Source organism: Candoia aspera, chromosome 8 (assembly GCF_035149785.1).
Source record: "Candoia aspera isolate rCanAsp1 chromosome 8, rCanAsp1.hap2, whole genome shotgun sequence".
Lineage (NCBI taxonomy): Eukaryota > Metazoa > Chordata > Lepidosauria > Squamata > Boidae > Candoia > Candoia aspera.
The window spans coordinates 1,525,537-1,666,755 of record NC_086160.1 but is presented as its reverse complement, the minus strand read 5'-3'; the positions used below and the strand labels follow the sequence as shown (position 1 = coordinate 1,666,755).

Below are 141,219 nucleotides of genomic sequence, written 5' to 3'. Positions count from 1 at the left end.
TCCCCCATTCAAGTTGAGAGAGTTGGAGGGCAGGAACATCCCGTGGAGGGCGGCACAAAGATGGCAGTCCCAGCAGCACAAACCAAGCCTCACCCCTTTGTATGTGCATCTGACGTTGATGCGCATGCAAAAGGGGTGGGGTTTGAATTGTGCTGCCACAACTCCTAGCTTGACTTTTTTGACCCTCCCTCCCTGCAAAGGCTGCTGCTGCTGGAGGGAAAGGAGAACTTGAGAATTCCAGTCAATCAAAACAGACCTACTTGCCTTAAGATTCGGTGGCAACTACAAGTGGGCATCAAATCTATTATGTGCTGCACTTGGAATTTTTTTAAAGTAGCTTTCACATATGCCTATGAAGTTGTATTATCACAGCTTTCTTCTGGGACACTGCTGTCTTTATGACCATCAGTCCTCCAGCTTCCCACCACATCCACCTAAATGTCTTCTCTTTCCTGAAATGATTTGGTAATTTCTCTCCCCTCATCCCAATTGTTTGGACTCTCTTCTGAAGCACATCCATTGTGTGGTCTCCCTGTGGAACAGCAAAAGGAGGGGTGGATTGAGCAAGTTTGCTGCTCAGCCTCTGGGCTTTCGAGGCACCAGGGCCTCCATCCACACACCAGGAGGACCCCATTCGACAGCTGGGGGTGGCTTCTGCCCAGGGCCAGCGCTCCCAATCCACCTACCTTCCTCTCTCCACCCAGGATCAGCCTCCACCAGTGAATACGAGCCATGAGCTCCTCTTACTCCACTGGTGTGGCCCCTTCTGTCCTTACATTTCCTTTCATGCTTTACTGCTGTTTTAATTTACTACATGATCTACCGCTTACCATTCAATGTACTAGTTGTATCAGTATGGTTTAAAACTAGATTTATCTTAGTTGTTCCTGGTTCCAATTTTGGTTCTGTCTTGTGTCAATCCAGCGCAGTGTCACAGCTCCCGTTCTAGCCATCTTGGTCTGCCTTTGGTTTAGCAACTGAACTCTTCACACTTCGCCCCTGACACACTACAATCTCTTCCCCAGCATATATGTGCCATTTCGTTTTTCGGCCCAGCGCCTGCCTTCCCCTGCTACGAGCCTGTCTCCTCTGCAAGTTCCTCCCCGTCACTGCAAATTCCATCACCTTCTGCCCCAAGTTCCAGGCGTTTGTCTGAGCAGAAGTGCATCTGCAGCTCAGCTGGGCCGTGACCTGATTCTCAAGAAATAAGGCGGAAATAACTAAGCACAAGTGCAGGTTCTGCTGAGCCCGGAGGAAGCTGGCACACGCTGGCGCCTCAGTCAGCCTGCGGATGCTTCCTGGGAGAGCAGTGGGAAGAGAGGCAGGGCAGGGGTGGCGCTCGGTCCGTCCAGCTGAGGGCAATGAGATGGTCGGGAGTCTGGGGGACAGTGTGGGAGAAGGGGGAGGAAAAATCACACTTGAGATGCCTGTGAGGCGTAGGACTGGGCCCAGGCCTAGGGGCAATCCGTTGCCAGCAAGACTGCCAGGGGAAGACAACAAGCTCCTTCAGAGTGAATAAAAACTGGGGACTGGCTGCCCCCTGATGTAGATGGAAGGGAGGCTTTGGCGTGTGTCAGAAGTGGCCATGTTGCAGGGATGGCTGAAACTGTAACACCTGAGTGTCCATGGGACATTTGGAACGTCTCTGACCTGGAGAGAAGTCAACCCTCAGAAGGAGAATTCCAGTCCCAGGAGCCTCCTCCAGCCACTACAGATATTCCAGCAGGAGGGAGATCCTGGGAACAGACTAGGGGGCACAATACCTTCCCAGTCCCTAGACCAGTGTTTCTCAACCTTGGCGACTCTGAGATGGGTGGACTGCAACTCCCAGAATTCCCCAGCCATCCTTGCCAAGGCTGAGAAACACTGCCATAGATACGTGACACAGGCTCCCAGGTCTTATGGTTGCTCGCCCAGGCACACCCAGCCTTGGAGGCCTGCAGAGCTGGTAGCCCCCCTCACTTCCTCCCTGCAGCTGGAGCATAGGAGAGACACAGCCCTGGTCAACAGCCGGGAGATCATTAGAGACACACCCCAATCATTTTCTTTTGCAATACAGGGAAATCCGAAGAATTCAAAGTGGCAGCAAAAGTTTACTGGTTACAATATACATTTGCTCACTCACACGCTCATCCCCATTTACCAACATCCTTCTCAACTAGGCTGCCAGGCACCAGCTAGAAGGACAGAAGCTGCCAAGTCCGGATCCAGGACAACTCCAAGAGCGGGCGGGCGTCAGCACCCCTTTTATCCCCGAAAGTCCTTGCTTTGTTGATTTACAAGTCTGGTAGCTGTGATGGGCTGGGGGGGCGGTTTCCATGTGCTCAGGCCCAGCCTCCTTGTCTGTCTTCTGGTGACATTTCTCCTTTGATCTTTAAGGACTTGTTTCCTTCTTATCTACTCCCTGGAGGGATCTTTTTGACATGATTTCTGGCTTTTGTCCTCTCTGTGTAGGCGTTGCTTCACCTTTAGGATATGGCAGCTTCACCCTAGTCTCACAGACACCTCTCCAGACCAGTAATAAATATTAACCAGCTCTGAAACTGAGATGGTTTGATTGCATCTTATGGATTTCAGGAGGGAATTCGTTGAAATGAGGAGAAAAAACACAGCTGGGGAAAGAAAAATGTCATCTTTTGCTACAGAATTCTAACTGGGCTTCTGGTTCTTCATTAGGTCCCAGGTCAGAACTCCCAACTGCAGGAAGCAGGATTGTTCTGCATGTTCTTACAGAGTTAAGGTGGAAGAAAGAACCTCTGTTTGAATTTTGATACAGATTTGTGGACAGATTTGACCTTCCCAAATGACTGAGAGAACTGGAATGCCGAATTCACCATCCATAGAATTCCGGGCAGCAATTCTTAGAATGAGAACCATGAGGGGAAAGTGTTCCTCAATGCAGAGGCTCACGAACAAACAAAATGTAGAAGACATTATTCATCAAGGGCAAATTTCTTGCCCAAGTGATTTTTATTAGGCAAAAATATACAGAAATGCATAAACATTTCATTTGGATTTGTTAAAATGGGATGGAACCAAGGACTGGAGAAAGCCAAATTGACAAAACTCCATTTAGGTGGTGAGATCCAAGCTGCGTTTTGTGCTATCAGGCTCTTAGGAAGCCTCTCATACAGTATGTGAAAAACTCTTTATATTGCCTAACGCCATTCAGTTGGATCTTTCAGGAATTCTCTGCAAAGTCGCTGAACTCTTTGAAGTTAGTTGAGTAGGTAATGACGCATGTAAAAAAGTGAAGTCCATGCCCACCCCATTATCTGAGAATTCACTTGTTTTGACTCCCAGAAAAAAGATATAATGCCCTTAAATTAGAAAAGGGTGGATTGGGGAAAACCAAAGAGGAATAGTAAATATAACCCCAATAATTGTACTGCAGGCTAGGATTTATCATTACTAAATGTGTGATAACTGCTTCCTAAATGCCCCTGCTCTTTAAACAACCTAATTTATAATTTAAGAAGCTGACAATCCTTAAAGTGTTTTATTTTATCTTGTCTGGAATAATGGAAGAGTAAGTTATTGAAAACCTTTATTTTTCATTAGCCTTAAATTCTGTGACAATTAATGTGCCCAATTTGATTATAAACTGCACAAATTAAACAATAAAGACCTGTCTAATGAGAAATTAATTATGAGGAACAGAAGAGGAGCTGGGCTGGATAAAAGTCATAAGTTATGGCCGATGGCAGATGTGTCAGCTTTTAAAAGAGACAAAGGGCTTTTTCCTCCATGTGCGCTGGTGCTGATATGCCTCATCACAGATCAGTAGATCCAGAAGCCGTAACAGCCCTGTAATTGAAACTGCCAAAATCAATAGCACTGACAGCCTTAATTAAATTAAATATGTCTCTGATGAGCTCCAACAGCATAGCAGCGGACCACTTGACCCTTTCTCCCAGCCTTGCTTGATGGGATTCCGTGCGCTGCATGATGGATGCCACCCGCAGGAACATCCGACTACCATCGAAATGGCTCCAGGAGTAATGGCCTGCAGCATGCAAAGCAAGAAGCAGCAGCGTCTCTTCCTCCAGCCACCAGCCCTGCCGAAGCGTGAGCAGGAGGGAGGGAACCCCAATCTGGACAGATTTCCTCCCCCTTGCTCAACTTTTAAACCCCACGGAACAGTTGTGATGGGTCCGTCCGAATGGAGCTGGCAGGGAGAGAACATGGTTGGAGACCCCATGGCTGAAATGCCCAGCCAAAGGTCCCTCTGGGCCACACATTCTGCAGCAGTGCCATCCACCTCACAGGTCTGTGGTGCTGACGCAGGAGGAGAGGAGTCTTAAGCAGAGATGCAGTTTAATCTCCTTGCCTCTATAGATGGAGCTGGGACAAGCCTTGGAGACGATTCCAAAGACTCCCTGTCAGGAGGACAAAGGAGAAAATCTCCACCCCGCCCTTGTTTGTTACACTGAGTTCTGTGCTGCAGGAAACTAAGACAGTTAACAGCATGTTTAATCAATTTAAGGTAGTTTCATTTATTGGATTTTGAGGCTGCCTGACTCTCAAAAAGAGTTTTAATCTATCAGCCCAGTAAAGATAGGAAGTACCCCCCCCCCTCCTCAGTAAGTTTATTAGGTCTGGCTTGTAGAAATTATTATTTCTACAAGCATTTTTGAGTAGAGATGTCTCTCCTATTATTTAAGTGTGCACGTGGATAAAGGATCAAAACAATGGAGGAGGCACAGGGTGCTGGATAAATATTGCAGCTAGATAGTAGCTATCAATTCTGCATCAGGAAAGTCCCTGTTGGTGCAGCAGGGCTGTGCTTCGAATCGGAAGGAAGCCCAGATTCCAAGACCAGGAGGAGTAATTCTGTTCTGAACTACAGAGCCCGCCCGTCAGTCAGCCCACCCAATCCTCAGGCCCAGGATGCTTGAACAGAGAACAGTATTTGCAGCCTCAATCCTGCAGAACTGGTAGGATTAAGCAAATCTTTTGCCAGATGCAAGAGGCATACCAAGTTCATATTCCAGTTCTCATTTCAAGGATCATTATGTATGAAATCAAGAACTTTCCTGAATCTCAAGACCTGCTTTAAAATCTAAATTCCCCCAGATGAAGGATATAATTTAAAAAGTCCAAGCAAACCAATGCGGAAGATAATATATTCCCCCAGGCCTTCCAGGTGAGATTCTAGGGAGGAGTAGACACCTCTGAAGGAGCGGAGATGGCCCTGTGGCGGTGAACGGAGGCCAGCAGAGGCTTCTGGCTGGCAAAGTCTCTCTGAATGAAGGGGAGACCCAGAGGACACCCACCTGCGCCCCAGACAGCTGCTCCTTGTGAGGGGACCGTGGGACTGGTTCCTGCTGTCTTCTCACGAGCAGAGTGGCTGGGAGAGGAGGGAGAAGTAGCATGCTCGCGCCCGCAGCACACCCTTTTAAGGACATGGAGTGCGACCAGACCCTCACTTTCTTAACCGCTTTTGGATATAATCAATTTATAGTTGAAGAGAGGCCTTTGAAACAGCAGGATAAAGAAAACAACCACTCGGTGAGTTGGCTCTTCCTTCCAAATTACAGAAAGTGAAGCAAAGAGGAAAATAATACTTCTAAAGGAATTTAACAAGATTTTGACTAAGGAAGTTACAAATGAATAAAGGGGACTGTATAAATTTGAAAGATTAACATTTTGGCAAAAATGCTTTTGGTGTTATTTGGAATTAATTAAATAAATAGCCCAGACCTCCATGGGAATGCTGATCGTTTGACATCAAAGGGAAAAGACAATTGGTGAAAAATGGGGAGACTTTGAAAAACCCACAATGGAGGAATGGTTGGTGAAGACGATGGAAGTAGCAGAGATGGCAAAATTAACTTGCTTGCTTAGAGAAAGATCAACTACTACATTTATTAGTGACTGGAAACCCCTTATGGGCTTTTTGCTGAAAAAAGAAAAAAATGAACTTGTGATTTTGGATTTGAAAGGGTAGATTATGGAAAGAAGGAAATTATGATGTAACCTTAGAGAGAGGATAAAATATAAATGTATTTATAACTGCTGTTAAGAAGATCAGAAGCCACTCCTTTGTAACTTTTCCTTTTCTTTGTCTTTCTTTTCTATATATTTTCTTTTTCTTCTTTTTATCTTACTTTCTTTTTTCTTTTTCTTTTCTTCTTCCTTTGCACGTTTTATTCTTTGTTTCTATTTCTCCTTCTTTTCCTGAGTTTTGTTAGTATTTGTTTTACTATTGTAATTCAAATCTTTATTAAAAATTATAAAAAAGATAATGTATTCCTTCTTATCAGAAAATAAAAAAACAACCTTCATATTTTAGTAGAAACATATGAATATGATTATAATTTTAGCTGAATATAGGCAAACAAAAAGGAATGGCATCAGAAACATATATTTTACATATTTTTTCAGTAATGTAATAATTTTTTATGCTGTGGAACCTAGGGAAATTTTCTTGTCATGAAATCTCACATGAATGAATCAAGTTAATCCCACCCAAGAACAGCTAAGTGGGCCAGCCAGTAAAGTGGGAGAGTGCCTTGTAAACCAGGATTTATGGCCGTGTGTTGTGTACATACAACCTATTGTGGTTCAGTCAATAAATCATGATTAAGCAAGCCATAGCTTACCAGATGCAAAAACCCAATCAATGTTGTCCTATTAGAGAAACAATCCATAGTTAATCTTTCTTTCTGATGAAACTCTAACTCATCCATGATGCAATTGCAGGCAATGTCTTAGGAACAGTGACTATTCAAACTTCCTTCTGAGTAGTAAGAATTGGACCACAGCGAGGAACAGAGGTTGGAGTCCCATGTAGAACTGGAGCTGCAGTCCCAAGAGGTGGCCATTGTCCTAACAGGCAGGAACCACGCTGAGACAAGGAGTATGGTAATTTTGGAATGACCAACCTCTGTTTAAATACCCCCAGCAAAAGGGGGGTCATTACCACCAGAAACAACTTGCTTCGCTGGAAGATGGGGTGAACACCTCTGTTGATTTTCTGAAGTTGAGCTGAATTCTGCTTCTTTTATAACCTCCACTTTGTGGTCTAGTCCGTCTCCCTGGAGTGCCAGCTTGTGGTTCGTAGGGCTTTAGCAAAGTCATCGGTGTCAGAAGGTTCAGAGTCAGTGAAGGCTCGCTCTGTGGCCCGTGTAGGCAAGGTCTACTCCAGTTCACGTGGGCTCTTACCAGCCGCTGAACTGCAGTGGGCTAGCAGAAAGCACAGTCAGAGCCACGTCGAGGTTTCCAAGGAGGTGACTTCCAACTTCTAGCTAAGACACAGAAACACACAGACCAGGCTGTCACAGAGACTATTCCAGAACCCAGCCGCTTTCTGAGAGAGGCCTATGTCTGTAGCATTTAAAGTGGTCTCGAGCACAGGCAAATTTATTCTCCTTAAACTACAGAACAAAAATTCTTTGCTGCCTGAATGCAGGAACACCACAGAGATGGAAAATGATGACCACTTGGGATCTAATCCAGCGGCTGCAGATGATTCTGACAGAATCATGAAATGGATATTATACTGACGTATTTAGTTATTTAGTTATTTAGTTATTTAGTTATATTTCAAATTCCGTCACCGCCCATCTGACACGAAGTGACTCTGCATGATATAATTACTCCAGACTTCATTCCTTTTCAGTGCCATATTCTTTGTAGTCTCTTTTCGGCTCTTGATTCTCAGCAAAAACAATGCACCATTTTATTTGCAAGGCAGAACACAAGCTTCAGCATACCCCCCAAACCAAGTTTTTAAAAACACAATTTCTATCAAAATTTGATTCTGCTTATAGCTTAGATGTTAAACCCAAACCTCCCATTTTTGACCCAACAGAATGATGATAGTGCTGGACATTTTGTGGCCCAAATGCAGGACAATGCACAGAATAAACCTGTATAGTTCAGGTTAACCTACATGTTGGTAAATGGGATTAATAAAGTATGTGGAGAACTTGGATGGTATGAAGTTACCAGCTGTCCTTTGGCTGATTTATGAAGGTTTGGCTGATTTATGAAGCCCATTTCTCTTGCTTACTGAAACTCTGTGTTGTAACTCTAGCCTGAATTTGGAAGATGGCTTGCTCTGCCTCGATCCAAGTTTGAATTCTGTGTGTGGCTTCTGATCTGAATTAGGAGCCACTTTCAATGGTTTGTGTGTGTGGTGTGGCAAATAGGGCACTAAGTAGTAATGCCACTCTCTGGCTCTGCCACTCTTGAGACAAGGCATCAGCTAAGAAATGGATATACTTGACCTCCCTCCTTGGGGAAAATTAGCAGCATCGTTTATTAGCATAGGAACCTCTCCAAAATGGACCTGAAATGCGTATGAGATAAAGATGGGACAGGACCTTTTTCACTTGCCTTACATTTTTGGAACATGTTTTACTGCTCCTTGATTGAAAATGACAAGAATATAATTTGTTTAATATTTTGATGGCAATGTATCATCACTGATGAATATATTCATAAATATTATGGGAAAGACTTGAGGTTTTGAAGGACTGAATGAAGAAGGAATTGAAACTGACATATTCATCACTCAGGAGCTTTGATAGGCCACCAGAATTCAGTTGGGTAGCTGCAGTTGGTTGCCTTCGGCTTAGTCCAAGGTACTTTCATAAAACTAACTGGAATTCTAAATTATTTCAAACACTCGATATGCTCATCCCACTCAAGAGCAGAATTTAATACTGTAGATTGTGAAATGTTTAGAGATTACGGTGACAAAGCAGAACTATTAAGCTGCTCTTTTGCCTCAATTTTCTCCAAAAAAGGAATTACTTGATGATCACAAAGAGGGGTAAATGATATAACTTCAGGGATGCTGGAGTTGAATCCAACATTGAACATCCAAAATTGAGCAAGGAGGTTGGACTACACAAACTCCCAGTATATTGAATAAGGTGTAATGTCTTTCTTAGAATTTTTTTTCTTTCTGGTATCAGCTTAGCGTGATCATAATAGTAGGTGCATAGAAATGTATGCCAACTTGGAACAAGATCCTGCCTGCATGGTGCTCCCCACCAGTGTCACTGCTGTCTGTTCAAAATGTCAGCTAGTGCTGCATTCAGCCAAGATATGACTGGCCTGAGAATTCATCCTTGAAACTATATTCAGCATTAAGGCTCTACTCTGAGATGCGTTTAGGCAGATACTTCTCTTATATAGCAAGAAAGGGAGGAAAGGGATCCCAAACCCGAATATTCGGCTCCAGCATTGGTGATTCTTGACTATCTATTTCTATTTGACTATTTGGACACAAAGGATCTATTGAGGAAAACAAAACTTGACTTGGCTGTGGAGATTTTTGTTATCAAAAGTGTGTATGAAGGAAATAAAAGCCTTGATGTACAACAGATAACAAGAAATTTCCTTAAGAAATTTGCTTGAGCAAATACTGCACCAGCTGAAGTCCTGACCATTAAATAATCATCACTGAGGCTGACAAGACGTCCAGCATGCTCCTCTTTTCTTGTTTGTGTCAAAGACCAGAAGCTCAGATAATTGTAAAAGGGTCTTTTGAACACGTTGCCTTCTTTGACAGCTGGCGAAGAGAGCAGATTTACAAGGTGCCCAAGTCGTGGCCATGCCCAGGTTCGTGAAGGAATCCTCTGGATATCCTAGGGGAGATCTTCAGGATTAAATAAAAGGTGTAGAAAGGATCCACTTCTGTAGCCCAGATTCCAGGCAGGCTGCAGGGTGGCCTGTGTGTATGTAAAGAAGATGCCATCCAGATTTCTGTTCACTCTCCTTTACGCACAAAAGGTGGAGAATCTATGCAATGCAGTTTGAAATATTCTGGTCCCTACCAAAGTGTATGGAAAATTATATCCCAAAACGACACCTCTGAATCATTGCCCACATCCATCATTTTGGCACAGTTTACTGCACTGCTAATTTAAAAGTAATCCTACGTCAGTTTCACTGTTTTACAGCAATCTCTTTGTAAGCTAACAAATTTCATTCAGTACCTAAATACCTGGGGGGGGGGGGCGTTATGCCTTAGAAAATTCAGATTGTGTTGCCTCAGTTGCTGAGACTAACTGCAGACCTCATTTTGCTCTTGGGAACAGGGAATAAAATCCCAAATGTTCCGCTGCTTTCTACATATTACCCAGCTGTTCTTCTCTCTATCCCCTTCCTCCCCTTTTTGGCTCCACCTTTCCCCTGCTATTTAATTCTGTTAGCTGCAATACATGAGATCATAGTAACAACAAGGCTCTATCAAACCAAATGCCAAGCAGGTCAAAGAAGTTGAGATGGTAGCCATAACTATGCCCTCAAAGTCCTGCCCTTTTTTGCAGGGTGGGGCTTTGGTCACATGGTTGTGGTCATCATCAACCTTTTTGACCCCCTACCCGCAGACCCCCCCCCGATGCAGTCGGATGAAGCAGACCCAAGGCAAATGAGGCATGGCAAAGGGGGCAGTAGTTCTCCAGCCCCACAGAGGCTTCTGCCCCTCTGAGTCTCTTGCCATGTCAGGGAGAGAAGGAGAGGACATGGGGCTTTCCCAGCAGGGTCTGTGGGAAGGGGGATGTCAAAGTCTGCCAGATGGTGGTACGGCATCCCAATGCATGCCTCACCCTGATTGCGAGTGCGCACGTGCAGAACGGCTTGCATTGGGGCGTTATGCCGCCATCTTGCGGATGGTGTGGGATCTTCCCTGCCTTCAGCACAGGGGTGCTGGTTGAAGAGGGACTTCTCCGGTGGCTCTTCAGCTGACACCCCCCACAGTTAAACTTGCCACCCACAACAAATTAGGTGCTGCTGGGCCCAATCTGCATTGGCAGTGGTGGGGAGGAGGATGCTGACAACGACCATGCAGAAGATGGCTGGACACGTGAAGAGTGCAACTGAAGCTGTGCACATAAACCCAGGAGGGGCTTCAGTTGCACTCTCGCAGCTGCCATCTTGACTTTTTTTACCATACCCTGCAGACACCCCAGGGTGCCCATTTGAGCCAGAGAACCTTCTTTTTTTAAAAGACACTGGTTCACCATGGAATTTCAATTTTCCTGATACTCAAATGTCAGGGATGAGCTACCGCAAATCAACTCCAGACTGGACTGGCTGCACTTCAAGGTGAGGCCCTGTCCAGCCACAAAACCGCCTCCTGCCCCCAGTCGGAGCCCTCCATCTCCATTGTCCCAGGGGTTCATTTCTAAGCCAGTGAATGATTAAAGTGCTGAGGCACTGGCATCACGTAAACCCTGGCAGGCTCGTTAACAGATGGAAACTAGCGGGAGTGGCAGCTCTTCCAGCTTCTGAGAATTTAGCTGGAAGCACCTGAGACCTTTCAGGAACAGTTTATGGAGGGACCATGAATATTTTCTTTGGAAGAGAAGAGCCACAGTCCACACAGATCTGGGCATTCACAGCCATATTCTGTGAAGAGCTTTGCTCCAATGGAGCGATATCTAATCCGGATTGTTGATAATTGCACAAAAGCTCTGGCCATTCAGTCCAACAGTGAAGAGTCAGAGGCAGACGAAGAATGGAGGAGAATTCCAGGGTAATAAATCAGCAACGTGATGATGTGATGGTGCACAGGGAGGCCCTCTTCTTTTTCTGCTGCTTTTTTACCATGCAGACAGAATCCTGGCTGTTGCTCTAAGCCACAGGCCAGAACTAGGACATGACTGCGCTGGGATCAGAGCAGGGCCTCTGCTGTCCTGCCTACAAATCTCTGGCGGGAGCTCAGCATCGGGTGGCCACGATTGCCACTTGCCTTCCTGCCTGCCTCTGGCTTCCTCTGGGCTCTTCCGCCTGTTTCTTTCATCCACCTGTTGCCTCCAGACCGCCGCTGGGTGCTCCTTAAAGGCGTGCGCCCACAGCTGCAGTTTCCCAGGGCTGGGAACCCTCACAGTTCGCAGTATCTTTTGACCGTTGGGCAGCGCAGAAATACACTGAAATCAGTGAGCCACAGTTAAGGCTCTGTTCACATGATCGAAGGGAACACAAGATCAGTTAGTTAATCACAGAGCTGCAACCAAGCTGGAGCTACCCCTGGCCTGATCCATGCGAGGAATGCTGTGCCCTGGAAGGGGCAGGACGAGATGATGGCAGAGGGTGACACGTGACCTGCCAAGCTCCCTCTCTCTCCGTCCCAGAATGGCGGCTCAGAAAACCTCCCAGCTGCTGTGGCCTAAACAGAAGCAGATGTCTGGAATCACGGCTCGTCTTCTTCTCCTGCCAGCAGCCATCACAGGCCTGAATCTGATCTGAGGGTCAGGCTGCGGAAAACCTGGAGGGTCTGCAGCACGGCCGCTCTTACGGCGTCCTATTCTTTACTGCAGTTCTGAACCGCCTCTCTGGGAGGAAGGCCTACGGAAGTCCAGGCGGTGTGGTTCCAGGAGGCTGTGCAGGTCTTTCTTGTAAGCCTCTGAGCTCGGCGCGGTGCCACGACCCCAGGATGGGTGCTTGGGATATCTATATACCTACCTACCTACCTACATCATTTATCATCTATCATCTGGATTATCTAGATAATATCTGGTCACGTATTTCTTGCTGTTAATGCTGCTGTTCGTGTTGGCTTCATGAACACTCTAGGTCAGTGTTTCTCAAGCTTGGCAGCTTTAAGTTGTGTGGACTTCAACTCCCAGAATTCCCCAGCCAGCATGCAGATATATATTCAGAGGCTGGGCAGTGGGGGTGGGGGGGAATGAACCCTCCCACCAGCCTCAGAAAAAGCCTGTGGCTGCTCCCCCTGTGGCCCTGCAGAAGCCTTCTTGCCAAGCAGTTCCTTTTTCCATCCAGAATCAAGTTCACTAACCAGAGTTGGCCAACCACCTTTGGCCAGGTGGAGGCAAGGCCAGGCTGCCATTCTGGAGATGCAGCTGTGAGTATGTTTGACCCAAGGTGCCAGCTGGCCCCGAAGAGAAGGTCTTCACGCCCCGGTACAGGAGCCCTTTCCTCCCCCAGGCAGCTTATGCCAGTCTCCAGGGCTGCCCAAGCCCAGGAGTTTTCTCCAGAACCTCCCAGCAACTTTCCTGGGAGACCACAAGGACCTGGTTGCAGAATGGCCTGGCCCAGACTGGATAAAAAAGGCGCTGAAGTACTGGCTGTCTCTCCCTCTCTCCACTACTGGGATTTTCTGGGGACACAGAATATCTGTGTTTGAGTGAGTGAGTGAGTGAGTGAGTGAGTGAGTGAGTGAGTGAGTGAGTGAGTGAGTGCCATTAGGTCATTTTCGACTCCCAGAAACAATTTGGATTTTGGAGGGGGGTCTCTTTTCTTCTTCAGATCCACTCAGTATGGTACAAAAATGGTTCATTCTAATGGAAGCAGCAAGATCGGCAGACGCAGCTGGTCCCCCATAGTATCTGCCCGGATGATCTGATCTGGCAGGGTTGGTGAGCTCCGGCTCCTCCAAGTGAACCGCGCCATCTTTCAGGGCCCAGCAGCACCTCCTCTGTTGCGAGGCCTGCCCTCTGGAATGTGGCTTCCCCCAAAATTTGAATGGCTCCCACCCTACTGGCATTTCAAAGGGTGCTGAAGACCTGGCTCTTCGCCCGGTCCTTTGGCAAGGGTGATTGAAGCCCCCTTTTCTTCTTTCTCTTTGTTCCCACCTGGGTTTGTTCTCTCTGCCATCTTTGTTCTTTTGTGTTGTCTTGTATTGTTTTCTTGTTTTAATTATTCTTTTTTAACAATTTGTAAACCGCCCAGAATCGCTTGAGTCAGGTGGCATATACATTTAACAAAGAGAGAAACCGATATTAGTCCTTTCGTGGAGAAAGTGGGTGGAGATTCAGTACAGTTAATTCTGGCCCAGTGAGGGCGCTCGCAGGCTGCCAGAGCCACAGCAAGGAGATTTGACTGGTTGGCGGCTCCGTATTCTGGGAAGGAGGCCACAATAGTAGGACAGCTCCGTGAGTGGGCTGATGGGGTGGAAACACAGACGGGCTGCTCATTTTAATAAATGTGCTTCATCCTGTTCTCTTATTCTCATTTTCAATAAGGGTCATATAAAAATTGGCAGAGTATCAAGCTGGCAATGTGCTTGTCATGGATGCTGCCTCTGTTTTCTCTAAGAATTAGCGAGATGCCGGAGTTTTCAGACCTGACACCCCTCCCCCCCAGCTTGTTATGTTGGACTAAATTCCAGGGGGTTTATTTCTGAGCAAACAAGCGCTGTTGTTCTTCCTTTGTGTTATTCAGATTGTCAGCAAATGCTTAACGGTTTACTGTACATAAAACACTTAATTACAACAACTGGTAGCATTGATTAAGTTCAGCATAAACATCTTAGCATGAAAAGAAAACATGCTTGGATTAAGTTCTGGATAATTCTGACAATAAGTTTACAAATGTATTATTTGTCTTTTAAATTAAAGAGAGGCAAAACCAGCTGACAGGTAAGCCACGTCCTTCATCGCTCCACCACCCCACCACTCCAGTCGCCTTAAATCTGTTTCCAAGCCCTGGAAATGCATTTGGTTTGTTGACTGTGATCAGTTGCTAAAAGTGCCAGGTTGGGAGGCGACTTGCCTGGGCTGCTCTATTTAGGGTCACTTCAGTATTTGCAATTCAACTCATATCTGAACGTAATTCTTTGAAAAGGAAGGTAAGATCTTCAAAAGCCTGGCTCAGGGGCATCTACAGAAGCTTCTCGGAGGGGGCGCCCAGCTGCAGGACTGGTGTGGCTGGACCTCTTCTTACAGGGTGCTGCCTTCAAGAATTTGATGGCTTCCCATGACTTGTCGAGAAAAGGGTCCCGTGGCTACGTCAAAGTCCGGTTGCCGGTCAGTGGCACACTAGGAGCCACCCCAATGGCTGAACCCTCTCCTGCCTCAGGAGTCAGGCTGGGCACTGAAGATGTTGCCTAGTCGGGCAGTGACACATCTGCAAGAAAACAACATGGCTCAGAGAGCCCCAAGGACTCCTCAGTGCTGTCCTTGCAGATTTGGTGGGGCAAGGGCAGGGGTCCCCAGATGCCTCCTGCCTTCCAGGGTGTTTTGAATGGCAGGCTTAGCCATCTGTCCAGCTGCCCCACTAAAAAGCCCCACGCAGGGAGGCCCACCGGGAGCTCCCTCCTGCTCTGCTCTGGCCCTCCTCAGCACGGTGAAGGCAGCCGAGAATGTCTGCATTTTTCTCTTCCCTTCCACCGTGGGGGCTGGCACAAGCGGTTTCTGTACAACCGTGGCACAATATTGCCTACTGTTGAACAAGAGCCTAAACTGCAGGTTTCCCTGCAGTTCTCTCAGAACATGAAATTGCTTTTGGTGATACATGCAGACCCAGCTCTAGGCAATAACTGGAATTCTTTCACCATGTAGAAAGTACTGATATCCCTGTTCTGAATGGATAAGGTGCACCATCAGCGTGCCTGCATCAAAACAAACTCCCTCCGCTGACATGACTTGTTCAACGGTAAAGCTCAGCCTGAGGTGAGGGGGGCCGAAAGAAACCGGATAAGCCTCTTTTTCGGAGTCTGGGAGGCTCCTCGTAACGTTGCGCAGCTTTTAGCGTGGAGTAATGTTTCCTAAGATCCTAAGGGATGGGAAGGACTTTACTACACGTGTGCCTGAGGCTTCAGAGAGGATAGCGGTCACTGATAGAATAAGCTACTGAGACAGATGCAGCCGGAACAGATGTGAGACAAGAGGGAGGTCGCTGCGAGTGCTGCAAAGGAAGGAGGCCCGGGTTTTCATGCCCCCCCGCCCCCCCCCCCATGTTTCTCAGATTGAGGCCTCCAATGCAGCCTCAAGGGCGCTTGTTAGACCAGGTGCCTAGAGATGTTTATTAATTGGGGGGAAATTAATAAGTCTCACAAGTTTGCCGAATCTTTTTTTGAGCGAAATGAGACACTGTGGTTTATTTTTTTGTTTTTTATTTGGACACCTTAGTGAGGGGATGCCACATATTTTCCCTGCCACGGGGATCCTTGTCACGTTTCCCTTCTCTGCTTCACCCACCTTCCCTGGCGTTCCCTCCGCTCTTTATTATATCCAAGGCCTAGAGCAGCAGTCACGTTGTAAATGCTTAAGCAAGGGTCCAATGAATTTTTATTTTTATTAAAATTTTAATTTTAAATTAATTTTTTATTAAATAACTTAAAAGGGGTTGTAAACAGACTCCCTTAACGCTACATGGAAGTTGTAGAGCTGTCCTTGACTTGCCGGCACTAAGGCCGCCTTCTTCGTTCGTCTGGCCCCAGGCAGGGGCTGGCCTTGGCCCCCCCCGCCCCTCCCTCCCTCCCTCCCTCCCTCTGGAACAAAGCCAGGGGGAGGCGCCCCCTATTGCCAGGCTGGGGCATCCGGGCTCCCCGCCACGAACAGCCAGAGAGGCTGTTGAGAGCAGGGGCCGTGAAGGGCCCGGTGGCAGCGAGTTTGCCGCCTTGGGCGGGGGGGGAATGTGCTTCCGTGCTCATCGCCTTCCGTGCCTGTGATGCAGTGTTAGTTCCCCTCTGGCTACTGCCTAGGTTGCACTTTGCTTGTGACGCGCATTGCTTGCGGCATGACTTTCTCCGTGTGTCAGAAAGGACAAAGGCTTTTCGTAGAGGGCCCACTTCCCCCACTGCTTTGTGGTTGGTTTTTTGACCCAGTGACCTGTCCTTTCACTTCATCAGGCTACCTTCTGGGAAACGGTGCTTAGAGCCCGTCCTCTTCTAGAACGCATTCCTACCCCTTCGGTTCCTAACACTTTGTCTGCATTTCATTTACTGGATATTTGGCATTCCATCCGGTATCGATAACTCTTCCTTTCTTTTGTGTATGCAAGTTATGTGTGTCTAAATTATTCCCTGAAGCCTCATTTAAGGCGCATAATATAAACGTCATAATTGTTTGAGATCACACCCCTGATAAAGCTTATAACTTATCTGACATTGATTTAAAAACATTTTAAGTGGTCTCTGAATGCATCTTTACTGAATGACGAAGATTTTATCAAGCAACTAGAACAGGAAATGGGAGCATTTTTTCATATTAGCAGCAATTTTATTATTTCATTATCCTTGATATATAGAAAAAACATTTGTAATGATACCTGATTACTGCATGTTTCTTGCATAGGAATCCACCAGACTCAGTCCACCTCGGGGTGAAGGCCTCTGCACGGGAAGTTACGGACTGTGATTGAATCCCACTCTTGAGCTGGAACAGACCCAGGCGTAGTCCTGACAAGACCAGGGGGTGGTCTCTATTTGTGCCCCCACCCTCGGAACCCAGCAATATTCCCCTTCTGGGGTCTCAACTCCTGACCGAAGAGCAGAAGGAAGTGATGGCCAAGTGGGCCTTTGCACAGGAACTCCTGGCATGCCAGTTGTGCCCTCTCCTGGATGGGGAGGCCTTCAGACAGTCACTCCTGCCCTGGTCACCTCACGGTTGGATTACTGTAATGTGCTCTACACAGGGCTGCCCTGAAGACCATCCAGTGCTTTGGCTGGTCCAGAATGCAGTGGCGCAGGCAGGGCTGGGATGTCAAGCAGTGTACATGTGACCCCGCTGCTTCAGGAGCTGCACTGATTACCAGTGGGCTCCTGGGTGCAATTCAAGGCGCTTTAAAGCCCTTTGAGGCATAGGGCCCGGCTACTGAGGAACCTTCTATCTCCAGTCATCTGTGTCCATCTAGTTCGGTCCAGCAGGGAGGGTGCACTCTGGGCCCTGTCAATTAAAGAATGCCATCTTGCAGGCCCAGGAAGCGTGCCTCTTCTGTTGCCATTTCTGCCCTCTGGAATGCTCTGATTCTGAGCCACATAAATCTGATTAGATATTCATGTGGCTCCCAACCTGGGGACATTTAGGAAATTCTTGAAGACCTGGTTGTTCTCCCAGGCCTTGTGGACAGGGTGACTGTGACTGTTAGTTGGTTTGTAACTGGTCTTCTGTTCTTCCAGTCAACTGTGAACTTTTTTCATATGATTGTCTTCTTTTTATTTGTAAGCCACCTATTGCTTCACATTACTTCAAATCAACTTCAAATAGCTTTTTCTGGCAGAGGCACCTTTCAGATTACAATAGATTATAGGAAAAGGGGAATTTAATTTTCTACGCTTTCAGACCTATCATTGGGCATTTACGTAACCAGATACTGGAACAAAACAAAGTCAGAATCCAGCTCCTTTCTTGGTTCAACTTGAAAGTTATTATTTCAGTCAACAGAGGTCCTGGCATGCATCGGGAGCCTTGTTTATTCAGAGATCAGTTCCAATACTAAACTTAACGCTGCAGGAGCCTGTTGTACAGCAGATATAAATCTGACTCTTTTAGCTCTGAGAAGCTCTCATTATGGGATAGCACTGTTTAAAAGTAGCTGATAAACCTGTTGCAGGTTTTGATGAACACTTAAAATCAAGTCTGATTTACATCAGAACTCTTTCTGGAAGATTATTCAAGTTTAAGCATTTATTATTTGGCCTACTTGGTCTTGGGGTTTTAGTTTTTAAGGAATCAATTAAGCTTTGAAAACTAGTAATCCTTTAAAAAAAAGAAGGAATTTGGTGAAATTTATAATTATTCACATAAGCTTTGAAATAACAAGCTTAAATTCTGTAGGACGGGGTTACGTGGAAGTTTGTTTCAAAGAATGTGAAATTAGTCTCTTGACCTTAAAATGAGGTTAATACAACTGAAAATGAGTGCTGCATATATTGCGAATGTTTAATAAGGGACTTTGCAATTGCCTTGCTGGAGATGCACTTCAGAAGTGGCTCACATGGTCCAAATTCATCGTATTATTGACAGATTGTAAATTGAATCCACAGGTTTGTGCATGACTTGGGACTAATCATTACTAGATACAGTAAGGAACATGTTCCGCTTGACTATATTCAGCATTTGGAATCTATCAAGACATCAGGACTTGTTGACATTTCACACTTTTCTGCTGTTTATTTGTTCAGTCGCTTCCAACTCTTCGTGACTTCATGGACCAGATAATAGCTAAAAGAATTAGTACACAATACTCAAAGGCTAAATCCATACCTGATCTGCAGCATTGGATTGTTGTTGATTATTTGTCAACATCTGAATTTAGGGGGAGGGGTGTTTCTCAAAAAAGGAGCAAAGAAAATAACTTCCAAATGATTTGGTCAAGCTCTTTGGAAGTGTTTATTTAAAATACTATTTTCCAGGCCGTTTCCCCCCCACCCCACTTAATTTCAGTGTTTTCTATCACTTTGCTGGCATGTATACATATATGTGCAATTGTTTTCCTTCGCTAGTTAGTTTGAGTAACACACTATTTATACAAGAAAAGAAAAAAGGTGATTTCAAAAATGTGGGTTTGTATTTTGCTTATGAATTGTGAAGCAGCAGCCTTTGAACACACTGGGACTTAAGTTTATGTCATACACTTAGGGAGCATGTGGGGAGCCTGCTGGCTTCAGCCACACCAATTCCTAAACATTCCCATTGGTATTCCAAGGTCTCCTTAGGAATCCAAGGAAGCACAGGTCATAGCAACACTCAGTCCAGTTGGGTTTGAAATCAACAACTGACCAAGTTGTCTAGATATCTAAAGTCACTGAAAGTATTATACTGTATAGGTTACTGCCATATTATATGCAGCCCATTCCTATTTAAGATAGTTATTTTCTTGATTTAATTAGTGACCAGCCTTGTTTTTGAATATGTCAGTAATTTTTTTTTCTTACTATGTCAGTACACTGTAGGAATTGTAATGAGGATAAAAACTAGGAAAGCATTGTCCTGAGATTGGCAAGCTACTCTTCCTATTTACTCTTGCAAGCAGCAAGATAACAAATTTTCTGCTGTAACCCCAGTTAGATAATTATTTCCTTCTTTTGCCTTAGCTAGGCATGGGATACCTACCAGACCAGTGTTTCTCAACCTTGGCATCTTGAAGATGTGTGGACTTCAATTCCCAGAATTCATGGCTAGGAAATTCTGGGAGTTGAAGTCCACACATCTTCAAATTGTCAAGGTTGAGAAACACTGTACTAGGCAGTTAACCCTAATTAATATGTAACCTTCCCTTATTGATGCCTAACTAAGCAACTCGGGGGGTGGAGGGGGAGAGAGAGGTTGAAGAGCTATAAAACTTGCCCAACGAAAGCAACCCTTTGGTAAGTCAAATTCTGGAAACCTTCCCTGCTGCTTGGCTCCCCACATGCTCCCTAAGTGTATGGCATAAACTTAAGTCCCCATGTGTTCAAAGGCTGCTGCTTCACAGTTCATAAGCAAAATACAAACCCACATTTTTGAAATCACCTTTTTTCTTTTTCTTGTATAAATAGTTTGTTACTCAAACTAACTAGCAAAGGAAAACAATTGCTCACATATATACACATGTGACAGATTGAGGAAGGACCCCCTGTGCTGTGAGTATATTCGAGGACAATTTCTTACTAAACTTTCTTAAAAGTGTGTTGCCGTCCTGGGGTCTCTCTTAGTATTCTCATTTTTTGGAATCCATCCTGCAAATTCTAAAGTAAGCATCGATGCACAAATTAGCAGCAAGAAGCAGCTGAGCAGTTGGGGTAAAATCTATATGAAGATGCTCCTATAAATCTTCTGCTGAAAAGAATGGAAGTTTTGCAAAAATGCAGTGCCTCTTCACATTTCTTATTTATCTCAATTAGGCTAGCACAGAACATCCGGTGGAAGAGACCTTGCTGTTAGTCATCTTGAATGCCAAAATTGGTTTTATGACTTTTCAAAGTTGTTTCAGTTTTAGATTGTTATAATTTTGTCATTGTACTTATCTAAATCTGCACTGAATTCTCCAGGAGGGCAGATTAACAGACCTCCAAAAGCTGCTGTTACATCAGAGAGATGGAACGCCTCCCTTAACCGCTAATGTCAGTAATTACCTTTGGACTTCTACACAAAGAAGGGTTTGGTCTTCAAACTCCCTGAAAAGCTTTGTCTGTAATTGCTTTAATGTACAATCATTCCTTAAATTAAAGGAAAAATGACATGTGTTTGGAAAGTTTAGTAGGAATAGTGCTAGGCTGACCATACGTCCCGTTTTGAACAGGACAGTCCTGTTTTTTTAACATTTCCAGACCGTCCTGTCATTTTAATATAAATGCCCATTTTGTCCCATTTTCGTAAGAACCTTACTTAAAAATTTGAAAGTTTCCGCAAACCTGTCAGAAGGCAGTCTGACTTTGAGTGGAAGGAGGGGGAGCTCAGCAGAAACGGCAGGAAAAAAGCCGCAGAGCTCAACCCGGCAGGAAACCTAAAAAGAAAAAAACAGGGTCAGCTGATGGGCAGTGATCAAAGGGCGAGCAATTGGCTCTTGCCTTGAAACAGCGGGAAGAAAAGAACGCAAAAGCACGGCCAGAGGAGGAAGGGCTTGTCGGGGACAACCGTTCATTAGACCCCCCAGCCCAGTCTTGCCTCTCGCAAATGAAGGAATCCAAAGATTCCCAGCCGAGAAAACCGGAGAAGTTCCTGCCTGCCGATCCAGCCCGTCGCCCAGCCCTGCCCCGTTCGGCCATCCCAGTGTCCCGTTTTTGTCTCAAGGAAAGATGGTCAGCCTAAATAGTGCAAACAAGTACAAGATGAGGACGGCGCCTCCTGTTCTGGGACCAAGCTTTGGATTGGTTATTCTGTGAACATGGTGAACAAACACACTGTTGCTCTACAATGCAATAAAAGCAACTGGATTAACCACAAAACACCCCATAAAGTGTCTAGTTTGGTTAAACACATTTGTCTGAAATTGTAGCAGGAAACCAAGCTGACATTTTTTTATTTTATTTTATTTATTTTCTATCCTGCCTTTATTACTATTTTTTTTATAAATAACTCAAGGCAGCAAACATCCCTACTACTCCTTCCTCCTCCTCTTTTCCCCACAACAACAACCCTGTGAGGTGGGCTGGGCTGAGAGGGAGGGACTGGCCCAAGGTCTCCCAGCCGGCTTTCATGCCCGAGGCGGGACTAGAACTCACAGTCTCCTAGATTCTATCCCAGCACCTTAACCACTAGATCAAATTGGCTCTAAATGTGGCTGGTTCAAAACCAAGTAGAAATATTTTTAAAATATTATTTTTCTTTCTGAGCTTCTGACTTCTCTGTGCTGTGTTTTTCAGTAAGTGCAGTTCTACTGTTCTACTGTGCCACTGATTTTACAGTCACCTGAGATCAAAAGCTTTCACCTTCAGCTACCAAATAGCCCAAATAACCCATGGACTACTTGGGAACCTGGCTAAATTGCTTCTACCTCAGGCAAGTAGAAAGAAAGTGAAATGACAGAACTGCTTCTTACCCCCCAACAACGTCTGAGGAAGAGTCCTCGCACACAGAGCCAGCGGAGCTGTTACATAGCAGTAGGGATTTCCCGACAGGGAGGAGGCTGGTTGCCCCCGAGCTCTTGGGGCCCAGCAGCATCCACTTGACACCATGCCTTGTTTGGAAGCTCATCAGACCACCTGCAGACTTCCCTTCAGCTGAAATTATGTGGACACATGAATCATAACAAGAATAGAGCCCTAAATATGGAGGGTGCCGAATGGAGAAAATGCCAGGGAATATACTGTACATCTAAAGGAACCTATTCGCTTTCTTCTTTGAAGCCCTATTGCTCTCTTCACCCATTTCTCTCTTCTCCTTCCTTCCTACACTTTTCCCCGAATGCCCCAACATTTGCTACTCCCAGACTACTAGAACAGCTTAGGACCTGCATGCACATTGTTATTCTAAGCTGTGAGGTTTGGGCCTGCTTCTGACTCTGAAAACGAAAGTTATCTTGAGTCAGAAGGGGAAAATGAAACTTACCAGGAAGGATTTGAAAAAATAAAAACCAGCAGAGTGGGAGAAACTAGAGACACTGATTGGACAAACTTTGGAGGGAGATTTAAATCCTCCAATCAGTGCTTGAGAAAGAGGAGCAGAGAAGCACGGGAATCAAAAGGCAGCCTGACTGGCTGCAGGTGAGAAAAGGCACAGGAAGGATCGTGTTAAAAGGCAGACGCACCAAGAGCAAGCTGCTGGAAACAACCAATCCTTCAAGCCCACAGCATCTGAGGAAGACTCCTTGCGCCAGTCGGAAGCCTTGCCTGTAGCCAGCGTGGAACCAGAGCTAGCACTTTCTGTCATTGCGGACCTGCTTCCTGCACACACCGCTCCAGTCGAGCCTCTCCTTGCCATTCCTGCTGAAAACACACTCAGATCCAGCTCCAAGGCTCACCTCGTCACTCCAGAATGATTTGGTCCTGCCTCCAGTCTCAAGTCTTGTTGTGACGTTCCTGCCAAGTCCAGCCTTGTCTCCAGATCTGCGCCTTGCCTAGATGCTCCGGTCCAGCCTCATCTAGCCTCTGGGTTCCAGCCGAGTCCAACCTGTGTGCCCGTTCCCAGACTCGGGCCTCAAGCCTCCTCTTTGCCACACACTCTAGCTCCGTCGAGCCTTGCAGCCTCGATAAGAGAACTAGCTGAGTTCTGCCTCACTGATTTGCCACAATCTGAACCCGCAGCCTTGCCTGGGTGTCCTTTACTCCCTGGGGTGTAAAGGGTGTCCTTTACTTGATTGAATTGCATTGCCTAATCTATTACAAGGACTTTTTGCTGTTGTAAATAGTTATTATAAATAAAGATCTTAATAGTAATTCTGCCTGGCCATCTCGTAGTCTGAACAGGACACAAACTTCCCCCAAAGACAGAGGGCATTGAGTATGCCACGATATCGACCAGGCTTCTAGATCAACGTAAGCCATGGCAGAGATCTCAAAAGAAGTATTGAAGCCATGGCCAGCCAAGAGAAGGCAAGCCAACTGCCACAACTAAGGTCACATGGATGGACCCCCTCCCCCAGCATATTTATAGAACAGATGAGGAGAAGGTGATTGATGTCCTTTTGTCTCTAGGAGCTAGCAGCCATTAAATCAGGCCTGACCCCTAGTGGCTTGATGGACAAATGACTGATGTGACCCAGCTCTAGTTGTAATCCCTAGCTCTGCCAAGAACATGCTAGTGGCCTCCTTGATCCCATTCATCCACTCTGTTTGTAATTTTCCTCTTCTTCTCCTTCCCTCTTTGGGTTTCCTAGTCCATCACCTGCCCAAAGAATGTGAGCTTCTGCTTGCTGAACATTACCTCAGGCATTGTCTGCAAGGGACCAATGACGTTCTGCATATATAATTACATGGCCGTGGAAATACCATGACTTGCCTCAGACACCCTGAGGCAAGAATGTAATTGTGGCATTTGTGTGATGACATCTTCACGCATGCATTGTCATTTTGGTATTATTGCCGACACCACGGATCTCCAAGAATCAGTCAGTCTGTTTCGTCCAGGTGCAGCTTCTTGTAGCCCATGGTCTTCTTGGAGATGGTCTTCAAGTCCATAAGCCAAAAGAGGAGTTCCTGTTTCGCAGCCAGCTGGATCTTGGAATGCAAGAAGCATGACTCTTAATTTAAACTGTCAAAGAGAAATGAAGCATATGAAATGGGGTGTTTCAGGAACAAATGGATTCGGGTGGCTTTTGAGGGCTTTCCCACACAGCCCCATGGAAGTTCCGCTGCCTGGCATAGAAGCTGGCAGAACTCAGAGAAGCCCTGCCTGCTCTTCTGCCTCTGGCCGTGCCTCAGCAGGGGAGCACAGCAGAAGTTCCCCAGTTCTTTCCCCAGCACTCTTCTTGCTGTGAGGGGGAGAAGGGCTGGCAATTTGCCCACCCTGCAGAGAGATCACTCCTGGGGAGTGGACTGAGAATGGGCAGCAAAGGAGCTGCTCTCCCCTGCATCACCCCCTCTTCTCCTTCCACCCACAGATGGTTGTGAAACATGGGAGAGGACTGGAAGGGGGGAAAGCCTCCCTTGCAACAGGAGGAGGGAGGTGGGTGGGAGCAGCTTTGCAGCTGGCAGCCCAGGGTAGAGCTGCACAGGGCTTTGCAGTGGGGCTGCCAGTTGCTCTTGCCAGCACCCCATGGGGAAGCCAAGGTCAGCTTCACCTCTGCTCTGCCCTGGAACGGCGCAGAGATTTGGACTGAGTAAATGCAACACTGCAGGAGGTTCAGACCATGTGATGGGATTCCGCAAAGAGAACTTTTCGTTTATTGCCAAGTGGCAGCCTTGCAGCGTAATGCTGACTCTGCCCCCAAACAACGCTAGACGGGCAAGACTGGGATTTAACTGGCCGCAGAACAGGAAACAGAAGCGGGAGAAAGGCCGGCCACGTCAAGGATTATTGATATCAAACGTGCCTCTAAAATTAAGAGACAGAAGGTGTGCTGGCAAGATACCACCTGGAGAGTATAGTGCCATAATCGAAAGCACATAAGGTGGATATAAACGTGCTCCACCCAAAAGGATTTACTGGGCCAGTTGGGGTTTCCCTGGAGAGCGACACAAACAGATTGAGAGAGACACAAAGGAGGGAGAAGGAGTGTGCAAACTATTGTACGATATCCTTAATTTTACGTGCTAGCAACACAGAGCCCAGGAACGCAGATTGGAGCCATGCGTGGAAAGGGGATGCCAGTCGCTCCAGCTGGTCTCCGAAAGGACTGAGGGACCAGTGACGACATGATTGCTGATGCATGCTGGATAACTGAGAATGCCCAAAACGTCAGGAAGTGCTTCGTCCAGATAGGCATTTGATGAGGTCGACCAGGTCAGGAGGTGGAACGTGCTTCAGAGAACAGGAATCCCAGAACACCTTCTCATCCTCACGCAAAACCTGCGCATGGGTCAGGGTACCAGACCCAGCTCCGGATCACCAAAGGCGCGAGACGAGGCCGCACACTCCACCTTTATCTATTCAACCTATATGCTGACTGTATCTGAGGAAGCTGGAGAAGATGAGCACCGTCATGAAACTGGAGGAAGAAACACCACAATAACTTTACTAGGTCATTTACCCACACAAAGGAATTGGTATTCAAATATCCAAAATTAAATTGACAATATCAGGGTAATTAGGAAAAGTACATACAAAGAATTTTGGCTAAAAAACAATATTAAAACAAAGAATGCTAAGATGTTTGCTCAGGCTACACAAGTGCAACGAAAGAGAAAACAGATTAAAATGAGCATAAACTTTAAAGTAACAACATAAAATACAAAACTACACTGATAGATAAAACAATAAAATTATCCAAAAGTGATCTGAGGATTATAAACTTCTCTTACAGACCCCTGTCAAACCCGAGATGGCATGCAGGCACCAAAGCATAAGCGCCCTCAAGTAACCAGTGACCAGGGCTGACACGGAGCCATTTCGGGCTATCTGTACTCAGGAAGGTTCAGTTGCTCTCAATTAACCCTTGCCTGATTTTGCATGCCATCACACAAAACCTGGCAACCTTGTGTGCTGTTTCAGGGCTGATGTCAGAAAGTAGAAATTGCTTTTATTCTTGATTGGCAAATCCTGTTTTGCTGGCCAGGAGTGGGGTAATTAGAGCATCTCGAGGTTCTGTATGAAACAGGCAATACAGAAGAACACAACCTGTCCTGAGTCTCAGGGACACACACGAAATGGTCGCACTCTCTTTTTGTATCTTCCAGCCAGAAGTGCTGAAGGGAGAGCACCGCACCAGGCTGAGGTGAAGGGCCTTCTCTGATTCCGGACGTTAAGCTGTGCGAGACACATCGCTGGTGCCGGACAGCCCCATGTCAGGCTGTCTGCCGTGGGAAGCTGAGTGGTATTCCCGACGTCCATTGACGGTCCATGTCACACAAGCATTGCTTAAGTATGGCCCTTGCTTGCTCATAGCCCAGAGATAGTAAATGGGTGAAAGTCCCAGGAGGAAAAACTCACGGGCCAACGCCTATGGATGTGGTCTGAAGGGATCCTCCCAGCCTAAAGCTGGCCTGCTCACCATGAACAATCTGTTTCGAGTCCAGCCAGGCTGCCAGCTTATTGTTTAAACACCTTATGTAAAGTTTACTGATTACATTCAGAAAGCTTATTGGGCAAAAGTTTGCTGCAGTATCTCTTCTCCCTTTTTGTGAAGAGGCACAATGACTGCTACACTCGAGTCCTCGGGAATTCTTGTGAACCTATTTATAAAAGGAAAAAGTGAAGCAAGGGCTGGGCCCCACCATTCCGTATTGCTTCCTATTATTTCTGTGGTGATAAAACGGTAGCCAGGAGCTTTCCTGGCCTTCATTCAGGTAAACATGTCATGTATATCTTCACGTGTTACTGAGGGCCAGCTAGGAAGTTGTGTCAGCTCTGAATAAAAGGGGTTCTTCCTGAACATATAAAGAATGGAAGTGCATCTCTCAAGTATGAGAGTCCCCCTTTTTGGGAGGAGATGGGCAGTGACAGAATTTTGAATAATAAATAAATAAATAACTGCAGATATTTGTGAAGCTGGAAGAGGGTTTTCACATCAAGAAGCTATGATGGGTCTATACCTACAAAGATTGTGGAATTGTGCAGTTTTTCCTGTGATGCTCTGTGGAAGAGAAAGCTGAAATGTGAAGAAGCCGGATAGGAAGTGTTGGTGCTTTTTAACTTTGGTGTTGCAGAAGATGCCTAAGAATACCATGGATAACCAAGAAAACAAACCAATGGATCATAGAACGAATCAGTCTGGAGGCCCAAATTATCCTGTTTTGGACCCATTATGAAGCGATCTAGCTCTCTTGAGAAGTCTGTAATGCTGGACAAGGTGGAAGGAAAGAGAAGGGGAGGCCACCTAGCAGCAAGGTGGACGGACTCAGTTACGGTGGGGATGGTTCGGACGACCTGAAGGATCAGGGTGGGGACAGAGTCTCCTGGAGAAGATCTACCTAAGTGGTTGCCAAGTGTTAACAGCAGCCTGATGCACACAATCAGTCAAGTGAGATCGGACAAATAAAACTTCCCAAAGGAAGGGAAGTCCAAACCATTTCCATACTGTTGTGTCCACAGAGTCACCAGGAGCTGAGCTTAACAGCATTTTTATTTCTGCCACGAGATGTTTGGCGGGCAGGGGAGGGAACAGAAGTATCCAGGGACTGATAGATCTGTCCTCAAATCAGAGTGAGCCCTGTATATCCCCAGTTGTATCTTCTGAATGACAAATGGGGAAGCAGGTAGATCGCTGGAAGGAGGTTGAGAAGGAGGTAGATCTGTCACATACTATATACTCTCTGCCATTGCAATCACATTTCACCCCAGCCCAGTTCTCTCAGGAATGGACCTGTCTGTACTGGTGAGCCTAACTTCAAATGACTGAACTGGCTTCTCTCTCTCTCTCTCTCTGTCCCTCCCCCCTCCCTTCCTCCTTATTCATCTTCATTCCCATTGTTGGCTGACCCACTCTCAATTGAGAATGACCCCAACCCTTATGTGACTTCCCTGAACTTCTCCTTCCCCCTTCATAGGATGTAGACCTGAGAGAACTAGCTGTAGATATCTTCCTGGTTGCACTGGCTGGCCTTTTGTTTTCATTCCTGAAATATTAGGAAAGTATCAACAACTCTTACTCAGTGGGTGCCTCTTGATGGCTTTCTAACTGGAGAGCAACAGAGCTCGGGATCTGCTTCACCGCCTACCCCGCCACCCCCCTTTTGCCAGAAGGCAGGCACCATGGCATCTCTCAGCAGAGCCTGGCCCACAAATAACCAGGCTGATCCAAAGCATGGCAGGGGTTGCCAAGGCTCTCAGCCCCTGAAAGGGTGGTGGGTTACTGCCAGCACCTTCCCTCAGCCTCAGGGAAGAAATGGGAACTAGCACAAGCCGCTCAGTCTCTTTCACCCTTTCAGTCCTGCAGCCTTATATTTTTATTGGTGATTAATTGGAAGTGATGCAAACGAAGGTCTTTCTGAGGCCAGAGGGGGGGGGGAGGCATCTGACTCACCAGCCGCTGACTTTCATCCTGACCGTCTCCCCAACGACATCTGAAGCGCCTTTCCAGTCGAGACAAAATTAGCCGCTCTTTGCAGGGGCCCTTGTCCTTCCCTGAAAACAAATCGTGCCAGTTGCAGACGGACGGGCACAGGTGCGTGCGCGGGTGCGCGCATGAGAAGGAAATCGGGGCAGATTCGGAGGAGAGGAAAAAAGGCCGCTCTCCCCGTTATCAGGCGGAGAAGAAGGGCAGAGGGCAGGCGCGGAGGAGCTGCCCTCGGAAGGAGGCGTCCGGTCGCCGGGCCATTTGCGGCTTGGGGAAGCGCCCCTCCTGGGGACGGTCATCGCAGCCACCCCGAAGGCAGGGAACCGGCCCGCCCCGCACGCCAAGGGCTGGCGAGCTCGTCGCCTCCCGGAGGGGAGGCCGGGCCGCTGCCCCGTCCCCCCGGGTGCACAAGGCACAATCGGCGGGGAAAGGCTCCCGCATCCCGGGAGGAAGAGAGGGCAAACACGCGAAGGGGCCGAGGTTTGCTTGGCGGTAATTTTACATTTAATCGGAGACTTCGTATTAATTTTTAGAAAAGACTAAACGGGATGCGGCGGTCTCTTTCCTCCACCCGCCCCTGGTGCCAAGGATGGTCTTTGCTTTTGCACCCAGGCCGAGCCACAAGGGATCGTCCCCACCGCCCGGCCAGCCCTCAGGGGCCCTCGCCTCCACCCCGCGCAGGAGGGAGGGGCAAAGGGGCTCCCGTCCGGGGGCGGCGAAGCGGCCCGCCTTTGCGTCTCCAAGGCTGGGGGCCCGCCAGGCGCCCCTTGCCCAGACCCCCAAGGCCCTGCCCGGCTCCTCGCAAGCCGGGACGATAGTGGCAGACCAGGGCAGGCAGCCTCCCCCAGCCAACCGAGCGGCAGGGAGACCGGACAGGGCCGGCAGACCGGGGAGCTCGACTGAGCCGGGCCTCGCTCGCAGGGGGACGGATCGCCGGACCCTCCTCCCCTGCCGCTCTTGGTCCCCCCAGCCGCGTCCCTCGAGGACCCCACTCTGACAGCCCTCCCCGCCCGGGCTCCCGGGGGCGCCGGCTCCTAGCTCCGCTCCCGTCCCGCTGGCGGAATTGCTCGGACGGAGGGAAGGACGGAGGGAGGCGGCCCAGCGCTGTGCCGGCGGCGCTTCGAGGACAGGAGCCTCGAGGGGCCCGGGCCTCCCAAGCAAGGGACATGATTCGAGGCTTCGACCCCGAGGGGCTCCTTCGGCGCCCCAGAGACCACGGAGTGGCGGGACTCGGGGGCGGGGGAGAGACGAGGCGTCTCACTTCGTCTCGAGTCTGTCTTTCCCGGGCGGAAAGCACCAGCAAAGGCTGCAGTACGATGAGCCCAGCGAGGTAGGCTCGCCCAAACGCTGGCTTCAGCCGAGGCGCAGCGGCCTTGGCTGGCGGCGCTCCTTCCCGGGGCGCAGGCCGGATCCTTCCCACCCGCGGCGTCTCCCGCCAGCCGCCGAACTCCGGAGCGGCCCGCCCCGCTCTGCTCCACCCTCCCCGACCCCGAACAGCTTTGGGCTTGATGAAGAGCCCAGCGGGGCGATGCCCGTTAGCCTGGCGGGATCTCCCAACAGTTGTCCTGGACGGGGCGGACCGGCCGAGTCCCACCCGGTCGGGCCCAGGCGCTTTCCGTTCCGCCCGGCGTTGGCCAGAGCGGCCTCCCGATGCCGGCTCCGCCCGCTGCCAGCAAGGCTGCTGTTTCCCCGGAGCGAGGGCACCTCGGGGCAGGACCAAGGGCAGAGGCTGGCCGGAGCCCTGCAGCGCCGCCCCCGCAGCCCGGTGTGCCCGGCGTCGAGGATCGGCGCAAGGGGTTACGCTTCCTCGCAGGGAGGCCCGGGTTGGAAGGTGGCAACCGGCGTGCCGGCGCGGTGGTCTCAGGCCAGTCCCGTCAACCCGGGGCCTCAGGTTGGGCGGCCCTGGCCGTGGCCGATTGGGACCCGCCAGTCAGGGCGCTGGCACCGGTCGAACTTGGCTGCCGCCTCCTGAATTCGCCCGGCTCCCTCGACCGCAGGCCTCCGCCGCCCGGGAGCTAGACCGGCCCGCATAAATCGAAACCTGGAGGAAGCGACGTTCAAGGGCGTCTGAACTGCAGCCCAAGAAGTCCCCGGGACAGGGAGCGGGCACCCTGCTCGCGTCCCCCACCCCGCCGCAACCAAATAACCATGGTTTAAAAGGGCTCAGAAGCAGAGCAAACAGGATACCATTCGATTCAATCGAAGCAGAATTTCCAGCCAACGAATGGCGGCGACCCAGCCCCACGGGGAATATCCAAGCGAAACGGAAGAGACGCCGAAGAAAAAGCCGCGGGAAGGGCTGAGGGGGGGTCCGCGACAGATTCGACGAGGCCGACCATCCCTCCCCCGCACGCAAGCCCCCTCGCGCTTGGCGGAGAAGCCTGGCTTCGTTCGGCCGAGGAGCGGGGCTGTCCGGACCCCCTCCTCTGGCGGAGCTTCGGGGCAGAGGAGGCCTGGCGAGGGGGGGGGGGCTCGGGAAGAATCGGAAGGGGCCGAGCTGCCGCGCCTCGAATCGGCCCTCGACGGAGGGAAGCGGGTGAGGCTGCTCCTATCCTTTCCCACTCATCCCCTGGAGCGACGCTGGCCCGCTTTCTCCAGCCCCGAAGCCGAGGCTCCATTGGCTCCGTTGGCGGAGTGCCGGCTGGAATAGAAGAGCCCTGCTCGGGCGGGGCGGACAGCGTGGGAGCCGCCGGGGCCGGGCAACGCACCAAAGAGACCCGAGACAGCCCCAGGACGTGCCCCTTCGCCCCCCGCCCCGGCAGCCCACCTCCGTTGTAGGCGAGAGCCGGCGGCTGGCGCTCCGACGTTCCGCCGGGCTTCCCCAGGCGCGGGGACGAGGCTCCGTGGGTCGGGGAGCGCGTCAAGGAACCTCCTCTGGGGTCAAGGGGGACAGACAATGCCCCTCCCTGCTGCCCCTCTGGCTTTGGGCTAGTCTGTAGGACTGGGAGGTCCAGGGAATCATCCAAGCCCGGCTCGTGAGCGAACTTTCCGCATCCGTAGGGGGTTCCGGCGACCCTGCCAAGACAAGGCCGCGGGCGGAGGAGAACGGCCCGGACGCTCCGGAGCCAGCGGACGAGCTCGTGAAAATCCGGCCAGTTTCTCTCCGCAAGGAGGCCCCGGGCTGGGCCTGAATGGGCAGAGCCTCCCGGAGCCTTTCCGGACCCCCAGGGCTGACTGGCTGCAGATTGCAGATTAGAGCGGTTTATCGACCTCACGCGACCAGGCGGATTCCAGCCTAGTAAACGGGAGCGCGCAGGCCAATTATCAGAGGCCAGACATCTTTCCAGGTTCCCCGTATAATTCCCAGCTAAGCTGAACATGGGAAACGGCCGCAGACAGCGCGGACGATGAGGAAGTTCCCGCTCGCACACCGACTTAGGCATCCCTCCGTCCGCCTACTAGAAAAGCCTCCACCCCTACCCCGGGGCGGCGGACCCTCTTCAAGCAGCGGAGCTGGACCCTTTCAGGAGAACACCCCGGTTCACGGAAGGCGCCGCTGCCCTGCTCCCGATCTCCCGCCCCCTCCAACACGCACCCCCGGCACTGCCACGCAGGCGGCCTTCTCGCCCCAAAGGGCTTTCCGGAGCAGTCATTGTTCGAGGGTAGCTGAGCTGGCCCGGGGGCAGAGGAAGCGGGCGCCAGTCGAAGGGCCGTTGGGGCCCTGCATTTTCCCTTCAAGGCGGCGAATGGAATCCGCTGAAACTTGATGCAAGTGTTTCTTCAATATTTCAAAATAGAGCTTGACCCCGGCAGAAGCTTTCGTGAGCGGCAAGCAGCTGCCTGCGGCTGCTGACTGCGGAAGCTTCTACCCTGGACCCGTTGGAGCCTTGGAGAGGCTGCCGGACGGACTCCCGACTGCCTCTGTTCCCCTCCTTTTCAGCATTTCGGATTTTCCCCGAGCTGGACTCCAGGGGGCAACAGAAAGGGTGGGCGGGCGGAGAGCTCAGCGCAGGGCGAGGGGGTCGAACAGGGCGCGAAGGCAGGACCACGAGGCCTAGGTTCCCACCCCGCCCCTCTCAGAGCCTCCCGAACACCCTTGCGCACTAGGCCGGGAAGGGGAGCGCGCCTGCCTTTGCCCCCAGGACGGCTGGGCTCAATGGAAGCCGCTCCAAGTCCACCGAGGAAAAATGGAAGGGCCCATGCCGGAGCCACGGCGGCCGCTTCAGCTCACGAGGTGTCTCTTCCCGCCGCACAAAATCCGGCCAGGCAGGCGCTTCCTTGGATTCGTCCCTAGGCAGCCGGCCCGCCTTTCTTTGCGCCCCCGACCTCCGCAGCGAGCGAGGGGGCGGGGCGCCTGCCTGCCTGGCCTCCTTGGCCGCCAGCGGCCCCGCCCCCGACCCCACCGCGCTGCCACCACAGGGAAGCGGCCGGAAAAGGCGCCCGGCCGGGATGCGCTCGCAGGCGAAAAGGGCGGAACGCCCCGCCAGAGAAATCCGCGGAGGGAATTCCAGGGTCTCCAAGGGCCGCCCCACTTGGAAGGGCGGAGTCGAAGGGGAGGCCTCCTTCCGCAGAGGAGCCGGGAAAGGGGCAAATGGGATGGCGCCGATTCCCCAGCCCCACCGCCTTGCCTCTGGGGCGAACGCCCAACGCGGGGCTGGGTGTTCGCCCCAGAGCCTTGGGCAGACCGGCTGAAGGCCCGGCTGCTCGCTTCGCTCACGAGGCGGCGCTTGCCCTATTGACTCGGGGGCGGGGTGGGGAGTTAGCCGCTGTCCCACCAGCGATTAAAAGTTCCCCCGTCCTGGAATCAGTGCGACGTTGGGTGGGGACCCTTACGAACGTCTGGCGATTTAGGGTCTGCGGTCTTCAGTGAAGAAGCCTCCTGGATCCGGGATGATATTAACTAACACTGTAATCGGAAACGTCCGAGCGCTTCACTTGACAGTCGCGGGTTCGAGTCCCCAGAGGGACCCCCGCGCTAACCCGAGACCCACGTACCGGGGAGGGTGGCTCAAAGGCACCGAGGTGCGTGCTGCGAGACTCGTTGCGAGCCCACAAGTAACTACCGAGGAAATGGGCGAAATTGCAGCGCCCACCCAGTTACACAGAACTGGAGGCTAGTACTGGGTCGGCTGAAAGACCAAGACGGGAGGCGGAGTGTCATCCTTTCTCCCTCTCCCAAGGGAGCTACGTCGGAGGTCGCCCGTAAACCCACCGGCCGCGACGGCCAGCGCCGTCAGCGAAGGGCGAAGAAACGCGGAGAAACCAAGCGAGCTCCGGGCCTTGGCGGAGTCAACGTTTCAGTACCGCCTTCGGCTTTCAGCCAACCCCCCCCCCCCCGCCCCTGCACGTGGCCTTTGGCACAGCTCCGTTGCCGGGAGATCCGGAGGCAGGAGATCCAAGCAGGGAGGGCTGCGGAAGGCTCCCCCGCCAGCCCGGGCAAAGGGCCCCCGTCCGCAGAGGGGCAGCGGGCCTGATCTGTCGCAGAGAGGCCGAGGCCGAGCGGCCCAGGCAGGCTCCGCGCCGCTTCGGAGGGCGAGCCGCCCCACACACACATGGCGCAGGAGCGGCCTGGAGTAGCCGGCGGGAGGGCGCAGGGCAGGGACAGGCCTCCCGGCTGGGCAGGCCAGGGCTCCACTCCAGCGGGGGCTCTGATGCCGGCGCCGGCGCCGCCCGCCCAGCCGCCCTGTGTGACTCGCCGAGCGCGGCGGATCGCCCCGCCCCTGCGGCCCTCAGCGCATCCCGGGAGGGGTGGGGCGGCCCCCCCTTCCCTCGCGGAGGGTCGAAGCGGGCACCCAGGTCGGTTCGACGGCGGCAGTCCAAATTCCCTTGCTGGGAAAAGGGGAGGGCGGGCAAGCGCCGTCCCCTTAAGCCGCCGGAGCTCGCCAAAGTCGGCCTGCCTTTGGCCGCTCCCCCGAAAGCACGGGCGGCGTTCGCCCGCAGAATCCGCGAAGAGAAGGAGGCCCTCCAAGCGGCCACGGGAGACGGCGCGGCTCCGTCCTCTGGCTCTGCGTTCCCGTGACTCGCAGCTCCTTCCCGTCGTTGCCGGATCCCCGTCGGAGCGGGATGGCGGCTTCAGAGGCCGCTTTCCCACGCCAGAGGTGAAGGGCGGGAAGGACAAGCGGGACGGGGGGAGGGGTTCATGAATCTCAGGGGATCACCTGCTCATCCTTGCCCGACCCCTTCCCTCCTTGCCCCGCTTTTCTGGGGAGACTGTCTAGAAATGGCCATGTCCCCAAAATCAGTTTTTGGAACCCCAAACTCCGAATCAAGGAACAATAAAATTACACTGGATTGCACTTTCTCCGTACGTCATTATGCAGAGGTACATAATGCAAACGGCACGGATGCTTACTAAATTTCTGCGGGTGACGAAGATGATTGCTAGCCAAGGTGACAGAAATACCTCATCAAATCTTAGAACAAAGTTTTCTCCGCTGCAATACATTTGGTTTCCAAGGGAGAGCGCGGATCAGTCTGGTCCTGAGCGAATAATTCCCTTGCGGGGGGCGGGGGGATAGCCTTTTGCCTCCCTTTCTGGAACAGGCCGCGGGCTGAGGAGCCTTGCTCGGGGGCGCAAGATCGGGGAGTCCCCGCACTCTCCAGGGCTGGATAGGGAGAGTCGGGCCGAGGAGGCCAGGCAGCTCGAAGCCTTCTGCTGTGGGCCTGCCAGGGACTCCGCAGGAAGCTTGGAAGCTCCCGGCGACAAGAGTTCCCGGGATGCCCCCGAGCCCCTCGCCCAAAGGGCAAGGATGAAGCTGGTGAGGAGTGCTCGGGCGGCCCCTCGCGTTCCCCTGCTACGGAAGACGCCGGAGACGAGACAATCTGCCGCGACCTGCCCGAGAGAGCGGCAGCCAGAGAAGCGCTGGTCCGCTCTGCTGGAAAGCAAGCGACGGCAACTGCAGCTCCGGTTCCCTTCCCGGAGCCGCGGTCGGCCGGCCGTCTTGCCCATCCGGCCTCCCTGCAACATCCCCTGACCGACCGACCGACCGAAGGATCCAGGCAAGCTCGCTTCCGAAGCTGCCCGGCCCCCTCGGGATCTACCAGCCGCTGGGCCCGTTTCCCGGCAGGGCCCCCTTGGGAGAGGGCCGGGGCTCCCCGGCATCCAGCCCGGCCCAAAGGAGGGCCGCCGGAGCCACGTCACCAAGCCCGGTGAGGAGAAGGGCTGGCCCGAGGCGCTCCGCTGCCGGCGCAGACCGGCGTTGTATCCGCCCCCGGGCCGCCGACGGGCTCCCTCGCCCGGCGCGGGTGGGTGGGTCAATCGCGGCGTTTGGCTGCTCAGCGACCGGACCTGCACGCGGCGGAGACACCGACGTCGCCGAAGGGAACCGTTGCTCGAGCAAATCCCTTGAACGGAATGGGACTTTATTGGGGGCAACGGTGCGCGGCTGCTTCCCTTTCATCCCCGGCGGAAGCCAAACGACGCGGCCGCCGCTTCTCTGCGGGGCAGGAGCGCCACTGAGGGCGGCGGCGTCCCGTCCGGCGGGGGCCCAGCAACCCCTTCAGTGCGGCGGCAGTCCGGAGGAAGTTCAGAAAGGGGTCCTCCGAGGCGCCTCCCTGCGCAGCCAGCCAGTGGGCGACCGGGCGGCCCAGCCGCGGCGGCTCTCCCGAGGCGAAAGCCCGCCGCTCGGAGCCCGGCGCCCCTGGCCGCTGCCCGCCCCGCCCGGCCCCCGGCGCCCGGCGCCCTCGACGCGCGCCGCGTCCAATGGGAAGGCAGAGGCCCACCCCTCGGCGCGCGGATTGGCCGCCGGGGCAGGCGCCTCGCTTTATTAGCGGCGCCGCGGAAAGTGTCCCGGAGTGAAGCCGCGCGCGGTCCCGGCCGGCGCCGTCGCCGTCGCCCTGGCCCGCTCCATGCGCACCCCCCGCGCCGCTGCTGCATGGCCCCCGGGCCGGCCATGACTTCGGTGCAGTGCGCAACCCGAGCCGAGGAGCCGCCGGCCCAGGCCCTCAGCAAGGCGGTCCCCGGGGGCGCCATGCGGGGCGAGGAGGAGGAGGAGGAAGAGAGCGAGAAGCCCCGCGCGGCTCTGCTGCCCTTCAGCGTGGAGGCGCTCATGGCCGACCCCCGCAAGCCCGGGAGCGGGCCCCGGGAGGGCCTGGTCGAGCGCGGAGGGCCCTCGGCTCGCCCGCCGGGCGCCCCCAGTCCCCGACCGGGAAGGCCTTCCGCCGCGGCGCCGGACCGGGCGGCTTCGCCGCTGCCCCTGCCCAGCCCGTTCGCCGTCGGGGCCTTCGTCAAAGTTCCCGAGGAAGCGCTGGTCAAGGCCGAAAGCCCGGAGAAAGCCGACCGCTCGCCCTGGAGGCCGGCCCGCCGCTTCTCCCCGTCGCCGCCAAGTAAGTGGCCCCGCCGCCAGCAGCCCTGGGGAGCCCGCCGAGTCCGGAGACCCCCGCCCAGGCCCGCATCTCGGGGGGAATGGGAGCCCCGCCACCGCCGAAGGAGGACAGAGGCCGAAGCCGCTGGGTGGCAGCCCTCGGGCGCCGCGGCCACCGGGAGGAAGCCGCTGCTGAGCGGCTGTGAGCGGCCCTCTGGGGCGGAGATTGCGCGCACCTTCCGCGCCGGCCGCCTTTGGGGAGTTGGGGCGCCCCGCTCTCGACCCTGCCGAGTGCTGGCCGCCGGCCGGGACTGGAACGGGCCTTTCCCGGGCGGTCCAGGCGCCTGAGCTCCTCGACCTGACTGAAGAGGAAGCAGCGGCCGCGGGGATCTTTCCCTTCACTCAGCCGTCCCCCTAGTACCCTGGGAGAGCGGGAGCGGGCGCCCGCTTAGTTTTAAAAGCCCCTGGGTGCTGTCCTGCGGAAAGCCCGGGGGTCCTGGCCAGGCCGCTTGCTTAGCCCGGGCCTCACGTCCTGCAAGACCGCGGCTTCCGCAGGTCTCGCTGCCCAAAGGCCCAACCACTGTCCTGTTGGACTCGAGAATCGAGAACCAGCCAGCTCACCCAAAGCCTGGGACGGCCTTTGCCGCCTCTGCTCTTCCCAGCCCAGGATTCCCTCTGAGCACCCTTCAGCAAGGTTTTCTTTGATCCCCCGCCCCAAGAACACTCTTCCCCAGATTGGGGTCAGTGAGAGGCTCTGCTGGAAAAAATGCTGGCTGCTTAGGCATCAGGGCTCTGCCAACTCACTTGCCTGGTCTCCATCCCTCTGCACGCCAGGCCTGCAAGCCACCGGAATCTAGTCAGCCACCTTCTGATTTTGGTGCAGGGGCCCAACGCAGCATTTCTAGGCCCCAATGAGCTGGGGCTGATTTTCCCCAGAGAAAGTGGACCCCTGAGGCACCAGTCTGGGGCCGCTACTGCAGCTATGATTGCGCTAATTTCCAAAGTTGCTGGGACAGGAAAAAGACCGGCCACCACCAATTGCTTCTCCTGGGCCTGAAACATTCTGGGCTGCTGATTCAGTGTGCATGAACACCCGCCCGTGTCTATGCACCCTGATTCCACAGCCAGCTGATGCCTTAGAGTTGGTTTGTAAATTGGGCTCTCCAAATATCTTTCTGAATGTCCACAGAACCGTTTCTTGTAGCCTTCCATGTATTTTCTGCTATTGAGTCAAACAGGAGGATCTGTCCTGCTTTGGACAGAATTCAATGGCAGGGAAGAAAATGTGTATAAATCAATAAGAACAGCAGTAGAAAAAGATGCAGTAGAGATTAAACAAGAATATTATCCAAATGTCACTGTGGCCTAAAATAGGGGGCATTAAACAAAAAAGGGTCCTCCTGGAAGAAGAATGCTGCATCCATTCAGAAGGCATTTGGTAGCACCTTTTCCAACAAACAAATTTTATGAGAAGACATAGGGGATTTTTTTAAAAATAAATTGTGTTAGAAAAGATACTATCAGACTCCTTCTGATTTTCTGCTACCATAGACTAAGACGGTTCTCCTCTGCAATGTCTACCGGCAGCAGCTCCTCAGCACCATCCTCCTTGTGTTTCCTTGTGGGTCCGCCCCCCCGCCCAGGGCTGTGGCTTCACTCTCAGCCTGTCCACCAGAATGCCCAGTGTGTTTCTTTGGCTGTCGGGAGCCAGTAAGTGTGTTCAGGGATGAATCTGACTCTCTCTTCTCCCTGGCAATCCGTGTGAGTGAAGTCAGCTTCTCCCTTGCACAATAGGAAGGTAGAGAGTGAATCCGATTTATTTATCTGTTATTTACATGGCCACCTGCCTTATACATGATAATCCTAGGCAGCTCAGGCTCACAACATTCCATGGAATCAGACTAAACATAACCCACAAAATCCCATGTGCCGTCCAAAGCACATTTTCCAGGTAAAACTGGGTAGACGAGAGGTAGAATCTCAAAGCCTGCTCCTTTGGCACTGCCCAAGCATTAAAATGCCTGGCTCAAGCAGGCAGAGGGAGGGGTACCGTCCTTTCAGAGCCTGTAATTAAGGGCCCAGCTGCATTTCCCAAACCGGGTGTTGGGGAAGGAGGGAGAGGGGCTTTCTTCATTTCTGAGAACGACCCTTTTTCCTCCTGCCTCTTCCATCAGCTGCTCTCTTCCCACACAAGTGCAAAAATTCCTGGGTCTCCTGAGGCAAAGATACTGAGAAGAGGCCCGCTCTAGAGAGGCTGAGTGGTTTCACCCCCTACGGTCCTGGGTCGCTTCCCTTCTCTGGCGGGTGGCAAAACTGAAAGCAAACCTGCTCTCTAATCTGGCTTGGCTTCCCTTTCAAGCCCATCCTGGATGCTGCAGGAAGAGGCGACTGGGGGCTGTTCAGTCTGGTCACCTTCTCCATCTAGAACTAAACCTGGCAAAGAGCTGTCTTGCTGCTCCAAAGGGCCTAAGCTGAAGCCGGCCCCTTCCTCAGCCTTTTCCCCCTAGGCGTTTTGGGAGGGGAACGGATCAGTCCTTAACCTAAAATCACCCAGAGGCTCTCCGTCCCGTCACAGGACAGACCCCTGGCCTTGCAGCGCAGGGTCACCTACAGGTGTTCAGTCTCGGTGGAATTTCACTTGGATTGTGCGCCGCCAGTGCAAGGACTGCAGAATGAGTGTTGGGACGCCCTCGGGGAAATCGCGGCAACCCGCCAGAGCAGCGCTCAGAGCCTTGGAATCGATCTGGTCCCATTACATTCGGAGGGACTAAGATCCGTGCAACCCGAGGCGCTTTGCAAATAACGCAGCGAGGACCAGAACCGACCGGCGGGGGGTCTCGACGCGCTGATCCGCTTCCCGGACGGACTGGAGGAGAGGCGCGGGCGGCAGAGACGGGCTGGCGGGGGCGGAGCGGGCTGGGACCTGGGAGAGGCGGCGGGCCTTCGGGCGGGGCGGGCTGGGCTCCGGCGTAACGGCCGCGCTGTCTCTCTGTCTGCCTCCCTCCCTCCCTCCCTCCCCCGCAGGGCGCTCCAGCCCGCCGGCCTGCACGCTGCGCAAGCACAAGACCAACCGCAAGCCACGGACGCCCTTCACCACGGCGCAGCTCCTGGCGCTGGAGCGCAAGTTCCGCCAGAAGCAGTACCTCTCCATCGCCGAGCGCGCCGAGTTCTCCAGCTCGCTCAGCCTCACCGAGACGCAGGTCAAGATCTGGTTCCAGAACCGGCGGGCCAAGGCCAAGCGGCTGCAGGAGGCCGAGCTGGAGAAGCTGAAGATGGCCGCGAAGCCGCTCTTGCCGCCCGCCGCCGCTGCCTTCGGCCTCTCCTTCCCGCTGGGCAGCCCGGCCGTGGCCGGCGCCTCCCTCTACGCCTCCGGCGGCCCCTTCCAGCGCGCCGCCTTGCCCGTGGCGCCCGTCGGCCTCTACGCGGCCGCGCACGTCGGGTACAGCATGTACCACCTGGCCTAGCCGCCCGCGGGAGCCGGCCTGGGCGACGGACGGACCGACAGCCATCTGAAGGCGCTGCGCTCCTGGCAGCCTCCCCGCGAGGAAGGAGCGCCGCGCCCGTGTAAAATACTGTACAGTCGAAAAAAGTATTATCGTTTATATTAATAGCTATATTTGATAAATAAATTAATTTTAAACGACAGCGGGGTGACCGGGTTGGGCACTACCTTCCTCCCGGCGAGCTCGAGCGGTCCCCGCTTCGCTTCTCTCTTCCCCGCCGCGATTTGGTTGCCGGTCGGTTTTGCGCGCTGGGTGAGCCCTGGTCCCACTTCTCCGCCTCGGGGCAGGCAAGTGGCGAGTCCGGGGGCGCGTTGCCGTGCGGAGAGGGGCCTCCCTTTCGTGTTAGAGCAGACCCAAATGCGCCGGGTGGGAAGCGAGGCCGGCGCCCAGGCGGGGAATTCGGGGCGGGCTTGCCCTGCCCGGCGCCTCTTGCCTTCCTGGGCTGATTTGCAGCTCTGTTCAGAAGCGGTGTTCGCAGTGTCCTTTTTCCTCTGCTTTCCCTCAGATTTGGGAGCGTCGATTAAAATGGATCGGCCCTCTGTGGGTTAAAGGGTTGCACAAAGCCGCTTCCCTCACTTCTCCGTGCGGGGTATATACTGTGCGCCCAATGAAGCAAAAGTTCGTCGTTTGGGGTGTAAATTGCTTGGAAGCAAATTCTATCGAATTCAGTGAAACCTCCTGCCAAGTAAATGTAGGATGTAATTCCCGCCATGTTTAATTTCCAGGGTAAAACTTGCTAAAGGCCACGGACTGACGGTCCCTTTTCCAGTGGGGCGTCAGGGCACCCCTTCAGCGAACCTAAATGTAACTTCCTCCTCCTTGTTGCTCTTGAGGCCGAACGACCGGCGGGGGCTTCTGGCCACCGGGATCCGCGCCCTGCTCCGCGCTGAGCGGCAGAGTCGCCCAGCTGGCTTGGCCGCCGGGAGAAAAGGCAGGAAGCGGGGAGGAAAGAACCGCACCGCAGTCCTGAGAAAGGCCGGGTTTTGCCTCGGCCAGACCATCCTCTCCGAGGCCCCGGCAGGACAGCGCCGCGGAGCCCGGGGACGCGAGCGGCTCTGTCTATCTCCGCCTCTCCCGAAAAGCGGACTCACGGCCGGTCACGCCTCGAGCTAACTGGCGCGTCCACCGTGGCCGGGCGCCGGGGTCCGCGGCGGGACGGCCTGGCTGAGGCGCGCAGGCCTTCCAGGGGGAGTCGCCCCGAAGGAGCGCCGCTCGGGGACGATGGGCGTTGTAGTCGGTGGCGGCACTGAGCAGCCTGCGCAAGCCCGGCCGTTCACCGCGTGATGGTGGTCACGGCTCTTCCGGACGGCGGCGGGAGGGGGCTGCCCTCTCACCTGCACCAGCACAGGAGGGGGAAGGGAAGGGGCGCGTCGCGTCGCGTCGCCTCGGGCTGGCTGGCTGGCTGGCTGGGCGCCGGGAGGGGGCCAGGGCGGAGGTGGGCAGCCGGGCGAGGTAGTCAGGCCGCGCTCTGGCCCGCGAGGCGCCGGGCTGCCCATCCCGCGCCGGGGCGCGCCCACTCAGTAGGGTCCCCCGCCGTAACCTACCTGACCCAGGACCGGCGAGGGATCCTGGCGCCTAGGCCCGCCGGGGGAGCCTGCCTTTTGCTCCCCGACGGCCCGATCCTTGACTTCGGAGGCTTCCCTGCCCCGAGGAGAGGCGCCGGGCGCAGGGAAAGGGGGCATGCCCGCGAGAAAGCGGGAGCGCCCGCCGGGCAGGTCTCGGCTCTCCTGGGGCCAAAGGCCGGGCCGGAGCGGGCCCGGGCCGGGCCCATTGAGAAACAGGAGCCGACCCCGCGGCTAGTTGTCCCCTCTGGCGGGGGAACGGAGGACTTCTTGGTGGCAGCCAGCCCTGGAAGCGCCGCCCGAGGAGAAGGCGCCGCGAGTCAGCTCGGGCCCTTTGCTCTTCAAATCGCGGATCCAGCCTCGCCGCGGGGCACTTGAGCATGAAGACGGTCTCCTCCTGCCCCAAACGGAGAAGCGGATTTGCCGTTCCCTTGGGGGGAGGGGGGTGGAAAGCAGAGCCGTGTAGACGCACCGCTGAAATTTTCAAAACCCAGCTTCTCTGCTGTCTGAAACGTGTATGAGATCTTTCCTAAAAGAAAGAAAGAAAAAAGAAGATCGTGCAATCTTAGATTTGTAAGGGTCCCCCAAGGCCATCCAGTCCACCCACTGCTCAGTGCAGAAGCCCAGATTCGGGCAACGCGGACAGAGGGCTGCTTGGCTTCTGCTTGAGCCCACAGAATGCCAGCGAGTCCCCAGTTCGCCCAGCCCTCAGTCTGGGTCCACAGTGCCCATGTCCAGCTGCTTTTACCGGGAGAACATTTTTAAAAGATCCCACCAGAACCTGCCTTTCTGGAGCAAAAATCCCTTACTCCATCTGTTGCAGTCTGGAGCAAGAGAGAAGGGCCTGACCTCCTTCTGCGATCGTCCTGCTCCTACTCTCCAGCGATGCCTCTTTCAGGTCCCCCATTCTCCTCGTTGTCGCTCTCCGATTCCTCTGAACCCTCCTTAAAGTACGAGGCCAAGAAGTGGACATGGGGCTCAGGCTGCGGGTCGGAAGAAAGCAGAGTAAAGTGATCGTTTCTTATGACTTGGAAAGGGCACTTCTGCTCGGAAGAAGCATGTCTGTCCTTGCAAGAATCTGGCCTTGCACGAACCCAGCCTCCCTCTCTCCTTCTCCCTCCCCCCTCCCCCCGCTCTCTCTCTCATCACAGCATTTGCACAGAAGCCTGAGAGAAGACAGCTGGTTGGTGCAAGGCATTTCTTGCCTGGGATGGCACCAGATCTGATCAGTTCCTCCCTGTATCTTGATGAGAAACCATCTTGGGGATATGACTGTTGAAGCAGCTGGGGGGCCACTTCATAGTCCTGCTGTTGACTCCCACCACCAGCATTAACTAGATGCCCCTCCATTGGGAAGCTCAGCGGCTGGCCTGAAAGGCAAGGCCCTCTGCCCTTGGGGCTCTCCAGGCGCCAGGGCCAAGGCACAAGGACTTGTGGGAAGGGGCCACATTTCCATGAAGACAAGCAGCTCTGGCTGGGCCAGTTGTCCATTACAGGTGGTCCTCACTTAATGACCAAATTTACAAACATGCTGAATGAATGATAGTTACGATTGATCCTCATACTTACATCTGTCGCAGCATCCCTGGGGTCATGTGATCCCAATCCAAGCACTTGGCACCTGGCTTGCAATTACAGGGTTGCAGCATCCTGTGGTCATGTGACCAGCATTTGCAACCTTTGCCAGCTTTCTTGTAGCAAAGTCAATGGGGAAGCCTGCAGGAAGTGGCAAATGGCAACCATGTGATGTCCTCACTTAATGACTGTGGTGATTCACTTAGTGACAGCAACAGAGACTGCCAGAAATTCCATCACTAAGTGGCATGGTCATCTGACATCACACTTTACGGCTGCCTCTAGCAATGGAAATTCTGGTCCCAATTACCATTGTTAAGTGACGACTATCTGTAATTTGGCTAGTCCCTTCTAAAGCCATCTAGTAGCCATCTCATGGCAGCAAATCTCATAGTTTAACTATGCATCGTATAATGGTCCTTCATTTGATTGATTTTGAATCTCCCTGTATTTTGCTTTCATGGGTTCCCCAAACAGTACCACCCTTTCCTGATCATGTAGATTTTATATGGTCCACATGTCTTCCCTCCTCACCTTTGCTCCAAGGTTGCATGATGCTTCCATCACCAAAGGGGGGTTCAACCTCTAGGCTCCATTGTACTGCCCCCCCCATCAATTCCCATGACCCATCAGCACCAAGAGTGATGGATATCCAGTGACAGCAGGTGAGGCCCCAGGCAGGACTTGGGTTAGGAGCGGGCTAAGAAACACTGCAGGGGTGGTGAAGATGGCACCATCATCTGAAAGCATTCTGCCTCAAGTTTAACATCACCTGGCACCACTGGCTGCCAGACCAAGTAAAACTAGCACAGTAGTATTTTCCTGTTACCCAAGTTTGTCCATAGCTGGGATGTCAAAAAAAGTCACTTTATTCACTTTAAATTCATTTTTTAAAAGGCCCCAGCTTCAATCATGCTGCCATGGCTGCCATCTTGACCTTTTTGACCTGCCCACCCATGGACACCCTGCTGTTACTCCAGGCTCAACTATTTCCGTTGCCGTTTGTTTCACTGATTTATTTGCCAAGGCTTTTATGCCCCAGAAGATACTATATTTCAGCTGGAAACCACCAAGCCCCCCCCCCCACACCCCACCTCTGATATTAGGCAGCCTGGAATGGCTACTGTTAGAGAAAAAGGGGCACCACAATCCAGCCCTCTAGTACAGTCACCAGCCCTCTGAAATGAGGCTGGGCCCCGTCGCCTCTGCCTGCAGGCACGGAGACACAAAGCACACTGGACTCCCAGGTTTAGATCTGGTTTGCACAGATGTTCCTGCACTCTTATGTGAAGTAATGTGACAATTCTACTTGTTCTTTAGTGTTTTGTGATGGTGCATCCAATCAGTTTCCCTGATGTGGACATTAAATTGCTGCCTGACATTTTAATTCTACCTGAACAGGTCTAATCTGTACTGGAGCTTTTCCTGTGGAGTCCTGCCTTGATGCCCGGAGCATCTCCAGCCTTCACCCGGGACCTTCACAGCTGCCATAGGAGGGATGGGAGCCTGGCCAAAGGGCTTGCTCCTTTCCAGTTTCCTGTTTCCCCCATGGCCGGCTAAGTGCCCGTTGGATGGCAACAGCCCTCATGCCCCCCTCCTCTAGCACCAGTGGTTTTGCTTAGGAATGCCATTTGGGCACCCTGCCTGCCTGCCCTGGCCAGCCTCTGGCCAATCCCCGGGATGCTCTTAGGAAGCTCACGCTGCCTTTCCCAGCCTCTGGTGCTCCAGCCTCTTTCTCCACTCCTTGGTTCTGTGGGCGCTGCTCCATGGAGTTCTGCAGGTGCCCTGCCTTCTGCCTGGCAGACACAAGGGGCGGGGTGCTCTGGCCAGCGTCCCAGGCAGTCAGGCTTCCCCCCTCCCTCCATGCACGACGACGTTGGGATTGTTCTGAAGCCTTGGCCAAGGGTGGCAGACAGAGGGGGCGGGGGGGGCATCCCTCAGAAGAGTCTTCTGGCCCACCAAGTCGGGCCTCCAGAACCCCGAAGACGGCAGCGGCACCAGGTAGCCCTTTTTGCTCTCTGTTTGGGGAAAAGGCCATTTTGCCACACCGTCGCCCCCCCCCCCTTCAGTACAAGGCACCCTCGGTCCCTCTCCTGCCTCGTGGGCCGTGGGGACTCCCCAGCTGTTCTCCTGGCTTGTGAGCCTGCCAGTTGCTATGCCCTGTAGTCGCCCCTTCCGGATCTTCTCCATCCTTCCTGCTGGATTCCGCCAACAGTCTGATGAAGAGGGAAAACTGATTTGCCCCCAAGCGACCGTTTCTCGTACTTCCTTGGGAAAGTGACTGAAACTGGCAAGAATCAGGAGAAGCCCCGTTTGGCGCCGCTTGTCATTTCTGGGGTGCTGCCGACTTCAGAATCGGGAGAGGGCTAGGAAGGGGCTTGGGCCCCTGGTGCGGACTGAGGGGAAGTGGGGCGGATGAGAGGGCGCGTTCCCACGGGGCCTCCTCCCGGCGCACCTGCAGCAGATCGCCCGGCCTTGCCTGCAGGATCACGGGTGGCCAGATGGGGAGGCTGTGGCGAGACAAGGCTGGATTCAAAGGGGAGGCGGGCCTTTGGCTTGGTCCGCCAGAGAGCCTGGCGCGGTTTCACTCACGGGCGGCGGATGAGAGCAGAGCGAGGGGGAAGGTTGCATTCCCCGGGGCTGAAGTAAAGGGCAGCTGAAGAGAGGAACTGGGAGAAGAAGGCTGGGAAAGAAAGAACGAAAGGAAGAAAACTAGAAAATGGGGTGATCGTGGCAAAAGCAGCAGATGCTAAGAGAGGAAAAGAGAAACATCATCTTGAAGTCCCGGGGTGGTGGTGGTGGTGGTGTCTTCTTTTAAAACGCAGACTGGCGCGCAGGCGCGCGCACACACACACAGGAAGGTTCTGAAGGACGGGTTTCCTCTTGGCTATTCCCTCTTTCTCCCTTGCTCGTCACAAGCAGGAGGCCTGTGCAAAGGCAGAGGCATCCAAATCCACAAAAGAGGCTGGGCAGGAAGGTCTCTTGGGCGGCGCTTTTTCCTTTGGGAAAAAAACGTTGAGGGGACAAAGGACGTTCGAGCTTAGAGGCGAGATTTCTCTTCTCTCGGGCCTTACCAAACAGAGACGGCAGTAAAACGTGGGCTTTGATTCATGATTGGTACTTAGGGGTCTTTCCACATCATTGGGCAATATTTTTCCGGCTGCTGTTTTGAAGAAATAAATGACCTCGCTGCTTGCTTTGAAATAAGACAATGGAGGGTCCCTGAGACACCCTTTGGTCCCTTGCGGTCTTCTTCCCTCTGGCTGGGTCTCCAGCATCTTTCTCGGGCTACATGTGTGAATCAGCTAATCTGTACAAGAAGTGTGTGCGGTTTCTATGGCCGCTGCAGGCGGGGTGGGCATCCGCATAAGTGCCCTCGCGACGGGCACCCGAGGGCCTCAGGACGCCTCAAGAGCTCCTCGGTTTTGGCTCGCCTCTTCCCCTTGGGAAAACGGGCTTTCTGTTTGGGGCCGGCTGCTCTGGGAACGAGGCTGCCCTCCCCTGGGCGAGCGGAGCCTTGGCCTCCAGCCAGCGGGGCGCGTGGGGCTCCCCCCTCCCCCCTCTTTCCCTGCTTGCAAAAGGTGGGCCACTCAAGAGACCAGCTCTTGGCCTGGCTATTTATCTGGGGAGGGCGTGGGGTCTGCACACGGCCTGGCAATCTGGGGCACAGCCTGCAGATGGTCCGCTTGGCCCGTTTTGGGACCCCAAAGCACGCCGAAAAGCCAGAGCCAAACTCGTCTATTTCCAGCAGCACCATGTTTACCTTTAAGTTAAAACCTGACTTCTAACGTTACGTTCTGCCTTTCAAACAGTTTCCCAGGAGAGCTCACAGTTCCTTAATGTTCACATTCTGCAATGGACTAACGGTCCCCATTTCACCCCAGCCTGCCCTCAGACCCACCCAAACGGGCCAGGTGGTTTGGCCCCGTTCTCCCAGCTGACCCTCTTGGCAAGGAAAGAAGCGGGAGGGCAAGCGGGTGCCCAGAGCGCCAACACCAGTGCTAATGAAGAGGCCACGGCTTCTGGTGCATCCGGGGGGCTGCAACCGGAGCAGCGGCGCAGCACCCGGGCGGGAAGCAGAGCAGGGCGCCGAGCCCCCGCGGGGCCCTTTCCTGCGGCGGAGACGCTCCCTCCCTCTCGGGGCGCTCGCGCGGCTCCGTCTGCCGGCGCACGGGAGGACGAGGCTCGGCCAGCCTCCCTCTCTACTGCGGCTGGCAGGCTCTGAAACGGTTCAGACGTTCTAAAGTCCGGCGGGGAAGGCACTTTCGAGAAAAGGCACAACCTTTTAAAGTCGTTGGCAGCTTCCTGACCCACGTTGTTTTCTAGCACTATCCATCTGGCCGAAGAAACCTGGCGCGTTTCTCAGCTCCTGCGGCGCCGGCGCATCCGTTTCTTGCAGGCGCAGCGTAGTCGTCGGAGGGCCGGCTGCGGCCCCATCAGGGCCAGGCGTCAAAGAAAAGGGGTGTCTCGGCGGCAGCGACACCCCCAACTGAATCCGCACTCTCTTTAATTGAGAAAATGGCCCTGGGCAAGACCTGCTGAAAGTCGGACTATGAAAAGGGTTGCTGGACAAGGAGAGACGGAGGAGTGGCGTTTCTGAGCAGGCTACCGTCCTGTCCGAAGCTCAGCAGGCAGCCATCCTCAAGGGGATGATCTTGAGCCTCTTTTAGGGGTGTGGGGAGAGAGGGGTCAAAGAAGTCAAGATGGCAGCCACAACCATGTGATCAAAGCCCCCCTGTTTTTTACATGTGTTGCAGTGCACAACTGATCGTTTTTACCTCTCCCCTGAGGACGCCCGGCCTCTTTGGAAAGAATGGTTTCAAGGCCTCGGCAGCTGAAGCTTTGCCATCCTGGGGCCCCGAATCTCAGGAAGCCTCCCCCTGTCCTCACTCCTTTGGAGCCCTGGCTGGGGCTTGGAATAGTTCCAGCCATCCTGAGTCGCAAGGAAACAAAAACCTCAGAGGACAAGATTTGATGCGTTTCGGAATTTGGCATCCATTCAACATTTAGGAAATGGACAGTTAAGGGGAGAAACGCTGCAGGTCGTGCTTGCTGACTTTCTTCTCCTTCAATAGCCGGATTCAAAGACGAGCACAGAAACGGCTTCGGAGCAGGCTTAGATCCCAGAGGATCCTCTCGGCAACACGGGCACGGTGGATGGGACGTGCTGAAGCAGAGGAGGGGAGGAGGAGGGCGGTGCAGCTTTCAGTTGAGAGCCGGGATAGTCCGCCCAGTGCCGCGTCTGCCTGTCCAGGAACGAGTGCGCGTGCCCTGGGCTGCAGAGGACCCGAGGCTCTGGGCTGCTGCCTAGCGGGGAGGTCGAGGGCGTTATGTCCCTTGGCACAACCAAGCAGGCCGTAGTTTGTCGTTTAGAGCCTTCCTTTGCCTCCAAAATGGTGATCGAGATCATGCCTGATCTGCGCTTTGACTGATGGGAGATCTTCTCCCTAATCCGGAGTAAAACCTAATTCACTGATCTTCACCTGCTCCGTGCCTGGGGTCAAGGACTATTTTAGGACTGGAAAAGCTCTCCTGAATTCCAGGTGGAAAGATCACGCCTGGAACCTAGAACCACCACTGAAAAAGAAAGAGAAATACGGCAGGGATTCCTAACGGTGCCTGACCCCAAAATATTTTAAATGGTCCCAATCTGGTGAGGTCTGGGACGAGAGAGCCCAAGCTTTGGGAGGTGTATATAGATGTTATACCTCTTGCCCCTTGCCCCAAATTGTCTGATGTTCCTGAAATAGTTCAGTCACCAGCATTACCCAACATGCCATTTCAGACCATATTTTTATAGTATTTAGTATCGGAGATTGAATTTGTGTAGACGTTGTTTCAGTAACAAATCTGTTCTATTTCTCTGCATTGGAGCTATCAGTATCTATGGGCTGGATGTGGCTTACTTTTTCAAATAAGTGAAGATGGCAGACTGTTTACTTATTCTTGGCCTTATGAGCATAATATTAGCATGGAACATTAGAAAAAAACCCCACAATATTCAAGGTCTTCATCTAAAAAGAGATCGTCTTTTAATAATCGATTTACAAATAACTATCTTGGCCTCTCTCTGTGTGTGTGTAGTGTGTAAATGTGCACACAAGTGTCCTACGTATATCTATGTATGTTTCCTTTTGACTTCAAAAGCTCCTTGGAGGGACTGCACCCAGGGGAAGGCCTGCTTCAGAGGGCTTGGCCCCAGAGCCCCCGGCGTGAGCGGTTAACCGAGGAGGACCCCCGGGCCCTTCTGCCTGCACCGTCTGTCTTCAGTGTTCCACGAGGGCAAGAGGCAATCCACAGCTCCTCTTTCCTTCAAGCAAGTGAGCCAGCCTTCAGCGGTAGCTGAGGCAACTGCCTTTTACATGACCTCCTGACAGGGTACTTCATGTTACTGAAATCCAAATAACATTCAGTGAAAACAAACTGAATTATTCTCCAACTCTTAGGAAAATGCTATTCCTCCCTGATACTCAGGCATTAATATATTTTTCAAATCCATATCTAAAAGGAACATGGAAAAAGTGGGGACAACTTCTGGCTTTTGATTCTTCTACCTTCCTACCTAAGTTTTAATACATTTAACAAACATGGCCAATAAAAATGGGAAGATTAAGAACTTCATGAATTTAACCTTGATGGAAACCCTGTCCTTCTTGAATATATTTTGCAGAATAAACAGTTACAAATCCCAACCTACTTTCAAATGAGGCATGCATAGTAAGCTCGTGGAGTTTTACTGATTATGAACAATAACAATATCTGAACACTGAAAATATTCACATCACTGAAAAACAAGGGAGCCCTCTGAATATTAGACAGAGATCTCAACATGTGTCAGAACTCAACTTGAGATCTGAACTGGACAAACCAGCTTGCAGCTAGTTATCAAACGGTTTTCTTTTACAACTATTTCTGCCTGTCACTAAGAGTTGACCATATAAACAACATTATTTTATGTCAGTCAACATTTCTAGATTGGACTGGAGGGGCTACAATCAAACTGGTTCGTATTATCATTGGTGGCAACAGTATCCAATGAATTCTGAAATCTTAACCTCACAATCTTACTTTTTTCCTGTATTGCCTTCTTACTGTCTTTCTGATACCTTCCCTTGTGTCTGTCACATTTTTCATTATAAGATCCTTGGACTATTTTTTAGGGTTCCAAGGTAGGCACCAAGGCAGCAACAGCAACAGCAAGGAAGCAGTTGGTGGCTCGGAACAAATCGCCTTACGGCCCTCAAATGACTGCTGGGGAGATTCTCTCGCGCACTGCAACTTCTGCTCACGGGAATCAAGGCCACTGAATACACGTGTGGTCTGCATCACATATGAGGTTGTTCATATACATGCCTCTTTTTTAAAAAAAATGGGCATATGATTTCTTTGCCATTCACCAGAAGAGGACAGGATTTACAGGAAATTTAAATTGCTGTTAAAGAGTGAAATGCACCAAACTGAATAAAAATCAAGCAAGCAAACTACCTTCCTTTAAATTCTGGATTTGTAAAGTGTCCTAACAGCCAGGAACCACGCTGAGACAAGGAACTGGTCTCTAATGTTTTACTGCTTGTACATAACAGGAATCCTAACAAACTGAAGAAGCGTGGGAAAAACCCAGACATATAAACCCCAAAGGGTTAAGGCGGTCCCGATCTGTGTCTCTTTGAATGGCTGCCCAATTCCTCAGTGCTACGCATGCGCTTTACAGTCTGATGGGAGCCCCCTGCTCGCCATCCTTACTCATGACATAAAGCAAAAAATGCCCATAAACTTCTTTTGGGGAAGAACTCTATGATGGGGGAACTGGGCAGGGAGATCTGTAACAAATGGCGAGCAGAAGGGTTGTTCTGAGCCCTGGGGAGCGGATGGGTGGGGACGGGTGGTGCCCCTTCTGCTGGAACCGGAGTAAACTGCCTGGGGCAGCGGCTGAGGGGGAGCGAAAGAAATGGACTCTTCCGTTTCCTCCATGAAGACAATGCACTCCGTAAGCCAGGCAGACCCAGCTCCTGAGCTCTGAAGGTGGGAACGGGGCTCTGGGCCAAGAATTAGTCTCTCTTGGGTTCCCCCGCCATCACACACCCCTTCGGAGAGAATGGCTAGGGCAGCAGCCGGCCCTTGTCTGCAAAGACCGGTCTGAGCCAGGTGCGGCTGCGGTTGCCTTTCTCCCTCCCCACCAAGGCATTCTTCTGGGCCGACCAACAGCAAAGGCAATTGAAAACACCTTTTCGCCTTCCTGGATGGGCCGGGCACCCTTTCTGTCCGCTTCCCGAATACCTGCCAAAAGCAAGGGTTGGGGAGAAGCTTGAATCCGGGGAAGGGTGGGCCAGACCCTCTACCCAACTTGACGTTTCCTTTTCTGCTCTGGGTTTTCAGCACAGTCCCCGAAAAGTCTGCTCTGTGCATTTACGATTACAGGCCTCATCTAAAAGGTGTTTCCTGTTTCTACCAGAATCTTCTCTCAGGTAAACACATTGCAGAAGATTTTATTTCCTGTGTTGCTATCATTGCTAATAACTTGAGGTTACAAGTGAGATGATGTCCCTGTTCGTTTTTTTCAAATCTGCCTCCTTCATCCCGAATCTGGCATTAGCTGTCATGTTTCCTCCTTCTAACAAAACTAGAGTAACCCCAATACGCCCTCTGCCCTTTGCACAATTCTTACCTTATAAAAAGGTGTTTTAAAGGGTATTCTAATAAACCCATTCGGTCCACACATAATAAGGAGCTACATAGTCACTGATGGCAGCTCCACTGTATAGACCAGAGCAAGAAGTCAACTGCACAGGAAGGCTGAAACTACTTCTGTTGAGATCGGCTATAACAACAGAATCTGACAAGTCTGATTATGTTGTGCCACTTCCTCCTCCTACTTACAGTTCAACGAGCTGGGGAGCTGTCTGTCTGAGCCACTTCTGAATATTACCTGGCTGCTGTGGACTTACAGTATGTTTTACCCCTTGTCGCCTTGGCGGTAAGCTCCACCGAGGTCATCTTCCTTGACCTCTATGCATCCAGACCCTGACAGCCTCCCAGCACTGAGGCGGCATCTGCACTCCATTTCCTGCCTGTCCCAGGGTGGAGTCACTTAACTGAGGATCACCCACATATTGAGGATGCTTCACCCTGCGTTGATGGGTCACCTCTCCCAGTGGCTTCATGTAGACATTAAACGGTAGGGGGAGAGGACCTACTCTGAGGGCACTCCCCCAGAGGGTGAGAGTGGCTGAGGGTTTGAGCCTCCCCACCTGCCACCACTGACTGGAACTGTCTGCTCAGGAAGCAGGAGGACCTCTGTCAGACGGAGCCCTCTACTCCCAACTCTCAGGGGGTCCAGGAGAACCATGCCTCATGTTAGCAAAGGCCCCTGATAAAGCACCCCCCCCATCTCTGTCCTGTCAAAGGCCACTGACAAAACAGCCGACACGCTTCCCATCCCACCCCCAGGCCTGTATGTGGCTCAGGGGAAGAGATTGACCATTCAGCCAGCAGCCTCAAGGGAAGGTTGGAGACAGGTCAGTAATGGAGCTCCACTACTCCAAATCACATTCCAGATTGTAGGCCCAATTTTGGAATGACCTGGGAAGGACTGGAATCATGACCTGGCTCTGTGTATCCCTAATACTTTAATAATAAATACTTTGAAATAGCTTTTCAAATAACAGCTATGGGCATCTCTCCACTGGGAAGAATTCATGTCTTTCTCCACTGCTGGGTTGAAGCCTTCTACAACCCTGACAGCTTGGCTCAGCCCTCCCATGCCCCAAATAACTCTCTTGGACAATTTCAGCAGATGCTGCGATGGAGACGAAAAACTGCTTTTTATCTGCTTAGGTGTTCTAGTGGGCCCTACGCAAGGCTCAGTTGTGTCCACTCTGGGATTTCCAGCACCCAGAGCTGCCCACTGCTCAGAGCCAAATGGCCAACAGCCAGTAACAGCTGGCACTTGCACTCTGCTGCCGAGTCTTCGATCAAAAGCTTATGGTGCCTGCCAGAGATGTCTGCCACATGCCAGTTCTCTGTCGGTATGTACAACTTCATCTGGGTAAGCATCTGCTTGAATCTGTCACCCGCAAAACAAAAAAGAGCTTTCCTGTGCATCTGCAGCACTTTGGATAAATCTGTTATCTGGTCTGGCTGAATCACGAAGATGCACCTGTGAGTCAAGGGGCAGTATCTATCTATCATCTATCTATCTATCTATCTATCTATCTATCTATCTATCTATCTATCTATCTATCTATCTATATCAAATTTGTCACCGCCCATCTCCTCCCACCAGAGGGACTCTGGGCAGTTTACAGCAGTATGTTATTGACAAGCATTTTTCTTTTCTTACTAAGAGTTCATTCTTTGCCATTATGGTGGAAATAATGTGGCAATGCCCAGTGAAATTTCACGAATCAGAGGAAGAGCGGAATAAGTGATTCAGCAATTGGGAACATGGTCTGGCACCACATGCCTCCTCCTGCATGAGTGAAAAAGGAACCCCTTCTGCAGAAGCAGGGAAAACGGAGCTGAAAAGTATGTACAGTTGCATAACAACCACAGATCCAAGGATTAAACCATTTTTGGAGCTGAAAGTTGACAGCCTGCTAGCAAAATCAAGAAGTAGTTAAATATTGGTAAAGATCTGCTGACTTGATTTTACTGAATGTTCTGACAAGCTGTGGGTATACTCGCCAAAGTAGCATTTAAAAATTTGGATTTATTAGCAGGTGAATTATGAAGACCAACATGAGCTGTAAGTCTGTTACCTTCCTTAAGCCTCTCACTGTCAGGAAGTAAATGAGAAACTTTGGCAACTAATATTTGCATTAATGAACAGTAGATGTTCGTGAAATGTTGTTATTCCACATTTTAATAGTTCATTTTTCCATTCTGGATTTGGATACTCTGTCTGGAAGGATACTCCCTTATATAAGAGAGAAGCTATCTGAGGATCTCCAGCCACTAGGCAACACCATCCAAACTGACTTCTACTGAAAGATAAAATAAATATCCAGCATAATAATTCAAAAAATGGCTATATTCTAATTTCTGTTCGTTGCCTTCCTAAGAACTCTTGGTTAGACCTGAGGTTGAAGATCCTTAGAGAGCATCCGGATAAGAAGGGATTTTTATGCTTTCAGGAACAGGCGATCAGCCATGACAGGTTTGTCACTTGAAACCTATGGCAGCCCAACCCAGCCAGACCCTCATCCGGTGACTGAGTCATCAGGATAAACTGTTGTTCGACTTCCAGTGGGAATATGGTGGACTGAGTAGCTTTGCCCACAAGCTCCGCAGGCAGAACTGGCATCATGGCAGTTTTTCCAGGCACAGGCTGGCTTCTCCTGTAGCCCAGAGTGTTTTTCCAGATCAAGAAAAATGCTTGGAATTGACCCATTCGTTGTGCAGATGGCGAGTTGCAGCCAGGAGATCGTGGACAGTGTGCGTGATTGACTGGTAAGACGTTGTCAGGGGGCTGGGATTTCAACATTTCCGAGCCACGCTGCAGTGACCTTAAAGGGACAGTAAGTCCAGCCACCCCATTTCTTAAGCACCCAATTTATTGTTTTTCTTTAAGTTTTTGTACCCTAAAAGAGGCTATCTACAGAAAGAGGAAGCAGACTCTCTTGGTGCTTATCATTTCTGGATTTAATTTTAAAAATCATTTTAAGTTTTGGCTTCTTTTCCCATCTAAAGATTAAGGAGGACTGAGACTAAAGAATTGCTTTCCCACTATCATTTTTGCATTGAATTTGAAGGGTTGAATATTTCCCTTCACATTGTATTTGCCGTTTTAAATCTTCAGCTTTCTGTTCACTTTCCCTGGGATCTGCTTGTTAACATACTTTCCCTTGTGCCAATTTCATCCGGTGCTTTTCTATTAACTCATTAACTATTAATTATCCATGTTAGTTAAGTATCTACAGGGTGCCATAATTTAAAGTATCCTGTGGGGGGGATGGGCGGTAACAAAATCTGACAAATAAATAAATAAATAAAATAATGTACTGGGACGTGGTGGTGCTGCGGGTTAAACCGCTGAGCTGCCGATCGGAAGGTCGGCGGTTCGAAACCGCGTGGTGGGGTGAGCTCCCGTTGCTCGTCCCAGCTCCTGCTCACCTAGCAGTTCGAAAACATGCAAATGTGAGCAGATCAATAGGTACCACTTCGGCGGGAAGGTAACGGCGTTCCGTGTCGTCATGCTGGCCACATGACCCGGAAGTGTCTATGGACAACGCCGGCTCTAAAGGCTTAGAAACGGAGATGAGCACCGCCCCCTAGAGTCGGACTCGACTGGACTTTATGTCAAGGGAAACCTTTACCTTTACCTTTAATGTACTGCCTGAAAAATGGAAGATTTCAAGGAGGATTTTTCAGAGTCCTGTTGTGAGCCTGAGCAGACCTTCAAAGAGATCTTTTCAGAGTGCTGTCAACCTATTCTGCAGACTATTTGGGACACTGGGGAGGATATCATTTCTACGCTGTGTTATATGGCTGAAGATGTTATGGAGGAAGATTTGGACAAGGATGGAGATCTTTTTATCAAGAGCAAGGCTGAAGTGATGTCAGATGAAGACCATATTTTGGTGTTGAAGGGGTTAAAGAGACAGCCTGAGTTGCAGATTACAAGGAGAGCTGTTTTTCTGGGGCATTGTTATGGCTTTTGGGGGGATTGTTATGGGAGAGAAGAGAATTTGCTTTGTGGGCGTTTTTTTGCTGAGAAGTCTGAGTTTTTAAGGGGGGCAGTTGGGCTGTTTGATTTTTGCAAGAAAAATGCCTTGGGTGTAATAGGGAGATTTGTAAATGCCCCAGTATATTTTGAGGTGGGGTAAAAAATTAAGAATGTGTAACTGGATTGATAATGAGGCTATTATATTATTTCTCTTTAATGATTTGGATTAAGATCTATTGGACTTCTTCTAAGGTTTGTTTGATCTGTAAGACTTGTTAGGTATTCATAAGGTATAATAATAATTGCTTGGTTTTTAGGTTTAATTGGGTTAAGATTGCTATAGTATTATTAATTATAAAAGTAGACAACTTATATATTTTTATAATTTGATTTTTATTATAGTGGACAGAAATATATAGAATAGCGGTGGGAAGGAAATAATTAAACAAATGTTGTTTTATGGGGGAAGGAAGTTGATTTAGAAATATATATATTCCTTTTTTATATAAGAGGAAGGAGCAATTGCATTAGTGATTTGTACATGTGCCAAAGGAAGGATTTATAGAAATAATGTGATCTTGGTTTGATATAGAGTAAGGGATTGATCATGGAAATTGCTGTATATTCTTCCTGTTGAAAGCTGGAAGTCACCTTTCCATATAATCTTCAAAATTCTTTTTTCTTGTGTTTTTCACTTTTTTCAAGTTTTTTTCTTTTTGTAGTTTTTATCTTTGCTTTAAACTTAATAAAATTATTTTTTTTAAAGGATAAACCATTGTTCCTCCTCTTTTCACTGCCTGAGTTTCGTGGCAGGTTTTCTGATGGAGAGATCCGAAAGCTTTCCCAGCACACCCACATGTTTGTGCTCTGACAGGTCAGTGCTGGGCTGCAGATTCCTTTCCAGCCCACGTTTGTTCTCTTTCCGATGTGTGCTTTGCTCTCCCCATCCTGTTCTCACGATGGAGGTGCTCAGCACTTGTCAGGATGAGGCACTCACGGTCCGGGCTCCTCCTCTTCAGTGACAGACAGAGGATGCGATGCCCTCTGTCAGAACAGGAGAGTGTTGGAGAGGATGCAAACCCACAAGTCATTCCCAAAACAAAGCAGTCCATCTTGCCTCCTCCCCTGCTATTCTTTGAACATGCAACTTGAAGGGGAATGCATAATTTGCCGATAAAACCTTCATCATGTAGCAATCTTTCTAACAAACGTAGCAGTATTGCATATTTTCGTACATTAATGCCAGGCCCATCAGCATAATCCATAAATGGCTTCCACATGTTTTTGAAGAAATCTCCCCTGTTCTGTATTGTATTAATCACACTCCCAAGAGGTGAAATTTGAGTAAAGCAAACTACCCATCCTGCCTCTGCTGAGGGAGTCCGGTCTTCCTGGTCTCTGAAAAATTCCTCTTTCTGCCATTCACCTGATCCGCATCTCGGCTGCCTCCCTTGAAGATCAGGCAGACCCTCAGCAACGGAGGAGTCTAGAGGGACTATGAAGTCGGCGTTCCTAGGCCACACATTTAGGAACCCCGTTCCTTTCAAGACATGTGCAAAGGCAGCTGTCCCAGCTGTGCCTGGCTCTCCCACCTCAGATGGGCCATTTTCAGGCCTGACCCATGAGTTTTCCATAGAACCCAGCACCGGCTGTGTGAAATATTAAAACCTGCATTTTTCAGTCATGCCTTTACTGCGTTATAAGAGGAAACCAGATCTTTTCTCATTGACTTTCAATGTAATTTCCCCCCAGTCTGCAGTTCTCCCGTGGCTATTAAGTGTGAAAGGCACTAGTATCAACACTGATAAAATGAACTTTATTTAGGTGAGGGTTGCATTTGAATTTTCCCACCAGTAATATGAAAAGAGAACTGTAAAATCATAATCCAGCACCAAGGGACAGAAAGCTTTGGGCTTTCCATTTTGACAGAAAGCCAAGGGCTGGCTGGCCTCCCCCAGAGAACGGTCCCTTCGCCAGAACTGCCGGGGAGCAGCGGCAGCTGCAGGCGATGCGGTCAGGAGGCAGGCTTGCCTGTCCTCCCCTGGAGGGTCTCTGCCTCAGTCTGGTTGGGGGAAGGGGGCTGGCACAGCTGCTTTTCCTGAAGAAGGAGCCCCCCATCATGGAGCCCCCACATCTCGGATGGCTTTGGGCGTGGGCCCGTTGCCTCTTGCCCCCAAAGGAGAAGGGAAAGAGCAGCCCAGTACCGACTGAGAAAACCAGTGAAGCACCTCCTGCTTCCCTCTGGTCACACTCAGCAGGATGTGCGCAGAAAAAACACCCCCCCAATGAGAACCTTTCTCGGCCTGAAGGGCTGCAAATCACGGCTTAGGATCGGAGTCCTTTAAACCTGGTATGGATCCCAATAAACACATCAAGTGAGAAATAGGATAACCCTTTTATTTGAACGCTCAAGTAACAAGGGGGTCTCTCCTCTGAAAAGGAGAGCCCTTTGTGTTAGTAGACAGCATCTTTTATACCATTATCCATAAGATACAGTTACAAGCATAAAATGATTATTGGGCAATTTCTGTCACAGGGTACATAGGCATGCATACATTTGTGTTATCTATGTTAACTATACACTACATCTACACCCATCACCATTTAGGGATTTCTCCCCTCCTTCAGGTGTAAAATTCCACCTTGGGCCCTCCTTTGGGAGTGGAATGATCTAATCGTGGGAGGAGAATTTAACAGTACAATTACCTGTCCGGTTACTTTCGGACAAGATATCCCCCGTGTGCGCATGCTTGCATTCTTGTATTATCTTCTGCTGGTTCTGGTTTGTATTCCCTTCCCTTATCTTCCATTCGTGCCATCTCCCAACTTATACCTATCATGTACTTGCCAGCCTCCCTCATATACCAACTTATTCTTAGGCATCATCCCCCAGGAGAGCCTTGAAGCTCTTGAGACAAGGAAGCTATTGTTTTCCTTGACCATTACAGCTTACACAGTTAGCTGAACACATGCATTCCTTGCAAGAAGGATGCTGGTAAAATTCTGTCTCCACAGACCTCTGGTCTGAGACGGACTGCCAAAGCTTTTTAAAGATCTCTGAACAGAATGTGTTGAAACATTCAGGCACAATAAAGCCAAAGATGCGGAGGTTCTACTAGCATCTAGGCAGCTGGAGAAGTTTCTTTGAAAGAGCTCTAGAAAAACTTGATAAACCAATTGCGATTTGCAGGCCAGGGCCTTTTCGCCCTCCTGGGGCGCACCCTCCACCCGGGGTGTGCTGGAGCCGGCTTGGACCGGCCAGCCAGAGCCGATCGTTCGGCGTTCTGGAGCTTTGCCAGCCAGTTGAGAGCGGAGCTGAGCCACAATGGCTGGCACACCAAGCGGCTGTTTGGCAGCTAGCAGTGTGGGGCAGCAGTGGCGAGGGAGCTGGCAGTGTCGACGAGGCCTGGAGGCATTGGAAAATTGCGAGGTTTTTCTTTTGGGAGAGCTGGTGGTCTAATGCTCGCCAGCAGACCTCGGCCTCCGCCCATCCCTGAGTTGGCACAAAACTTCCCTTCCCAGCTGCCTCTGGGGCGCCTATTCCAGGCCACTCCTTCTAGGCCAGGGCCGGCTTTCCTCTGGCCCTGCCACTGTTCCCCCCCCTGCCCCCGTCAGCAGGAAGCCCCCCCAGTCAGCCCCCCACTCAGGTGGTGGCGGAGAGGGGCTCTGCCAGGGCTTCCCTCCTTCTGATGACCATCCCCTTGGCTTCTCCAGTGCAGGTGAAGACCAGCTGCCCCACATGGGGAGGGGGGCAAGGGGGGCAGCCAGCTAGCTGTTATAACAATGCATGCTCCTTCATGGACACAGGGATCCCTTTATGCCCTACTGCAGAAACTTGGAGCTTGTTGTGTGCCATGAAAACATGTAACATATGAAAAATTTGTCTTCAGATCACATCTGGGAAAGGAGACTGAGACAACTGAAGAATCTGTAACAGATCCAAAACTAGAGTAGGTCTTGTGACTTTAATTTGTTGGCTGAATCTTTGACCAAAGATCAATTGTTCTGAGCATCAGGAACAGGAGAGGCCTACAGTGTTCAATAAGAGAGGTTGCCTCACCCCTAGGAAACACGCCTCTCCCGTGCCGAGCAGCTGAAGTCACTCTCCCCCAGGTGAAAGTTGTGGGACACAGCCGTGGCAACCCTTTGGCCTCGGCCATCATCCCAATAACAATCAGCAGAAAAGAAGGAGGCCAGCAGACTGGTCAGAAGCACGTCTTTGGCCTAACAAAGAAACCAGCAGCAGCCAAAACGTTTGGAAACAGGACAGAGTATACGCAAAAGCAAAAGAAATTAATTCCATTTTTTCCCGGTTAGCTGCCAGATTCACTAGCACAGAATCCTGGCACACTAAGGTGGGTCTTTCTGTGTTTTGACGGGAAATTGCATCAGCTGGAAATGTCACACGACAGCGAAGAATCTTGAAGGAGCATTCCGCCATCCAGAGCAACTCCTCAGGGGAGCCTAAGCGGCTTCTCTGCCCTCCTGCTCGAGGCAAGGCCATTTCACCGACTCTGAAAGAGTCCTTGAAGTCCTGGTTGCTGTGGTTTGGCAGCGGGCCAGGCTGGGGCTCCATCGGAGCCAGGCCGCTGCAGGCCCTGATGAGTCCTTCTCCTCCGGGCAGGGAAGGGGGCCTCCCAGGCCAGCCACTGGGCAGACGGACCTCCTCAGGCCGGCCGGCCCCTTTTCAGAGGGGCATCCGCTTCGTGAGTCTGTTGGCTTCCTTGCTTGCGCAGGTGTTTGCCTCACATCCCTGGTTCCCTCCTTTGGTGTTCAAGCAAGTCCTTCCTTTCTTCTTCCCCCGCCAATCTCTATCAAACCATCCTCGATTGGATGCTTAAAGTAGAGGGGATAACTCGTTCCTTCATTGTTCTTCATTCTTCATGTGCCACAGGAAAACTTTGCAGCAAGGAAGAACCGATGGTTCAGCCTCATGAGAGCAAAACAGCATTTATGGAAACATCCTGGTTTCATTGCAAGTGAAAGATCCAGAAAGAAAGGAGGGAAGTTTTGCAGTAAAGTAGGCGGGGGGGGGGGGAGCAGAAGTGGAAGGGGAGACGGGAGGGTCAGCTGCAGCGACGAACCTCCCTCCGGAGGCAGTGGGGAGGAACGGGGCAATGAGCCTTCGCGGACTTAACAGGCCATCCTTGGATCAGCCACAAGATAATTTTCGGGAAAGGAGGCAGCCGCTGGCAGTGGGGGCAAGGCAGCCCCAGGCGACACGGTGCCTGGGTCTCAAAGGAGGCCCTGCAGGCCCCACGCCCCCGCTCGGAAGGGCTCAGGCAGGCAATGGCCGAGCCCCAGAGCAGGATGAGGGGCCACGTTTGCGATGAGAGGAGCGCAGCAGCAAGCAGGGATCTGCCCCGAGCCATTTTTAAAATGCGCCGCTACGATGAACGCGTTGCACAAATCACAGCGCTTCGTTGTTCCGGCACCGTGTCTCCCTCATCCTCTGGCTCCTTGCTCCTCCCTGCCACCCAGTCCAGGATGTGCCAAGTCTTCCCAGCCGATGGTGCTGCAGCCGAGGGGCCGCTCTCGGAGCCCCCGGAAGGGCTGGAAGAGTCAGAAAGGCTGTCTTGAAATCCTGTTCAGAAGGCAGGGAGAATTGAGACCAAATGCCATTCCCAACGGCAAGCGTTATGGAGCTCCTCAGATCAATTCTGGCATAATGGGTTAGTCAGGTCTTCCATTCTCAATAGCATTTAAAAGGCCAGCAAGCCCTTCACTAAATCACGATGCTCTTTATTCAAAGCATGGGATTTGTGCATGTCACAGAAGAGTGTCCCAGTTCCCTCAACCTGGCTGTCCAGCCTGGGTTTCCCTAGGATCCTTCACGTGTGTGCATGCACAATTCCCAGGTGGTTTGAAAGCATTCCTGGCCCTGGCCTCATCTCCTGCCGCTTTTTGATGACGATGAACCGAGCAGGAGGAGCCTCTGACACCCCAAAGGGCCTCGCTCTGCCAGGGCAGCCCTGTTCAAAACAGGAGCCTTGGCTTCAGGGTAAGGGTAAAAGAGCGCGCAGGACCTTCACGCCTTTCCCCCTCAGGCATTGCGGAAACGCAGCGCCAGGTGCCGGGTTGCAGGTAGCAGCGAGAAGCAGACGCCCGAGGCTGAGCCAGGAAGTCGGCAGCTGACTACAGGCAGGTGCTTGTTTGTGCAAGCCAGGATGTTAGAAGAACAAAAACAAAAGGCTAGGAGCAAATCCCATAGATGGAAGAGCAGCAATGAGGAGGGGAATCACGGCTCTGTGACTCCAAAAAAGGCCTAAAAGGGGAAGATGCCTGCAGAGCGAGGAGGAAAACGAGCCATTCTTGGCCTCCCAGGACAGACCTGGCTCCCTGCTTCCACCCCCACCTGCCCCGCCCCTGAGAGACTGAGGGACTCTGAAGGGACGTTGCAGCAGGGCCTCCTTTGATGGAACAGAAAGATTTGTCATGTTCACCATTTCAATGTTCTGTTAGCATCGTAACGTTTCACATGTCAAACCTTTAATCCGTGTATTACATGCTTGAACGTTTGCTGGTATTTTCCATTATTGCTGTGTTCTTTATTTTGCTACTTTGGAATGTATGTTTGGGTTTGCAACTCTGTTCAAGGTTGCTTTCCCAGGCGCGTGTAACGGTTGCTAGCACCTGGGAGGGGGTGGTTGCTAACGAGCGCTCGGGGCGGGACTGGGTTGGAAGCAAGGCTTTTAAGTTTGTATTTGGCGCGCTTTTGCTCATTCTCAGCTTTCTCTGTATTTGCATACCATTCCTTTAATAAATCAGTTATCTTTAAGCCCGGGCTTGTGAGACTGAGTATTTGGGATTAGGCAACCATTACAGATTTGCATTGCTTGAGGCACATTGCAAAGCTAGAAAAGTGTCTTTACAAACAGCAGCAAAGTTCGCACACAGTTACCGTTAAAAGCTTTCCTGCTAGTAACGATATGGTAAAGGCCAGCATATGGACGGAGTGGAACTCCAAAGTGGAAAGCATTCAGACTGAGATCGCAGGAGCATATGCGATGCCCGGGCAGAAAAGGTGGCCAAATGCATTCCAAGAAGTGTGCAATGTTCCTTGACGGGGAAAGTTCCAGACATTTCTCAGCCCCACCAGAGAAATCCTTCTAACAAAGGGGACAAAGAAACTGTAAATGGTATCAGGTGCTCAGCATAAAGAAAGTTTTATCACAAAGGTAAAAAGAGAATCTCTTTTCTGAAGTATGCATAGCAAGGAATAAAAGGCTATGAAAGCTGGTGAGATACAGGAGGAAGAGGCAAAAGGTGGCACCAGTTATTGTTCATACCATCTGTGCCAAGGGCAAACAAAAAAAAAATAAATCACTGTGGATTTGAAAATGGACAAAATTAAGAAAATTATTCTGTTAAAGATAGCCATAAGAACTCTTATCAAAAATTCATTGTAGGAGGAGAACCGTGTTTGGTGGCAAAAAGCCAGGAGGAGCCTGGTACCCCCTTTTCTGACTGGCACATATCACAAAGGCAATGCCACAAACATGGGAAGAAGCCTACATACCTGATTCATAAAGAAGGGAATGATCTGGAGAAACCAGAGTCATATAGACCAATCTCCTTACTGAAAGTTGATTACAAAATTTGTATTACAATATTAGCTAAATGTTTAAAGAATTGTGTTCCAGATATAATACATATGGATCAGACAGGTTATATTCCCAAGAGGAATATTAAGGACATCAGATCTATAATAAATGCAATAGTATATATTAATCATTGGGGGTGGGAAGCAGCAATAATTTTTTTTTGATGCAGAAAAAGCCTTTGACAATTAGGAATGGAATCATGGAGAAGAATTTAAAACTTGGGTCAAAAGCATAAATCAATCACAAATGTCAAAGATCATGGCTAGTGGAACACTTTCTATGAATTTTTCAGTATGTGAAGGTACTAGACAAGGATGTCCACTTTTCTCCTCCACTATTTGTGATTGCATTAGAAGTATGAGCAAATAAGGTTTGAAAAGATAAACAAATATCAGGCATCAAGATTCAAGGGGAGGAATAAATTAAATGCTATGCAGATTGTGTAGTATTAACCATTATGCAACTACAAAGTACAGTTTGGTAGCTGATGAAAACAATTAAAGGCTTTGGTGAATTCTCAGGATATAAAATTAATACACAAAAAACAAAGATAATAGTGAGAAGCTAATCCCAAGACGAAGAACACTTTATGCAGAAAGAGTTGGGTTGCCAGACAACAAAAGATCTAGTAAAATGTTTAGGATTGTATTTGATAGGGACGCGGTGGCGCTGCGGGTTAAACCGCTGAGCTGCTGATCGGAAGGTCGGCGGTTCGAAACCGCGCGGCGGGGTGAGCTCCCGTTGCTCGTCCCAGCTCCTGCTCACCTAGCAGTTCGAAAACATGCAAATGTGAGTAGATCAATAGGTACCGCTTCGGCGGGAAGGTAACGGCGTTCCGTGTCGTCATGCTGGCCACATGACCCGGAAGTGTCTATGACAACGCTGGCTCTAAGGCTTAGAAACGGAGATGAGCACCGCCCCCTAGAGTCGGACACGACTGGACTTTATGTCGAGGGAAACCTTTACCTTTACCTTGATAGGCAATAACAAGATATATTTCAAAATAACAAAATAACTATGGAGAGAAATTTTAAGAAAGACCTGCCTATCAAATACAATGTTAAACTCTCCTGATTCGGATCAATTGTGACCATTAAAGTGAATAAATTACCTAAGATTTTTTTTTTCAAATGCTGCCAATTTCAGTCCCAGAAAAAAAAAATTGCAAGACTGGCAAAGAACAGGTAATACATTTATTTGGAAAGGAAAAATCCTTAAAGTAAAATAAAAATATTTACAAAATTCAAAAGGTAGAGGTGGAGTTGGTCTTCCAAATCTTAAATTATATTACCATGCAAATTGTTTGTTGTGGATAATGATAAAATCCCTGAAGAGCAGAATGTCAGTATTAGACAGTATCGGCCTAGCTAATGGACTTCACAGATATTTATTGTATAAGGATACAAAAGAAGACAAAAACTTAAAAGGACATATTATAAAACAGAGGTTGATGAAAACATGGAATTCCATAAAAGCAATAATAAGTCCAACAAAGCAAGACTGCTTTTGAGATTGCCCTCAAATGTTTTTTATCCTGGAAACAATTATTGCACGAAAAAGTGTAAATTCCGTATGTGGACATGGTGCACATGTTGGTGTCTGGTTGTTTGCAAGGAGCAAGCCGCTAAGCTACTACGGTACCAAATCACTTTGGCAGGGTGCGACGGTCAAAACTGTCCCCAGGTTTGGGGTGAAAAGGATGACCATATAAGATAAAGCTGCTGATTTGCCTGGGGGGAAGCTTGCCACCAGAAAGTTTTTAGTTTCTGTTTAGCCCAGCAGCAGCTCATTCTCTCACAGCTCTGCACGTGTGAATGCATGACCTTGTAAATATGTTTATGTAAGAAGCTGTTGAGCCTATCCAGGATTTCTGGATATGGAAACCTGTCTATGTTTTATGCTTTCTGTAAATACATTTATTTTTATAGCAATGCCTGGTGTGTGTTCTTTCTGATCTCTCAGGCCAAACGCTTTTCAGCACTCTGCCACAGCACACACGCCAGAAGGAGATTAAAAATGTAGCAAGAATTATCTGGTAAAGGCCCAAATCTATTTACAGATTGCTAGAAGAATAAAGAGTGGTCTTAAGAAAGGATTGTTTTTAAGACAAATGACAGAATTTGAAACCCTTTCACTGAACCAAAGTGACTTACTGGGATGTATTCATAAATTTTTATTAAAATACAACAGAGTCAGAACAAGTAAAAATTGCATGATAAAGTGGATGCAAAATTTTAAAGGAACAATTACAATACAACACTGGGTAGACTTACGAAAAAACTCAACACAATTTACACTATGCTATAACTGAAGAGAAAATCAGTACAAAGTGTTTTATAGATGGTACATAACTCTGTCAATAATTGCAAAAATAGATAAATCATGTAACAAAAAATGCTGGAAATGATGCAATATCTTCATCAAGGCCCAAGCACATGGCACTGAAGAGAGCAGCATCCATGCTGCCTGTTCGGTCAGTGGAAGGAGGAGGAAGAAGGGAGAGAGGAAGTGGGAGTAGCAACAAACAGCTTCCTCAGAGTTGCATCATGGGATGAACTCAATTTACATGCTAATGCACATGCTAATGAGGCATGCTGGATTTGCCAGGACCTCCAACAGCCACTACTCTGGGCCAGCCAGAGAGTAGGAGCTGGGGGGGTGGGGAGCTGGCAGACCCTGCAGCTGTGGGACGCCACCCAGGCCCTCCCGACCCAGGGCCATCGCTTGCTCTGGAAGAAGGTCTGCACAGCCTTCACCCCACCTTTTCTCCCTTCTGACTTCCTTTGCTCCCCCTGCTAGAAGAGACCTCCTTTTTCAGGTTTCGTAGGCACCTTGCCCCTCTTACAGCACGTCTTCCCAGGGCTGGTTGCTTCTTTTAAAAATGTGGCCTTGCTGGCCTGGGATTGCCTATCTCTTCTGCAGGAATAAAGGCTTTTTGGTTGAGAGGGGAAAAAAACAGCCAGGCATTGCCCTGAAAGCAAAGAGGGGTTTTCCATTCTCCCGCCAGACTTTGAAGGGGCCCAAATGGGCCTGGGATGGCCTCTGCTCCCCGCTGACTTGAGTCTTTGAACTCCAATGTAAATTAGGGGAAAATGCATATCAAGGAGTGCCTCTCTCTGTGGATGAGTGCGATACAGAATTTTTAAAAGTGTAAAAATACCATGCCAGATTGGAATACTGATCTTGGAATACAGATAGTAAAATAAAAACATCCCTGGCGAAGAATCAGTATTACTTCCCTGGAGCAATACAGTGAAAAGTAGGGGTGTAAATATTTTTTCAACAAATAAATAACATTTTAACATTTGAGTTCCCACACTGAATGCTGCAGCGACGTCTAACAGCCAGTGCTGCGGTCTTGCTGGGGGTGTCTCAAGATCCAGGCCGCCCTGGTATGAGGGGTTGGGAGAAACCTGCAGGCAAAAAATGTAGTTAGTAGGGACAAAAATTCCCCCAGGCCTTGCTCCGGAAGCCCTGGGTTCATTTTCTCTGTTAAAAGACAAACACCATTTGCCACCCACTAGCAGTTTTGGATCAGCAGCATTTTCAGCTTCAAAACACCTGATTTATTAGAATGGACAATTAGATCTTATGAGAGAAAAAGCCCACAATAACATCTGTTACCAATAAATCAAATTAATAGGCAAAGTTTAAAGAATGAATAGTATAAGAAATTGGAGGTTCCTCTTTTGTCTGAACAATGGGAAATTATTTAACCTCAGTATCGAAAATTTCAGTAGATCTTAGATTAGGGTTTATTCAACAAAAAAATAATATTTCAAACTCACCAGACCCATTGTGCTTGTATAGAAAAGAAATGAATGAATCACCATTTATTTTTGGAGATGCAGTTAAAACATCATTTTGCTGGAGATCCATTAAAGATGTCCTAAAATTATTATGCTCTGGGAAGAGGTAATGACATCTATTAATTTGTCTCTAAGACAAGATTTAATATTCTTGGGCATCCATATTCTTTTGAACCACGTATCAATTACATGGAAATTGGTGGCTGGACAACAGAATGGATTCTCTGTGTATGCCCCTCTTGTTGCAAAAGACAAGTCCTCCAATGTGGGAAAGATAAATTTATAGCTCCAATTACTCAGTGGACTGAAGAATTGATATCACTCACGTTGCTCACAGACATAGGCTACATGTGGGTGATCACAATGAACTCTGGCCATCCTTCACTGAAACTGTTGCATCAAATGCAGTCAGCAACATCCACATATGCATGTACCTATGCATAGGTACATGCGTATGTATGAGAAACTGTTGTGTTGTTGTCGTTGTATTGCTTTCTTTTTCTCTTTTGATATCGTTTTGTTTTTTTTCTGTGTGTTCTGTTTTATTAAATAAATAAAGCAAAAAACTAGCAAGTGCTGTGTTCAAAATCATCAGTTTCAGATGATCCATCATTTTATAGGGTTTGAATCTTTTATAGGGTTTGAATCTTCATAGCTTAAAGCTGGATGCAGACAGGACTTGAACGAATGTCTCTGCACCACCAGCATCATCCATTGCCCTCAGCGCAGACCTTCCGCGGTGGTTAAGGACCGTTAGGTCTAGTCCATTCGGAAAAAGGGGGGAATGTGAGAAATCATTGTGACCAGTTTGCATGAAATGTTGCAGATGACATCACTTGGACTGGTGACAACGTAAATGCTATGATAGAAGCTAGGTAGAAGTAATTTTGATTTCTAGTTACCCAGTTAAAATGGCCACTTTTTAATATTTAAAGTAAACCTGTTTGGTTGAATAAAGAGGAGTCAAAAATATTATCAGGGGTGCAAAAGATTTTCACTATACATTAAAATGCATACATTTATACTAAACTATACCGAATAGTAGTAGATGCTACTTGCCAGCCCTACGCTGGATTCGTACTCCTTCCAGATCAACCCAAGGCAGACCCGCCTGTTCCTCAGACCATCATAACGGCTGTGAAGCTGATGGACAGAGTTTCTGGGTGAAGACAGCCCTGCTCTTTAGGCCAAGGACTTTAAAAAGGAGAGGGGCTAGAAAGGAATTCTGCTAATTGAAAAGTACTGGAGGTACTTACTTCAGCTGGAGGTGCTTATTCAAGTGATTTGGTCCATATTAATAAAAGGCAGGGATGAGATATTATCCGATTGAAACACTGATCTTCACCAGTGTGCTGAGTAGCGAAGATGTCAAGGGCAGTTTAAAACACCCGGAAGCCACACATAAGCCTCCTCCAGGTTTATGGTTTTAAAAGAGTTAGAATTGGCACTTTAGACTGGTTTTAGAAATAGGTTGGTGTCTCAAATTCAAGGTTAAAGCAAGCCAGGAAGGGTCCAGACAGGGTTACGCAGAGATGCCTGGAGCTGTGTGCTGGGCTCAGATTGTTCACTGAAGCATTTTGTTTCCTTGCCTCTGTGGCTGATCTGGACAGGCCTCGTCTGGTGTGGACGTCGCTGACTGCATTTCTCCCAGGCGAAGCGTTCTGCCCACATCAAAGGTACCCAGTGACCCTGACCCTTGGCGTGGCCCCTCTCCAGAGCCACCCCTACCTTGTCTCTGATGTAAAGAGCTTCCCAAACTCATCAGAAACCCGGTCTTATAGTCTGGATTATGTGCCTTAATTATATCTTGAATAATTAATAATAAAAAATATTTTAAAAAAAGAAAAAAGAAACCTGCTGCCATGTGCTTCCGAGGCCATATGATAAACTCTCCACAGCAAGGCTGGGGTCACACTCACCACAGGAAAGGGCTGAGTCCCCCATAGGCAAGCCAATAACTCTCTCCCCACCACCCCATCGATCTGCTCAGACTGGCCACTGGGACAGACTATTGTCCACCACCTTATGGCAATACAAGCTGGCCCAGGACAGGGAGGCAAGAAGGAACCTGGAACATAGATGGCTTTCCCATCATAGGATAACAGGCAAGTCAGAGGAAGTCCCAAGGGGAGAATGGTGACAGCAAAACTGAGGAGGCCACCAAACGAAGGAAGACCCCTCCTATTTCTATGCCTTGCTGTCCTCCACTGACACATAGGACATTTTCACAGAAAACAGCCGTCTGTCCCACGAGGTAGACCAGACCAGGAAATCAACTCCACTGGAAAACTAAAACTGCTTTTATGGAGAGTGGCTCTAACAACAGAATCTTGCAGGTCTGATCGGGCTGGACTTCATATGCCTGCCTCCACCACCACCCCCGCCCCCATATTGGCAGCCTCTTTCCAGTGCGAGCTTCCGCGGGCTCAAGGGAGGCCAGCCCCGGCATGAGGAAGAGCCCCCGATGGTTAAGCCAGGATGCCCCTTGGCCTTTACTAAAGGAATGGCACTTCATGCGTGCCAGGAGTTGGACCACCGTCCTATGTGGGTGGAGAGCTCCCACCCCCCGTTTCTCCCCATTAGCAGCTACATCACCTTACATTAGCTATGCTGGCTGGGGAATTCTGGGAGTTGAATCCACACTTCTTGAAGTTGTTGAGGTTGAGGACACGGCCTTACAGAGTAACGTCAAGGCTTAGGAAGTGCGTTGCTCAGCCTTTTAATGGCCAAAGAACAGCACCCTCCTCACTTTTAAGCTGTGGTGTTTGTAACCCTCTTTGCTGAATCTCGGTAACAGGTAAGACACGAGACACTTCCGGCCCTCCGAGGCTGCGTTCAATCCAGAGGCTTCCTCGTCTTTCAGATCGTCATCCGCAGCTTCAGATGCTCTTTTTGGAACCGAGGGAGGCTTCAGCCTGTGCCTTGGGAGGGACAGTCGCCTTAGCGTAGGCCCCAGACAATGTGGGGTCCATCTAAGCATTTTCGGAGTGCTTCAGCTGAGCTCCTTTTGGCTTCTGGGCACGGCGCACTTCAGATCTGGGTGCAGGTGTGACCTAGACCGTGGAAAGCGGCAGCCCGGGGCAGGGGTCGCCATCTGCAGGGTATTACCAGCAGAACGAGGAGGACGGGCGAGGGGCTGCCGGGTCTGCTTCCCAAGGAGTCAAAGGCACCCTGGACCAGAACACAGGCAGCAGCCTGGTTTTGTTTAAAGCGTGGCTCTGAGCTTGGGCCACTGGGATCAATGAAAGTCATTGTCTTGCGTGGCCCAAAGTTATTTGCCCCTAAGAAATAATTATCTATCTATCCACCCTTCCACCCATTCCCCAGGAGGCATCACTAAGCAGTGCTGCACGCAAGGCGGCCTGGATCCTAGAAAGTTGTGGTCAGACAATACAAATCTCATATGTTTAAGTAAATACCCACTTTCTGTTTTTTATTCTGTTATTATTAAATTTTACAACCTGCTTTTCATGCATAAAAAAATCCCAAAGCAAAGAATTAGGAAACAAATATTTAATGCTGTGTAATTGAATCTGTCGCTTATAACCATCCTTAGTAACACAAGAATTACAAGTAATGGCAACATCTGTTCACCTTTACTGAAGTTCTCACAAAGGTTGCCTTTTGCAAAAATGTTTCGGCCTCTTCTCCTGCCACATGTTTTTTCCTCCAGCGCCTTGCCTGCTTATGCTTGGCCAGAGCTGGGATCCAGATATGGGGCTGGGCAGGAAAGAAATGGCCTGCCTGCCTGCCTGCGAAGGGGCCAGGCCTCCAGGAGCCTCCTTCAAGGGCCTCACAGAGGATGGGGCTACTGAGGAGAAGTCAAGAAGGTCAAGAGGGCATTGTAACAGTCAACGATTACAATTCTATACATACTTATCTAATGCAAATATTATTCACGTACATATATATTTCTAATACAGTTGGGGTGAGATATCAATATGCTGGTGATACCCAGCTTTATATCTCCACCCCTGGCCGCCTGAGCGATGCTGTGGATGTCCTGACCCAGTGCCTGGAGGCTGTGAGGGCCTGGATGGGGCGCAATGGGCTTCGACTCAACCCAAGCAAGACTGAGTGTCTCTGGGTTTGTGGGCCTTCCGGTGACAAGGTTTTTCCATCATTGGTCCTGGATGGGTGGCACTGCCCCAGATGGACCCAGTGCGCAATCTGGGGGTCCTCATAGACTCATGGAAGAGCAGGTGGCAGCTGTGTCTAGGAGGGCCTTTGCACATCTTTGGGTTGTGTGCCAGCTGCGCCCATTCCTGGACCAAGAGGCACTGCTCACAGTCACTCATGCCCTCGTGACCTCCCGTCTGGATTTCTGCAATGCGCTCTACATGGGGCTGCCCTTGAAGAGCATTCAGAAGCTTCTGCTAGTGCAGAATGCGGCTGCACGGATAGTCAGTGGAGTTGGGTATTCAACGTACGTAACACCACTGCTGCATGAGCTGCATTGGTTGCCAGTATGCTTCCGGGTGCAATTCAAGGTGCTGGTTGTCACCTTTAAAGCCCTTCACGGCTTGGGACCGTGCTACCTGAGGGACCATCTTCTCCCAGTTGTTTCTGCCCGTCCAATTCGATCTAATAGGTTGGGCATGCTGCAGGTCACATCAGCCAAAGAATGTTGGTTGGCGGGGACTAGAAGGCGTGCCTTTTCAGCCGTGGCACCTGCCCTCTGGAATGTTCTCCCTTCAGAGATTAGGATGTCCCTGGCCCTGCTGGCCTTTCGTAAGGCCGTGAAGACCTGGCTATGTGCCCGTGTCTGGGGCCCCAAACGTGTGAATGGTCCCATTTCTTGGTTATATTAACATCTATGCACTGCTTACTTGGTGGCCATGTATATTTATTCTATAATTTAATTGTTTTAATTGAAATTGTTTTGTTTTATAGTTTTTATTGTTGTAAGACGCTCTGAGTCACTAGCTGAGAAGGGCGGCTATAGAAATCGAATAAATAAATAAATAAATGAGTTATATGACAATCATGTTTTTTTGTAATTGTTTACTGTTATGACATGTTTTTTTCTTTGTTGTATTTCTTTCATTTTTTTGTTAAAGCACTTAGACGTTTTTTTTCCCTTCTCTTTTTGCAATTAGTTTTTTTAAAATAAATAAATAAAAAAGAAAGACAGTCAAGGTGGCAGCCACAGCCACGTGAACAAAGCCCTGCACCGGTGGGGCCATGGCCACATCGCTGTGGCTGCCATCTTGACTTTCTCTGACCCCGTCCGGTGGGCACCCCAGGCTGCCGAGGGGGAACAAAAAGAGCAGGGCGAGGCAGCGACCGTCTCCGCTGCCCAGGTGGGGCTGCCGGCAGAGCACCTGTGACTCCCACTCCTGCAGAAACCCCCTCCTTCAAGCCACAACGCATCTCCACCCCCGTGCTGTGAGGATCAGCTTTTTTCTTCACAGGCAGAAGCACAGACGCACCAAGGTTTTTCAGTGCTTAGAGTTAAAGTCTGCAGAGTTTTTTCTTCCACGATAAGAAGTTTGGATGCAAGTGGGAAGACATCGGGGTAGGTGGGACAGAAGTTGCTTTGGGGGGCTTTTAAGGGAAACGGGAAGGCCTAATTAATAAAAAATGGTACAACATAGGGAGCAGTTGGCGATCTGTAAGGAGGTCAGTGGGTGCCTCAAGAAACCACATTACCTGCAGGTAGTCATCGACTTACAACGGCAATTGGGACTGGAATTTCTGTCACTAAGCAATGTGGTCATAAAGCGTGACCACAGCGCTTAGCCAAGGCAATCTCTGCAGTCCCAGTTGCCATTGTTAATTGAATCCCACAGCCGTTGGGCAAGGCAACTTCCTGCTGGCTTCCCACAGCCAAAGTCAGTGGGGAAGCCAGCAGGAAGTCCCGGGCTGACAGGCAGGCAAGTGGCTGCTGCCAGATGGGGGAGCGAGGGGGTGCCTGCAGGTGCGGGGTAGAGTCAAGGAGAGTGTGCGAGGGTGCACAGTGTTGAGCGAGAGGTGCCGCCTGTGGAAGAGGGTGTGCAAGTGGCCAGGGCAGCGTGAGTGCAGAGGGAATGGGCGAGAGTGCCAGGGGGGGAGACTCACCCAGCGACTTGCAACCTTCCCTGCCAGCTTCCCCATTGACTTTCTGGGGAAGCCAGCAGGAAATGTTGCAAATAGCAATCACGTGATCCTGGGGCATTTGGCAACCAGCCCTAAGTGCAAACAGGTTGCCAAGCACTCAGATCATGATTGTGTAACCACGGAGGTGCTGGGACAGCCATAACTCCGAGGACCAGTTGTAACCACCATTTGTTCAGCACCATGCTAACTTTGAACGGTCACTGAATGAATGGTCATAAGTCGAGGAGTACCTGTACTGAAGACCTACTGAAGTGTCTGTGCATGTAGCCTATGGACAAAGTGGAGCTGTGTACAGTATTTGTACAATAAAAGCTCTGCCTGTGGGCTCTTTGACATCCCAAGAACAAACCCACTAGAAACTTTCCTGAGAATCTGCCACTCCTGAGCCCCTTCCTTGGGAGAAAGAGCAAGGAGTTGGGGTGGGAGGAAGCAGGGAAGAGAGTGAGCTTAGGGTGGGAAGTAGCTTCTTCGCAGTTAAATTCTGCATTTGCTTAAGGTTTAGGAACGCCACCATTTGCGAAGCAAGCCGTGTGCTATTGCAGGGTTAAGGAGGGAAGAAGGGAGACTGCTGGTCCACCAGGAGACCTCTGAGCCTCACTGACGCACCAGGAGCAACAGCTGGAGCCCTCCCAGGCTTCCGTAAGGCGATAAATAGAGCACCGAGACCGGGAGAGTCGTACCTGCGGAGACTCAATTCCTTCAATTCCAGCTCCTCTGGAACGTCTTTCGCCAGGACTGCTGCGTGTGGGGCCTGTTCCCCGCACACCCTGTGCACCAGGACAGCCACATGGGCCGCCACAGTTCCCCGTGCTGAAGTGCGACCCCAATGGGGAAAGTGCAGGAGAGGCTCACAAGCACAACATCTTTGCTATCCATAGATAGACGACAGACCACCAGTCACCTTCAGAGAAACAGCAAGGAATCCTGTGGGCTGCAGTCCACGGTGCTCGGAGAAATGGACCACGGCCACAAAGTTGCAGTACACATTTTAGCACTCAAGGAGACTGAAAGACCCAAGCAGCTCCCCTCCAGAAACAACGGGAACCCGACCCAGTATGGGGAAGAAAGTGGACGTGCCGAAGAGACAAGGTCAAAGCCAACCAACGGCTGGAGGATGGAAATCCCTCCAAACCCGGGCGGGCTGGGGAAGAGGACCAGAGGGGCACAAGGATCCCCTGAGAGCACCCCAGAAGGAACATTACTGTCCCATGGAGCATCTCATCCCTCCCCCCGTACAACGTGCGAAGAGGCACTTCATAAGTGGTCTCAGATGCAACCCCAGCGAATTCTCTGATTCTGCAAATTTTCAAGCGCCATTTGCCTGACCCCGGGAACAACAACTCTTGCCACGCAGCAGCGGCGTCTCTTTTTCATTGAACGGGTCCTCTGACTTTCCCCGCAGCAGGCACGCCCACCAAGTCTTTCTTGCTTTCCTAAGGATCACACCCAAGTTCGTGCCAGCCCAGGTCAATCCCCTCTTTTCTACAGTCTCCCGACCTTTCCCTCCGTCACTCCGGCATTCTAAGAGGTCCGCTGCTAAACTGTCAGTCCACCAGGGGGCGCCATCTGCCCTTTTCTAAAATTCAGGCCATTTATTTGAGGGGTTCCGGGCAAACTGCTCCTGGAACGAACGGTTTTTCTGCTGCTGAAAGCTTCAAGCAAGATCGCAATGGACTTTCCACACGATCCCATGCATTCTGAGCCCATTTTCCAGCTTGCTAAACGATGAGTGCCCGGGGCTATGCAGTATCGCACTATTAAATGCATTCCTCAGATATTTCAGCAGTGCTAAAGGTTTAAAAAGAAACGCGTGGTAACCTGGACAAAGTGCTGAGCTAGAAGGGAGGCTACCAAAATCTCCAAGCGCTCCAGTTAAAAGGGTGGCAAGAGCATCTCACTCCTTCACAACACGCTGGGCAGAGAGGCCACAATACAAAATACAGAGGAATCAAAAAATGGCCTACTGTAATCTGTGAGTCCAAACAGCCTGACACCGCCTGGCCCATGTTCCCGAAGAAGAAATGCCGGCTGCCCCCCAGCCTTTATCTGGCATCACCAGGAGGCTCAGACTAAGCCAGTCGGGATAACATACCTACACTGAGCAGTTTCAAAGTGGCCACGGAGAACATCACGGAGGTTCTGCCTATGACAAGTGGCATGATTCTGGCAGGTTTCCCTCCCTCCCCGCAGCGCACCTCAGCTGCCACCCCTGTGCTCGGAGCAGATGCAGTGGCAGAACAGGAACAGGCCAGAGGCACCAACGGGTCCACACACGCCTGCCACGGCTGCTAGAGAGGGGGAGGCGGCAGGGCGGGCCCACTCCACTCCTGGCCTGTGGGACAGCAGCCTCCCCAGCTGGAGAGCCATGAGCCCCTCTCTCTGGTGGGGCCCAGAAAAGAGAGAAGGGCTCTTCGAAGCTGAGCCAGCTCATCACACGATTAGTACAGGATGACATTTGTCTGACTACAAAAAGCCTTTATGTGAGACAGAGGCTCCTCTGGGGTTTTTTTTAAACACAAATTCCTCAATTTTCTGACTAGAAAAGAAAAGCAATTCTAAACTTTTGCTGCTGTTATGCAAAGCAAGCAAGACGCAGCCCAGTCAGAGATGACACTAAGCCCAGCCGCTTGCTTTGCACATCCTCTTTCCCTTTCCTAGCACAGACCATCTCTCGGGACTACCAAGACCAGCTTCCTGTTCCAAAACCAGGCCTAAAGCTGGACTGAAATGGATTAAAGGAAGCCGCTTCTGCCAGGCCTCAGTCAGCCTTAGACATTCCTCTGCCAGATCTCAGACCGTGGCAATTGGCACATTCCATGGGCCGGCTAAAGAGATTAGGGAAGACCCACAGATCAGCTAGATATGAGCTCACTCATATTCCTAAGGAATATGCAGTGGAGGTGAAGAACTGATTTAAGGGACTGGACTTAGTAGATAGGGTCCCGGAAGAACTATGGACAGAAGTTCGCAACATTGTTCAGGAGGCGGCAACAAAATACATCCCAAAGAAAGAGAAAACCAAGAAGGCAAAATGGCTGTCTGCTGAGACACTAGAAGTAGCCCAAGAAAGAAGGAAAGCAAAAGGCAACAGTGATAGGGGGAGATATGCCCAATTAAATGCAAAATTCCAGAGGTTAGCCAGAAGAGATGAGGAATTATTTTTAGACAAGCAATGTGCGGAAGTGGAAGATGACAATAGAATAGGAAGGACAAGAGACCTCTTCCAGAAAATTAGAAACATCGGAGGTAAATTCCAGGCCAAAATGGGCATGATCAAAAACAAAGATGGCAAGGACCTAACAGAAGAAGAAGAGATCAAGAAAAGGTGGCAAGAATATACAGAAGACCTGTATAGGAAGGATAACAATATCGGGGATAGCTTTGACGGTGTGGTCAGTGAGCTAGAGCCAGGCATCCTGAAGAGTGAGGTTGAGTGGGCCTTAAGAAGCATTGCTAATAACAAGGCAGCAGGAGATGACGGCATCCCAGCTGAACTGTTCAAAATCTTGCAAGATGATGCTGTCAAGGTAATGCATGCTATATGCCAGCAAATTTGGAAAACACAAGAATGGCCATCAGATTGGAAAAAATCAACTTATATCCCCATACCAAAAAAGGGACACACTAAAGAATGTTCAAACTATCGAACAGTGGCACTCATTTCACATGCCAGTAAGGTAATGCTCCAGATCCTGCAAGGTAGACTTCAGCAGTTCATGGAGCGAGAATTGCCAGATGTACAAGTTGGGTTTAGAAAAGGCAGAGGAACTAGAGACCAAATTGCCAATATCCGCTGGATAATGGAAAAAGCCAGGGAGTTTCAGAAAAACATCTATTTCTGTTTTATTGACTATTCTAAAGCCTTTGACTGTGCGGACCATAACAAATTGTGGCAAGTCCTTAGCGATATGGGGATACCAAGTCATCTTGTCTGCCTCCTGAAGAATCTGTATAACCACCAAGTAGCAACAGTAAGAACAGACCACGGAACAACGGACTGGTTTAAGATTCAGAAAGGAGTACGGCAGGGTTGTATACTCTCACCCTACCTATTCAACCTGTATGCAGAACACATCATGCGACAAGCTGGCCTTGAGGAATCCAAGGCTGGAGTTAAAATCTCTGGAAGAAATATTAACGATCTCAGATATGCAGATGATACCACTTTGATGGCTGAAAGTGAAGAGGAACTGAGGAGCCTTATGATGAAGGTGAAAGAAGAAAGTGCAAAAGCTGGTTTGCAGCTAAACCTCAAAAAAACCAAGATTATGGCAACTAGCTTGATTGATAACTGGCAAATAGAGGGAGAAAATGTAGAAGCAGTGAAAGACTTTGTATTCCTAGGTGCGAAGATTACTGCAGATGCTGACTGCAGTCAGGAAATCAGAAGACGCTTAATCCTTGGGAGAAGAGCAATGACAAATCTCGATAAAATAGTTAAGAGCAGAGACATCACACTGACAACAAAGGTCCGCATAGGTAAAGCAATGGTGTTCCCCGTAGTAACATATGGCTGCGAGAGCTGGACCATAAGGAAGGCTGAGAGAAGGAAGATCGATGCTTTGGAACTGTGGTGTTGGAGGAAAATTCTGAGAGTGCCTTGGACTGCAAGAAGATCAAACCAGTCCATCCTCCAGGAAATAAAGCCAGACTGCTCACTTGAGGGAATGATATTAAAGGCAAAACTGAAATACTTTGGCCACATAATGAGAAGACAGGACACCCTGGAGAAGATGCTGATGCTAGGGAGAGTGGGGGGCAAAAGGAAGAGGGGCCGACCGAGGGCAAGGTGGATGGATGATATTCTAGAGGTGATGGACTCGTCCCTGGGGGAGCTGGGGGTGTTGACGACCGACAGGAAGCTCTGGCGTGGGCTGGTCCATGAAGTCACGAAGAGTCGGAAGCGACTAAACGAATAAACAACATGGGCCGGCGGGTCTGGTCAGCACACTTGGGTTGCAATTTCTGGGTAGTGGTGAGTCACCCAACCCATGACTCTTTTCCCTGTCCTCCTACAGAGCAGAGCTGCATCCTCTCTGCCCAAGGGTACCCTCCCCCCCACTCTTCCCCCCCCCACTCTTCCCCCCCCCCCAAACACTGCCAAAAATGACTTCCTGATTCGGTAATATTGCAGAATGGAATCTGCTCATCTGGCCCAGCCATCAGGAGGTGGGGACCTTGCTGCAGTTCCAGGAACAGGATAAAACTCTTTTGCTTCAATGTGCTTTTGTTCCCAGACCAGCTGTGGGGGACTTAGGGGAGTTATCTTTGCTTTTTGCAATTATGTTTTGATTTAGAGACGACTCTAGTTTTCTTATTATGCTTTCGGTTTTTGTTTTGCTGATGCTTTACACCACCCAGAATCCTTTGGGATTGCAGAGGACTGTAGAATGAATGAATGAATGAATGAATGAGCTCAGCGCAATTCGACAGCAGCAAAAAATGCCCGCCTGCAGCCCAAGAGCTGGAAACTTCTCTCTCGCCCTAAAGGCCAAGCAGTCTGGCATTCAGCAACCTGCCAATCACGGCCAGCAATGAAGCAGCGCAGCATTTGCAGGGTGACATTGAGCTTTCGTGCTTGAAGGAGAATGCACAAATGCAAAGCTCAAACCAAGCCATGCACACCTTGCACTTCACCAACTCACAGCCTGAACACTTCGGCAGCATCCGCAGTCCTTCTGGAATGCACCCTGTACACGGCATGCTCACCTTGCACTTGCCTGTTATCTGCCCGCAAAAGGTAAGGCACACGAACATTCACAAAACACCAAATGCGAACTTCAGCCACCCCATAGCAGATTTTTTTTTTTAAGGGAATAAACTTTGCCCATCAGCCATCAAGCAACGCAGAACAGCCTTCCCTGGCTCTTGCTCTGAGGGGGGGCTGCCCAGAGTCACTGTGGAAGGCAGAAGCAAAGCCTGCTCACCCCCAGCACCTCCCCAACCCTTGCCTAATCTGAGCTGGTTCCTGTCATTTTGCTGACCAGGCTGGGGAAAATAAAGTAAAAACCAAGCCTAGTCAGCAAAATAAAATAAAAACCAAGCTCAACTGTCTTGTTATGCTCCACCCTTCCTGCTGTGACAGGCAACAGCTTCTCCCTACTCCACAGCTATGCTGAGAAACCGCCGGGGAGTTACAGGCCGGCCCGGCAGAGCTTACACGCTCACCAGCCTCCCGTCCCCACAGGCCTCTCTTATTTTCATCGGCCAATTGACGCATTGACTGGAACCACCTGGCCCAGCAAAGAGGTGGTCACGGACATGCTGCTTCACTCAGTACACAGCTTTTCCCAACTTTAGTTCTCATTTTATTTGCTATTATCGAACCAGTACATCGTATACTTTATATACACATATAGATGAATATTACTTCTGTTTGTGACAATACATAATATATTATTTAGATAATACTAGCTGTAAGAAAACACGCACACAGAGGGACCACCTCCTGATTAGTCAACTTAGGAAGTTACGTAATTGTCTGAGGTACGAACATGAGGTTGTGGAAATGACCAGAGACCTGCCACTGACCGAGAAGATTCAGCCAGTTCCGAAACTCTCGGCCCGCTCGCAGGGCCTTGCAGGGCGAAAGGAGTGTGAAGCCGGGGGCTCAACCTGACCCCTTCCAGCTGAGTGGGGCCACAACTCCCGCTTTTCACGGGAATCATGGCCTTTGGGACCTGCAGCCCAGCATCACCAGCTGCTGGCTGCAGGAGACAGAAAAAAGTTCAAGGGGTAAGTTGTGGGGGGTGGGGGGTTACAGATAGCCTTACCAAGCAGGCACCCATTTTTATTTTTCAAAAGTGCATTTAATTCCTTACTGTCTTCTTCCTGACAACAAATGGAGCAGATCCCCTCTGCTCCCCTGCAAAAGAGATCAAGAAATGGTGGGACCTGAAGAGAGACAAAACATTGAGGGACTACCTGGATGTGCCTTACTCACTTAAAATTACCCACGGTGGAAGCACCAAACCACGGAGTCACTGAGGACACGCACAGGCTAGAGCCAGTATTACAGCGTATTTATCACTGCCCACGGGTGTCACGAGCCCACTGCAAAACATACGGACCTAGAGCACAACAACAAAACGGTCTTGCGACCAGGGAGTCAAGCAAAGCAGGTGTCTTAGAGCCATTCTAGCTCACCAACAGCAAGGGGGAGGGAAACCCACCCCAGTCCTAAAAGAGGGATCGGAGCCAGACCAGGCAGGCAGGCGGAAAGAAGAGGCGCTGCCAAAAATGACTTCCTGATTCGGTAATATTTGCCTGGAACGGGCGATCAGGCTACAAAGCATACTGGCCAGAAAGTTCTGCTCAGAAGTCAAACCCTTCTTGGCAGGGGGCAGAGCTGAAAGGTCCTGCTCCTTTGATCAGTGAGTGGACAGCACTTCTCCTTGTGGGGATAAATCATCTGCTAAAGGCACGCCAGACAGCCCGTCTCCAGTGCAGGAGCTGCAGCTAGCTGGGTTCAGAAGTGAGGAGCCCTAGAAGAAGATCTGCTGCTGGGATCTACAAAAGATGGGAGCAGGAGGGTCTCTCGGACATTACCACTCCTTCCAATGATGGAGGTTCTCTTCCTACTGGAACCAAGCTGGGGAAAGCGACTGAGTCCATTACTAGAGCCACGGAAATTGCAGGTGCTCGCCAAATACAAAACAGAAAACAGATCCAGAGGTCCTGGCTACTGACTGAGAGGAAAGAAGAAATAACATTTGAGGGAAAGCTGGATTAGGATGACCACAAAGGTACTCCAACCAGCAACCAGTCCCACAGAGAGCAGAGGTCTCCAGGAGGACTTCTACAGAAGCAGCTTTGGCCTTCCACCTGCCCGCCAGGACCAGCTGCCTTGCCAGGGCATAGACCTCCTCAGGCCACTGGACCAGCTGCTGCAGCTGAGGCCAGGATTGCCCCAGAGGTCCAGAGAAGGGAAACTAAGCCTGGCCAGACACCCCAAGTGAAAAGCAGCATCTGGTCCCCCTCCCAACCGCAGGGGCTAACCAGAAGCAAGAGCCTGGATTTGAGCTACCCTTCCTCACTCTCACAAAACTACCAGAGGGCAGAATTCTGAACAAGGTCCCAACAGGGTTTTGCAATTCTGCTGCATGAGATAAAATGCTATGGGTGCCAATGCAGTGGAACATCAACAAAAACAAAAACAGGAGGATTGTCTGGAAATTAGGATTTGACTGAAGAGCCAAGGACGTCGGGTAACTCCCATCCCACGTGGGCCCATCAGCCCTGGTCGTTGGTCCATTCCCATCTCCTCCGTTCCACTTCTTCAGAACTGAACCCAGTTCGACGGCTGAGGAGACTGGCTGGGAACTGCGCTGGGGGAGAAGGGAGAAAGGGTTAGGATACAGACAAGTGCTGGCACGAGGCTTTGATGCCCAAAGACCTGCCCGCCCTAAGAGAAACCTCTCCCATCTTTTCAACAAGATTTTCAAGCAAAAATCCTAGATGTCATGAGCACTGATGGCGAGCAGGAGGGGGCCCCTATCCAGGGGGGGAAACGCATGCGTAGTAGGGAGGAGTTGAGCAGCCATTCCAAGAGACACAGATCAGACCCGCCTTGACTTTTGGGGTTTATCTGTCTGGGTTTTTCCCACGCTTCTTCAGTTTGTTAGGATTTTCTGTCTAACGTAGCAGTAATAAAACACTAGAGACCTACTCCTTGTCTCAGCGTGGTTCCTGGCTGTTAGGACACTAGTGGTGAAATAGTGAAAGGAGAAACGGGCTACTCTGAGGCTAATGGGAAGGGCTTAGCAGAGGACAGGCAGTCGCACCTGACCCCCGTCTTTTAAGGAAGAAAAAGGAAGTCTGTCTATCTGGACAAATGCCTCTTGATTTAAAAGGCTGTGTAACTGAGCCAGGGCATTTATCATCCCCTTTTTGTCTATTTATATGTTATGTCTATATGTTACCTCAGTAATGTATCCATCTAACAGTCTCCCCTTTACCTGGGTGCAGTGTTGAAATCTCCCCAGAGGTCTGCAGTGGTTGGAACTACAGCAGGTGTGGGCCCCTTTGAAGTGGGAGGCGGCAAATCAAAGTCTAGTAGGACATCTGGGGGTCAAAGGAGGCATTTCTTTATTAGAAATATTAGAGAGGTTCTACTGTGGCTTCCCCTCTGGATACCAATCAGGATCCACACCCGCTTTTCTCAGCACGCTTGAAGCACCAGCTACACTGGCAGATTTATACCCAGGCGGATGCTCTGCCACTGACCCAGAGTCCAGCTTTAATTCTGGCCCAGAGCAGCAGAGACAAGCAACATGTTGAGCACACGGGCACGTCTGAAGCCCCAGGCTGCACGGCCCCCACAAACCTTGCCTATAGCCGAGAGCCTCCCCCAAATACACCACCAAAGCGTACTCTGTTTGGACCGTTGCCTCCCACACAGAGGCGCAGAAAAGGAGCCGCAGGAGGGGAGGGGGGGAGCGGGCGCTTCTCCCTCCCGACCAAACTGGCAAGCCAGCCTCTCCTTGCACTTGCCTCCCAGCAGCACCAAACGTCACGCACAAGCAACCTCCCCATCACGAGAAGGACGGGGGCTTCCTACCCCTGTGAGATTGTGGCTGGCACAAGAGAGATTCAAGCCCAGAGACTTTTATCACTCGGGGGCTCTGCTGTCCCTCTTCTCGGCATACGCCAAGCTCGGGCCTCCCAAGAGCACCCCAGAATTATCCTCTTACAGGAGGCAGCCATTACCTGTGTTGCCAGCATCGCTGGATTTCAGCACTGGGGGTGGAGTTACATGGTTAGAAATGGCGGTTGAAGAAAGAGGTGGAATGGGAGGAGGGGCCGTCTTCCCCCCCGGCGGTGGCGGGAGTAGGCTGAGTCCCCCGGATCCAGCAGGGCGGGGCTTGGCCAACCCACTTTTCTTGGTGGGCATGTTCTGCGAAGGGAGGAGGGCGGTGTTAGGAGGGCTCTCTCAGAAGCACCCCCCCAAGAAACCCGAGTGAGCCCACAAGAGTCTCACCCCAATGTTTAGTTTAATGGTCTGCCCTTCCTTGAAACCAAGGTCAAGCTTGGGCCGGCTGTCCAACTCCTGGGACTCCTTGGAGATTTCGGTCTCTTGTTTCACCCACCTGTGTTCAAGAGGCGGCGAAGGAGATAAACGTTAGATGCAGAAATGGAGAAGAGCAAAAACCACATAGAATAGAAAAGGAACAAAAAACGGGGTAAAGGTAGTCCTCGACTTACACAGGCAATTGGGACTGGAACTTCCATCGCTAAGCAATGTGGTTGTAAAGCCCAACTGCATTGCTTAGCAACGGTGGCAATCCCTGCAGTCCTGGTTGCCGTCATTAACTGAATCCCAGTCATTAGGTGAGGCAACTCCTGCTGGGTTCCCACAGCCAAAGTCAGCAGGGAAGCCGGCAGGAAGTTGCAAGTCCCAGGCCAGCCGACAGGCAAGGGGCTGCTGCTGGGCAGGGGAGGGAGCGAGGGGGTGCGTGGGAAGCGCAGGTCGGGGGGGGCAGCACAGGTCCAGGAGGGGGCATGAGGGTGCTAGGGGTGTACAAGTGATGCAGTGAGAGCGCAAGGGGGTATGGAAGAGGTGCGGCATGGGTCAGGGAGAGTGTGCAAGGGTGTGTGTGAGGGTGCAGCAAGGGCTGGGGAGGGTGCATGAGAGTGTCGCATGGGTCAGAACGGGTGCATGAGAGCCACAGCATGGGTTGGGGAGGGTGCACAGGGGTGCATGAATGGCTGGCGTGAGCGCAGAGGGCCTGAGGGGTGAGTGGAACTTACACCAGCAACTTGTGACCTTCCCTGCAGGCTTCCCCATTGACTTTCTGGGGAAGCCGGTAGGGAAGGTTGCAAATAGCAATCACGTGATTCTGGGGTAAGTGCGAACCAGTTGCCATGCATCCAGATCGCGATCACATGACTGCAGGGATGCTGGGACAGCCATAACTCCGAGGACTGGCTGTAACCACCATTCGTTAGCACTGTCGTAACTTCAAACGGTTGCTGACTGAATGGTCGTAGGTTGAGGACTACCTGTATATCATATTCTCTGGCCAGTGAGCTTGCCCAAAGGGACGACTCAGAACCCTTCTCCTTCTCCTTGGCCATGGGAACGTTTGGACCGTCGATGGGAGGGTGCTCACCAAAGGCTTGCTGTGAGACGTGGCAATCTTTACTAGAAAGGGAAGCACCCGCGTCTGGATCGAGTTGACCAGAACAAGCAAAACGCCCATTTCAAAGAGAGGCAAACCAGTTTCTGCAGAGCTGAGAATGAACTCTCTCCCCATGTGTGTGTTCCTGGGAAGATGCCGCACATCAGAGCAGAGCGCTCTCCCGCCTCACCGATCCCGCTCCTCACCCATCAAGTGCCGGAGCAGCGAGGGACACTCACTTGAAGTGGTCCTGCAGGGCCACGTTGAAGTCAAAGGCATCTCCCCTGTCTCCAAAGCCAATGCCAATGAAGGCGCTGCGCCCTGACCAAGAAAGCACGGCAGCGGTTAGCACAGCCGCCGGCGGTGGAAGACCCCAAGAGTTCACCAGCCCAGCCAGCACCCGAGAACTCCGTGTCCTTTCGCCAACGCAACGCAGCATCTTGTCTGTCTTGCCGTCAGGGACATCTCTGGCTTCCCATTCAGAGAAGGGTTTTACTCTTTGGATATTAAAATCTGTCTTAGGAGCGCTAACCTCTAGATCAGCGGCTACCCCAACGGAAAATCCTTTCTTGGGCTCGTGAGATACGGTAGTTACGACTAACCCGGTAACAGGTGTCATGCCATTTTGTTTGCTTTGCACATCCAACGCCTGCACAACAGCCTCAAGGATCCCCTCAGTGCCACTGTCGCTCCCTTGACTTCATCCCCTCAGAAAACTCATATGCCATTAAGGCCCTCAGCTGCCCTGAGCCACCCCCACGCACACCTCCCCGCTGAACTGGAGTCCCAGCTGGCGGGGGAGGCGCTTTCACACATAACCCTCCATCTCACTTCCCACATTCAATGTCTCTCACACTTAATTCATAATTCTCCTCACCAGGCCTTTGGCTCTGCCAAAGGGAAAGCATATTTTAACATACTTTGCTCAACTTGTTCCCAGTGGGCGTTTCTAGTATTCTGGGGCCAGGCCCTGTGGGGGCATGTTGGGTCCCTGGCAGCTTCCTCCTTTTCCTCCAGCAAGACCCCCTGCCCTTTCTTGGGACCTCCATTCATTCACGTCAGCTAAGAAGGAACAATAAATTCTTCTCACCGTTTCCATCCTGAATCCGGATGACAAAATACCGGCTTGAATCGTTCACTGTCTCCACTGCAATGCCAGGATACTGATCAATTGGAGCCTGGGCAAAGAGCTCCCCTAGGCAGAAACAGGAAGAGCGCCACATTCAGGGCCCAAGCGGAGTCATCCCAGCAAGGAAAATGTAAATGGAGACGACACCCTAGAGCTCCTTCAAATGGTTGGGAGCTTTCCGAACCTGTTTGGGGGCTCTTACAGAATGGCTGCCAGAGAGACCGGCCCATACACAAAATGGCTGATACGGGGAAGGTGGCCTGCCAGCGCCTGCTAACCTTTGTCCTTTTTATGGCTAGGTGAGCAGGAGTTGACTGGAGACACCCATTATTTTTATATTCCAAGAAAATTTCTGAGGCCTGCTTGATTTACGTTTCTTTCTTTCTTTTCAAAGAATTTGAAAGTAAAAAGTGAGGGAAGGTAGAGGGTCTAGTAAACACCAAAGGAAACACCTGCAGGCACCTACTGGTGCCACACAGTAATATATTTGTGTTTTTAAACCCAGCAGCAATCAGCTTACTATCAAGTATCATGAGCCATTTTGTGCGTAAGACATGTCCTATTTGTAAGCTTGAACATATCAGTTTCATGGAAATATCAAGCATCTATTTCAGGAATGAATCATTCTAATCACACCAAATCACCATTAGATCAATTTTCACTGCTACACTTTTGCTTGCAAGAGTTGGGTCACACAAATGTTCAGTTTTATCCAAGGCATGTGCATGCTAAACCTTGTGGCAGCCCACCAGCTTCCCCAATCTGCATTTTCCACTGTATGTATCCAAAGTGAAGGCTACTGGCCTCCGACACCCTATTCCTGAGGAAGCAAGTTGGTCTCAGGGATGGAAGCAAGTCCTCCTGGCTTGTTGTTCTGGGAGACCAAGAGAAACAAGGGGCCTGCCTTACGTGCAGCAGCACTGAATGTCACAGCAACCACAGATCTGCCTCATGCAGAGGAGCACAGAGACCGGTGAGATAATCATGACGTGGATGTGGAGGTTCTTTCTACAGTTCACCAAGAGACGGATGGGTCCAGCCAGGGCATTTTTTCCTGCCCTCTCAAGAGGCAATCCTGTTGCAGCCCTGGTTGACCTCTGGAGTGAAGAAACAGCTCAGGGAGCTAGAAGTCCCCTCCTCGGGATCCTTTCCCACTGAGGAGTGCCACACCAGTGCCCTGGTTCCAAGGCTGTCACAGCAATGCAATGGGCAACAGTGGGGCTGGAGTGACGTGGATAAACAATGTGGAGTAAGTCCAACCAAACAGGGGCTAGAGTCCATCTGAATGCCAAGGTCATGGCAATGTCATCAGGAAAAACTGTTTTACTGTCACCTTTGCATCTGCACCACATTGTCCAAAAGTCTCAGGAGCCAAGAGAATGAGATGTGGCCCATGGGCATCTTGCTCCTTTGGTCAGAATGATGAAAGCAACATCATGGGGCAAGTTCTGGCATGGGACCTCACGATGCACAAAACAGGAAAGCAGGGCCTGCACTGTCACCGTGAGGCTGCTTTTTCATTTTGCTGCCCCCCCACCATCACCACGGGTACAGCCTGTCCACGAATTCGCTGTGACCAATTAACACAACTCTGCAGACGACCCTGGATCTGGCAGGGCCTTCCCCTTCCCCAGGACAACCTTGCTGAAACAAGGCGCCTTTGAGACAAAAGCAGCAACAGTGGAAAACCTTTGTGTTTAGCAAGTCTCAACGCTCCATTCCTTGAGTCCCTGAGCATTTGGTGTGATTCGAAGGTCGGTTCCTTCTCCCTGCTTTGAGTGAGGAGCAGATAAGTTGGTAAGACTGAGATGGGAAGAGTGGGAGAACAAAGCACACTTTGGCAAAAGGCCTGGGTGGAACACAAACCAGGAAGAAGCGTAACAAACTGAGACTAAAACAAGCCAAAACTTCAAGCTGGGGCTCACTGCAAAACAATAAACCATGCCAAGGGTGAGGTTAGGAATCCAAGCCGATCTGCTTAGATAAACAAATCCCGACTTGGGGTTATCCAGGAACCAGGCCAGTAAGTATTCTGTATTGCCAAAAATACACTTTTAACATCTGAAATAAGGCTTACCATAAAACTAGTGGCTATTCTACACCACAAAGCACCTCATTACTCAGGGATAATTGCAGACAAGTTTGAATTGCTATAACATCACTTTCTGTAAGGGGCGTGAAAAACAACTGAAATATTACATTAGCCATGTTTTATATTCACCTGCACTTTAACGGAGATGTGATCTGAAATATCACCAAGCAAAATATATCTGAAACAGGCAAGTTCATATCACTCATACCAATGAAAAGACTACACTGGACTGTTAGGAGTAACAACATACGGCAGATGTCATTACAGGAATTCTGTAAAAGTCCTCTCAACGCATCCTATCAGACACCAATACCTGAATAATGGTACCTTTGGATCTCATAACCAGCCACCCTCTATTGCCTTACCTGAAACTTTGTCCTCTAGCTTTACATAGGCAATTTTCCCTTTAGAGGTAACACGGAGGCGTCCTGTCCAGTCTGGCAGGTCCAGCTTCCAGTCAGAGGCCCTGCAAGACAAATACTGGCATATTCACCAGCAAGGAACCCTTTTTCAAAGTGCTCAGTCAGTCTTGCCCTGCCAGGTTTCATTATACCCCTGGCTCCTTGGATTCAGGGGGCACAGTAATCCCCACAGACCCTCACCCAACTCTAAGGGCATCAGCACTGGCTGAAGATGCCCAGGCACAGCAGACCTCCCGGGCCTCTCCTTCTCTTCCTTCCACCTGCTGCTGAGCAAACACAGAGGAGGGACGGAGGGAGTCGGGCACGACAGGCACGTTTGATATTCCATCTATGGAACAGCCACCGTGGGTGCTACTGGTGGCACCAGTTCTCCGCGATTACGCCTGCCCATCCCACAGGGTGCAGCATGAGAGGTCTGCTCCAGTGTGCCATGGGAGGGTCCAGGAAGTTTTCTAACACTTTTCCTGCCCTTTGGAGCGCCATTCCCCGGAGGTGAGACGGTCCCCGGGCCTGAGTGTGTGCTGAGCAACGGTTTTCTTTCGCCTCACCTGTTCTTTACTGATTTAAGGGCGGTTAGCGCCATTCAAAGTCATGAATTTGAGATGGGCCGCCATGCACCTCGACACACCGAATGCACAAGCCGAAACGGGAACCAACCCGCAGCGAAGGCTGGGAGAGGCAAGGCCGCGATGGGAGAAAGAAGCTTTGCCCGGGAAGATGAGGGCGGCCGCTGCCCTCCCCCGGCCTGGACCGCCCGGAGGGGCGCCGAGGGTGAGAGGGCTGCGAGCGCCCCCTCGGCCTCCTCCTGCTGAAGCCTCAGAGGGCCCTTCTCGGCAGGGAGCCCCTTCCCGACCCCCCCCCTTATCCGAAGGCAGAACCTGCAGCCCCCGAAAGCTTCGGCCCCTCAACGGGCTCCCAGGCGCCCCCGACTCGGCCCGAAAGCCGCCCCGAAGGGCTTCTGCTCCGGAAAGTCTTCTCCCGACGGCCGCTCGGCGCAGGAGACCCGAAGGGCCCCGGGACCCGCTTCGGGCCGCCCGCCGGCGCCTCTCCCACGGGGGGTCGCAGCCGCCGCCCCGCCCCGCCCCGCCCCGCCCACGGAGGCCCAGCGGGGACGCGGCCGGCCGCCGCCGCCGCCGCTTCGTGGGGGCTCGGCGGGCTCGGCAGAGGAGGGCCGCGGGGGGGCGAGGCGCGCGGGGCTCGGCCTCCTACCGGTAGCCGCGGTTGGAGGCCCGCGGCGGGATGCGGAAGACGCTGACCTCGGGCTTCACGCAGAGCACCGACTCGTACTCCGCCTCGGCCGCCGCCATCGCCCCGACAGCTGAACGCGAGAGGCGCCGCGGCCGGAAGGGGCGGCGCCTTTTGCCTGCGCTTCCGCCCCAGCGCGCAGGCGCCTCCCGCCCCGCCGGGCGCCGCTCCCGCCGCCGGCCGTCTCCGGCTGCCGCGGGGAGGCGTTCCGGCCGGGCGGCGCGGACCGCCAAGCCAGGCAGCGTGCAGGGGCCGGGGGCGCTTCCGAGCTCCGCCGCCGCCGCCCGGCTCCCCGGGGCTCGACCCGCTTCGCCGCCGCTCCCCGCGATGGGCCGGCCTGGCGGGGCGTTCCCCGGGGGCGGGGGCGGGGCGGGGCGCTCCCTCCCTCCGCACGTGCTGCGCCCCGCCCCCCCCCGCCGCCGCCCCCTCGCTGGGCTGGGAGCAGGGGGCTCCCGGTGGGCCGGGGGGAGGAAGGAGGCCCTCCAGGCGCCCCGGAGCGGAAGGACGCTCCCGGTCCGAGGCGCGCTCTCGAGCAGGCCCCCTCCCCACGGCCGCGGGGAAGCCCCGACCTTCTCCCCAACCGACGGCGGCCCAAGCCTGCCCAGCGGGGTGCCCTAAAATGCCCCCGAGGCGGCCTGGGGAACCCCGCGGGGGTTCCTCTTCCGAACTCGCCGCTCGGATGCGCTCCGGCTCGGTGCCGGGGACCGGGACCCCTCTGGATGCCCGCCCTCCGCCCTCCCCGGGGCTCTGCCTTTGGGGAGTGGCCCTTTTCTCGGCCGTCCCCGTTTGGCAAAAGAGGAACTGGCGAGCTGGCTCCGGCTTCAAAAGTGCTTGTGGAGGCAGCTGTCATTTCCTCCCCGGAGCAGAAGCAGGGCAGCCCGGCGGCGGTGGTCGGCGGCGAGCGTGGAGCCTTCTCCCGGGAGCCAAGGTGGGGGCCCCGGGGCAGGTGCATCAGTGGGCGGGAGAGGCTGCTGGGGGGCGGAGGAGGGCACGGGGGCGCTGCCAGCCCTTCCCAGCGGCGGGAATCCGTTGGGAAGCCAGGGGCGCTCTCTAGGGTAGTAAAATCTCTCCCTCGACCTACGTTCAGCTCTGTCTTTACGTTCAAGCAGCAGCTAAAGTAGCTTCCCTTCCCGTTTGAACCAAATAGTTGCCTCCTACCTGTGAGACCATCCCTGCAAGGAAAAACTGCGCCTTGGTAAAAACGAAGTCTGAGGGCCACAGACCCTTCTTGGCTCCTTGCAGTCCCCGGGGCTTGTGCTAAGCAGCGGGGCCTGGCTGAAAAGAGCCAGAACGAAATGCAGGGCTGCTCCTCTGACCCAGCCTTGGCGACTTGCCTCCCCACCGCCCGCAGACCAGGAGAGGGAGGGCATCCTTGTGGGGGAGATGGGTGGTGATAAGTTAAATAAATAAATAAGTCGGCCCCTCCCTTTTAGTTTTATTTTAACATTCAGAGGTCAGCCCCGTGCCCTCTCTCGCCTGTCTCCCAGTGCCACACAGGCACAGAAGGAAAAGGGAAGAGCTCTGGAGAGCCCTGGAGGAAGGACGAGGCATGGCCTTTGCAGAAGGGAGGTGCACACTTGATGCAGGCCATTATGTTGACTAATTAAGTTTGTTTTAACAGTCACGCTTCCACCTTAGTCCACAGGCGTGAAGCTGCTTGTGGCCGGGAGATGCCTCTTCTTGTCTTTAGCTTCTGTTTGAGATGGTCAGCAATTACACTGCACAAGCGACAGCTGAGCTTTCTCCCTGCCACACACACACACACCATTTTCTCAAGCTGGGGAATGGTGGTTTTAGGTACACTCATCAGCGCAGTCTGGTTAATCCTCCTGATTTATATGGCCAGGTCTTGGTAGATAGTGTGCTGCCCACACTCGGGGGATTTCCACAGTCCAGTCGTGTGGCCTTGGGCCACAAAAGGAGGTTTGGGAGCCATCAGGTCCAGAGAGCCTGGTCAGTGGCAAGAAGCAGTGCGATTCACAGGCTGAAAGATTAGGAAGCTTCTACAGTGGCAGACTGCAGGAGGACCTCCCAACAGTTGGGTCTCCTCTGCCATCCTGAAGTACGTCTCACCACTGCCCAGTAGAGAAAAACTAGGTTTTTGCAGTTAAAAAATAGAATGCTCTACTTCTACTCAGGTTTCTGGATTAATTAAAACAATCTCCCTTACAGGCCAGGTGTATAAAACCTCTTGGCACTTAGAAAACGGAGCCACCTAGCCAGTGCCATAACCCTTGTGGTCGGAAAGCAACGTAAACATCCCCTCAGCTTGTCATGAGTAGGGATGGCCAGCAGCAGGGGGCCCCTATCCAGAGGGGAAAACGCATGCGTAGTTTAGAGGCTTTGAACTGTCCTTCAGAGAAACTCAGAGCAGACCCCCCTTGAGTTTTGGGTTATCTATGTGGGTTTCCCATGCTCCTTCAGTTTGGCAGGATTCTATCTGCTAGAGCATTCAATAAACACCAGAGACCAACTCACTGCCTTCGCTCTAAGTTAGGACACAGCTGGCTGCCATCCATCCTCCAGGTCAGGTCGGTGGGCGAGGGCCTCTTTCTCTGAAGGATAAGAGGAGCTGCGGGAGCCTTGTCCTCAAAGGGGAGACTTGTCAGCCGCCCCAAGAACGTCTCCCCCACAAAGCTGGGCAAGGTCAAGGCCTGGAAATGTTGCTCGCCAAAGGCCCATCTCTGAGCTGAGGAAGGCAGCGCTTGCAATATCCAGCATCTACTTGCGGTCCAAGAAACTTTGGAATAATAATTCACAATTTTTTTTAGGTTTCTGTTTTTAAAAGAAGATGGCTCCGTTGCCAGCGAATGACAGTTTAAACGAAAACAGTGATCCTTTCCTGTTACCTTCCACCTCTGTCAGCTCTCTGACCGTCTTCTCCATCACCTTCCTCTTGGGCTTTCCCGGAAACAGCCTGGTCATCTGGGTGATTGCCCTGAAGATGAAGCAAACGGTGAACACAGTTTGGTTCCTCCACCTGGCAATTGCTGACCTTGTCTGTTGCCTCTCTCTGCCTTTCTCCATTGCTCAACTGGCTCTCCATGAGAGTTGGCCATTTGGCTGGTTTCTCTGCAAGATTATCCCCTCAGCCATTATTTTCAACATGTTTGCCAGCATCTTCCTCCTCACCACCATCAGTATTGACAGGTGTCTCCTGGTGATGAAACCTGTCTGGTGTCAGAACCACCGGACAGTAAGGTTTGCATCCATGATATGTGGTGGGATCTGGATCCTCGCCTTCATTATGTGTTGTCCTGCCTTCTTCTACCGGGAGACCATGGAGGATGAATTTGGCAATATCAGGTGTGTCAACAATTGGAACATGGGGAAGCATGATGAGTCTGAGTGGTTGGATGATCTAATAGAGGAGACGATTCCCACCAAACATCCCACCCTGGAGGCCGAAGGCATCTATGGGGGCATCTTCACAGGTGGGATTCCGGATCTGCACCCTACCTACACCATTGTAAATGCAACCAAAAGAAATGCAGCTGTGCCTTTGGGTGTATACCATGGAATCAAGATGGAGCCGGATTCCTTGATGACAGCTGTTTCCCACCCTCCTTCCACTCTGCATGACTATTCCAGAATCCGTGCAAGTACGCCTACGGCCAGTATTTCTCAGTTAGATGACCCATCTGCTAGCGATCGTGCAATGGAAATCCAAGATTATCTCCCCGAAGCCCAACCACCGGATGCCCTCGTGTCCGTCACCATCATCAGAACTGTTTTTGGTTTCCTGCTTCCTTTTGCAGTCATGGTGACTTCCTATACTCTCATTGCACAGAAGATGCTCAAAAAACACATTGTGGGGCCTCGCAGGAAGGCTCTGCAGGTGATCCTGCTGGTGGTAGCCACTTTTTTCCTCTGCTGGGCCCCCTACCACATCAGTGGGGTGCTGCTCCTCCTGGCTCCCCCCCAGACATCATTTCACCAGGCCCTGCTTTTGTGGGACAGTGTGTTCATCGCCCTCGCTTATGCCAACAGCTGCATCAACCCTCTTCTTTATGTCTTCATGGGGCAAAATTTCAGGGAAAAGGTCTGCCAGACGGTGCAAGAGATCTTCGAGGTGGCCTTTGTTGAACCCTCCTCGCCAGTCTGTTCCCAGGACAAAAGCAAGACGACTACAGTCGACAATGACACGGTCCTCTAAGGTAGATCTTCCGGGCAACCCAAACGTTCTGTGAATTCGGTAGCTGAGTCAGAGAGGGGACACTAGCTAGGATTGCAATCTCTGCTTCTTCCAGTAACCTTTTGCAGTTGTTTTAACTAGGTTGTTTTAAATGGCTTAAACCTCTAGTATTTTAGTGATAAGAAAGGAGTATTTTTCAAGTACCTTTTAGATGTTAAAAAAAAGATGAGCGAGTGCTCACCAAGAAGATCCATTCCTTCAGTTGCCACCGCTTCTGCAAGAGTTCTGCCAGCTGCCTTAGAAAGAAATCCAGCTGCTGGTTTTATGCAAGCAGAGGCAAACGTCAGCCAGCGCCGAGGAAGACGACGCCCGTTCGCCCTATTCAGCCGGGAATACAGACTGAGGACGGGAGGGCGTGCCGAGCCTAGGGCTGCGGGAGGGAGCCGCTCTGCTTTTGCGCCGGGGCGCGAGCGGCCAAACCCCACCCGCGGTTCTGCGGCATCGCGAAGCGTGCTACAGGAGGCAACTTCTGGGCCGCTCACCGGCGCTTGCTTCCCGCCAAGGCGTCTCAAAGTCCGAGCGCCTGTAGAGGAGTTGCAAGACGCCTATTAGCTTCGGGGCTTAATGTTAGGATGAGGGTGGTGCGGTGCGGTGGGAATATTTTAATGCGTTAGCGATATTTTCCTTTCTTGTGCTTTTTACTGTACACATGAAAAATAAACCACGCGGCGCTCTCAAAGACCGCTTTAGTTTCTTGGTCCGTTTCCGATCTGGTTCGAGGCGGGCTCCCCTTGCTGTGGAGCGGCGGGACGGCGAGGGGGTGGCCTGCCTCCCCCACCGATCCTCCGGGAGGGGCGTCGGCCGCTGCACCTTTCGACCAAAGCAAACGGCCCCGGAGGTTCCCGCAGGAGGCAGGGAACGGGTCTTCAGTCCGCTCGTCCACGGGGTCCGTTCGGCTCGCCCCACCTCCCTCCCTCCCTCCCGGCCACGCAGCGGGACGCCTCCGAGGCAGGCCCTCCCCACCCAGCCGTCCCCGGAGGAGGTCGGGGTCCGCCGCCGCCCCCGTCCCGGGCTGAGCCGAAGCCTCGCGGGGCACCCTGCACTCTGCTTTCTGCCCACTCGGCGAGGCAAAACCCGCTTCTAGTCGGGCCAGCTCGCTCTGCCCGCGCGCCCTCGGCTCGTCCGGTGCCGGAGGGGCTGGCAACCCTCCGGATACCCACCGAGAACCCGCCCCCCTCCGCAGCAGCCCCCCCTTCGCCAGTCAGCCTCGGCAGTTTCTTCTTAGCCACGGTCTGGGGTTCCTTTGCTGACGCTCAGCCGCACTCCCTCCGGGTCGCGCGTGCACCCGCGAGTCCTCCGCAGCGAGACTCCCCGCCCCGGACGGGCTCAAAGGGCCTTCAGGTCTGGAGCCCCCTACCCGGGACGCGAACAGGGGGAAGGGGCTTGTGCGACCAACCGGCTTGTAAGACCCCCCCCCCTCCGCCGACTCTCTCCTGTTCCCCCAAAGCCGAGCGCCGACCCTTCTAGGCCCTTGGATGGGTGGAGACGGCCTGGCCACCCCGGGGCCGCTCGTGTCCGGAAGGGGAACCCGCCTCCGTAAAAACGGGAGGGCCAGGGGTGTGAGATGGGGGGCTACTAAAACGTCGACGTGCCCACCAGAGGAGCGGAAACGGGGATCCCCCAACGACCCTCAGTATTCTTCGGGGTGGCTCTTAACACACACAGAAAGGGAAACTCCGTGCATGGCGGTTTAGGGGCAGGGCCCCACTAGGAGAAGTAAAAGGGAAAGGAGAAACGCTCAGCATCCCAGTTCCGCAGAACACCTCCTCCCTCCGCCAACCCAAACCGGTTCCTGCCCAGGATTTTGCGCCCTCGGTCCCCTCAGGGGGCGCAGGGTATCCTCTCCGGGTAGCGCTCCCGGCGCCCAGCAAAGGGACGCGAGTCCCCCAAAGCTTCGGCCGCCACCTTTAAGGGGCGACAAGACAGACGCTTTATAGGAAAAGGCGGCCCAATCCCTCAGGAAGCTCAGTTCTCCCCCGTTCTTGTCAAAGCCACCCGCCGTGCAGGACCCTTCCTTTGAGCGGAGACCCTGACAAGGAGCGGGGCTACGTTCAAGGACTGATCTGGATTCCAAGTTATATTTAAACTGTAGGCTTTCTTGCAATAAGGACTAAGGAGGCTTCTCCAAAATCTAAGGCCAATACGTGTACCTGCAATCTGCCACAAATTAAAACAGGGGCACCAAAATGGTTAAACCATAAACATTCACTTTTTTAATTAAGAAAGCATGCACAAAAATAATTTTGTGAGGCCACTCCCCTCTCCTCAACATAAAGCATTGTGGACCACACAGAGCAACGGGCAGGCGAAGGATCCCTCTCCTGGGCGGGCAGGCAGGCGGGCAGGCCGGCCAGTCCTCCAAGCTGACCCCTTTCCCAGGCAGGCTGGGTCACCCGCTCGCAGGGCACTTCCACAGATCAAATCCTCACTCCACGATGATGCCATTTATTTACCCAGAGAAAAAGGGAGGAGACCAGTTTGCACACTGACCGGCATATATTTACATATGCAAAAAGGCGCAACTGACTATGAATGAAGAGCCTAATGGATAATCTCTGCCTCCCTGAGTGACCCTTTGGGGGACTTCTGCTCAGAAGCCGCCCTGCCCAAAACCTGGAGAAGTCATCCCTGTGCCCTGCTCCTGGCAGCGTTCTCGCGACAGGAGGCAGATGCCCCCGTGCGCCAAAATTCCCTCCCTCCCTCCCTCCCTCCCTCCCTCCGCAACAGAGAGTTCCAAGCAACGCCACGAGAACCTAGAACCTTCCCACCCGTCACAGCACATCCCCCTGATGGTTTTGCTTCCAACCTGGTTCTCCCCCCACCCCCACCCCCACAAAGCAGGCTTGCAGCTGGAAGGGCATGCAGGGCAACAAGAGGTCTGGCAACAGAGAAACACACTAGAAACAGAAAACCAAGCAGCGCATTGGGTCCACCCAGCCAGAGCCAGCTCAAAATTGGATCCCAGGTGGGCACATTCTGCCACCCCCTTGCTTGGAGGGGCCTCCACACAATCGGGCATCTGCCGTTCCTGATTCTCCCTGAAGCGGAAGGGGGCTTCCAGCTTCCCTTCCCATTCACACATCTCCTGCAGAGACAGGCACCTTGCTGCAGGCCTTTCCCCACAATGGGAGAGGTTCAAATCTGCGTCCTCCGAGTTCTGCCTGGGGTCACGTTCCTCTTTCTGTCTCATTTTATCCACCACACAGGAAGCATCACTTGCTTAGCTGTGCCAGGCAGAGGAAAGAAACCTTGGCTTCCATTTTTGCATCACCAGTCACAGCGTTTTCCAGCAAAATGAGGGGAAGTAAAATTCAGAAGTTTAAAAAAAAAACCTTGAAGGGGAGAAGAGTACTTCTTGATTTGTCTGTCATCTGCATATTCAAATAAGAGCCTGGCTGCCTTCAGAGGGAAGACAACAGGAGAAGAAGGGTGTGGTGCAAGCCCTGAGGAATCCGGGCCGCCTGATGTGGGGCGGAGGCAGGCCCGTCCAGCACGTCTGGTCTGCCAAGGGCCGGAGTGCAAAACGGCAGGGGGTCAAAGCAAGGGGACGGCCCCCACCACCTCCTCACTTGCAGCCATCAAGGGGCAAGTCGAACGATATCCTTGCTTTCCATTCCGGCCTCTTGGTCTCTCCAAGCCCAGTCCTCCCATTCTTGCCTCTGCCCCGGCCTTCCTTTCTTCCTTCCGCCGCTCGCTCGCTGCTGCTCACTGGTACAAGAAAGCGGGCGGATTTCTCCTTCACACCAGTCTAACTTCCCTCCCCCCAAATACAACATTTAAGTAGAACATAATTCTTACAGACTCTCAAGATCCACAGGCGCACTCACTTCAGCAGCCATCAACAGAGTCCCTGGCCACCTCGAAGGGACGGGGGTTGTACAAGGCAAGGGATGATGAGAAAGAGGCCCTCAAGGGGAAATCCTTTGGAGGTCCCCTCTGGCACTAGAACGGTCTTCCGAACTTCATCCGTACAAGGTACCCAGTAAACGTGTAAAATCCGAAGCTGGCAGATGGAGCAAAAAGGGCTGTGTACAACAATTAATGATGATGATGATGACGATGATAACAATAATAATAATAATAATAATATAATAATAAAGAAGAAGAAAAGAAGGTAAAAACAAGGAGCGCAAGGAAGATTATCTTCGGCAGCATCTTGTGGCAGCTTCTCTGGCTGAAGGAGAGAATATATATCTATATACAGACAAGGAAGGAGGCCGAGTGCTGGCCCAGGACGGGGTCCAGCACGCCCAGCTTCCTCCCCCTGCAGGCAACCCTCCAGGAGGGAGGGGCTGCCAAGTCTTTCGCTTGCTAGGTGATCAAATCCCAATTGAAATCATCAGGGATCTCCTCGGGGGCACCTGGAGGTGGCCGCGAAACCAAATGATGACCTGAAAAAATTGAACAAAGAAAGAAAACGAGAAGAAAGTGGTTTATTAAGTTGAATTGTTCCTAAAATTATATAGTTATATGTCCCAGAAAGATAGGTTCCCTAAATGTTTTTGTTCCTCTATTCTAGAATTAGGGGCAGGAAGAGCATACTTTTCAGTATTAATACTCTGGAGATTTTACTATTTTTCCTAGCTGCAAAGTTTGAAAATTTGTTAACCATTTAAAGATTGCATGTTTCTCTTTAGCACTTTCAAAGTGTTGGAGAGAAACTGCAAATCCTGAGAGGCTGGTACTGAGTAAGAAGCTCTTCTGCAAGGCCGCTTCCCTTGCCACTCCCTGCCTGGCGCATCCCAGGACACTCTGGCTGCCCCCTTGGCTGCACCACACCCCGTTCCCTCCCCCTGACATGCCAGGCCAGCCACCCTTTCCACTGCAGGGGAGTCGCAACACTGTTCCGGGTGGGCCAGCTTCTGACCCAGATGGCATTCGGCATTCTGCACTGCCCTTATACCCCTTTCCACTCATCACTTTTAAAACTACCCTCTTTATTTTTAATAGTAAACAAGGCGATTTCTCAGAATGTACATTCCCTGTACTGCTGAGTTTTAGTATTTCTCTCAGCAATACTGAGCAGCCAAAAAGGTACTAACCACCCAGAGTTCAGGCATGAACTGAGGAGGTGAGAGGGGACCCTGGACTGCCCTGAGCCCAGGCTCTGCATGGGAAGGAAGGGGAAGGAGCTCCCATCTGCTTCCCAGCTCGAAACTGCTGAGCCGCAAAGCAGTGCTGGACGCGAGGTGAGGCACTGGTGGGTGGGTGGATAAGAGGAGTAGTAATAATCATGTTTGCAGATTCCTTCTTCTCTAACACACCACCAAAAAAGAAATCACAATAAAAAAAAACAGAATTAGTGCAACCCCCAATAAAGGAGACCTATGCCTTTTCATTTGCTGCTACCCCACATAGGCTAAACCTGCCAACAAGCAGCTGGGCTGCCAAGGACGGCAAGATGGCAGGCAGCAAATTGCACGCAGGGTGGCCGTCCAACCCCTCTGGATGTGGCCTCGCTTGAGACGCACCTTCTCACCTGCCCTCTCTTCCCAATAGGCTCTGAACACTTTCTGCACCCTTCAAAGCCACTGGGAACCTTTGGATTTTGGGCACAAGATGCCCATGGAGGAAAGTCTCCCTACCAGCCCCCTTCCCTTCTCACTCACCCTTGAGTCCCCTCTGGGCAGGAGAACTGGCTGGCTGCAACTGCCCCCCTTCCCTCTCCGGAGAAGGCAGCAGGCAGGTTCCCCGCGTAGCAAGTGAACCTGGCTGGGGCCAAGTGGACAACGGTCTCTCCTCCACCAAACCTGATGCCAAAGCTGCCATTGCATGCTGCAGTGGCACCTTCTGGGCACAGGCATTTACTGCCAGGGGAAACAAGCCCCCTTCCGCCCCACTGGTCCTGTGAACTGCTGCCGCCTGCAGAGCAACACCCCAAAGGAATGTGAACTCGGGGAGGTCCCGAGAGGTGGCTGAAAGGCGTGCAGGTCCATCTCCTGCCAAAACCGTCTTCAACAGGCTGCAAGCTCAGAGAAGCCGGAGTCCCTTTCTCAAGCCAGAAACCCACCTCAAACACCCCTGACAGGTCCTTCTCCCTGGGGCCTTGGTGAAAGTAAACAATTACAGTCCAGCAGCAGGAAGAAGTCAAATTGGTGCCTTAAGCTTCTGCATGAATTAAAGCACCTCTTTTTACTTTAAACCAGGGGTCCCCATCCCCCGGGCTGCGGACTGGTACCGGTCCGTGGCCTGTTAGGAACCGGGCCGCAGGGCAGGAGGCGAGCGGTGGGCGAGCGAGCGAAGCTTCATCTGCACTTACAGCTGCTCCCCATCGCTCGCATTACCGCCTGAGCTCCGCCTCCTGTCAGATCAGCAGCGGCGGAAGGTTCTCTGTCAGAACGCAGTCTGAGTTTTGCAGCAACGGCGGGAAAAGTGCTGAGCTCTGCAGCAACAGCAGAAATAAAGTACACAATAAATGTAATGCACTTGAATCATCCTGAAACCATCCCCCCCACCCAGGTCCATGGAAAAATTGTCTTCCACGAAACTGGTCCCTGGTGCCAAAAGAGTTGGGGACCGCTGCTTTAAACCCTGACCCAAAAACACCCACACAAAATGGAAAGCCGCTTTGGCCCTGCCCACTTTGGAGTGGTACACGGCTGCCTATCCCATTTCGATGCCCTGCATGCAACAGAGGAGGAGCTGAATGCTGAACTTGTGCCAGGAGGTGTGTAACAAGTGGGAGTGGGACCTTTGCAGACACCCCCACACACAACTATAGCCAGGAGTGGCAAACACACACCTCCCCTCCCCTTGATGGCCCTTGATCAAGCCCCAAATTCAATAAAAACTAATTTAATTTGAAGAATTAAAATGGCTAAAAGTTCATACTAGGAATTAAGAGAGAACGCCAATCTCCTGAGATTCTGCCATGGAAAATACAGGCATTTGCAACCAGCTCAAGCCGCAGCCACCCTCCGCGCTTGGGGCACTGACAAGGCCGTTTCCTTACCTGGACGATTATACCCTGGCGAGTCCTGGGTGGGAATCGGATACATCGGAGAGGGCCCAGAGTACAGGTGGGGAGGCGCCGGCTGGCCATACGAGTTCACTGGGGAGAAGAGAGGAACAGGGAGGGTCAGGTCTGAAAATCCGCACCATTTCTACCAGACCGCCTTGGATCCAGATCACCAGGGTGGTTTCTATACTGTCTGCTTACTTCTTTCCATGATGAAGTGGGTCTAGGTTCAGCGCTGTTTGGTTTCTGGAGAATTACCATCTCTGGTCCTGGATGGGGTTGCACTGCCCAGACAGACCTGGTGTGCAATCTGGGGGTTCCCCCAGACTTGCAACTCCTGCTCGAGGAGCAGGTGGCAGTTGCGGTCAGGAGGGCCTTTGCATGACTGCGAGTTGTGCGCCACTTGTGCCCATTCCTGGACCAACACACCCTTCTCAGAGTCACCCACGCCCTGGTCACCTCCCGTTTGGACTATTGTAATGTGCTGTACATGGGGCTGCCCTTGAAGAGTACCCGCAAGCTTCAGTTGGTTCAAAATGCGGTGGCCCGCAGTTTTATGCAAGTCTAGATTTGGGCATCTGTCACCTCTTCTGCAGGAGCTGCATCGGCTGCCGATTTGCTTCCGGGTCCAATTCAAGGTGCTGGTTATCACCTTTAAAGCCCTGCATGGCTCGGGGCCAGGTTATTTGAAGGACCGCCTTTCCCCAGTCACATCTACCCAGCCCACCAGAACTGAGAGGGACGGTATGCTTGCCCTGCTTGTGCTGGTGGGGGTGTTGTTCTCTCCTTGGGAGTTCTTTGATTGGGCTGTTGTTTGCTGCTTGGTTGATTGCCTGAGTTAATAGTTCCTTGATTAGGGTGCATTGTGCTGTTCGATGGTTCATCTGGTGTTGATTCTTGCATACCTGGGTGTTGATTGCTGGCAAGGGAGTGTCCTGGTCTTCTGGCTCTTCTATTGTCTCTTTTGAATGGTATGTAAATGTTGTTTACCTCTATGTGTCTGTTGATGGCTGCTTTGCCTGAGTGCCAGGCTTCCAGGAATTTTCTGGCATACACTCCTTTGCCAGCAATCAACACAAGCAGGGCAGGCCACGGTATATAAGCGGAGAGCAAGGCCCACTCCCTCCTCGCACTGAAGATGTTGCCTAGTCTGGCAGTGAAACGTTTGCAAGAAAACAACAAGGCTCAGAGAGCACCCAGGACTCCATATTTCTGTCTGTCTGTCATATTTATATGGCTGTCCAACTTAATCAAATTTTCTAAGTCTGGGTGGCTTACAAAAAAAATTTTTTTCCCCAACAAACAAAACCACAATACATAAACCGATAAACAATAATGCATTAATAAAATGTGATCCAAACAGCTCGCACCCCATCATCCAGTCAGGTCCGCAGTACATCGTGACCCAGAGGCACCGGGAGGAGCCGGGTCCTAAAGGCTGGCCGGGTCGGGGCCAAGCACGTCTCTGCCGGAAGGCCCGTCCAGAAGCAGTGGCCACCACCGGGAAGGTGCGCCTCCCGGGTCCCTCACAATGGCATTCTTTCAAAGAAGGGACCTGAGCGTGTGGGGCAGAAGGTGGTCCGTAACCTATGCCCTGGAGGGCTTTCAGGCTGGTAACTGACACCTTGAATCACACCAGACGTCAGCCAGGAGCCAGAGAGTGTCAGATGGTCGTAGCAAGAAGGGCCCTCACTAGCCAGGCCGCCACATTCTGGACCATGGTGGCTCAGGATGGTCTTCAAGGGCAGCCTGCATGGAGCACCTTGCAGTTAATTTGGCCAGGAGGGGGGTAAGGCACGAGTGACTGTGAGCAGGTCTCCAATCCAGGGAGGGGTGCAGCTGGAGCACAAGACCATGATGGGCAAAGGCCCCCCGGCCCCCGCCACCTGCTCCCCCAGCAACCGCTGTGGGCCCAGGAGGATCCCAAGCACCAAGCCGAGAGGGGCAGAGCCGCCCTGCTCAGAGTCAAGGAGGGGAACTCCCCAGTCCCCGGACCAGCTGGGCCAGAGACTGTTCTTCCCCATTGAGGCCCCAAAAGCTTCCGGGCACCGGGGCAGAACCTCAGTGGCGTCATCTGGGCAGCCGGGGCAGAGACACGTAATTGGGCATCCCGGCGATCCTGCGCCACGTGCCGACAAATGACCTCTTCAGCGGCTTCATGGGAAGTACTGTGGCCAGGCCTGAAGCCTGACAGAAAGGGGCCTGGATAATCATTTTCAGATGCAGAGGGTGGAAGAGGGGAGGGCTGTGAAGCAAGCATGGGCCTGGGCCTCCACTCCTGATCCCTGAAGCTGCTCCAGAAGGATACCACAGCTGGTGGTATCGAAGGTGGCTGAGAGGTCCGGGTGGGTCAGGCTGGATGCACCACCCCACCCCGAGCCTGCCAGAGGTCACCCCCAGTGCAGCCAAAACACTGTGGCTGTGCCCGATGCCCGACCGAGCGGTTGAGAGAATCATTTCTGAGTGCTGTGCAAGTTTGTCAAGACCATTATCCACGTGCTTGATATTCACACAGTCGAGCTGTCTCCCTGAACGGTTCCCCGTAACTGTGTCGGAGGAAACCTGTACGTCAGACGATTAAGGGGGCTAACGAAGAACGAATAAGGGCTTTTCAGGAGTTTCTGCAACGTGCTATCCAAGTTCTACAACTGCCACTCGTGGAGTGAGTTGTGTTACTTAAGTTGCGTGGAATTAACTCTGTGGATTCTCCTGCTCCTTCTTGGCAATGGTCACCGATCATGAGCTCTGTGGCTGGCGTACTCCTCCACCTGCACAGCCAAGGGCGCCCACAGGGCTTGGTCAAAAATGTCAGGATGGAATAGAAACGGGGGGAGCTCCGATCGCACCACTGCCACCATCGGGACTTTTTTGGGCATACCCACGGACCCCTTGCGCACAACCGTCCATGTGCCGTGTCCCAAAGCAGCACCCGGCACCGCTGAGTCCGCTTTGCTGCGTTCAGAGAGGCGGTCTGGCTACTGAGCAGCCCGCGGAGTCCAAAGCAGCCAGGGCTTCTCTGCTCTTCCCTGCAAAGAACCCGAGGTTCGGTTCTGCCTTGCCTCAAAAGGACGCCCGGGGGCTTGGCAGCAGAAGGGACGGCGCTGTCTCGTCAGTTCCATCCCACTTCTTTCCCAGACTGCCCTGCAGCAGGACCCTTCCCAGAATGCCCTGTTCAGTACCTTGGCTCATAGGCTGGTCTTGCTTGTTGCTATTCATGGCACAGGACTCGGAGATGCGGGGGGGCTGCGGGGGGCCTCCCAGGTGAGGGAGCTGCCCGGTCTGGGTGAGAAAATGATTCAGGGAGTCACAGAGGTTGGCAATGTGGTGCTGATCTAAGGACCAGTTCTTGCGTTCCGCCTGGCGCAGGCTCTCCATTAACTCTGCAGGGGAGAAAGCAGGAATCACTGCTCTGCACGCCTCAAGGGCACCTCTTCTTCCCACCCACCCTCCACACTGACATCAAAGCCCGCAGAGGGCCCTGTCTGCCCCCCAGGAGGGAGCCACCCTAAGGGGAAGGCTGCCCACCTGAGAACTGGGAGTGTTCAATGCTGGACCAGTTGAGTCGATTGACCATCTTGAAGCTTTCTTTCAGAGAATCAATGTTGGAGCACCAGTCAGAGGGAAATGCTAGGAAACGGAGGACACAAAACAGGACCCATGACGTGCTGCTGCCCCTTCGTTCCCCAGACCTTCTATTTTACCACCGGGCAATGTCTGGATTGTCAAGCCGAGCCCCAACATTATGGAGTGGAACCGGGGTAAAATCCTATCTCCATTTATTTTACACTAAATACAACTAATATGATTTCTCTCCTTTCTGTCATGTTAAAAATAGCCATTAGGCAACAAGTTTTGAATGCCTCCCTCAAATCTTCAGCAGCCAGAAGAGCACCCTGTTCTAGCCCGACACCCCTGTTCTTCTCCTGGTGAGCAGCCCCTCTCCTCCTCTGGGCCCAGAGGATCTCCAAGGACGGAGGGGCGCTGGCTGGAACAGGAACCTGAGAGCCACGAGGCTGGAAGATTTGTTCAGATAAAGATGGCTTTCTTCCAGTTTGGTCCCCAGTTTTGGCCCATATTAATGACCCCAAGTGACAGCAGGGTTAACGCCAGACATATTCTTTGAAAACGGCCACTGCTACTGAAAAATCTTCCCCTCAGAGAAGGGGCTCTTGAGACAGGTCCATCGAATGAGCAACCATCTTATAATCAGTGCAGCCAAGCAGCAGTGGAAAGAGACCGTCCTTCCCTCCTGCAGCTTGGACCAAAGCACTGAGAACAGAAGTCGGGATCAAGGGGCTTCCAGACCCTGCCCAGCATCCCTCATCCGACACCTCTGGGATCCCCAGCCTCCATGGCTGTTCTGTGGCACCTGGAAGGCCCTGATTTAGGCTTTTATGCAAACCTCAGCACTTTGAGCAAATAGAAAGCTAGCAGAGAGCCAATGCAAATCTTTGAAGAACGAAGATCAGAATGTCAGACGCGCCCTGAGGCTCATCTAGTCCACTGGCCAATGGGAGGGGCTTGGAAAGCCCACAAGCCCAGCTGCCGGACACCAGCCACCTTCCGTGCTGCCTCCCAGAGGCCACCATTCCAGCCCATCTGCTAACGATGCAGAAGGAAGTACAGCAGAGGCCTGAATGCTAGCAGCCACCAAGCCAGCCTGACTTTCCCAAACTCCTCCAGTCCCCTTGCAAAACCAGGCCAGTCGGCTACCACGTCCCAAACATCCGCAACTGGGCGAAGAGGTTCTTCCTTCTTACCGCTGAAGCGTGACCAGTCTCACACAAGCAAACCCTCTGCAGTTGCTGAAGCTTCTGGACTGCTCCCAGAGCAGCTACGATCCACATCCACAGTGCAGATTAATAACAGCCATCTCAGTTTGTCTTTAGGAGGTGAGTAGCCCACCCTAGAAGAATCTCTGCCTAGATTGTTGGAGGCCTCAGTTTTAATTCCCCTCTGTACCGAACAATTCCAATCTATGTGGTAGCTATGCAGATCAAAGATACCTGCACTTGGCAGGCACCTGTATTTTTTCCACTGCTCAGAGAAAAGGAAAATGCTCGAAGGAAGGGCAGATTCTAGCAGGTCCTGAAGGGTGGGGTAAAAACGCCATGCATCGATCACACTATGGGCTGCCATCTTGGCTTTTTTCTACCCAGCCCTGTGGACAACCCTGAACTATGGATTACTCCTCTTGTCTCTGCAAAGAAAAATCGGGCTTGTTCTCGAGCGAACGCCAAGAGGGCCACAACTGCTCTGGCTCCAGACTGCTCAGCTTTTTGCACGTGCCTTTTTCACCTGTGCGTGCTACATTCTTAAAGCTGCGCCACAAAATGTAACCTTGCCCCCCAGGGCCCTGAGGGCCAAAAAGACAGCCCCACGCCTCGCAAAGTGGACCCTCCTCTCCAGGCTGGAACTCACCAAAGCTGGTGTTGTTGAGGGAAGCCTGTGGTGGTGGCTGGTGGGGGTGGGGGTGCTGGTGATACCCTCCGTGCTGCAGGGCCGAGGGGTGCAGAGACATCACGGGCGGGGGGCCGTAGCCATCCCCCCCCTGCTTGCTACCCTGGGATGGGCAGCCCTCGGAGGTCGGGGTGTGGAGGGGCGGTGCGGCTCCGACAGAGGGAGGCCCCTGCGGCTGCTGGTACATGTAGTAGCCGTGGTTGGAGGGCTGCATCTCCCCCAGCAGGGAGGAGAAATCTGGAGGGAAATCAAGAGGTAACACTCAGTGCTGAAACGGGAGCAACGGCAAGTGGCGCTCCCGCCCCCAACCCCTGCGACTGGCGGCCACGTCTCTGGCAGGCTGTTCTTCCCTCCCGAGACAGGCGCTGCCCTTGACAAGGGGTGGCCTCTGGGGGTGTAACGGAATCCCTGGTGTTGGGAAAGCGATCCGTTTCCTGTCTGCAATCGGGTCCAGGTCAGGGATATCTGCAGCGTGTGGTCAAAGAAGTCAAGAGAGTGGCCACAATGGCGTGATCAAAGCTCTGCCTGTTTTTCACGTGTGTCGCACCATCTTGACTTCTTTGATCATACTGTGCAGTAACTCCCGTTTCTGACGGTCTGCCCAACCCGGCTGCGCTGCGGGTCCTTTTTCCTCCAGGCAGACCCTCCTTTCCGGCGAGAAACGTGGGCAGCCCCTCGGGCTTCAGAGAAGCAGGGAAGCGTGTGTGCCACAGCCCACCCCCCCACTTGACATGGGCCCCAAGGGGGTGCCCCCCCGGGCCGGGAGTGATCTCGGAAGGTGGATGTGTGGCTGCTGGGGGCCGAAGGGTTTGCCCCTGCCCAAAACGGGGCAGAGGGTCATCCACAAAAGAGCAAGGCGCCACTCCCAGCCCACGCTGACGACGCTCCCTCCCTGACCCTTCCCCACGGACTCGCTTCCAGGGAGAGTCCTGGGCAGCCGCTGCCCATTGTTCTCGTTTCCTAAAATAGCAGGCGAGACGGGGGTGGCAGACAGAGGCCTCCTCCAAATCGCCAGTGAAGCTGCCACTTCATGCCAGCAGCCCTGTTCGTGAAGGGAACCCCCCGCCATCCTGAAGGAACCGGCAAGAGCAGCCCAGCTGAGATCAGAGGAGCCGGGGGGGTTGCCGCTGCCGCTGCCGCCGCCGGCGTTCTCAGCTGCAACTGACTATCCTCTCCCCACTCGGGCCCTGCCACTCACCATGCTGGGAGGAAGAGGACTTCTCTAGCATGGATTTGTAGAGATTTCGGAAGGACCAGCTCAGATCCTGGAAGTTGATTTCAGAATAGGAGAACTTCAAGTCGTTGCTGGTACTGTAGTGCGGAGGTGGAACATCGGTCCCTTCACGGCCTTGTCCGCTCGCCACAGTGGCGGCCACCTCCACCGGCCCTGTGCTCTGCTGTGGAGGGCAAACGGGGCATGAAACAGGAGGAGAGCCCCCGGGATGTCCCACCACCAAGTTCCTAGGGCCGCACCTGGCTGAGCTGAAGCTCACCTGCCCGCCCACCCGAAAGTCTTCCGCACCACCTTCCTCCTCCCGCCTTCCACCAGGCTCCTCCCTCCCTTCCCCTCCCCCGCCTAGCCCACCTTCACACACCTGGCCATAACTGCCGAGGGGGGGTGTGCTTTGCAACGAGAGCTGCTGGTTGGACTCGGGGGAGAGGGAGGCTTCTGGACCCAGAGAGACGGAGCCCCGTGGGCTTTTGCTTGCCTCCTGCTCCGGGGAATCTTGTGACAGCTGGAAAATCAAAGCAGGCAGTTAAGGCCTGGGCAGGCAGAGGAGCCTGGTCACAACGAAACCAGCTGCGTTTTCTGCACAAAACACGGGATCCAGTGTAAGGGAGGCATTTGCAGCCTCCAAAGGAACGGGCTTTCCATTGCATGTGCAACTGAGAGGAGCGTTTGGGCTCCCTCCGTGGCAGAGGGGTACTTATTTAAGACCGCCGCTCGAATGTTGAGAGAACCTTCAAAGGGCTGCTTGTCCAATATTTAATGAATACTTTTTGAAGAGGGCTGCAAGTTTAAGAAAACTGTAATAATCAATTAAACAAGATGACGAAGCAGTTGATCAGTCGATGAAATCCCTTGTATTTCTTTAGCAAGAAATTGGTTTTGAGGGTGCACTACTGAGTTGTGAATATACATGAAAGAAATGGGGTCCTTTACCATTTTAAAAGCACTTACATTTTACAGTATACAACTATAACTAAGTACGTATGCACGCATCGACCTGACTCAACGTTTACCTGATCAAATGTTTTAAGTGATTTATCTAACAAATTAACAGAAAAGTTATATGAATATTCATTCATAAATTTATCTTGCTGTATTTAACTGGGTTTCAGGCCTGCTTTCAATGAGAGCCCTTTGGCATGGTGAATGATTTAAAACTGTTAGAATCTAGCAGTTATTGCTATCATAAATGCAAAAGAATAATATCCCCCCCCCCAAAAAAACATAACCTTTCATGTGAAGGAAGTTGTAAGTGTCTGCTTTCCTTTGTTTGTAAAACTGTTGGATTAAGCAGCTTTCTCCAAACTGGGCATCTTTCAGATGTGGGTGGATTCCCAGACTTCCCTAGCCTGGATTCCTAAGAATCCTCTAGAACTGAATCGGGGATTAAGATGAAAGTGAAAGAAAGAAAATTACCCCCACACTGTAAAGGAAGCAAGTTTTCCTCTTTCCTCGTGGAAACTTGGAGCTGCGTGCGGCCCCCGGCCATTCTCCCTGCAGGCTCAGGCCTGCCCTCTCTTCCTGCTTCGCAGCAGACAAACGGAGGAAGGGTCGCAAGGGGGGATCATTCTTTTAGGAAGAGGGGCTGCAATCCTGCTCCTTTCCCAAAGGAATCTTTATCACGATCGTTGAGGGATCGAGGTTCTACCACTTGGGGGGGGGGAGCGGGGGAGAGCACTTACATTTGAGCTGAGTTTTGCAAGTATTAGTAAGGTCCTTTTTCCAAGAAAGGTGGGTCCATCAATAGAGCAAGACATTTTAAAAGCCAGCCAGAACGAAACACAAAAGCAGAGATCCCCAGGCTGAATTCTACACCAGAAGCATTTTTTCCTGTGCCCTGGTGGAGCTTGGGGCCCAAACCATCCTTGGGAAAAAGGCACCCGCTTCCTCCCACATAAATGCTTTGAATCTTGACTGAAAGGCTGGAGAGTCAAACTCACATCATCATCTGCTGGATGGCGCCTCTTCCGGGACATATCAGGACAGGTGTCAATCGTCCAGTAAGAACCCTAAAAATTAAAATCGGAATGGGAATACAGCCTTTGCCAGCACAGCCCGACAGCAGAGCTGTTAGCTGCCCCTGCTGCACCACGACGCACTCTTTCCTTCTACTGCAACTAGGCCCTCTTGCAATGCTTTCTTTTCCATGTCATAATCCCAGGCAAGTTTCAGTCTCCTGTAAGCCCTCTTGGGAAGAACAGGTTGGACAACAGGAACAGCTGTTGTCATCAAAACTGTCCTAACAGCCAGGAACCACGCTGAGACAAGGAATAGGTCTCTAGTGTTTTATTACTGCTACATTAGACAGAAAATCCTAACAAACTGAAGAAGCGTGGGAAAACCCAGACAGATAAACCCCAAAAGTCAAGGCGGGTCTGATCTGTGTCTCTTGGAATGGCTGCTCAACTCCTCCCTACTACGCATGCGTTTCCCCCCCTGGATAGGGGCCCCTCCTGCTCGCCATCAGTGCTATGACAAAAACGTCAAAGAGTGTGACCACCACAGACATGCAGAGAAGTCTCAAGGGACAAAGCTCGTCATTTTCCCTCCATTTTGTGCCTCCAAAGGCTGTGAGCAGCAATACTGAGCTTGGGATATTAAGTCCCACTGCTTTTCATTAACTTTTCAAAATGTGCACGTGATGGAGAGGGCAAAGCTACTGACCACCCAGGCCACTCCCGCCGCCACACCGACGAACACCTGGGAATCAACACGGTGCCCTGCGCTTCCGTTCCTTGAGCCAGGCAGCCACGGCCTTACACTGCTCTGCCAGAAGCCTCTTCCGCAGACAGAACTGCCTTCTACTGAGCCCTGGAGGAGGACGTCAGGCTCCCTTTCTTCTATTGGCCCATCTACTTTTGCCTTATTTTGTCAGAAGAAGGCAAAATGCTTGAATAATGCTTCAACGTTAACGTTTTCAAAGAGAAAAGCTGGCTTAATCTCTTTAAAATGCTCACCTTTCCAGGGTCATCCCGGGGACGAGGCACTTTTCGAAAGCATTTGTTCAGCGAAAGGTTGTGCCGGATGGAGTTCTAGGAAGAAACCGGGAGAAAACACAGTTGTAGCCGAGCAGCTGCTTACCGTTGCCTTCCCATCTCCTCCCCTCACATCACCACAGGCTCCTAGACACATCTTGCCCACTGCTGGGGGAAAGAGGCTGGCAGAGCAGCTTCCTCGCCCCCTGCACCTCAGCCTGCCCCTGAGATTGAAGGCTCCTTCCATCCTCAAGCCGGATCACCTTTACAGCTTTCACCTATGAATTAGGGCTTTCGAACAAGGCCACACAGAACTCTGCCTGTTGATGCTTTGTGCAATATTCCACAGCTTCACACAACAGAAGGTAGCTGTGTAAGGCTCTGGAAACAGACCTTCAGAGCTGAGGTCCCAGGTCCTTTATTCTCTGCACCACTAGGCCACTGAGAAATTACAGGTCAAATTGTTTTGGGGAAATGGAGGGCTACAAGAGGCTGCTGCGATGGCTGTCTGATCTTCTCTGGGCTCAGAAGCTGAGCAGGACTCGCCTGATCAGAACTGGATGGGAGACACTGACAAAATCAGTTTAATACTGCTGCCAAGGGAACTCAAGAATTCTATTTATGTTATTTATCTGTCTGTCTATCTTATTCTGTATGGTAACCACCTTGAATCATTAGCATGGGCAGTACAAGAACAGTTGATGAATGAATGAATGAATGAATGAATGAATGAATGAATGAATGAATGAATGAATGAATGATGCCAAGAGCCCAGCTTGAGGCCAGTTTTACAGATTCCCGCCCTGCTGGTGTTCTTCAGACCAATCAGGACAGTCCAAGCTGAGGAACCAAGAGGATCCCAACAGCCACTAGACAGCTTCACTCTGAGAGGAAGCAGGACCTTTCCCATGATCTTCTGCCTCATGTCTTGGATTCCTGTCTGCCCAACCAAGTTTCAGAGCCCTTTTTATGACATTTCCAGCTCTGACCCTTAGATTCTCTTATTTTCAGTCCCCAATCAACCTGTCTTCTGAAAACATTTTCTGCTCTAGACTTGCTTAATCCTCAAAATATGGTCGCTGTCTGCCAGGAAACCAGTCTCCAGTTCTGACCAGCTGCTGACATTTCCATTCTGCATCAACACCCACATAGTTCTACTGCTACAGTTCCCTAACTAAGTAATTTGGAACTAACTCATACATCTGCCCCAGAGAGCTTCACACTATATTATTTTTTTCTGCTGCAGATATTAAATGTGCTTTTGGTTAAATCACAGAAATTAATGAGCTGGTGCTGGTATTCTAAACAGAGATGTAGAAATGGAGCAGTTTGTCTCTGAAACATGCCATTTTTCTCCCAAAACAACGCAATCTGAGCATTTTGATTCATGCATTTCTGGAAGTCTTTTATCCAGAGTTGGAACTGGCCCAGGGTATTCCAAATGGACTCCATTTTTCATGAGCTTATATGCCACAGAGTTTCTTTGCAGGTACAGCCAATTCCTACACAAGGAAGGTAATACAAGCATTGGATTGTTCAGCCTGGGGTTCCACAAAGAATCTACTATTACCCACACAGGATGGGCTAGCAATGAAATAAATAATTATATTCATGCAACAAAAAATGTTGGCAAAGAAATATATTTGGGGACATACCTGAGACAAAGGAATTCCACAACTTTTTCTAGACGTCAATGTAAGAAACTTTGCTGAACTTTCACAGGACCAAAATAGTATTTGTGGCATTTCTGCACATAAACAATGTACCCCTCCCTCTGGCATGGGAAACTCTGCATCTGTTATGGCAGGCATTAGTTTCCCTATCTCTTATTTTTTGTTTGGCTTATGGCAAATCTACCCCAAAGATTGAATTTCCCCAGCACAGAAATATTTGGATCTTTGAGCAAATAGATACATTAATCTTCAGTTCCTACGGAGTCAGCCCTGAACCTGTGGGACTTCAGAAAGGCGGCTAAGTCCTGGCTGTTCCCCCAGGCACTCGGGACACAGAGACCCCAACTGGTGAGGTAAAGTGCATGTTACTTCTGATCACCCCTTCATTGTTTTAGTTGGTTTTAATGCTGTGTGTTACTTTTCTTGTATGCTTGTTTGACATTTTTTTGCACGCAACCCAGAGTCACATTGCGACCATACAAATGTTCTAAATAAATATAACCCACCCACCTAGGAAGGACTTCAAGCATATAAAAAAGTTCTCTGGAGTTCCGTTCTGAAATAAAACTATTTATATGAAAACTGCTTCACATCCATCTCATACACACCCATAAACACTGAAAAAGTTTAAGCCATAAGCTCCTTGTGGCAGAAATGTGCCTTCTGTTACTTTGGCTCAATCAAGCACTGTACGCGCTGGTGGCTGATCAGAGTAATCAGGACTAAGTTCTTAAAAGATGGTTCTCATGGGCACAGCAACAAGATCCTCACCTTCCATCCAATGCCAGCATTCTTGTAATAGGGAAAGTTGTCGCAAATCCAGCGGTAGATTTCGCTGAGCGTCATCTTCTTGGCAGGCGAGGAGTTGATGGCGTAAGTGATCAGGGTGGCATAGCTGTACCGGGGCTTTCCGTCCTGATGGACTGCGGCCTCATCCTTGCTCAAAGTGGCATTGGGGTCCGTTGGAGAGCCAGGTGGACACTTCCGACCAGCTCCTGGGGGGCCTGACTGAGAGGCCCCCCCTAATTTCTCAATGGTGGCTCGAAGAGTGAGCTGTGGGAGCCAATCAATGGACGTGAGACTGCTTTCCAGATCGGAAGCCATGGCGCTGGAGGACAAGATCTGTGGTGGAGACAGAAGCAGACAGTGATTGTCAGGCTGAGCTAGCTGGCTCTTCAATCCTCCAGAGAGGCGGCAGGACGAAGTCGAAACAGAGGACGGTCCTGCAGTCCAGGCAAGAAACCATTTCCAGAGCCACCAAGGATGCTGCATCTCCTTAGTTACATCCAGGATCTGGGGGGCGGGGGCACAAGGCACTGAGAACTTAGCCCAGCCTCGCCCCCTCCTCCTTTCAATAAGGGGAGGAAGAATCTCTTCCAGAAAGGGAAACTGGAGAAGAGTTGCTTTGTTCATGCAACTGCCCTCAGTTTATATTGAACATGTTAATTAATATATCTTGGAGAGCTTGCCCTTTTACCCACAGAAATAACTTCTTTAAAATATTCCTGCCATGAGAGCTGTGGAGAGCAGTGCAGCCTTCTCTCTTCAGCGCTGCTTTCTGCTTTATTTTGTCTTGGCCCAGCTCCATCCTTGGACATGCACAAGGTAAGCTTATTTTCCTGAAGTGAACATCAAATGCCCAGGTCTTGACAGGTATCCTGGACATGCATACCCTTCCCTCTGTTCCCTTTCAGGGTAAGCAGTGTCAGGCAAAGCACAGAAACGGAGTAAGAATAGTCAACTAAAAGAATGAAAGGCATGAGATAAAAATACGAGGAGACAGAGCTGAAACTAATTTATACCAACATCATCCCTATATTTTTCTGTACTTTTCTCCTAACCCTAAGCCTTTAAGAAAACAAATTTGTTTCCACCATACCCATCCACCTTAAGGCTCACATATTGGGCTACAGAACTCTTCATCCACATTCCTTTATTCAGCACTCATTCCTTCTGGACTCTTGTCTTCTTCTTTTTAACCTCCCTTCCTACTGCGTATTTCCAGAGGGGTGGGATTTATTCTTCTTTTACATGTACGACCTCCTAAACCTCATTTAAGCTACTGTTGCTTGAGTGACTGGATCCACACAGCGTGCTCAGGCATTGCAGCCAGATTACCAGCAAAAGGTGAAGAAGAGTATCCTGGTGCCCGACTAAGAAACTGCTCCTTCTCCCAGCCAGCGCCTGACGTTCAGAAATCCGGCTGCAATGGCTCGCTCTCTCCGGCTTCTGCTGCATTTGAGGTCCTCTGCTCAGAAACGGCACGGGGCCAACGGCTTCAAAGAAATAACTCATGCAAAAGCTAGTTCTATTGGCTCTATAGTTATCCACATCAGAGTAAGTAATAGCAAATATCAGTGTCTGGGAGCCAGACAGCTTTTCATCAGAAAACAATATGGCAGTCACGGAAACGCAGCTTCCTGTATACATTCTTAATTGTTCAAACCATGACAAGTTAAGAGAAATCCTTCTAATGAAACCTCCTTCAAGGATCATCACCTGGAACTCTTCTCAGACACCCACCCCCAGTAAATCCTTCACTCACTGCAAGTTATGCAAAATGCCGGCCGATTTGCACAATGCATTCCCAACGACCAGAACCCGCCTCAGCGCAAAAAAACATGCCATGGGCACAGGAACCAGGAAGGAAGCTGACCGCTGCGGCTGACATTCCTGAGCACAGCAGTCTGGAAGAGGGCTTTGGGAGGCATCCGTCACAGGATTCCCGTGATTTCCAACCACTCTTTTCAGACAGAAACTGCACGTTTTAAAATTGTTCTTGGTCGCAGCTGCGGCAGCCCCAAAGGGCAGCGACACCCCCTGGCCCCAAACAGTGTCCTCTCTGGTTGCAGGAGGCCTGGGGGCTCCTCCCCTCAATGCAGGCGCACTGCATCCACCCCCAGAGCGTCCCTCAAAGGAGACCGTCACGATGAGGAGGGAAGGAGCCATGCTGGGGGGGGACAGGGGAGGCCTGGCTGTTCCTGCCACACAGCTGCCTTTTCCCCAGCACAAAAGGTGTTCTCTGAAGCAGGAGAGCGGCAGCCGGGTGCCCCCTCCCAGGCACTGCTGGCATTTCTAGGGCCACTGACTGTGAGCGCCAGAGGTGGTGGCCCTGGTTTGTGGCTTCACAGACACTCCTCCAGCATGCAACGTGCCAGTGTGGCAACGTCATTGGTCTAGCCCGGTTCAGCCAGGTCAAAGGAGTCCCGAGAGCCACTTAAACAATGCCGAGCAGACCCGCCCTAAAAAACGGGGGCTGCCTCGCCACCACCCCGGTCCCAGGGGCCCTGCTCCAAAGAAACGGCCGAAGGCTTCTGTGTGAAAAGGCCAATAACCCATTCCTAGAGCCCTGAGGCTCCAGATACCCACAACCCGAGACTTAGCCTCGATGTGGAGAAGACTGGGGCCGTTTCCCAAAACAGATGCATTTTAGAAAACTGTTCCTTGTTCGAACAAGGCTCAGGAAAATAACAACGTGGGCAGGGCAACAGGATGCAACCATCCCGAGTCTCGGCAGCCCTGGGACAAGCACAGGAGATGGCCTGGCCGCCGTAGAGGGGAAGGAGGGGGCTGGCCAAATTCCAGCACTGCCCTGCAGTCACTGCCACTTTTAAGCCCGAAAACAGGGCCCCGAGGTAGCCCTTGGAAGGCGTGGACGGGCGGAGGCGCCTGGTGCTCTCAGAGATGGCAGAACCAGTGGAGGCCACGGGACAGCCAGTCTTTCAGCGTGGGGCACCACACACAGGTATCAGGACAGGCTGCTTAGCACACCTGCAGTCTTGTTTCGTGTCAGAATTTCACGTCTTCTGAGGGCCAAAATACTGCTGAGGGCCTCTGCGCCATCGCCCTAATTTCCCAAAACAGATTCTGTGGCTTCCACTCCATCTCATTTAGCGTAGCCCACCACAGGGTTCGAGTCCTTTTTTATAGTTTTTCAGAACATTCATGCTTCACGACGACGCACAAGGAGGAGAACAAGCATGGGCCCTTTTCCTCTGCTCTCACTTTACCAAGGAAGGCTGTGAAATGAGCCATCTTTGAAACTGTCCAGATTGCACCTGACAACCATCTCACTTCTGCTAGCACCCTTCAAACATGAACAGGCAACAATGCTACACACACACACACACACACACACACACACAGACACCTCTCACATGACAATATACTACAGCGCAGATAAACATCACACCAAGGCGTCTTTCTCCAACCAGCACACAGGAAACGCACCAGCAGCATTTCGCCACGCACCAGCACTGCTGCTTTCCAGCTCCGTGGCTCCTCCCCAACCCCTGCACTGGCACACCTTTTCCAGCACTTAACACACATGCCAGCATTATCCCTCCCTGGCACAACGCAGAATGTACTCGGTGGTGTTCCATTATCTCTAAAAGATCAGCATCTCATCACTTCCTGTGTTTCCTCTACAGGAGCGGCATGTCCTCAGCCAGAGAGAAAGAAATGGGAGGAAACAAAACCTTTCTGCTGGCGGTGTCGCATCAAAAACGCAGGAGACGAATGGACATGATTGTGCAGTCATGACGTGCAATGACACGCTGGTGTTCTCGCCCGACAATAACCCTGCAATTGGGCCTGAATAAAGAGCACACGGATTGGAACAGGGCGGGGCTCTACTTCCACCCCTAACAGAAGAGGAGGATTTCTGACCTGCACCAGGGGTCGTCAGGTGAAGAACTTTTCCCCAAGAAAAGCCCCAGAGGGAGGAGCAAGCGTGGGAACGGGCCTGACATTTGGAAGCGAGAGAGACGGGGCTCTGGAACTCAGAAAACGTTCTGAGGCCTTCACAGAAGAAAAGGGGCTCTGAGCCTTTGAGGGAGGACCACCTTCTGAAGGACGGAGAGGATTCAGCGGCTCCTGCAAGGGGACGGTGGGAAGCCATAGCAGTGTGCAACTCTCCTCCTTAGGAACAGAAGCAAGTATGTGCCAGTCAGACCACAGGCACATCCAGGATGCGGCCTGCCAGAAGCACTGATGAGGGGTGCCACACAACGATTTATCCAATACATCAAGTACACCTGATGGGTTCCCTTCCTCACAATGTTTACACAACTTGCCCAGAGTACATCATATTCACAATGTGCTACCTCTCATCCATACTCAAATGATACTGCCACAAGCAGCCACACCTGGATCACTGCACTCTTTGTTGCTGGAGGGAGGGAGGCTCAAGGGCGTGGGGGCTCAGGTGTGTCCTTCCCGGCCATGGAAAGGGCAAGGGCAGAGGAACAACTGCCTGTGGAAATGGTGCAGTATAAGAATTTTGGTCTGTGGGGCCACCGTCTACACCTCTGGACAAAGGGACTGTGGTGGAACTGTTTGGCCAGAGCATGCTGACTTGTTCAGGAGGGCTTTCAACTGAATCCTATGAAGGGAAGAAATGAAAACCTTAAAGAAAGGAGCTTGAGTACGACATTGTGGAACCAAGTGAGAGTGTTGCTGTAATGGGTCCATTAAACTTTGCTGCAGATGCCTTGAAATAACTCCTGCCCATCATAATCTATGAGCTTTTTCACTGATTTGAGAAGATTTAAAAACAGAGAAAGGAGCTTTAGAAAAATACTAAGGAATTCTGGCTTAGCATATTAATTTCATCATTTATGTCTTTACTCAGAACTAAGCCTCCTTGATTACAATGAAGCATTCTCAAGAAAGCCATGTCCTGTTTTAAACATACAGAAGAATGAGACAGTAGAATGCATTATATTCCTTCAGATTTCAGAGAAACCTATTTTGGAATGTACCTCATTCCAAAAAAAGGTCTGTGTTATATGCTAATATATAATGCAAAGGCTGTGTTAGGCCCTTATTCCCAATGTAACTTATTTAAAGCATGAATGCAAGCATCAATTAATTTGTTAGAATAATATATTTTAACAATACTGAAACATTTAATTAATACAGGAGCTAGATCATAAAACCTGTAGAGTTATAGATTTGGAAGGGACCCTCCCAGCTGTGGAACCCAACTCTATGGCCCTGTGTGGGACTCTGGATTCAAGCATCCCAAATAAAGGGATCTAGCCTCTGCTTGAACACCTCTAGAGAAGGGGAGCCCACCACCTCCCTGGGCCTTTGGTTCCACTCTCCAACTGCCCTTACAGTTATGAGGTTTTTCCTAACATTCAGTTGGAATCTGTCTTCTTGTAACTTAAATCCATTATTCCATCTCTTGTAACGAGAGAGAACCTTCTTCTGGGCGACATCCTTTTAGATCTCTGAGGAGCACTACTATAGCCCCTTCCTTCTCCTGCTCCTATGACTAAACACATGCAGCGTCTTAGTATCTCTTCATAGGACTTCACTTCCAGTCCCCTATCATTCTGACTGCCCTCCTCTGAATGGTTCCAATCTGTCTTCAAGTGTGATGACCAAAGACTGAAGGGCAACAGTGATCGCTGTGAGATGGATACCAGACCTCTCTCATCAGGAGCTTTTCAGGTGCCCTTACTGAAGTAGAGCAAATGGTCCCAAGAGAAATAGCCTTTTCATGGGAAAGGGGTGGCACTTGTAGAACCTCCCCAGGTGCCTACAAACAGGGTTCTCTCAAGGTTCAGTGAAGAGACTGTTCTTTTCCCAGAAATATTTTAACAAGCATTTTACAGGTTCTACAACTTCACTGTGTGCTGCTGCAGCAGCTGCTGCTTCTATTTTGGGGATCTTTATGTATTATGACTAGTGCTGATATTTCATGTTATTACACCATTTTCTATTATTGTTTTTACACTTTTATTTCTAAAATAATGCTTTCATAGATTTATATATTACCCACTCTCGGGTACTCCAGAAATACAATTAGATACATAAAATACTGTGGTCTGATCCTACCTGCTTGAAACTAGGATCACACTTTCCCTGAACAGACAGTACATCCTTTGCACAGATAACCCACCTTAACAAGGGGAGGCAGGAGCTCAACTATTTTGAATTCCCTCTCAGTCTTCTCAGGACTAAACATTCCCAGTTCCTCCAACTGTTCTTCATGGGACTTAGTTTCTAGTCCCTAGATCAACCTTGCTGGACCTGTCTTTAATGTGTCCCATTTCCCCGAGACCTTCTTACAGTCGAGCCCAGAACTGATCGAGATGGGATCTGGCCAGAGCAGAATTATTTCTTGTCATTTGGAAATGTCATTTCTGCTAATGCTACCTAAATTGCAACTGCCTCTTTTGCAGGCAGACCACGCTGCTCACACTCAGTCAAGTGCAGCTCTGAGATCTTTTTCACATTTACTGCTGCCAAGTCAGGCATACCCCCATTTCATATCATAGATTTGACCTCTACATCTTAAGTGAAGAACTTTGCACTTGTCCCTGTGAGATTTTATTCTGCTGTTTTCAGCCCACATTTTCTTTCTTTCAATGAGGCTATTGCCAATTTTGTGTCATCTGCTATTTTGATCAGCACTTCCTCTACCTCCTCATCCAAAGCATTAATACAGTCAGGACCAGAAATATTGGAACAAGGATACCTGTTTTGGCATTTGGCCTCTGCACACCACCACATTGAAGTTGAAAGGAAATACACCCAGAGGGGAGTGAACTGTCATTCAAGGGGTTTGACAAAAGTGGGGCACTAACCATTCAGGGCGTACAGCCAGTGGCATACACACACACCCATCGTTGGTGGCTCATAAGTAAGGGAACGAATGGCTGACAAGCAGCTGCATGGCCAGGTGTGGCCTGTTTCCTGGGTACCCCATGACCAATCAAGCAGATAAAAGGCCTGGGGGTGGTTCTGAGTGTTCCATTTGCATTTGGTAGCTGTTCACTGGAACCCTCAACATGAGGTCCAAAGAGGTGTCCATGTGAGTGAAGGAGGCCATCATTAGGCTGAGAAAACAAACTAAACCCATCAGACAGATAGCAAAAACATTTGGGAGTGGCCAATACAACAGTTTGGAACATCCTGAAAAAGAAGGAATTAACTGGCAAGCTCAGCAACAGCAAAAGGCCTGGAAGACCACTGAAGACAACTAAAGTGGATGACCACAGAATTCTGCTCATGGTGAAGAGGAACCCTTTCACAACATCTAGCCAGGTCAAGAATGCTGTTGAGGAGGTAGGCATGTCACTGTCAACATCTACAGTCAAGAGACAGCTTTATGAATGTAAATACAGAGGCTTCACAACAAGGTGCAAACCACTGGTAACGCTCAAGGACAAAAAGGCCAGATTAGACTTGGCCAGCAAATACCTAAAAAAGCCTGCCCAGTTCTGGAATAAGATTCTTTGGACTGATGAAACCAAGATTTACTTGCACCAGAATGATGGGAAGAGAAGAGTATGGAGAAGGAAAGGAACAGCTCATGATCCAAAGCATACCACATCTTCTGTCAAACATGGCAGAGGCAGTGTCACGGCATGGGCATGCATGGCTGCCAATGGAACTGGGTCACTGCTGTTCACTGATGACCTGCCTGCTGATCAAAGCAGCAGGATGAATTCTGAAGTGTACAGGGCTATACTTTCTGCTCAGATTCAGCCACATGCTGCCAAACTGACAGGACGCCGCTTCAAACTGCAGATGGATAATGACCCAAAACGTACAGCAAAAGCTACCCAAGGGTTTCTCAAGGCAAAGAAGTGGGATGTTCTTCAATGGCCAAGTCAGTCACCTGATCTCAACCCAACAGAGCATGCTGTTCACTTACTGAAGACAAGGCTGAAGGCAGAAAGACCCACAAACAAGCCGCAGCTGAAGGCAGCTGCAGTAAAGGCCTGGCAAAGCATCTCGAGGGAGGAAACTCAGCACTGGGCCACGTCCATGGGTTCCAGACTTCAGGCAGTCATTGACTGCAAAGGATTTTCATCCAGGTGTTAAAGGCGATCCTTACGCTTGTAATGATGTTGGTTTGTTCCATTACTTATGAGCCACCAATGATGGGTGTGTGTGTATGCCACTGGCTGTACTTCCTGAATGGTTAGTGCCCCACTTTTGTCAAACCCCTTGAATGACAGTTTGCTCCCGTCTGGGTGTGTTTCCTTCCAACTTCAGTGCGGTGGTGTACAGAGGCCAAATGCCAGAAGAGTTATCCTTGTTCCAATATTTCTGCTCCCGACTGTATAAGCGTTGGAAGAGTCTCCAGCCCAGGGCTGAACCTTGTGGCGTCTCACTGGAAATCACTACCCAGCACGAGGAGGAACCATTGATAGGGAAAGGCAGAGAGAGAGAGATACATACTGATTTAGTGGAAAACATCCAGTAAACTAACAGTAAACGTCACCCTGCCCTGCTCCCTGGAACACCATTTAAAAGTTTTGCTCAGGAAAAAGCAACAGCCATGCGACTAGCTGAGAGCTTTATCTTTTAAATTAAGCTAAAAGGTAAGCTTACACCAGCTAAATTTCTTATTTTCATAAATAAGGTCTCTTGAAAGTTATCACTCCAGGATAATTATGCCTGCAAAAGCCCTCTTGTGACGAATTCTTTCAGCATTTAACACCGTCTGCCCTAACGAAGCGTTGGCCTTGTTAACAGACCAAATCGGAGGAGACAGAAGCTTCTCTCCCCACCCGCTGACAGCCGCTGACAGGACCCTCTGCTGCCGTTCCGCCTGCTGGGCCCCCGTCAGAAGCCCTCCGCCGCGGAGGAGGAACCAGCGCAAACCGCGCGGAGAGGCATTCGCACCGGGCGGGGCGGTTTCTGTCCCTGCTCCCCAGAAAGCCCCTCCCCCCGTGCAATATGCAGCTGGTTCCGCAGGGTCAGGAAGACCCCCCCCAAGGCCGGAGAGCCTCGAAAGCACGGCGGCAGCCTCCCCCGTCTCATCCTGTGCAGCAGCAGCAGCAGCAAGAGAGCTGGGGGGGGGGGCGGAAGGAGGCTCAGGCCCAGACACTCGCACTGAAACCACGCTGTCCAGGAGGGCTGCCTGATGCCAGGATCCATTCCCGTGAGCACTACTTGCTCTGGTGCAGCCAGAATAAGGATGAAGGGCCGTGGGCCTGCCTCAAGGGGACCCCGCCTGAGGCAGGCCCCTTCTCCCTCCTCTGCGTGCCTGACAGAACGCAGCAGGACTTGGGTTCCAGGTGGGCCAGCCACGGGAGTAAGAGCATCCCCACCAGGTGCAGAAAAACTGCTGCAACGTCCCCCGACACCCCTTTTGTTCCCTCAGAACTAAAGACAGGGGTTGAAGGCTTACCGGCTGCCAGACCAAATGAAGCTGGATAGAAAGAAGGCTGCAGTTTCTGCCTACTTGGCATGCAGAAGAATTGTTCAATATACAAAGTACACTGGCTCTGCACTGAATTAGACGAGATTCACATTTTTACAGCCCAAAGATCCAGGGAGCTGGACGGCCCTCCATCTGGGATGCTTTCATTTGGATTCCTACAAGGGGGAAGAGACCACAGTCTGAAAGGCTGCTTCCAGCCCCTCAAATGGGAGAGGAAGACCAGCAGCTCCTGATCTCCAAGATGGATTGTGGTAGAGAATTATAATGCTAATCAAAAAGCAAAACAAAGAAAAACTGCTTTGTGGAAGTGGGCAGTCTGTAGATAATTGCATAATTGGACAAGTGCTAACATGGACCATTTTGTCCCAGTAGACAACCTTTAGGGGCTTGGAGCACATTTGCAACACTGAGAGCGTGTATTCATTTATTGATTGAAATTTCTTTATCCCTATAATCATTTAACAGACTTCTGGGAACAACCTAAACATAACAACACAATAAATCAGACCAATAAATAACATCAGACCAACGTAGGAGGAACACTCTGAAATGGGTGGCCACGGGAAATGGATTGGTAAGCACTCATTTTCCAGAATGCAACAATCCTCCTGTGGGATGAAACTTGACTTAGCCTCTTATTTGCTAACTAAAAGAATCCTTAAAGAAAGTCAAGTGGAAAAGGAACCTTGGGGGCCCTGAGGGATCAGTACATTGCCTACTCTGCCTCGTACTGCTGGTGCCCAATGACACAGGAATACCGCCTATCCAATCTTTTTGGTACTGCAGAGGCTTGGGGAGGGGGCAACGTGAGGCCTTCAAACAGTGGTCCACCATGTGCCCCGCATGTGGAGCACTCCAGCATCAATATACTGAGCCTCAGCCTTCCTCCCAGTCTTGGAATGGCAAAGATGCGTAGAGACTGTCTTTAGACTGGCACAACTTTTAAACTGCCATCGTTTCCAATAAAACATAATTAAAGCATATACAGTAAAATTGCATACATACAAATAAAAGCACCATATAAACTAGGTACTGTAGGTCATCAATATCTAAAACAATCAAATTAAAATACAATTAAATATGATTAAAAAGCTTGGAAAAATAGGAAGGTCTTTACTTGGCACCAAAATTATGCTAACATGGGCACCGGTTGAACCTCTCTGTGGAAGGCATTCCATCAGTGGGTGCCACTCCAGAAAAGGCCCTCTTCCTTGTAGAGGGCCTGATTCTTTCTAAAGATGCCAGACTCAGAAGAGGATTTCTAAGAGGACTTTAGTATTTGACTCTTTCTAAAGATGCCAATCTTAAAAGATAATTTCTAGACAATGTTTGTTAGAATCAGTTGGGAACAGCATGATGATAATGACTATGTTATTTCTCTGCAAGTATTGTGAAATAAGCGCCATTACCAAACAAAGAATGGAATGCTCCCCAAAGTTAGGGTTACTGTATTTATTCACAGGATCAAACCTTAAGCTTAAAAATAAGGAACGTATTATTTACTTAATCTTAGCAGCTAAAATGATAGCTGCTCAACACTGGAAAACATTATATAATCTAACAATTAAAATGTGAATTAACAAGGCCTCTTCAATCGCCATGTTAGAAATGGTAAAGTTACAGGTAAAGTTGAAATAATGCAACATCAGAGGGAGGAACTACAATACTACCAAATGTGGGCAACTCTGTGTATAACCTTAATTAAAACAGATGTACAATGCTTATAATAGACAGCAAATATGAAGGTGTTTATTATCTGTTTCTCTCTTATTTACTTTTTAGCTGATCTTTTTTCCATACGCATTATGGATTTATGATATTCAGTTACTTGATAATGTTTGTTAATTACTTTTCAGCAAAATTAAAAACTACTCTGCACGGCTAATGGGAAGTGAGATTTCTTCAATGGAGCCAAAAAAAAAAAGGAAGGTTACAATTATTTGATATTTTTATATCCTTGATACAACGGAGCTTGATGAGCTAACTATAAACCCTTCTGATCTGAAGGAAGTCCAGAAGTGAGAGTTTTACCTCACAGAACTAGCAGCAAACATTCTCTGAGGTTCAGTAGCATTCTGTGTTCTTTTAGAAATTATACTTAGGAAAACACGTTATAGTAGTACCAACTTCTATTCTTTTAACCATAGGCCACATCATGCTTCATTTCTCAGCCTTTTAGATAAGATCAAGTGTAAAAAAGGAAATACATTCAATTATTTGTCTTTTTCCCATTTAATCGCCCATTTTTTAAGGGCCAAATAACTCTGGCCACATTACCACCCCTTACTCCAGCAATCAATGCCCTTCCTTTTGTGCCTCTGGCTGCTGAAAAAAATGGATTAAAAAACTGCAACCTGTGGCCACAAAAGACTTCCCTTTTCCTATTTTAAATATTAAACCAAGGAAAGCCATATTCAACTGGCCTTAACACTGGAGTAACTAGTCATCTCTGGATTTAGTTTGACTTCCTTTAAAGCAGGATGGAGACCCTATTTCTCTCTCACACACACACACACAACACATCTTTAGATATGACTAAGACAAGAGTGAGGGGGTGTTCAGCAAATCCACAGGTGACACAAAGCTGGGAGGAAGGATTGCTAAAACCTCAGAAGAAAGGCTCAAGGCTCAAAAGGTCTTGATAGTCTGAACACCGGACCTTTTCCAACCAAATACAGTTCAGTGACAAGGAAAGTAGGGTTCTGCACTTAGATAGGAAAAACCTGATATACAGAGACAAGATAGCTGATATCTGCTTCAGTGGTCATACCTGTGAAACGAATCTGAGCGTTGTGATAGATCACGCATTAAGCATGAGTCAGCAGTGTCCTACAGCTGCCAAAAGAGCAGATGCAATCTTGGGCTGCATCAACAGAGGTATAATGCTTCATTCTGTGTTGCACTGATCAGACCATACCTGGAATATTGTGTCCAGTTCTGGCCATCACAAAACAAGGAGGATGCTAAGGAACTGGAAAGAGTGAGGGAAGTGTATCAAAGATTATGAGAAGCTTCATAGGCTAAATTCTATGAGGAATGATTAAAAGAACAGTTATGTTTAGCTTAAAGAAGAGAAGGTTAAGCGGAAACATGATAGCAATCTTCCAATACTTGAAGGGATGTCACAGTGCAGAGGGTGGGGCAAGAACCAATGGATGGAAGTCTTACAGAGGGAGATCCAAACTCAAAATAAGGAAGAAGTTCCTGAGCTACTAAGCAGTGGGACAGCTTATCTCCTGGAACTGTTGGGGTTCCCTCACTGGAGGTTTTCAAACAAAGGCTGGACAGCCCATCTGACTGGCAAGATCTGCCAATTCCTTCCCTGGGCAGTGGGTTGGACTGGAAGACTCCAAGGTCCCATCCAACCTTCTAATTCCATAAGTACTTTTCTGTGTACTGGGCTTAGGCAGCCTGCCTGATGCAGAAAGACAGCTTTCCTCCAGATGATATCAGATGAGCATAGAAACAACCTTGTTGCTTGTCAGATGCATGGCAGAAATTCTCAGAATTCAGGGGCTGATGTCAGTGGGCTAGCTGAATGAGAAGACAGATTTCAGGGCCTTGGCCCTGCATGGGACGAACTTCCTTCCTTCCTTCCTTCCTTCCTTCCTTCCTTCCTTCCTACCTACCTACCTACCTACCTACCTATCAGGACATTAGGAAAAGCTCTGAAGCCTCCAATAAAACTTCAGTTCCAGCTAGAAAGAGTGTCCTGTGGCATCTTGATGATTAACCAATTTATTCCTGCATCAGCTTTCCTGGACTAGAAGCTACGCCATCATGAAGTACCTTTTTAAGTCTGCTGCAGGAGATCAGTGCTGCTATTATTATGAAGCATGTTGCCCTGGCTATTCTTAGTGACTGAACCATTTATTGAGCCCCCTCAGTATGAGCTTTCCAGGTCCGAAGCACCAGGGCGTGGAATGCAGAGATGACCAGGCCAACCCTTCCAAGATCAGTTATTCCGTTTTCAGCCCTCCTTGTGAACCAGACACTTACTAAGTCAACAAGACTAGAAGTAAACTTAAAACAGAACTGGACTTTCAGTGTTTGAAAACAGCATTGATAAACTCCTGGCGGGGAAGGGACAGCAGGAAGAAACGCCCATGAAGAAGTTAATGAAACCAGAAAGACAGTCCCGGCTCTGCGAGGGAATACCAAGAACCTCTGGATAAAAATGAGCTGGGAGGAATGCAAGCGTGTGGGGGGAAAGGAGGCACAAGACTCAAGATATTAACATAAAGAATTTGATTCATGCAATAAACTGATAAAGAGCCACTACATTTGGGGTGGTGAGGGGACGTGCCCTGACACCTCATTTGAGGTACCAGAAGAGAACTAGTCTTTCTTGTTTGGAGAACCTTGATGGTTGGAACGCACTAAAGCACAATTCAGTCTAGGGAAACCCACAAATACACAATTATCTGGGTCTACTGCACGGCATTTATATTCTGAAAAATCACGGCTGCCCTGATAAGCTTTATGTATAAAATGTTTAAAAACATGTAGTTTAGTGACCAAGATATTAATATAAGGAAAATAACTCATATTATCCTTACACATCTCAAGACTGTAGACCAAAATAAATCCTCTATTTAGCATGTGCAATTTTCTCCTTAAAACAAAACAAAACAAAAATCTAAGATGATGCATTTATAGCAGGGACAGGCAACCTAGTGCTAACTAGTGTTCTAAACTACATTTCCCAGAAGCCCTTGCCCTTTGCCAGGTGGTGGAGGAAGTCGAAAGCATCTGAAATCACCATATTGCCTGCTCCCGCTTCAAATAAATTAACAGCAGGGATGTAGTTTTCTCATTTTTTATATAAACTAATATAAGCTCTCTCACACTGGGATGGCTTCTTATACTTCTTTTAAAGTTACCATCCTTTTACTGATTTTTTTAGGTATACCAGCTTTACTCTGTCCAGAGACCTTTGATTTTAGAGTAGTGGATCATAATGAGAACAACAACATTCAAGCCTGATTATCATTCTCTAGCTTTTATCACTAAAGTAGAAATGCAACATAAACTGATTCACATTAGAACTATAACATCTGATTTCAACACAGGACAGTTGCAAGATTTAACTGTAAGATAGCTAAATTGCAACAGTAAAGCATTAAGTTCAAAATCTGTTCATATTTCGATTTAGTTTGAAATCTAATGTAACCTTTTTTTAAAGATTTTTTAATCATGCTTTTATTATTTTTATAAATAACTCAAGGTGGGGAACATCCCTAATACTCCTTCCTCCTCCTATTTTCCCCACAACAACTACCCTGTGAGGTGAGTTGGGCTGAGAGCGAGCGACTGGCCCGAGGTCAGCCAGTCTCCTCGTCTCTAGCCTGGTGCCTTAACCACTATTAATACACAGGCTCTATTTCATCTGCCTGTCCCACCAGATCCAGCAGAGAGGGCATGTTACAGGTTCTGTTGTCTAGGGAGTTACACTTGGCAGGCCTGAGATGGTGGGCCTTTTCTGCAGCGGCGCCCGCATTGTGAGATCTCCTCCTCCCTGAGGTGAGGTTGGCCTCATTGCTTCTGAGCTTCCGAAGGTCCCTCAAGACCTGGTTATGCCAGCAGGCCTGGGGACCTCAGGGGACAGGTGAACTAGTGAGACGGCTCTGTTATTATTAACATTCCCCATCTACTATTCTTTGTATTAGCCCTGTTTTCTAGTTTTTGATGTTGTTTAATAATTAATAATGATAACGGTTTTAGGTATTTGTTGTTTTAGCTCTGTTGTACACCGCCCAGAGTCACTGGTTTTGTGAGATGGGTGGCTATATAAGATAGATAGATAGAAGTTTAAGCATGGATTCCTGTTCTGAAACTATTGTTACAGAACAATGCCAAACATGAATGCTACTGTTGATTTGCAATCATATCTGTGAGAGCCAGTTTGGTCTAGTGGTTAAGGCAATGGGCTAGAAGCCAAGGGGCTGTGAGTTCTAGTCCCGCCTTAGGCATGAAAGTCGGCTGGGTGACTTTGGGCCAGTCACTCTCTCTCAGCCCAACTCACCTCACAGGGTGGTTGTTGTGGGGGAAATAGGAGGAGGAAGGAGCATTAGGGATGTTCGCCCCCTTGAGTTATTTATAAAAATAATAAAGGTGGGATAGAAAATAAAATAAATAAATAAAATATCCACAATTGTAATGAAATGTGCAATAAAATCTCCACCAGGGCGCTACCTGGCAATGACAGAAAACAGAAAACCCATTTAAAGGTCTGTGGGACCAAATCCTTAACTGGCGCACAACAGGAAGCCAGCCAGCTGCCAATATTCTATCCAATTATCAGTACAAATATCAAAGTAGAGACCAAGAAAACAGATTGCACATCTCTGTATTTCCAGCCATGAAACTTCACCACCAAAGCTGCTCTTCCTCCTGGAGGCCAATCACATTTTAGCCAGCTCCCTAAAGCTCCACAGCTGAGGCCAAGTCCAAAGATCTGGGCACATCCGTGTGTAGAGAGACAAGGGCTCCTCGCCTGCTATCCAGGTAGACTGAGGCTGGATCACACCAGCATTTCTCCCACAGGCTGTGCCCCTAAAGCTGTCTTGTATCTTGACCTCCAAAACTATTGCTCTTACCACATTTATTTAAAAGCTTGTTTAGGAGATATATGATATTCAGGTTAAGTCCTTTATATTCAAACTTCATGTAACTTGAAAACAGTTACCATGTTTTTGAATGCTATTTGAAAAGTGGGATGTAAATCATGCATACTTCATGAGACCCCAAGCCAAAAGTGCAGACTTCACCCCAGACCAGAAGCAGCTGCTGAGTTCTGGAATGAGAGCTCCAGCCTGCATGGAAGTAGTGGAATTCTTGGTATGTAGAAACAAGCTTAGTGACTGAGGAATGGCACTCTGCACATGCCCCTATCCCTGTCCTTTACCACTCATTCACGGCAAAATGAGAAATTGTTATCCACCCTTTTTAACAGAAGGCCTGTGACTCAAGGTACCTGCCCATTTAATGAAACAAGTAAAACATCCAGTAGAATGGATCCAGCAGAATATTGCTTTGTAAAACCCTAAAACAATTTTTTAAAATTGCCTTTCAGGTTCTATGGAACTGAACTGGCCCCTCCATTATAGATAAAAAAGTAAATGCTTCCTTAAATTGAAATTGAAATGAAATCTAAAAATAGGTATTTAATTACTTCTTTTTAAAAATCCAACATAAGATCTTACTGATCTTTGTTGCTGCTAAAGCAATTTCTTCTATGGCCATAATTTAATCATAAACCATTTGTCAGGAATCCTAAGCCGACTGTGTGCATAGAACTTGCTCCTGCATAAATATGCAAAGAATTGTACAGTTAAGACAGAAAACTGGGTAATTAGCACTAAGAGCGAAGGCAGACAGGTCTAGAGAAGAAACATCCAACTACTAGACAAAAGCAAGTATGAAGAACTGCATTATGTTGCATTCCCACATTGCATTAAGCCATGATGTGATTTGCTTGCTTTTGGCTTCAGGTGATGTGAGAATAGAGTCCATGAATAATCAGTCCATGGCAGCCTGAATGCATGGTGTATTGTTTTACTTATATAACTACAGTTTAGATTGAAGTGTGAATGGGGACTGATGGAGAGATTCATAGCCCTAATCCACATACTGGTCTATTTTCTTTTGTTTTGGCTTAATGCTGGGGTCCCAACTTTTTGGGCTGGTGGGCACACTATAGGGATCCTGCAGAGTGCAAGGCAGGACTGGGAAACCTCTGCGCTTATCTGTCAAACTGATTTTGGCTTGTACAATGAACTAGGGCGAAGACCAACCATGGCCAACGGTGGATTCAGTTTGCAAGGCGGTGAGAGCTGTTTCTTCCATTCAATCCCTATTCCAGCTTTTGCCAACAGATCATTTCAAAAAGGAAAGTAATTAAATGTTATACACATGACAGAAAACGTAACCATTTTATTAATATTCTTGTGTTTGACCTTTCCTTAATACAGGGTTTCTCTTCTGCCACTTAAAGTCTTTCAACCCTGAGAATGTAATGCCAGGATTCTATGAATGCTGTGGGTCACAGTTTTTTAACAGAACAGATAAAAGGGATCACATTGTTCAGTTCAGAACACAGCTCCTAGCATTACTAGCAATTCAAGCAACTAAATTCACTTACATATTGGGTGGGTAAGGGAGGCTGGGAAGAAGAATGATACTTGCCAGGAGCAAGATACACTCCATCACTAGTAACCCACTTTCTGTGGCCAATTAGGTCTTCCTATTATACTTAGCCACTTTGTTTTCATTAAGAAAGGCGAAATTCATTGCTGACATTGGTCTATAGCAGGGTTTCTCAACCAGGGTTCCGTGGTACCCTAGGGTTTCACAAGAGGTCACTAGGGATTCCCTGGGAGATCACAATTTATTAAAAAAATTATTTCAAATTCAGGCAACTTCACATTAAAGAGGTAAGTTTCGTTCTTTGTTTTTAGTTTAAGAACACATATATATAGACAGGCCTACCCATGAAACGAATATAATAATTTGGTAACTTCCAGCCTACATTTGAGCCTGAACTTGCAGGGGTTCCCCAAGGTCTGCAAAACATTTTAATGGTTCCTCCAGGATTGAGAAAGTCTGGTCTATAGGATGGCACGTCATTCACAGGGATGGAATAAAGGAGCTAGCTTTTCATAAGTTTACAATGACAAACATTTTCTAACTCTACCCAAAGAAACATTTACAAAAGGCGTAGGCAGAAGGGAGATTGAGATGCACTGATAAATCTTTGGAGATCACCAAAGTTAATTAAGTAACAGCAGCAACTACAACAGTTTCCTCCATAGACTGCTGAAATGGAAGGAAGTTGGGAAACCAGGAGTGACAAACCAGGAATGAGAGGCCTGAGATATCAGTTGGGCTCCTAAAAACAAACTCCAGGTACTCTTAAGTATGGACTACACTACGCCAAAGTCAAACAAATCACATTATGTCTTAGCACCATCTGCCTATGTTTTCTGACCACCAACACTCCCAAGTTACAATTCTGTAAAAAAACTATGGCAAATAATGCAAAAAAATCCATATATTGCAAGTCTGAGTTCTCCAATGAAAAACCCTTTCTGTTTGAATGTTCCTGAGGAACCATTATCCGGTTAATGAAACGACGGAGAGCTAAAATTGTTCCACAGCAGGACTTGGTTTCCTGAGACCAGAAACAGGGTCCAGACTCGGTAACATCTGAAGGCCCCGGGAAGTACAACCGGAATGAGGCGGGAGGGGCACGGGTCCAAGCCCGCTCTGCCACCCGTAACACCCCACGGGGAGGGAGAAGGCACCATAAGGAAGCCCCTTCCTACGGGCTTCCGCAAGACAAGATCCCGTTCAAACGCAGAAAGACGGCGAGGGACCCTCCTCTCTGCAGTTCCTCCGGCGAACAACCTGTCCCGCGAGGGCTTCAGCCTCGGAGGGCTTGGGGTGCACCCTGGAGGATGAGGCGCCAGGAGCCCAAAAGGGCCCCAGACCTGCACCCAGGGCAGCAGCGCCGCACCCCGCTCGGGCATCGCCCAGGCCTCGCCAACCACCTCCGAATCGGGGGCCGCCGAGGGTCGCCTGCGGGGCCTCCGTTCAGGGCCGTTCGGCAGCCCCGCCGCCGCCGCCTCGACCCGGGCGCCCGCGGGGTCCCTCGGCGGTCCCGCGCGGGGGCCAGCCCTCCTCTCCGCGGCCCTGCGGAGCCCGCCGCCCCTCGCCCCGGCCGCCGGCATCGCTCCCGCTCGAGGCGGGAAGGCCGAGCCGGGAGTCCCATCTCCCGCCGGGCCCCTCAACGGCGGGCGCCGCTCAAGGGCATCTCGGCCGGGCAGAGCCAGGGGGCCAACGGCTCCGGCAACAGGCCCGATGCGCGCGGGAGAGGCCGCGGACGGCCCAGGAACCCGCCCCGGACGCAGAACCCGCCGCCGGGACGGGGCGAGAGGCCCGTCCGCTCCCCCGCCCGACTCACCGGCCGCTCAGGGGGACGCCGCCGCCGCCGCCGCCCTGCGCCCGGGCCTCATGCTCCGCCCGACCGCCCGGCCCTCAGCGCACGCCACTCCCGCCGGGCGGCCCCGCATCTCCCGCGGGCGGAGAGGGCGCAGGGCCTCGCCTGGCCGGACCTGGAAGGGCGCGGCGGAGGCCTCGCGCGGGCCTCTCCGGCGCTCCCCGCCGGCGCTCGCAAGGAACGGCCCGGCCCGGGGCCTCGCAGCAGCGGGTTGGACCCTCGCAGCAGGCCCAGCCCGGCCCAGCCTCGTCGCCTCCGCCGCTGCCGCCTCCGCTGGGCTCAGTGCGCGCTGGGCCGCGGCTTCACTGCAGGCCCCGGCTCCTCCCCGGCCGCTGCTCCGCCTCCCCGCGGGCCGCGTCACCCGCCGCCTTCCCCGCCTTAAGGAGGCTCCCTCGGCGGGCGGCATCTCCGCGGGAAGAGGGCCGTGGCCGCGGCGGCGGGCCTGCCCCCAGGCGGCGCCGGCCCCGCCCGGGACTCCGCCCAAGCAGGGGCTGCTTTTCCGGGGCGCCCGAGCGGCTCGGCGGCCCCCCAGGGGGGAGGGCGGGGGCGCCGCGAGCAGCACGGAGCCCCTTCGGAAAGCCCGCGGCCCGGCTTCGGGGCCCAAGTTTGGGGTGAGGGTCCCAGCCCTGCCCGCAGCCGGGCGACCGGCCGCCCAGGCCGTAGCGTCGCCCCCGAAGCCCCACGCGGGGCCCGACAGGCCGTCGACCCCAAGGGCCGGGGGTGCGCGCGTCCTGCCGCGCCTCCTCCGGGAGCAGGCTGCGGGAAGGCAACGCCCGGCCCGCTTACCGGCGCGGCAAGCAGAAGTGACGGGTCATGCTCGCACGTGGGGACGCGCATCAAGCAGCCGGGAGGCATCGACGCCTGGTCGGGATGAAGGCTGGGGCGGCGTCCGGGTTCCTTTGCCCCTCGCCCTCCCTCCGGCCCCGGGGCCTTCGAGGCCGCCCTCCTCGCAGCGATGGGGGGGGGGGGCGAGCAGGCCGGGCGCGCCGACCCTTCTGCCCGCTCGGGAAGGTTAGGGCAGCTTCGCTCGCAGGTCGCCGTCGCCGCCTCGTTTGCCTTCCAGGCAGCGGGAGCCCGCGCCCAGACCGCGAGGAGCCCCGCCGTTGGAGAGGGACATCTTCTCCCGCAGCAATGCCCCGCGCGGCGGGGAGCCGCTCCGGACGGTCAACGCCTGGCCCGGGCCGCTCCACCCGAGGCGCCGTCCCCCCCCCCGCCGCCGCCGCCGCCGCCGCCGCCTCCTCCTCAAGCGCCGCCGCCGCCGCCGTCCAGGGGCCGCGCGCGAGCGCTCCACCCAGCCCCCTGCCGCGGGCAGCCCAGGAACGTATGTCGCGCCCGCCGGGCGGAGAGAAGCAGGGGGAGCCCGCGCCTGGCCCCTCAAGGGCCACTCCTTGCGCGCCCGGGGCCCACGCGGAGGGGCCAAGCAGCCGGCTCCCGCCTCCGCCACGGGTGCTTCAGCGCCCGGGAAAAGCAGGGGCTGGCGGCAGCCCGAGACCCCGCAGCACGGCAAGAGACGCCCTTTTGTGCCCCTACCGGGCGATGACTATAACTCGGGTTTGCATTCATGAGAACGTTAAGACGGAAGCATTTTTAGGTAAGGTTTATATTCTGTTCTCGGGGCCACAGCAGGGGAAGCGCATTCAGCCTTGCAAGACTGATGTCAGCCCTCCAAGGTAGACCAAACTCGGGAACCAGACGAGCGAGCCGCCACGGCTTTTACTACTAGGTTAGGGAACAGAATCTTGCAAGGCTGAGTGTGCCTCCCCTCTCCTTCCCTCTGTTTTCGTGAGAACCGGGGAAGGGCTTGTCTGAGCCCTCTACTCGGACTGCAGTTCTGCCCCAGGCTCCGATTTTATTCCACCCCCCTCCCGTTGTCCCGTTGCTCGAGCTTCTTCCTTCAGTCCAGTCCATGCAAGGAGTATGTCAGTGCTTGCTCCCCTCCCGCCCCAGCCTCTCAGTTAGGAAAGGGATAAATCCCACAGAATGAGCGGTTCACACCTGGGGTTGCAGCCCTGCTTGCCACTGTGCAAGCCGCTCTCCCTGGGCCCGCACAAAGAAGCTGGGTGCTGAATTTCAGTGCATCCACACTTTTAAGAAGTCTTTGCTCACTGCATATGTATGCACGGGTGGCGGATTTTGTTTTGCGGAACAGATGGGCTGGTGACTATTTGGTGCCCGTGCATTTTTTTTGGGAATATATTGGATTTTAGGTACTGTACCATCACTGAAGAGGGATGTTTCTCATAAGGATATCTTCTGCATCGGCTCTGCTTGCGGTTGTTCCTGCATCTGAAGGAGCTTTACAGCCTGGTTCTGCCTTTTCTATCTATACTCTAAACCCTTCATTAAAAAAATCCAGTGTGTCTAAGTGCACTGCCTATAAATTCCAGTTGGTGCAATGTGGGCAACAGCTGATTGGCTTGCAAGGTAATCTCAGGTAGATTAGAGATCTGAGCTTGCATAGGATCGTGTGGGGGCAAAACTTGGCTTTCTTGGCACTTGTGGCAAACAGGCCAAAACGGGCCACAACTGACCAATCCAATCTTCACCATTGCTAGGGAACACGGCAGGTGGCCCAGGCATGACTAAGGTGGGTCATCTAGTCTATGGTTCCTCTATATTAGTGAAAAGAAGGTTATGTGCAAAAGCAGCCATGGTGGGGGGGATAAATGATGGCAGCAGCATCACACCCATGTAACTTCTGCCCCTTTTCTTTGTGCGTCACCTTGAGGCACTGGAAATCAGTGATAGCACATGGTATCAAGGCCTCGATGCCCACCTGCCATCATTGTGGAGGAGTGGGCCAAAACAGTTCAATTTTTTTTTTTTAATTATTGCTTTGTTGGCTCAATAGATGGATATTCATGGGATCCTTTATGGCACCAGAAGTGGCTAATTTATACGTGGAGGTTTTGAAGAAATCTTTTTTTTTTAGCAGATAATTCATAATTATATACGATTTTTATTTTATTTTAATTTTGTGTATAGATGTCTTCAAGTCATTGTTGACTCTTGGTAACTGCCTGGACAAGTCCTTGCTGTTTTCTTGGCAAAGTTTTTCAGAAGGGGGTTGCCTTGGCCTGTTTAGCCAGGCTGAGAGAGAGAGGGACTGGCCCAGGGTCACCCAGCTGGCTTCGTGCCCAAGGCAAGACTATGGTTTCTAGCCTGGTGCTTTAACCACGATGCCAAACTGTCTCTGTATGTGATGTAATGTTGTGTTGATGATATTATCCTCAAGGACATTGACAGAAGTAAATTGCTTCCCTTTTTTAAAATGAAACCAGAATCAGCAGCCCCTTTAGTCCATCAAAACTGCCCACCCAGTTCCATCCCAGCAGTTTACAAAGATGAACAGTGGGGGGTTCCTCCCTTCTGCTGCGGCTCCCCAGGAGAACAGTGGAGAGCCATCACAACTACAGGCTTCCTGCCTTTAATTAACCTGTCCAGCCTCTCTCGCTTTAAAATAATCTAAATTGGTGACCATCCCCACATCTGAGGGCAGCAAATTCTGGTTGAGTTCAGCATTGTGTAAAGAAATCCTGGATTTGTAGTTTTAATGGAAGATTTATTCATCCATCCATCCATCCAATTTGTCCCCACCCATCTCCTCCCATCTCCCACAGATCTCAAGCTGTGCCTTTTTCACACCATGCCTGGCCTTATATTAGATCTCTCCTTCCGAGTTCGGTGATTTCTCCTCTTAGGGGGCTGCACTAGCTTCCTTCCGATGTTGGTTTTCTGTACCTTTTCCAGCTCTTACAACCTTCTTTTTCAGGGGCAGTGACTAGAGTTCCACCCAGCGTCCAAGTGAGTCTCCCCATAGCTTTATATAAGAGCATGACTGAAACCAGCTATTTGATTTTTAGCCCCATTCGTAATTACTCAATCTGCCTTTTTTTAGTGCAGACTGATATTGGCACTGAGTTACTCATTGCTGAGTTACCGATCCAGCATCTTGATCCATTACTGCTAGCTCAGCTGACCTTTATATACGCAGCTGGTATTTTTGTGCCAGTGTCCCAACTCTGCACTTGCTTACACTGAATAGCCATTTTGTGGCCCCGTCATCAAGTGGGGAAGCACTTCAGTTTTACCGCCCATCAGCAAACTTGGCAATTCTGCCCCCTCTACAAACCTAAAGGACCAGTCCCAGTTCCTGGGGGCCCCCACACTGCACATCTCACTGGTGCGAGATGCCCACTTATCCCTACTCAGAGACATCGTTGCAGTATCTATCAGGTCCCACCTCTCCCTACTTTCATGTAGGTGCCCTCAGAAAAGAAGACTCTTCCAGGAATCCTGTTGGTCTTGCTTTTCAGCAAGGCTCATTCTTATGTATGTTTGTTTTCTTAATAAAAAAAAATCCACCATTTTTGGTAGAACAGATGTTAAGCAAATTCCCCTATAACCAACCTCCATCCCTTTTTAAAAACTAGAGTCTCATCATGTTTTCTGTTCTTGGGAACAGATGCTGCTCTTGAAGAGATTTCATGTTTGACTTTTGAAAGAATGCTCAGGTTGATACTATCTAGGCCCAGGGATTTATTTATATATATATTTATAATGAGTCCATTGGGCTTATAACTTAATTTCATGTTAGTTCTCTTTATCTCAGTTAAGCCGATTCCCCGCCTGAAGAAAAAGGCTCAGCCAGCTATGTCCTCAGACTTTGTTCAGTCTCCAAGGGCACCCAACCATTTCCTTGGTGCCACTGATGCCAAGGTGCACCATGACCCTTGATTCCTCCCCAGCACAACCTGCCAGACTATCTGTGCCCATTCCTGTACTAACCCAATGGTCCTGTACTGCATTATGCCCACTCTAGTTTTCATTTCCTCCCCCTGAAAAGAACCTGCAGGAGAAGGGGCAGGGGCACAGACAGCTGCTCTCCAGTCAGCCACATGGGGGAAACCTAGGGGTGGAACTCAGCAGTGGGAACATCTGCCCCACACTGTAAAGCTGCTGCGAAGGGTGGCAGCTGTGTAAAAATGGAGCAGCAATGGAAGACAGAGAGTCATGATCGCCGGTGCAATGTTGGCGACATCACAACGGCTCGCATGACAAAGCGCGGAGGTGTACTAATGACTGGAGAGGGATGGGCAATAAAACAGGACAAAGACAGTAATGGGTCTAGGAGATCTACAAGCCCTCATCGCCCGGTAATCGGCAATTAAGAAAGAGAAGATCGGGGCGAAGATCGGAAGGGCGCGTCCGGATGCTTTCGAGGAATTCCGAAGCCTAATCGCCCGGTAACGAGCCATTACGCCGCAGAAAGAAAGACGGAGCAATGCCCGAGGCGATTGGGGGTGGACGACCTCTCACCTAGCAAAGCATGGATGGCCGGTCACCCCATGGACCTCGTGGGGCACACCCGGGTAACGTGGGGGTGGAGCGCTAATTGGCGCGAAGCTATTTAAATCTACTCTTGGCGCGCTTCTCTCACTCTCAGCTTTCTACTGGTGTGCACTCTATTCTGAATAAAAGCCAGAACTTAACTCTGCTTATAGTCTGGGTCTTTTATTTAGCTTAGGCATTCCTCACATAAAGCTGAGAGTCATCAAGAACGGACCTCTCCAGCCTCTACCGGAAAAAATTTTTCTTGCGAGAGACGCAGCTGGCAATGACTGAACCGGGGACGATTTTGGAGTCGGCGCTGCAGAGCGGAGGCGCGAAAGACTCAACACAAGGGAGAGAGGCGACCAGACCACTCCTGGAACCGGCACTCCCGAGATGGGACACGAGCCCCCTCCCCACCCACACCGCACCCCAGTTGGGAGCCTGGAGCCCCAGCACGGAGTGGAGGGCCCCGATGGAAGATGAAGGCGGGAGTCAACAGCACTTCAGGTGGGATGTCGCGGACCCCCGGCCGGGAACATCCCACACCACCTGGAGACTCCAATACCCCCAGATGCCTGAGAGGGAAGTCACAGGACTGCCGAGCGGACCACAACCGGCAGCACCGAGAATGGACGATCCCGTCACGTAGGACAGGATCAGGGCTCTGGAATCCAAGGTGCAGTCATTAGAGTACCAGCTGCAATCCCTGACAAATGTGAGTGAACTCACAAAGAATGCTGCCATGCAGGGCGTAAGGAGGGGTCTCGGCATTCCACCCACCCTATCGCCGACCCCGAGAGGAAGGGACCAGACGCGGGACTCACTCCCAGGACCCCGTGGGCTCATTCCAGTAGGAATCACCCCTACTCACACACAAGTTGGGGTCGCTCCAGTCAGTGGGATCGCGAAAGACTTTCCAGTAAAATTTGACGGTGACCCCACGAACCTATCTTTCTTCCTAACAAACGCGACAAACTACATCCAACTATACGGACATTGTTTCGCATCAGAAGGGGCCAAAATCTTGGCTATTGCCACTAAACTAAAGGGCAGAGCCGCAGACTGGTACGTCCAAATGTCAGAGTCCAGAGCCCCGGCCCTAGCTACCTTTCACACCTTCCTGACCGCCTTGAAGCAGTACTTCGAAGACCCCTTGGCGAAGGAGAGGGCTAAAGGCGCACTGAAAGAACTTAATCAGGGGCAGAAATCGGTCGCAGATTACGCCCTGGAATTTAAGGTCTTAGCAGGGAAGATCCCTGAATGGTCAGAGGCCACCCTGATTGACATGTTTAAAGATGGCCTCAATTGGGAGGTGTTGCAGTGGGTGTTGTACAGAGACGATCCAGACTCACTACATGACTGGATCTGTCTTGCCAGGAAGGCTGAACACGCCCAGCGCACCTTCATGCTGGCAGCTAAGAGGGACAGGTTCCCTCCCAGTGGGAAAGGGCCAGTGCCACAGCCGGGCCCAACATGGGACGCCAAAAGACAATGTCGCTTTGCCCGCGGCCAGTGCATCAAGTGCGGTAAGGCTGATCACCGTGTGGCGGAATGCCACAAGGCTAGGACGGCGGATCACCCATCTAGACCGACGCAGAAGGCTCCACAGAAACCGCCCAACCCCCCCCCCGAGGCTGACAGCGGCACTAGCGACCCAGGATGAAGAGGAGGACATCTACATCGCAGAGGACAAGTTGGCCGCCCTGGAGCAGCCGGCGGAAAACGCATTCCACCTGTCCTAAACAGCGCCGCTGGACAGGTGGCAGAGAATGGGCGCGATACCACCAGGGTGAGTGAGGACTGTCCCATCCTAACCGTGACAATTGAACTGAGCTACTGCTCCAGGATCATCGAAGTCGAGGCTTGGGTGGACTCCGGGTGTTCCAGATGCCTGATCCATCCCAACCTAGTTGAGGCGCTAAAGTTATCCTGTTCCCCGCTCTCGAAACCACTGCTTTTCCAGCAGCTTGATGATTCCACAGCAGGGGGGGGGGGGGGCTACCCAGGGTACAGAGAACGTTACTCTAAAAATGGGCACACACAGGGAAACCATTGAGTTCGTGGTTACCCCGGTGGGCAAGCCTATAGTGGTTCTGGGAATCCCCTGGCTAACTCATCACAATCCCTACATTAACTGGAGGACCCGTTCGATAACATTCGAGGATGTGTTTTACCAAGCACCAGCCAAGGGGAAATCCCCCAATTTGACGGTAGGGAGGGCAGAGATTGTCGACCCTCAAGCTCAAGCTTCCCCCCTGGAGGGGCTGCCAGAACAATATGCGGACTTCGCGGACGTCTTTGGGGAGGAGGAGGCAGACCAGTTACCCCCCCCACCGCAAGACGGACTGTGCCATCGAACTGCTCCCACATGTCCCATTGCCGAAGCCAAAGATTTACCCGATGACCCAAAAGGAGTTGGCGGCACTGCGGGACTTCATCAACAAAAACCTCACATGGGGCTTCATTGAACCAGCAAACTCGCCGGTCGGAGCGCCCGTTCTATTCCGCGAAAAGAAGGACGGTACCCTAAGACTGTGTACAGACTATTGCGGGTTAAATTCAGCTTCCTTGTCAAACAGGTACCCCCTACCCCTCATGAAAGACATGCTGGCACACTTGTCAAGTGGAAAGGTGTTTTCCAAACTTGACCTCCGCGAGGCGTATTACTGCATCCGCATCAGGGAGGGGGACGAATGGAAAACAGCTTTTAACTGCCGTTTGGTCTTGCAGGGGCCCCGGGGGTGTTCATGCAACTAATTAACGAGGTCCTACATGACCATCTGTTTAAAGGGGTACTGGTTTATCTGGATGACGTCCTGGTATATTCCAAAACTGAGAAAGAACACAAAAGATTGGTCAGACAGGTTCTCACCAAGCTCCGGCACGCTAAACTTTATGCTAAGCTTTCCAAGTGCGAATTTCACAAGTCGCGCCTGGACTACTTGGGTTACAGGATTTCAGATAAGGGCATCGAAATGGACCCTGCTAAGGTCCAAGCTGTCTTGAGCTGGGAGCGCCCAAACACCCGGCGCCAACTCCAAAGTTTCCTGGGATTCGCAAATTTCTACAGATGCTTCGCAAAAGGGTTCGCAGAAATTGCCCTGCCCTTGACCGATTTGTTACAGACCAAAGGAGTCGGCAAAATGCGCAAGGTAAAAAACCCAGGGGCCATGCTCAATTGGACTCCTGCCTGTCAGACTGCTTTCGACCAGCTGAAAGCACTCTTTACAGCGGAGCCAATTCTAGCCCACCCCGACCCCGGACAGCCTTTTGTAGTGCAAGCTGATGCCTCGGATTTTTCAATTGGGGCTATCCTATTGCAAAAGGACCCTGTGCCTATCTCTCCCGGAAATTTTCCGAGATGGAGAGATGCTGGCATGTCTGGGGAAAAGAGGCATTTGCAGTAAAAGCAGCACCGGAA

The 141,219-nt window shown here is 51.1% G+C and overlaps 4 protein-coding genes across 8 annotated transcripts; 2 read left to right on the top strand and 2 right to left on the bottom strand.

Annotated features, from left to right (window-relative positions):
• Positions 1-36,465: 36,465 nt before the first annotated feature.
• MSX1 (msh homeobox 1) lies at positions 36,466-40,674 on the top strand. The gene is made up of 2 exons (XM_063309848.1): positions 36,466-36,981; positions 39,984-40,674. The coding sequence occupies exons 1-2, from the start codon at positions 36,531-36,533 to the stop codon at positions 40,421-40,423; spliced, it is 891 nt and encodes a 296-aa protein (XP_063165918.1). The 5' UTR covers positions 36,466-36,530; the 3' UTR covers positions 40,424-40,674.
• A 39,386-nt stretch (positions 40,675-80,060) lies between these two features.
• Positions 80,061-89,894, bottom strand: NECAP1 (NECAP endocytosis associated 1). The gene is made up of 8 exons (XM_063310791.1): positions 89,748-89,894; positions 88,482-88,582; positions 85,986-86,090; positions 85,135-85,216; positions 83,755-83,863; positions 83,484-83,670; positions 82,733-82,838; positions 80,061-82,102 (listed from the first exon to the last, which is right to left on the bottom strand). Exons 1-8 carry the CDS (start codon positions 89,843-89,845, stop codon positions 82,054-82,056), a joined length of 837 nt encoding a protein of 278 aa, XP_063166861.1. The 5' UTR covers positions 89,846-89,894; the 3' UTR covers positions 80,061-82,053.
• A 741-nt stretch (positions 89,895-90,635) lies between these two features.
• Positions 90,636-93,954, top strand: C3AR1 (complement C3a receptor 1). Its single transcript, XM_063310335.1, has 2 exons — positions 90,636-90,711; positions 92,555-93,954. Exon 2 carries the CDS (start codon positions 92,575-92,577, stop codon positions 93,937-93,939), a length of 1,365 nt encoding a protein of 454 aa, XP_063166405.1. The 5' UTR covers positions 90,636-90,711; positions 92,555-92,574; the 3' UTR covers positions 93,940-93,954.
• Positions 93,955-98,229: 4,275 nt separating this feature from the next.
• On the bottom strand, positions 98,230-133,270 carry FOXJ2 (forkhead box J2). Of its 5 annotated transcripts, none has more exons than XM_063310782.1 (11): positions 133,251-133,270; positions 113,047-113,397; positions 110,585-110,659; positions 109,568-109,636; positions 107,992-108,132; positions 107,595-107,793; positions 106,358-106,633; positions 104,462-104,563; positions 104,116-104,316; positions 100,931-101,029; positions 98,230-98,369 (listed from the first exon to the last, which is right to left on the bottom strand). In XM_063310782.1, the coding sequence occupies exons 2-11, from the start codon at positions 113,377-113,379 to the stop codon at positions 98,290-98,292; spliced, it is 1,575 nt and encodes a 524-aa protein (XP_063166852.1). In that variant the 5' UTR covers positions 113,380-113,397; positions 133,251-133,270; the 3' UTR covers positions 98,230-98,289. The 5 variants fall into 5 exon arrangements, with proteins under 5 accessions (XP_063166852.1, XP_063166853.1, XP_063166855.1 ...); XM_063310783.1 differs by having other exon boundaries at positions 107,595-107,790; XM_063310785.1 differs by lacking the exon at positions 133,251-133,270 and adding an exon at positions 132,429-132,576.
• Positions 133,271-141,219: the final 7,949 nt, after the last annotated feature.

Bases quoted from the DNA above. Each gene is read 5' to 3' on its own strand.
- NECAP1 (XM_063310791.1), bottom strand. From the start codon at position 89,845: ATGGCGGCGGCCGAGGCGGAGTACGAGTCGGTGCTCTGCGTGAAGCCC. The intron at 82,839-83,483 runs GTAATGGCTGCC...TTTGACCCCCAG, and splicing joins CAGCGATGCTGGCAACACAG to ATGTCCTACTAGACTTTGAT. The intron at 82,103-82,732 runs GTAAAGGGGAGA...CTTCTCCCCCAG, and splicing joins GATTTCAACACTGCACCCAG to CGCAGTTCCCAGCCAGTCTC.
- MSX1 (XM_063309848.1), top strand. From the start codon at position 36,531: ATGGCCCCCGGGCCGGCCATGACTTCGGTGCAGTGCGCAACCCGAGCC. The intron at 36,982-39,983 runs GTAAGTGGCCCC...CCTCCCCCGCAG, and splicing joins CTTCTCCCCGTCGCCGCCAA to GGCGCTCCAGCCCGCCGGCC.
- FOXJ2 (XM_063310782.1), bottom strand. From the start codon at position 113,379: ATGGCTTCCGATCTGGAAAGCAGTCTCACGTCCATTGATTGGCTCCCA. The intron at 110,660-113,046 runs GTGAGGATCTTG...GTTTCTTCCTAG, and splicing joins ATGCTGGCATTGGATGGAAG to AACTCCATCCGGCACAACCT. The intron at 98,370-100,930 runs GTAAGGAAACGG...CAATTTTTTCAG, and splicing joins GCCAGGGTATAATCGTCCAG to GTCATCATTTGGTTTCGCGG.
- C3AR1 (XM_063310335.1), top strand. From the start codon at position 92,575: ATGGCTCCGTTGCCAGCGAATGACAGTTTAAACGAAAACAGTGATCCT.